Here is a 144,179-nt window from a genome sequence, read left to right as displayed (position 1 = left end):
ATATGGTTGACTCTTGACTGCCCTCTGAAGGCAAGCCATTTAGTTGTATCAACCACTAGAAAGGGGAAAAAAATCCAGGACAAAGCAACCCAGTTGATTGGCACCACATCGAATCCCTCCAACACCAACACTCAGTAGCAGTAGTGTGTACCACCTATAAGATGCTCTGCAGAAATTCACTAACAATCCTTAGAGAGCACCTTCCAAATCCACAACCTCTTCCATCTACAAGGCAGATACATTGAAACACCACCACCTGCAGGTTCTCTTCTTAACCATTCACCATCTTGACTTGGAAACATATTGTTCCTTCAGTGTTGCTGGGTCAAAATTCTGGAATGCCCTTCCTTAACAAATTGTGGATCTAGCTACAGCACATGGATTGCAATGGTTCAAGAAGGTGGCTTAGCACCACCTTTTTTCAAGGGCAACTTGGGATAGGCATAAATGCTGACCCAGCCAGCAATGCCCATGTCACACGAGTGACTAAAAATAACCTTCTGCTTGCAACCTCAGATTCTCATTGTCTGTAGTTTTGTAAGAACAGAGTCATCGAGCCATAGAGTATGGAGATAGGCCATTCGACCCAAACTGGTCCATGCTGACCAAAATGACCTTCCACCCTAATCCATTTCCCTGCCCTTGGCTCATATCCTTCTAAATCTTTCCTATCCATGTGTTTGTCCAAATGTTTTTGAAGTGTTGTTAACGTACCCACCTCAACCACTTCTACTGGCAGCTCATTCCATATGTATACCACCCCCTGTGTAAAAAGGTTGCCCCTCAGGTTCCCTGTTATTCTTTCCCCTCTAACCTTAAACTGATGCTGTCTAGTCTGCGATTCCCCAACCCTGGGAAAAAGACTGAGTGCATTCACTCTATCCATGCCTCTCATCATCTTATAAACTTCTATAAGATCCCCCCTCAGCCTCCTATGCTCTAAAATAAAGTGTCCTAGCTTGTCAAACAACTCCCTATAACTCAGAACATTAATTCCTGGCAACACCCTTGCAAAATTTCTTCTGCACTCTTTCCAGTTTAATAACATCCTTCCTATAGCAAGGTGACCAAAACTGAGCACAATACTCCAAGTGTGGCCTCACCAATGCCGTTTACAGCTATAATATAACTTCCTAACTTCGATACTCAATGACCTGACTGATGAAAGCCAGTGTGCCAAAAGCCTTCTTCACTGCCTGTCTACTTGTGACTCCAGTTTCAGAGAACCTTGCACTTGAACACCAAGGTCCCTCTGTTCCACTACACTCCTTAAGGCCCTACAAAACCCCTACCTTGATTTGACTTTCCAAAATGCAAGGCCTCACATTTGTCTATATTAAACTTCATGTGACATTGCTTGGCCCACTTCCCTGATCAGGTCCTGCTGCAATTTCTGATCACCTTCCTCACTGTCCATGATACAGCCTATTTTAGTGTCACCTGCAAACTTACTAATCATACCTTGTACATTCTCATCCAAATCATTGATAAAGGTAACAAACAGCAATGAGCCCTGCACCACTCCTGAGGCACATCACCAGTCACAGACCTCCAATCTGACCAGTATCCTTCCATTATTATGCTCTGCTTCCTACCATCGAGCCAATTTGCCAGCTCCCTTGGATTCCATGTGATCTAAACCTTCCAGAGCAGCCTACCATTTGGAACCTTATCAAAGATCTTACTGAAATCCAAAAAGACTGCCTTTATCAACCTTCCTGGTCACTTCATCAAAAAAACACTAACAAACTTGTGAGACATGACCTTCCACACACAAAGCTATGCTGATTAACCTTAATCAAGCCATACCTTTCCAAATGCATTATTCCTCAGAATCTTCTCAATTAACCTACCCACCACAGATGTTCGGCTTACTGGTCTATAGTTCCCAGGTTTTTCTTTATAGCCCTTCTTGAATAAGGGCACAACATTTGCTACCCTCCAGTCTTCCGGAACCTCACCCGTGGCTACTGATAATGCAATTTCTTCTCTAGCCTCTTGCAGGGTTCTTGGATATAGAACAGTACAGCACAGTACATGATATTTTCAGCCCACAATGTTAATCTAAGATCAACCTAACCTACACACCCCTCAATTTACTACTGTCCATGTGCTTGCCCAGCAGTCACTTAAATGTCCCTAATGTCTCCGACTCTGCTACTACCACTGACAGTGCATTCCACGCACCCACCACTCTCCATGTAAAGAAACAACCTCTGACATCTCCCTTATACCTTCCTCCAATCACCTTAAAATTATGACCCCCCATGACAGCTTTTTCTGCCCTGGGAATATGTCTCTCATTACCTTGTACACCTCTATCAAGTCACGTCTCTTTCTTCTTCTCTCCTGTGTGAAAGGAGAACACCTCCAGCATACCCGCACCAATCAACCCCACCGCCCCGTCACCAAACACTTCAACTCCCTCATCGACTCCTCTGAGGACATGCAGGTCCTGGGCCTTCTCCATCACCCCTCCCTCATCACCCAACGCCTGGCGGAAGAATACTTCACCTTCAGCCTCAGGACCCTCCAACCCCATGGCATCAAATGGATTTCACCAGTTTCCTCATTTTCCATCCCCCCACCTTACCCCAATTCCAACCTCCCAGCTCAGCACCATCCTCATGACCTGTCCCATCTGTCTATCTTCCTTCCCCTCTATCCACTCCACCCTCCCCTCTGACCTATCGCCTTTACACCCACCTCCATCCATCCATCGCACTCTCAACCACTTTCCCCCAAAGCCCCATCCCCCTCCCATTTATCTCTCCACCTCTAAGGTTCCCAGCATCATTCCTGATGAAGGGCTTTTGCCTGAAATGTTGAATTTCCTGCTTCTCTGATGCTGCCTGACCTGCAGTGCTTTTCCAGCACCACAATCTTGATTCGAGTGTGAAAAGCCCGAGCTCACTCAAGCTCTCTTCATAAGACAAACCCTCCAACCCAGGGCCCTCCTCTCTAACATATCCAGGACCAGGAGATTTTCTTTATCACCTTCATTCTAATACATCCAACACCTCTTTTCCTGAGATATAGACTGTCCCCAAGCTATCACCACTAACTTCCTCAAGTTCCTAAGTCTTCATGTTTTTTTCCTCCATGATAAACACAGAAGAAAAACTTTCATTGAGGACCTTGCCCGACTCCTGCAGTTCGACACAAACATGCCTAGTTTGGTCTTTGAAGGGTCCTATTCTCTCTCTAGTCATTCATTTTCCTTCAACATACTTCAGGAATCTCTTTGGATTCACCCTAACCTCCTACCCCCTCTCCACCCTCCTGATTTCCTTCTTCAGTAAACTCCTGCATCTCCTATATACCTCCAGGGATCCCCATGATCCCAGCTGCATGTACCTTAGACATACCCTTTCTCTGGTCAAAGCCTCACTATCTCCTTGATGCTGACACATACAATTTTGATGTCAAGGACAGTGACTACCACCTCACACCTCTGGAATTGAGCTCTTTGTCTCTGTTTAAATGAAAGCTTTAATTAAGTCACAAGTTGAGTGGCCCTAGTGCAACTCAAACTAAGGGTTATTGTTAAGCAAGTGTTCGCAATGATAGCATTGTTGATGATCCTTTATCCAGTGCAGGAATCCTGAAGAAGGGCTCAGGCCCGAAACGTCGATTCTCCTGCTCCTTGGATGCTGCCTGACCTGCTGCGCTTTTCCAGCAACACATTTTCAGCTCTGATCTGCAGTCCTCACTTTCTCCTAGATCCTTTATCAAGGCCAGTCAGAGGCCACTAGCTCTTCATTCCTCAATAGGGAGAATGTGACTGTTGCTGTTAATGCTGAGGGCCAGACCACAAACAAACTCCCCCAGGGACTAGTTTTTCCTAAATTAGCTTGCTGAAAGAATAGGAAAACCAAATTTAGCAATGTGAACACTTGGAGTCCAGTGGACTCTTGGATCTATGTCAGTTTAAAATAATGGCAACATAAAATTTCAAGTTAAACTATCTTAAGCTGTTGCAGAGGTAGAAGAGCTGTTAACTGCTCTATTAGAAATGAACTTGAACAATTTGCAATATGAAACTTAAGGGGAGGGCTTTGTCAATAATCATTAAATTCTTCCTTGAAGCACTTTGTGGTAGTTGTGAGGCAACAATATTGACTTAAAACAAAACCACATCTCATTTCAGGTCTCCTTTTACTTTTACATTGAACCTTTATCAGAAGTTGGAACTAGAGTAGTTGTGGTTTGTTTACTGTGTGTGAGTTTACTCAAGGTTTGGCAAATCAAATAATTAGTCATAGAAGTTACAGAATCCCTACAGTGTGGAAGTATGTCATTCAGCCCATTGATTCTCCAAAGAGCATCCCAACCAGACCTAATTCCTTCTCCTATCCTTGCATTTCCCATGGCTAACTTACCAAGCCTGCACATCCTTGGACACTGTGAGTAATTCAGCATGGCCAATCCAATCATCAAGATGGCAGCAGTGGAGTAGGCAGCATTTGGGTTCCTGTGCCCAGGCTCGTACTCTTTAACTGCATTTTTCTTTTTTCCTTACATGCCTTTTCCCCTCAAACTTACCTGTTAAAGAGAGCTATTTGACAAGAGATGGCTTCGATGGGTTACAGAGCGGCAGCAGCACTTTCAGAGGCAGTGTGGCTACAGAGACATTGGTAAGTTGGCCTATGAAGCCTGGAGCGGGACACTCACCTCCGCATGGAGTAAGCCCCTGACGGCGGTATGGCATGGCCTGGGAAACCCAGTACGGGACACTCTCGGGGTGACATAGCATAGGGTGGAAAGCCAGGAGCAGGACATTTCTTGGCATGGTGTGAGCTGGGCCGGGAAGCCCAAAGTGAATCACTCTCTCAGTGGCACGGTGTGGACTGGGAAACCCAGAGCGGGAATCCAGCAGTAGTGATGGAGAAGGAAAAAATTGGTCTCTCCATAAGTTATCATCTTTTATTTTGTTCTGTGATTGGTGTTTATGTACGAGTGGTGGTACACACTTTTCACTGCATTTTATATTGAATCCATGTAACAATAAAGGATATTCACCTAACCTTCACACCTTTGTGCTGTGGCAGGAGACCCACAAAGACACCAACAGAATGCACAAACTCCATACAGATAGTCACCCAAGGATGCAAGTTGAACCCTTGGTGCTGTGAGGCAGCAGGGCTGACCACTGAATCACCATGCCATCTTTTAACTTTTGATGATTTAAAATAAAATTTAAGCAAAAGTATGGGTGAACATGTGAACATACGAAAGAACAGAAGCAGGACATTCTGCCCCATGAGCCTGATTTGCCATTCACTCATGGTTGAAATGATTGTGGCCTCTTAGAAACTTGGTACTTTTTAAATCTAGTTCTTACCTGGGACCAAGATCATAACAAATGCATTGATGTAGCACAGTTAACAGTAAAACAAAACAATGCAGGGAGCAGTATGAAACAAAATTTGACTGCCAGAAGACTGGACGTGGTGCCACTATTTAAGAAAAGCAGTAAGCAAGGGATCTACAGACCAGTCAGCCTGACATCAGTCATGGGTAAGCTATTGGAGGGAATCCTGATAGGAATTACATGTATTTAGAAAGGCAAGGACTAATTAGGCATAGTCAATGTGGCTTTGTGCATAGGAAATCATGTCTCACTAACTTCATTGAGTATTTTCTTGAAGAAGTGACAAAGAGGATTGATGAGGGCAGAGCAATGGATGTGATCTGTATGGACTTCAAAAAGGCATTTGACAGGTAGACTGGCTAACAAGGTTAGGTCACATGAAATACAGGAACAACTAGCTATTTGGATACAGGATTGACTCTAAGGTAGAAGACAAAGTGTGGTGGTGGAAGGCTGCTTTTCAGATTGGAGGCCTATGACCAGCGGTGTGCTAAGTACACTGCTCTTCGTCATTTATATAAATGATTTGGATGTGAGCATATGAAGTATCATGAGTAAATTTGCAGTTGACACCAAAATTGGAGGTGTCGTGGGCAGCAAAGAAGGTTACCTCAGAGTACAAGAGAATGTTGATCAGATGGGCCAATCGGCCGAGGAGTGGTAGATGGAATTTAATTAAATAAATGTGAGGTGCTTTATTTTGGGAGGGTAAATCTCAGCAGGACTTACGCACTTAATGGTAAGATCCTGGGGAGAGTTGCTAAACAAAGAAACCTTGGAGTGCAGGTTCATATTTCTTTGAAAGTAGATCCGTAGGTAGATAGGATAATGAAGAAGGCGTTTGATATGCTTGCCATTATTGGTCAGTGCATTGAATATAGGAGTAGAGCAGTCATGTGGCTGTACAGGTCACTTTTCGAATACTGTGTACAATTCTGGTCTCCCTCCTATAGGAAGGATGTTGTGAAACTTGAAAAGGGTTCAAAAAGGATTTACAAGGATGTTGCCAGGGCTGGAGGGTTTGAGCTATAGGGAGAGGCTGGGGCAGTTTTCTCTAGCATGAGAGGCTGAGTGGTGACCTTAGAGCTTTACAAAATTGTGAGGGGCATGGATAGGGTAAATAGACAAGGTCTTTCCCTGGGGTGGGGGAGTTCAAAATCAGATAGCATAGATTTAAGGTGAAACAGGAAACGTTTAAAAGGGACCTAAGGGAAAACGTTTTCATGCAGAGGGTGGTCTGTGAATGTAATGAACTGCTGGAGGAAATAGTGGAGGTTGGTACAATTACAACATTTAAAAGGCACCTGGATGGGTAGTTGATGGAACATGTTCATCTTGGTGTCCAGTTACTAGCAGCGTACCGCAAAGGTCAGTGTTGGGTCCACTGCTGTTTGTCATTTTTATAAATGACCTGGATGAGGCCTGGGTTAGTAAATTTGTGGATGACACTAAGGTCGGTGGAGTTGTGGTTCGTGACAAAGGATGTAGTAGTTTGCAGAGAGACATAGATAGGATGCAGACCTGGGCAGAGAGGTGGCAAATGGAGTTTAATGTGGACAAGTGTGAGGTGATACACTTTGGAAGGAGTAATTGGAATGCAAAGTACTGGTCTAATGGTAAGATTCTTGAGAGTGCAGATGAGCAGAGAGATCTCGGTGTCCATGTTAACAGATCCCTGAAAGTTGCCACCCAGATTTAAACAGGGTTGTTAAGAAGGCATACAGTGTTTTGGCCTTTATTAATAGAGGGATTGAGTTCCGGAACCAGGAGGTTATGCTGCAGCTGTACAATGCTCTGGTAAAGCCACACTTGGAGTATTGTGTACAGTTCTGGTCACCGCATTATAAGAAGGATGTGGAAGCTTTGGAAAGGGTGCAGAGGAGATTTACTAGGATGTTGCCTGGTATGGAAGGAATGTCTTACGAGGAAAGGCTGAGGGCCTTGAGGCTGTTCTCGTTAGAGAGAAGAAGGTTGAGAGGTGACTCAATAGAGACATATAAGATAATCAGAGGGTTAGATAGAGTGGACAGGTATGGGAACTTCCAAGTATGGGAACGGCAAACAAGAGAGATCGCAACTTTATAGGTATAGGTATAAGACAGATGTCAGAGGTAGTTTCTTTACTCAGAGAGTAGTAAGGGTATGGAATGCTTTGCCTGCACGGTAGTAGATTCGCCAAGTTTAAGTGCATTTAAGTCATCATTGGACAGGCATATGGACGTACATGGAATAGTGTAGGTGGGATGGGCTTCAGATTAGTGTGACAGGGCAGTGCAATATTGAGGGCCGAAGGGCCTGTACTGCACTGTAATGTTCTATGTTCTATGTTCTAGGTATATGAATAGGAAGGGTTTAGGGGGATATGGGCCAAATGCTGGCAAATGGGACTAGATTTATTTAGGATATCTGATTGGCATAGACAAGTTGGATCAAAGGGTCTGTTTTTGTACTGTATATCTCTGTAACTCGATGACTGAGCTTTATAAGGAGATATTAGAGTAAGTTGCCAAAGGTTTGGGTTGAACAGATAGATTTTTAAAAATGACTGTAACTGTGAAAAGAGCCGAAGAAGATGTTTTACAGGATTTTCAGACTAATGCAACTGAAGGCACAGCTGCCAATGGTGCAGTGAGGAAGATCAGGGACGCGTAACAGTCCAGAGTTAGAGAAATATCACTGAGATTAAAGTGTAAAGGATTGATTCACTTACCCTTCTTAAACAAATACCCAGCTGAGCAAAGAACAAGGGTCTTTATGTGTTACTTATATGAACACCACTAGTGATAGGACCAGAGTTGTTTCTTGATATTGCCTGAAATGGAAAGATTTCATCAACTTTGATTCCAAATTCCACCCTTCCATCAACTTTACATGGTGCATTTCAGACTTTTCTGTGATTTTTATATCTCCTCTTCTGGGAATATGCTGTCAATCAACATCTACTCTAATTCTCCTGCCTCACACAATAACCTCAACTATATTTCTTCCTGCAGATGCTGCTGGGTCTATTGAGTTTTTGTTTTTGTTTCAGATTTCCAGCATCCTCAGTTTTTTGTTTTATTTTGGTGTTAACTCACTGCCACATCTCTTCTGTGATTTGGAGGTGCCGGTGTTTGACTGGGGTGTACAAAGTTAAAAATCACACAACAACAGGTTATAATCCAACAGGTTTGTTTGGAAGCACTAGCTATCAGAGCGCTGCTCCTTCATCAGGTGGAGGAGTGACGCTCCGAAAGCTAGTGTGCTTCCAAATAAACCTGTTGGATTATAACCTGGTGTTGTGTGATTTTTAACTTTGTACATCTCTTCCAGGTGTGCCTTCCATGAAAAAGCTCTGCTTCTCTCCAGGATTTCCATTCTAATCTTATTTTTTGCTCTCTGTCCCTACTTTCATTTTCTTCCCTAGTATCTGACACAGACTTTGCCAAAACCTGTTTCTATATCTGCATCTTACTCCCCAGGAACTGCCTCCAACTTAGACTCACCCCATGTGGATTCTGACTGAAGTTTCATATTTCGAATCCACCCAGGATCAAAGGTATCTTGGTGGTGTACAACACTCCCCAGAAAGCTGTTCTTGCCGCATCCTGGGAGCCACACTATGTGGATATGGTAGTGCATAGCACTCTTGACCTCTCTCTCCATCAGCGCTGCCTCAGATTGCATCAGAGCTGTTCTGCCCCCATCCAGCTCCATTTCATTCTCCAGCTTGTTCAATGTTCTAACAAGAAAGCTTTTCTCTTCCTTTCAGACATTAAGAAAGGCAAGGCGCAACAACTCTGAGATACCCACAGCCCATTTGGAACCTCCCTCCCTCCCACTTCCCTCTGACACCATTCTTTCTCCTGACCTCCAACTCTTGTTAAGCCTTTTGACCTTTTGCTGTCAGCTGAATGTTTTGAAATCAGCAAAAATCCCTTTGTGCCCCCACCTCGATATGTTTCAGGTGAACATGATGATGAAATCTTCTTTTGTCACCCCTATCTCCATTCCAATGGATTTCAGTACCCACAGCTGCCTTCACTTGCCTCCAATGCTCTCCTTCAACCTGGACCCCTCTCTTTTACTCGTAGTCAACTTGTTCATTGAGAACTGTTGATATGACAACAGTCACCTTAATTCCTTTATTGCCCTCACCCATTCAAACCTATCTCCCTCTGAACTGACTGCGCTCCATGCTCTCAGATCCAAACCTGACTTTGTCACCAAGCCTGCCAACAAGGGTGGTGCTGTTATTGTCTGGCATACTGACCACTACATTGTGCAGGCTGAGCACTAGTTCTGAGATACCTGCGGCTACCTCCCAGGACCATGACCCTACCATGGAATACCAGGCTTTTGTGTCCATGACTGTCATCACCCTCACCTCATTTGGGATCTCCCCATGACAGCCTCCCAGCTCATAGTCCTCCAAACCCATACAACCCACTCTACCTTCTTCCTAAAATCCAAAACCAGGCCTACCTGGGCAGACTGACTGTTTCTGCCCCACGGAACGTATTTCTTCTACCACGACTTGATTTTTTTTCTCACTGTCCAGTCCTTGCCCACATACATTGATGATTTTTCTGACAGCTGACATGGTTTCAAAATTTCCAGTTTGTGGGCTCTAGCCACCGCCTCTTCACCATAGACGTGTAATACCTTTACACGGCCATCCCCCATCAGGATGGTCTCAGGGCTTTCAGTTTCCTCCTGGAAAGATGACCTGAACTGACCCCATCCGTCATCACCCTCTTCCCACCTGGCTGAGTTGTCCTCACTTTGGACAACTTCTCCTTTAATTCCTCTCACTTTCTTCAGGTCAGAGGTGTGGTCATGGATATCCTTATGAGCCTGTCTTTTGTTTTGTACGTGGAATATTCCTTGTTCCAATCTTATCGAGCCCTACCCTCTAACTCTTTCTCCAGTGCATTGATGACATCATTGATGTTGCATCCCTTGCATGTTCTAAACTGGAAAAAATTATCTATTACACCTTTCATTTTCACCATTCCCTTGCCATTTCTCCATTGACTCCAGCTATACTTCTTGCTGTGTCAGGAATGCAGCCAACATAATCAAAGACCCCTTCCAGCCCAGTCATAATGTCTTCCACCTTCTTCCATTGGGTAAAAGATACAAAAGCTTACACATGTACCAATAGACTCAAAAACAGCCTTTTCCTGCATTGTTGTTAAATTGATCTTTGAATTGATCTCTCAAAATTCAAATTAATTGAATGGAATTGAATTGAATTTATTGTCATGCATACCGAGGCATGTTGAAAAGCTTTGTCTTGCGAGCAATACAGGCAAATCACAGAGTTAAGTGGCATAGATAAGTAAATAATAGGTAAACAGTGGCAAAAGCAAAAACACAGGTACAGGCAAATGTTAAGAGTTTGTGAGTCCATTCAGTTTTCTAACAGTAGGGTAGAAACTGTTTCAAAACCAGCTGGTGCGTGTGTTCAGGCTTCTGTCCCTTCTCCCTGATGGTAGAGGTTGTATAAAAACATTGCCAGGGTGGGATGGATCTTTGAGAATGCTGGCAGCCTTTCCTTGACAGCGGGTCTGCTAGATGGATTCTGTAGATGGGAGGTTGGCCTTTGTGATTATCCGGGCCAAGTTCACCATTCTCTGTAACCGTCTCCAATCTTGAATGGTGCAGTTGCCATACCAGGTAGTGATACATCCAGACAGAATGATCTCGATGGTGCACCTTTAAAGTTGCAAGGGTATTCGCCATCATGCCAAATTTCCTCAGCTGCCTGAGGAAGGAAGAAGAGACATTGTTGGGCCTTTGTAACCAGTGCGTCCACATGAAGAGTCTGACATGACACTCCCAGGAGCTTGACACTGTCCCCTCACTCCCCCCCCCCATGCTGTTAATATGTAAGGGGGGCATGAGTGACATCCTGCCGAAAGTCAATAATGGGTTCCTTGGTTTTGCCAACATTGAGAGCTAGGTTGTTCTCAGTGCACCGTTCTTCCAGATCTTCCACCTCCCATCTCAGATTCAACTGATTATGGTGGTGTCATCAGCGAACTCGTTAATGGCATTAGTCTGGTATTTGTCAACGCAATCATGGGTATACAGTGAGTAGAGTAGGGGGCTGAGTACCCACCTCTGAGTGTTAGTTAAGGATGAAATATTGTCCCCAATCTTCAATGATTGTGGCCTGTGGGTCAGGAAACTGAGGATCCAGTTGCAGAGAGTGGGGCTTAGTCTGAGATCACTAAGTTTAGCAATCAGTCTCAAGGAGATAATAGTGTTAAAAGCTGAACTGTAGTCAATGAGTAGGATTCTTATGTAGCTGTTCTTGGTGTCAAGATGTTCTTGGGAGGATTGACGGGTAAGTGAGATGGCATCTGACATGGACCTGTTGATCCGATAGGCAAATTGGATGATGTTGGCCCTCTTGAAACAGGCAGGAACAGTGGCCTGCTGCAGGGAGAGATTGAAGATGTCCATGGAGACCTCTGCCAGTTAAATTTTGATCTTGCTCTTTGAACACCTTTTCTGCAGCCATAACATTGTATTCTTTGCTTTGTTCTATTATCCTAATTCACTTTGGTATGATCTGCCTGTACAGCACTCAAACAAAACTTTTCACTGTACCTAAGTATATTTGACAATAATAAATCAAAGCAGAATTCTGGGTAATCCAAGGTGGAGAATGGGAAAAAAATTGTAGTTTTAAGAGCTGCTCCTTTTTTGAGATGCTTTAGGTGTTGGAAGAGATTTTCTCAAATTCCAGGAGCAGTAATTACTGTTTTATAAGCTGTTGCGTTGTTTTCGAACTTTGGGGGAGAATAAAATCAAAACAATGGCACATTAAAAAGGGGGAAGACAGACAAAGGCAGAGTTCACGTGGTCAGAGAAAGGAACCTACACTGCTGTCTGACACAGCAGTGAATCTGAACAGCTATTGCCTTAGCTGTTTGAGTTCAAGTACAAAGTTAAAAATCACACAACACCAGGTTATAGTCCAACAGGTTTAATTGGAAGCACGCTAGCTTTCGGAGCGACGCTCCTTCATCAGGTGATTGACAATAACCTGATGAAGGAACGGTGCTCCGAAAGCTAGTGTGCTTCCAATTAAACCTGTTGGACTATAACCTGGTGTTGTGTGATTTTTAACTTTGTACACCCCAGTCCAACACCCGCATCTCCAAATCATGGGTTCAAGTAGGTCTGGACATCAGAGTGCATCTAGGAAAAGTTAACAAACAGCTAAATTCACAGCCGACCTTGAACGAACCTGTGTGGGAGCGCTCACAACGGGAGAAACTAAGTGCATAGTTTTAAAAGTGTAACCTTGCTATAAATCTACGATAGTGAGTAGAGTGGGTTTTTTTCTCATTATATGTTTTATTGAGATCTCTTCCTTGATTAAGTTTTAAAAATATAAAACATAGGTACTAAGTTAGTCTGGAGCAATGTTTTGTTTTCCCTGATGAAGGGCTTATACCCGAACCGTCAATTCTCCTGCTCCTCAGATACTGCATGACCTGCTGTGCTTTTCGAGCACCACACTCTCGGCTGTGTACTTTTAGAACAATAAGGCGGTGCTATTTTCTGGGTCTGTAGATTGTTAAGGTGCAAAGATGGCCTTTAGCAGAGTGATGTGCTCTTCCTGTCAGATATGGGAGATTAGGGAGAGTTTCCATGTAACTGATGATTATGTCTGCAGGAAGTGTCTTTGATTGTGAATCCTATTATATTGCATGGATCAGTTGGAGTGGCAGTTCAAGGCAATAAGGAATTTACAGGAGCTAGTAGTGTGGATGGATGGTAGGTATAGGAAGAGACAAAAACTGCAGATATAGTTAAGTAGATACTGGATTAGTGGTGCTGGAAGAGCACAGCAGTTCAGGCAGCATCCAAGTAGCTTCGAAATCGACGTTTCGGGCAAAAGCCCTTCATCAGGAGGTTACCTCCAGTAAAGATAGGAGAGGGAGGCAGGTAGTGAAGGAGTCTCCTGTGCTATCCCCATCTCAAACAGGTATGCTGTTTTGGAAAATGTAGGGGGTGATGGACTCTCAGGGGAATGTAGCATGAACAGCCAAGTTTCTGATACCAAGAAATGCCTCTAATTTAACAAAGGATATGTCAGGTTCCAAGCGATTGATTGTGATAGGGGTCTCTCTAGTCAGATACATAGACAGTTTCTGTGCCTGGCAGTGAGAAACCAGAATAGTGTGTTGCTTCCCTGGTGCCAAGATCAAGGATATCTCTGAAAGGGTGCAGTATGTTCTCAAAGTGGAGAAGGGCTACCAGGAGGTTATTGTACACATTGGAACTAATAGAGTCATAAAGGTGTACAGCATGGAAACAGATCCTTCGGTCCAGCCCGTCCATGCCGACCAGATATCCCAACCCGATCTAGTGCCACCTGCCAGCACCCAGCCCATATCCCTCCGAACCCTTCCTATGCATATACCCATCCAAATGCCTCTTAAATGTTGCAATTGTACCAGTCTCCACCACATCCTCTGGCAGCTCATTCCATATATGTACCACCATCTGCGTGAAAAAGTTGCCCCTTAGGTCTCTTTTATATCTTTCCCCTCTCACCCTAAACCCATGCCCTCTAGTTCTGGACTCCCCGACCCCAGGGAAAAGACTTTGTCTATTTATCCTATCTATGCCCCTCATAATTTTGTAAACATCTATAAGGTCACCCCTCAGCCTCCGACGCTCCAGGGAAAACAGCCCCAGCCTGTTCAGCCTCTCCCAGTAGCTCAGTTCCTCCAACCCTGGCAACATCCTTATAAATCTTTTCTGAACCCTTTCACTTTTCACAACATCTTTTCAATAGGAAGGAGACCAGAATTACACGCAATATTCCAACAGTGGCCTAACCAATGTCCTGTACAGGCGCATCATGACCTGCCAACTCCTGTACTCTGACCAATAAAGGAAAGCATACCAAATGCCTTCTTCACTATACTATCTACCTGCAACTCCACTTTCAAGGAGCTATGAACCTGCACTCCAAGATCTCTTTGTTCAGCAACACTCCCTAGGACCTTACCATTAAGTGCATAAGTCCTGCTAAGATTTGCTTTCACAAAATGCAGCACCTCGCATTTATCTGAATGAAACTTCATCTGCCACTTCTCAGCCCATTGGCCCATCTGGTCCAGATCCTGTTGTAATCTGATGTAACCCTCTTCGCTGTCCACTATACCTCCAAATTTGGTGTCATCTGCAAACTTACTAACTGTACCTCTTATGCTCGCATCCAAATCATTTATTTAAATGACAAAAACTAGAGGGCCCAGCACCAATCCTTGTGGCACTCCACTGGTCACAGGCCTCCAGTCTGAAAAACAACCCTCCACCACCACCCTCTGTGTTCTACTTTTGAGCCAGTTCTGTATCCAAATGGCTAGTTCTCCCTGTGTTCCATGAGATCTAACCTTGCTAATCAGTTTCCCATGGGGAACCTTGTTGAACGCCTTACTAAAGTCCACATTGGTCACATCTACTGCTCTGCCCTCATCAATCTTCTTTGTTACTTCTTCAAAAAACTCAATCAAGTTTATGAGACATGGTTTCCCACGACTGACTATCCCGAATCAGTCCTTGCTTTTCCAAATACATGTACATCCTGTCCCTCAGGATTCTATCCAACAACTTGCCCACCACCGAGGTCATGCTCACTGGTCTATAGTTCCCTGGCTTGTCTTTACCACCCTTCTGAAACAGTAGCACCATGTTTGCCAACCTCCAGTCTTCCAGCACCTCACCTGTGACTATTGATGATACAAATATCTCAGCAAGAGGCCCAGCAACCACTTCTCTAGCTTTCCACAGAGTTCTTGGGTACACCTGATCAGGTCCTGGGGATTTATCCACCTTTAACTGTTTTAAGGCATCCAGCATTTCCTCCTCTGTAATCTGGACATTTTGCAAGATGTCACCATCTATTTCCCTACAGTCTATATCTTCCATATCCTTTTCCACAGTAAATACTGATGCAAAATATTCATTTAGTATCTCCCCAATTTTCTGTGGCTCCACACAAAGGCCGCCTTGTTGATCTTTGAGGGACCCTATTCTCTGCCTAGTTAACCTTTTGTCCTTAATATATTTGTAAAAACCCTTTGGATTCTCCTTAATTCTATTTGCCAATGCTATGTCATGTCCCCGTTTTGCCCTCCTGATTTCCCTCTTAAGTATACTCCTACTTTCTTTATACTCTACTAAGGATTCACTCGATCTATCCTGTCTATACCTGAAATATGCTTCCTTCTTTTTCTTAACCAAACCCTCAATTTCTTTAGTCATCCAGGATTCCCTATACCTACCAGCCTTCCCTTTCACCCTAACAGGAATATACTTACTTTGGATTCTCGTTATCTCATTTCTGAAGCTTCCCATTTTCCAGCCGTCCCTTTACCTGCGAACATCTGCCTCCAATCAGCTTTCAAAAGTTCTTGCCTAATACTGTCAAAATTGGCCTTTCTCCAATTTAGAATTTCAACTTTTAGATCTGGTCTATCCTTTTCTATCGCTATTTTAAAACCAATAGAATTCTGGTCACTGGCCCCAAAGTGCTCCTCCACTGACACCTCAGTCACCTGCCCTGCCTTATTTCCCAATAGTAGATCAAGTTTTGCACCTTCTCTAGTAGATACACCCACATACTGAATCAGAAAATTGTCTTACACACGCTTAAGAAATTCCTCTCCATCTAAACCTTTAACACTATGGCAGTCCCAGTTGATGTTTGGAAAGTTAAAGTCCCCTACCATAACTACCCTATTATTCTTACAGATAGCTGAGATCTCCTTACAAGTTTGTTTCTCAATTTCCCTCTGACTATTGGGGAGTCCATAATACAATCCCAATAAAGTGATCATCCCTTACTTATTTCTCAGTTCCACCCAAATAACTTCCCTGGATGTATTTCCAGGAATATCCTCCCTCAGCACAGCTGTAATGCTATCCCTTATCAAAAATGCCACTCTCTCCTCTCTTGCCTCCCTTTCTATCCTTCCTGTAGCATTTGTATCCTGGAACATTAAGTTGCCAGTCCTGCCCCTCCCTGAGCCATGTTTGTGTAATTGCTATGATATCCCAGTCCCATGTTCCTAACCATGCCCTGAGTTCATCTGCTTTCCCTGTTAGGCCCCTTGCATTAAAATAAATGCAGTTCAACTTATTAGTCCTACCTTGTCCCTGCCTGCCCTGACTGTTTGACTCACTTCTGTTCTCAGCTGTACCCGTCTCAGATCGATCTCTTTCCTCACTATCTCCCTGGGTCCCACCCTGCCTCCTTACTAGTTTAAATCCTCCCAAGCAGTTCTAGCAAATTTCCCTGCCAGTATATTAGTCCCCTTCCAATTTAGGTGCAATCCGTCCTTCTTGTACAGGTCACTTCTACCCCAAAAGAGATTCCAATGATCCAAAAATGTGAACCCTTCTCCCATACACCAGCTCCTCAGCCATGCATTCATCTGCCTATCCTCCTATTCCTGCCCTCACTAGCTCATAGCACCAGGTGTAATCCAGATATTACTACCCTCGACGACCTCCTTTTTAAATTCCTGCCTAACTTTCTAAATTCTCCCTTCAGAGTGTCATCCTTTTCCCTACCTATATCATTCTACAGAGTTAGGCAGAAATTTAAAAAGGAGGTCGTCGAGGGTAGTAATATCTGGATTACACCTGGTGCTATGAGCTAGTGAGGGCAGGAATAGGAGGATAGGCAGATGAATGCATGGCTGAGGAGCTGGTGTATGGGAGAAGGGTTCACATTTTTGGATCATTGGAATCTCTTTTGGGGTAGAAGTGACCTATGCAAGAAGTACAGATTCCATCTAAATTAGAAGGGGACTAATATACTGGCAGAGAGATTTGCTAGAGTACTCGGGAGGATTTAAACTAGTAAGCCAGGTAAGCGAGGTTGCGGGGTGATAGTGAGGAAAGAAATCAATCTGAGACTGGTAAAGGTGGGAAAAAGAGCTAGTCATACATGCAGGGCAAGCAAGAACAAAGCAGAGAACATGGTAGGACTGATAAATTAGACTGCATTTATTTCAATGCAAGGGATCCAACAGGGAAGACAGATGAACTTGGTATGGTTAAGAACATGGGACTGGAATATCATTGCAATTACAGAGATATAGCTCAGGGTGGACAGGACTGGCAGCTTAGTTTTCTAGGATACAAATGCTACAGGAAGGACAGAAAGGAGGGGGTGAGGGGCAACAGAGGAGGCAGAGTGGCATTTTTGATAAGCGTTAACAGTATGGTGTACTTGGGGAGGATTTTCCAAGGAATACATCCAGAGATGTTATTTGGCTAGAACTGAGAAATAAGAGATCACCTTATTATATTTAAGACCACCCTAATATTCAGCGGGAAATTAAGAAACAAATTTGTAAGGAGATCTCAGTTATCTGTAAGGGCGGTTATGGTAGGGGATTTTAACTTTCCAAACATAGACTGGGACTTCCATAGTGTTAAAGGTTTAGATGGAGAGGAATTTGTTAGGTGTGTACAAGAAAATTTTCTAATTCAGTATGTGGATGTACTCCTGCAGAACGTGCAAAATGTGACCTACTATTGGGAAAGAAGGCAGGTCAAGTGACTGAGATGTCAGTGGGGGAGAACGTTGGGGCCAGTGACCATAATTATATTAGTTTTAAAATAATGGTGGAAAAGATAGACCAAAGTTCTAAATTGAGGGAAGGCCAATTTAGGCAAGAACTTTTTAAAGTTGGTTGTGGGCGGATGTTCAAAATAAAGGGATGGCTAGAAAATGGGAAGTCTTCAAAAATGGGATATCGTGAGTCCAGAGACAGTATATTCCTGTTAGAGTGAAAGGCAAGGCTGGTGGTGACAGGAATGTTGGCTGACTGGAGGAATTGAGGCTTTGGTTAAGAAAAAGAAGGAAGCATACGTCAGGTATAGACAGCAGAGATCGAGCAAATCATTAGATGGATATAAAGGCAGTAGCAGCATACTTTAGATAAATATGAGGTGCTGCATTTTGGAAAGGCTAATCAGGCAGTTATACACTTAATGGTAAAGTTGCTGAACAAAGAGACTTTAGGAGTGCAGGTTCACAGTTCCTTGAAAGTGAGGTCACAGATAAATGTGATAGTGAAGAAGGAGGGTAGTCTTTATTGGTCTTTATTGATCAGAGCATTGAGTATCAGAATTGGGAAGTCATGTTGCAGCTGTACATTGATTAGGCCACTTTCGGTATATTGCATGCAATTCTGGTGTCCCTCCTATCGGAAGGATGTTGTGAAACTTAAAAGGGTTCAGGAAACATTTCCAAGGATGTTGCCAGAGTTGGACGATTTGAGCTATAGGGAGAGGCTGAGTAGCCTGGGGCTGTTTTCCCCGTAGTGTTAGAGGCTGAGGGATGATCACAGAGGGTTTGATAAAAATCATGCAGGGTGTGAATAGGGTAACTGGACAAGGTCTTTTCCTTGGGATGGAGGAGTCCAGAACTAGAGGGCATAAGTTTTGGATAGATTTAAAAATGACCTAAGGGACAATTTTTCATGCAGAGGGTGGTGTGTGTATGGAATGAGCTGCCAGAGGAAGTGCTGGAGGCTAGTACAATTGCAACGTTTAAAAGGCACCTGGCTGGGTACATGAATAGGAAAGTTTTAAAGGGATATGGGCTAAATGCTGGCAAATGGGACTAGATTAAGTTAGGATATCTTGTCAGCATGGACAAAGAACAAAGAATGAATAAAATTTACAGCCTAGGAACAGGCCCTTTGACCCCCCCATGCCTGAGCCAATCTAAACCTACTGTCTGAACCTGTCACCCAATTCCTAAACATCTGTATCCCTCTGCTCCCCACCTACTCATGCATCTGTCCAGATGCACCTTAAATGAATCTACCGTACCTGCCTCTACGGCCTCTGCTGGCAACGCATTCCAGACACCCACCACCCTCTGTGTAAAGTACTTTCCGCGTGTATCCCCCTCAAACTTTTCACCTCTCACCTTGAAAGCATGACCTCTCGAAGCATCCTTCACCCAGGGAAAAAGCTTTTAGATTAGATTACTTTTTTAAGATTAGATTACTTACAGTGTGGAAACAGGCCGTTCGGCCCAACAAGTCCACACCAACCCGCTGAAGCGCAACCCACCCATTCCCCTACATTTACCCCTTTACCTAACACTACGGGCAATTTAGCATGGCCAATTCACCTGGCCTGCACATCTTTGGACTGTGGGAGGAAACCCACGCAGACACAGGGAGAATGTGCAAACTCCACACAGTCAGTCGCCCGAGTCAGGAATTGAACCTGGGTCTCTGGCGCTGTGAGGCAACAGTGCTAACCACTGTGCCACCGTGCTTACCGCTATCTACCCTTCTACCCTTCATGATTTTGAAAACCTCAATCAGGTCCCCCCTCAATCTCCTTATTTCTAATGAAAACAAATCTAACCTACTCAATCTCTCTTCATAGCTAGCACCTTCCATACCAGGCAACATCCTCGTAAACCTTCTCTGCACCCTCCCCAAAGCGTCCACATCTTTTTGGTGCTGAAGGATCTGTTTCCGTACTGATTATGTATCCTTCCACCCTATTTCCTGTAAGGACTCCATCCCATTCTCCTGGTCTTGCTCGCATCTGTTCTAAAGGTACCACCTTCCACGCGTGGGTCACAGAAATGCTCACCATTTTCCTCAAACAAAGATTCCCTATTTGTGGTCGACAGGGCCATTTCCAGCCCATTTCCCACTATATCTTTCTTTCCACAACAATGATAGTATTCACTTGGCCCTCATCACATCCACATCCAATTGAAAGTGGCCATTTCCGTCACCTCCAACAGGATGCCACAACTAGACACGTGCTCTGCAGGGACTGTTACCTTCAGGACACCCTGGTCCACTCCCAACACCACCTCGACACACAGAACCTGCCCATGCAATCACAAAAGGTGTAACACCTGTCCATTTATCTCCTCCCAACTCATCCAAGGCTCCAGACACATCTTCGGGGTGAAACAGCTTGTACTTCATGTGACCTAATTTACCATATTCACTGCTCACACTGTGGTCTTCTTTACATTTGGGAGACAAAATGTAGACTGGGTGACTACTTTGCAGAACACCTACATTCTGTCTATAAAAATGACCAATGGCTTCCAGTTGCCTGTTATATTAACACACCACCATGTTCCCTGGCTGACATTTTTGTCACAAGGCTGTTCCAGAAAGCATCAGCACAAGTCCAAAGAACAGCATCTCATTTTCTACTTGGGGACCCTGCAGCATCTGGGCCTCAACATTGAGTTCAACAACTTTAGAGCCTGATTCCGCCATTCCATGTTTGTTATTCACCAAGTCCTGTTATGGCATTGGTTGCTTTTAGCACAACCAATCCATTTTCACCCACTCTCAGGCCTGTTATCACATTATATGGTCTCTTTTCAGCACGGTTCACCCAATCTCTCCTACTCTTAACTTTTATTGTTACTTTTCTTCTGTACTGGCCTGCCATCCATAATCTCCTAGTTTTCCTACCTGTTTCATATCTGTGTCTCTGGGCTTCATCTCCATCTATTCACTCACTTCCCCTTCCCACTCCATCCACCCCCACCACAAACTTTGTCTTCAGCATAATTACCAGCTTTTCCTAGCTGCTGTCAGTTCTGATGAAAAGTCACCAGACTCGAAACGTTAGCCATGCTTTCTTCTCACAATTGCTGCCAGGCCTGCAGAGTTTCGTCAGTCATTTCTATTTTGTTTCACATTTTTGTCTTATTTTACATTTTTCCCCACAGCACTTCCTTTAAAATTGGTGTCCAATTTCCTAGTTTCTCCATCTTTGCTGCATTTTGCTGAACTCAGCAATTTTCAATCCAATGTTTCTGTTATGCCTTCTCTTTTCTTCAGATGACTGAGGGTTCCTGATCGACCATCCTTGAAAGTGTCCACTCCTGGACATCCTTCATCTTCCTCCCAAAACCATGATAGGGTTTCCTTGTATCCAACTTGTACCCCATCAGTCTCCACCTATAAAATCTCTATTAAAAACAAAGTACTGCAGATCTGAAACAATATGCTGGAGAAACTCACAGTGGAGAGAGAAACAGAATTACCATTTTGAGTTCAATATGACTTGGACTCAATGTCAACTTTGTTCTCTCTCTTTTCACAGATGCTGCCAGACATGATGCATTTCTCCAGCAGTTTCTGCTTTTATATTAAATCCTTAACTTCTTCCAGTTCCAAAGGATCAATACAATGAATTGTTGGTCTCTATCTCTCCCCATTTGCTATCTTGACGTGCCAATTCCAGTTGGCTGTATTCCTGCAAATTTTATCAATGGAAATCTTGCCTCTGAACTGTCCTATCCAATAAATTGCCTTTTCTATTGCTAATAATTTAATAACTAACAATTAAAAGTTATCAAAGAAATCCATGTCATTTATAATTTTTATGTCTTGTTTGCTTTGAGCATTTTCAAAAGAACAGGAACAGGCCCTTCAACCCTCCAAGCCCGTGCTGATCATCAAGCCCGAACTAAACTAAAAACAAACCTCCTGCCCTTATTTAGTCTTATCCCTCACTATTCATGTAACCATCCAAATGCCTCTTAAACGTTGCCATGCCAACATACCTGCTTCTGGCAGTGTGTTTCAGGCTTCTATCCCTCTCTGTGCGAAAAACTTCCCTTGCACACCTCCTTTAAACTTTCCCCCTCTCACCTTGAACCTGTGTTGCCTTGTAATTGGAACTTCAACCCTGGGGAAAAAGCCTTTAGATTTCCCTTGAAATTAATCTTTACTCTGCGGAATCTCCCAACCAATCCTGAAGGTTAGCAATATTATTACTGCTTCGACAACATTGACAATATAATTTTGGATTTCCAGCATTTAGAGTAGGTTTTCGGTCTGTTCTTTGAAAAGTAATTACAAAATGATCAAAGTTATGTATTTGACAATTCATGTTTTTTTTAATCATCCCAGCTTCATAGCAAATAGCTGCAAACACTGTTGATAAGGAACAGTGTGAAACGTAGATGCAGGGAGGTTCTAGGAACGTGAAACACTGAGATCTTATTTAGCCCTTTGATCATATTTTGTGGAACGTTGGATAAAGGTTGCTATGGTAATTTGCGAGGAGAGCTTGGCATTGGATTGTAGAGTGGCATAGATGTTTAATTTTTTTTATTGTAGTAAGTGACTACTTTAAATTTGGATAGCTTGAACATTGAAACTTTACTTTTTGATACAAAACCAAGTATTACGGTAGCAGTTCGACAGACTACAAAGGTGTGGACACAGTGTGTCTTTTCAGTGCAATAAAAGGATAAGGGAAGGAGGGAGGATTGGGGATTAACAATGAGAGTCGCAACAGAAGTTGTGACTGACTGGTCACATGAGAACTGGGGTGTGCTCAAATTACGGTAACCCGGTTTTTAAGTCCGTTTTGCAGTTTACATTGCAATCTCAAAGATACACTTCATACCGCAGTAGAATATGTATTCGATGCTCAATAACATATCCTTCCCAGAATTGTAGACTTCATTTAGAATGAGGTAGAGTGTGTGAAGAAACAATGTATGCTAAATTATTTACGAGAAGTTATTTTATTCAAAGTATGTGGAAATGCATAGTAAAACTATAATTGTCATTAAAAAACGAATGTTTGTGTGGCGTTAAGTTCATTTTATTTCTTATTCAAAGAATGTAATTAAATTGAATAAATGACCTCGGCATCTCTTACAATGTGAGTTAGAGGTCAAATCATTGGTTTGAAGACGTGAAGAGCGTGCTATGATGCATCAGTTCCATCCAGGACTCCCCACACCCACACAGCTTCCTGTATGGGGAAGGTGGGTGCAGCCATTCAGAGCTCAAGGGTTCTGCTCCTTTCCTTATGCAGCAAAGGCTGTCCCAGTAAACTGATTACAACACAGGAAGTGGGCTGGCTCTACTGCATTACCGTATCATACTGAAAAGGTTACTGCATCACTCAACTTGTACACGAGGAATAGCCCTGATGAGTATAGGATTCTAGTCTAAATTGTTTGAAAATAGAAGTAAGTGCACTTACTTCAGGAGAGGCTAGACGGATTGTATCCTTACACAAAGCTATTGAGAATTTACTGTAGCTACAGCCGCTACTTTGAAGCTTCTGTGTGTGAATTGTTTCCTGAATTCCAGGCAGGATGATAGCTGCACAGGTTTTGGCCTACTTCTTTACAGAATTAAAGGCTGATCAAGTCAAAAAGGTGAGCGTCTTTGTTCACGTGTAGTTCGTTGGTACTGTACTATATAGATTGTTAGTGCTTTTTGAAAAAAATAAACTGCTTGGGTAATATCCACTAAACTCAAATGCACCGTTAGAAGGAAACAATTAAGAGACAAGTACAAAAGATCTAAGGAGGTATACCTGTTGTGCAAAATGGGCTTCAAGTGTTCTATCTGTGTGGCTTAATCTATAAATATATTTCTGAAAGGATTTGTAATGGCTTCCTTAATCTCTTACTGCAATGTCCTTGAAATCAGTATATCGATGTCATTCATACTAGGTGGGTTTTTTTGTAGTTATGGATGTTTTGTTTAATTTGGGAATTGATAATTCTCAACATTAATGTTGTGTCTATTCATATTTACAGAAATCTAAAACTTAAGAATTTTCTTCTCTTGGCTTTTGCTATCACATCCTTCTCAATTCTGTATGTGCCCTGGGCGCAGGCCTGTCTATGGTTCCAGTTAAAGAGCTTTATAGGAATCAAAATTATTTCAGTACTGGGTATGAAAGCAAGCATTTATTATCAATTAAATTAGATCAATTGTTTATTAATTAATCTTATAATACAACAGTCATCAACATTGGCTGATTTTTTTTTTTCCCTGGCAGACTTTAGTCAGTTAAAGTAGTTAGGTTCTCTAGCATAAATTGTGAAAACTGTGTGTGAAATATGTCATTTATTTGAGAATTGCATTAACCAAGTATCTGCTGCTATGAATATTATAAAGTTGCAAAATAAGGTTCTCTGTAAACCAAGAAGCCTTAATGGAAAAGGCTTTCAAAAAGCTTTCCTCATCTTTTGCCTTTTTTTTTGGCCAAATGATTACTTCAGTCAGCATCTTTCTGTCAGATACCTTTTGAGGAAGGTCATTATACCAATCTTTCAGGCTTAACAATATTTTTGGAAATAAAATTGCTGTTTTGCAACATTCTATGAAGGATGTGAAATACTATCCTACAATACAGGTTACATTTATCAAAATCAGCCAATTGTTAGTTCTGCTATACAGAGCAGGATAGGGTTGTTGCTTGGTTTAATAAACCAGTTCACAAAATGGAGAAAAGATTCCCCTCTATCGTTTTAGAGAGATTTGGGTTCAGATTTGTTACTCAGGCATCACAGTTGGTATACCTTAGCTTCTTCACATCTCCATAACTTGCTGTAAAATAGCAAACTGCTTCAGCTTTCTTAAGCCTTTAAATGAAATGTCACCTCTCCCTAAATGTGCATTAAAAAATTAAGCTACTTGAACTTCCTTATTGCCACCTGAACTCATCCAAAATCAGTTTCTGAAAATGCAAAATCCAGGTTGTGTTAATAAATATTAATATGTACAGAGTCTGTCCTTTTTAACTAATTGCTTTTCCAGCTTTATATTACCCTGCCAGCAATTGTTTGGTTGAGAGGATGATGGTTTAAATCTGATCCTGTACTGTGCAAATGTTTATGTTAGCAAAAATGAATGATCTACCCTTGGAAGTGTTAATTGAAAGTACAATGCTAGTCAGGTTAACAGAGTACTAACATGGAAATTTTAACAAAATTAAACCTCGGAGGTATTTCGCAGGCAAATAAATCAAAACTAAAATACTGAGCCAAAGTCACCAAAAACTTAGATGATTTAGGAAACCAATGTGGAGAGGCTTCAGGAAGGAATTTAAGAACTTCAGGGTTGAGACAGCAACTACCACTGGTCAAGTGATTAAAATCAGAGATGTTCAAGAGGCCGAAGCCTTTGAGGTGTGGGTGGAGGAAATTACAAAGGTAGGAAGGCCATGGATGGTTTTGAAGACAATTGTGTGAATTTTTAAAATTAAATGTTGTTTTACCAGGATCACTCCAGTATGTAGCTGATATATTTAGGCCAAGGACTGGCAAATTTAAAACAAATATTACTTCTCTCAATTAGTTGTGACTCTGAGGAGGTCACTACCCCCACAGTGTGATGGATACTGGGACACTGAATAAAACTTAGAGATAGATTTTCAATTAGTAATGGGTTAAAGGTTTACGGGGAGCAGGTGGGAAAGTGGTGTTGAGGTCAAAGTGAGATCAGCATGATCATGTTAAATGGCTAAAAAGGCTCAAGGGCCTGAATTGCCTACTCCTAATCCTTATGTCCTTTATAAGCCAGTAAAGGATTTTCTTTGCATGAGTAAGGATATGAGTAACAGAGTATTGAATGAGTAGAGATGTGGCAGGATGGAATTACAGAGCTTTGCACTTAGATATCTGAATGATTTGGTGTTGGTAGTGGAGTGATGAAAATGACAAACACAAAGGACTGTTTAGAGGGAGTCAATATGTCTTTGCTTGGGAAATCATGTCTCGCTAACTTGATTGAGTTTTTTGATGAGGGCAGAGCAGCGGACAGAGTCTATATAGACTAGGCAGAAGTGAGACTGCAGTTGCTGGCGATTAGAGTCAAGATTAGAGTGGTGATTGAAAAGCACAACAGGTCAGGCAGCATCCGAGAAGCAGGTAAATCAATGTTTCAGGGAAAGCCCTTCATCAGCTGATGTTGATCCCTGATGAAGGACTTTTGCCTGAAATGTCGATTTTCCTGCTCCTCAAATGCTACAGGATCTATATGGACTTCAGTAAGGCGTTCGACAAGGTTCCTCATGGTAGACTGGTTAGCAAAGTTAGATGACATGGAATTCAGGGACAACTATCCATTTGAATACAGGCCTGACTCAAAAGTAGAAGACGGTGGTGGTGGAGGGTTGTTTTACAGATTGGAGGCCTGTTACCAGTGGTGTGCCACAAAGATTGGTGTTGTGATGACTGCTTTTTGTCATTTGTATAAATGATTTGAATGTGAACATTGGAGGTATAGTTAGTATGTTTGCAGATGACACAAATTGGAGGTATAGTGGACAGCATAGGTTACCTCATTATGACAGGATGGGCCATTGGGCCAAAAGTGGTAGATGGAGTTTAATTTAGATAAATATGAGGTGCTGCATTTTGGAAAGGCAGTTCGGTGCAGGATTTATACACTTAATGATAAGGTCCTGGGGAAGGTTGCTGGACAAAGGCACTTTGGAGTACAGGTTCATGGTTCCTTTAAAGTGGAGTTGCAGGTAGGTAGGATAGTGAAGGCATTTGGTATGATTTCCTTTATTGGTCAGAGCATTGAGTTTAGGAGTTAGGTCATGTTGTGCCTGTACAGGACATTGGTTAGGCCACTTTTGAAATACTTTGTGCAATTCTGGTCTCGCCCCTATCGGAGGTTTGGTGTGAAACTTGATAGTGTGAAACATAAAAGATTTACAGGAATGTTGCTAGGGCTGGAGGGTTTGAGCAATAGGGAGAGACAGAATAGGCTGGGGCTGTTTTCCCTGGAGCATCGGAAGCTGAAGGGTGACCTTAGAGGTTTATAAAATCCTGAGGGCCATGGATAAGTTAAATAGACAAGATCTTTTCCCTGGGGTGGGCGTGTCCGGAACCGTAGGTTTACAGTGAGAGGGGAAAGATATAAAAGGGACCAAAGGGGCAACTTTTTCACACAAAGACTGGTGTGTATATGGAATGAGCTGCCAGAGGAATTGGCAGAGTCTGGTACAATTACCCATCCAGATGCATCTTAAATATTGTATATGAATAGAAAGGGATTAGAGGGATATGGGCTAAGTGCTGGGAAATGGGACTGATTAGTTTAGAATATCTGGTCGGTATGGATGAATTAGACCGAAGCTCTGCTTCTCTCTACGTAGTCATAGAGATGTACAGCATGGAAACAAACCCTTTGGTCCAACCCGTCCATGCTGACCAGACATCTGAACCCAATATAGTCCTATCTGGCAGCACCCGGCCCATATCCCTCCAAACCCTTCCTATTCATATACTCATCCAAATGCCTCTGAAATGTTACAATTGTACCAGCCTCCACCACATCCTCTGATAGCTCATTCCAATATCTCGATAACTATGACTCTATAAGCAGCCAGAGTTGGAAAAGCAAAGAAATCTACAGTTTAAAGGGTTGGAGGAGTTCAGCCGTATTGAAGGATGAGTCCATAATAAATTTTATAAACAGAATTTTGCAATTGCTGTTATGGGAGCCAATTTGTTAACCAAGGAATTGCCACGTGGGACTGAATTTTTATACATCAGAAGAATCTCTGGATATTTAACAGTTGTGAGCAGGATCTGGATGCAGAAATCCCCTTCTCATTTCCAATAGACCCAGTTTCTGTCAGCAGGGGAAAGAGTGTTGTGTGTAACAAGCTTTCCAGTTATCGTCGAGGATGTAAGGACCCAAAATGCTGGTGGAATGGATGAGTTGGTATTGATGGCATGAGGATTTAAGGGGCCATGGAGCAGGTTGGGGCGAGGGTGAGGGTGGATGGTAGTCTCGAGGGCCTAACAACATGAATGAATTGTCACGCATTCTGGGGCGATACAGAAAAAAGCGTTTTGATGCCACAATCTGGCACCATTTTAAAGTCACAAAAGGTACTTAAATAGAGTTCATCTTCATTGATCAGTGTCCCAAGCACAGGTCCAGGGCTTCTGCAATGTCTACACAAGTTTGGCCTTAAGGAGTCCCTGCTCTGGGTACAGAAATGACAACGCAGGATGCCCCAGGAGACCCCGCCAAGAGTCCCTGCTTCAGGCCTACACTCCCCAGCCCCGGCAGTGACACCGCTGCAATGGGCGAGCCTCCCGCAGATGGGCGTTCCTGCGCCACCGCTACAACCTCCGCCAAAACTCCAGGCTGCGGGCCTACTGATTTCAGTCCCCTCTCCAGCCACTGCTACTGCTGCAGCTGCCAAGAGACCCGAGCACCGCCACCTCCACAACATCACCAAGATGGAGTAACCGATACAGCCAGCCTGGAGTGAACAGACTCCGACACCCAAACACCAACAACAGCGGGGGCTTTCAAATGGGGGGAGAAAGTGAGGCTGGAGATCCAGAGTCAAAAACTGTGGTGCTGGAAAAGCACAGCCGGTCAGGCATCGTCTGAGGAGCGGGACGTTTTGGGCATAAGCCCCAAATGGCCTGTTCCCAGTGTGGACAGGCAGACTTTGGCCAAACCACCAGCTTCACAAAGTTAAACATCACCTGGTGCATCAGCAGAATTGTGTGAAGATAGTCGAATTTTTGGATTGTTATCTTTGCCAGCTGAATGAGCAGTCTTTGAAGGCTCCCACCTCTGATAATATGACACTGCTTCATTACTGTACTTCAGCACAGTAATGAGCTCAAATTTACTGATTGGAGCCAGAATCCTCCGTGCCACTCACTGAAGCTTGTTAAGAGTGGCAATGGAAATTGAACCTTCTTTTCCAGCTGTCTACTCATTTCTCAAATCAAATTTTCTCTTTTGCCAGTTTTTTGCCTCCCAGATTTGGTAACTTGGAGTTTCACAGATGCGATGTCACTTCTCCCACATCATATAAGTGACCTGTCTTCATCGAACAGGCTAGTAATGAAATTTGGCATGGTATTCAATTGTGAGGCATTACATCATCTGATGCTAACTTATATAGCCCTCATGACATCAACAAGACTCTGCTCCCTCACTGATATGGTTAAGTAAAATGAATGAACTTAGAAGATGAGAGTCGAATGATTCACATTCAGCACAGTTAAGGGTGAGGTTACTGATATTCACACATACTGACTTCCAGACAGCCTAACTATTGAATTTTATGGGGTTTTTATACAGCCCTGCCTCGGAGAAAAATGAGCGCTGCTGTAACCCAATGCTCAATAGGGCTCACCCGTAGTCATAATGTATCCTGGGCACTCTTGAAGAGGTGAGGGTCAAACACCCAGCCCTCTGGGGGCGTTCCTGTCCTTGAGAGCTGATGGACAGTCTGATATATTACAGCTTTAGTAATCCTAGCCATGCCAGAGCTAAGTATTGATCACTGCTGAGACTACAGATAGGACTGTGAAAGATTGAGCAATCTGGGTTAATGTGGATATTTGAGGCCAGGTGAGGAGGAGGAATCTCTCGTCAACTGGAAATAGATGTGCTGCATTTGTGTAGAGAACTAGGAATCTGGGTGTTGCACACATGATGTATTTTATTCATACTTTAAGCTACATGCCCTTTTACACCCAAGGGTCACAGTGAACACCTGTATAAAACATGTTGGCTGGATGCAAAAGCAGAAACTGCTAGTGAAGCTCTGATCTGCCAGCATCTGTGGAGAGAAAAACAAGAGTTGATTTATCAAGTTCAGTGACCCTTCTTCAGAACTGGCTGGATGTTCTGCTGAAAGGATCTATGTCTGCTTAACTGTCTGGCAGGACATTGACTATGTGTTGTATTTCAAATCTGTACTGTCTGTCATGTTAAAGTGGTAGCAGACATTCATGTGGCACAGTGGCTCAGCAGTTAGCACTGCTGCCTCACAGCACCAGGGTCCCAGGTTCAATTCCAGCTTTGGACGACTGTCTGTCTGTGTGGAGTTTGTACGTTCTCCCTGTGTCTGCGTGGATTTCCTTTGGGTGCTCTGGTTTCCTGCCACAGTCCAAAGATGTGCAGGCCAGGTAAGTTGGCCATGCTAAATTGCCTGTACCTGTTAGGTGCATTAGTCAGAGGAAAATGGGTCTGATATTCTTTAGAGGGTCAGTGTGGACTTGTTGAGCCAAAGGGCCTGTTTCCATACTGTAGGTGATCATCATCATAAAGTCTTGTTCCTGGGACCGATGCTTCAGTTCATTGCTGAGTGAGTGCTGTGTTGCTGGACGTACCACATTCCAGTGAAACATCAAACTAGGGCCTTGTCTACTTCAGTTAAATGTAAAAGATTCCATGGAATTATTTCAAAGAAGAATTCAAAACAATTTCTTAATCATAAAAGTAAGGTGATGCATTTTAGAAGGAGTAACAAAGAAAGGATTTACAGAATGAATGGTAGGTCCATGGGGAATACTCAAGAACAAACAAACCTTATTGTGCAAGACCATAGATCCTTGAAGATGTCAGCACCAGTTGATAGAGAAGTGAAGAAAACACAAGAGATTCATGGGGTGTAAAATATCGGATCAGGGAAGTCTTGTGCATTAGCCAGGCCACAGATGGAATGCTGTGTGCACCTCTGGTTGTGACACTGTCAAAGGATATATTTACACTGGAGAAGTTGCAGAAGAGATTCACCAGGATGTTGTTGGGATAGGAAGTCTCAGTTATGAGAAGAGACTGGATAGGTTGGGTTTGTTTTCCTGGGGGCTGAGGGGGCATAGGTGGGGTAGTTCATGAGAATTTTTCCCCATGATAGACATGTCTAAGACCACAGGACACAAGTTTAAGATGAGTAAGTGACTTAGAACGTGTCTGAAGAAGGATTTGTTCACCCAGAGGGTGGTGGCAATGTGGAATGCATTGCCTGAAAGGGTCATGGAGGCAGGTAATCTCACAACATTGAAGTGCTCATCCAGATGCTTCTTAAGACGCTAAGGTATAGTAGGCAATGAACAAGTGCAGCAAAATGGGATTAGTATAGGTTGGTAACTGCTGGTGTGCAAAGGACCCGTTTCTTTGCTGTGTCTATCTGTCTGTTTCTTAGTGTAAGAGCATTAAAATTTGTCACTGGTAGTAGATGTAATCAATATGGACTTCAGTAAGGTGTTCGACTAGGTTCCCCATGGGAGACTGATTAGCAAGGTTAGATCTCATGGAATACAGGGAGAACTAGCCATTTGGATACAAAACTGGCTCAAAGGTAGAAGACAGAGGGTGGTGGTGGAAGGTTGTTTTTCAGACTGGAGGCCTGTGACCAGTGGAGTGCCACCAGGATCGTTGCTGGACCCTCTACTTTTTGTCATTTACGTAAATGATTTGGATGTGAGCGTAAGAGGTACAGTTAGTAAGTTTGCAGATGACACCAAAATTAGAGGTGTAGTGGACAGCGAAGAGGGTTACCTCCGATTACAACAGGATCTGGACCAGATGGGCCAATGGGCTGAGAAGTGACAGATGGAGTTTAATTCGGATAAATGCGAGGTGCTGCATTTTGTGAAAGCAAATCTTAGCAGGACTTACACACTTTAATGGTAAGGTCCTAGGGAGTGTTGCTGAACAAAGAGACCTTGGAGTGCAGGTTCATAGCTCCTTGAAAGTGGAGTTGCAGGTAGATAGGATAGTGAAGAAGGCGTTTGGTATGCTCTCCTTTATTGGTCAGAGTATGGAGTACAGGAGTTGGGAGGTCATGTTGCGGCTGTACAGGACATTGGTTAGGTCACTGTTGGAATATTGCGTGCAATTCTAGTCTCCTTCCAATTGGAAAGATGTTGTGAAACTTGAAAGGGTTCAGAAAAGATATACAAGGATGTTGCCAGGGTTGGAGGAACTGAGCTACAGGGAGAGGCTGAACAGGCTGGGGCTGTTTTCCCTGGAGCGTAGGAGGCTGAGGGATAGCCTTATAGAGGTTTACAAAATTATGAGGGGCATTGATAGGATAAATAGACAAAGTCTTTTCCCTGGGGTCAGGGAGTCCAGAACTAGAGGGCATGGGTTTAGGGTGAGAGGGGAAAGATATAAAAGAGACCTAAGGGGCAACATTTTCAAGCAGAAGGTGATATGCATATGGAATGAGCTGCCAGAGGATGTGGTGGAGGCTGGTACAATTGCAACATTTGAGGCATTTGGATGGGTATATGAATAGGAAGGGTTTGGAGGGATATAGGCCAGGTGCTGGCAGGTGGGACTAGATTGGGATGGGATATCTGGTTGGCATGGATGGGTTGGACCGAAGGGTCTGTTTCCATGCTGTACATCTTTATGACTCTATGACTGTGGTATCTAGGCAATTATATCGATTTAATGTCGCATCACTTGGAGCATGATCCAGTCATTATCGTATTGCTGTTGGTCAGAACTTGCTGGTGGGTCTGCCATGCTAAATTACAAAGTTGGACCTACTCACTTCACCTGAAAGCCAGCATTGATCCATAGCATGTTCTCCAACCCCCCATTTAGGACAGATTTACACCCATCTAGTCTCTGCCAATGATCTGCTCCATTCTCTGAGAAACATTGTACCTTTCTAGCTTCTGTCTAAGGGCGAACACACAAAAAGGGGAAAACTAGAATCCTAGCAGAGAAAGATGTTACAAAACGTTAACCTGTCTGTGTCAGCTCAAAATGAAACCACCAAGCCCCACCCTCTGCAATCCTGGAGATCACAGGACTTCAAGTGTCGATACCTTTTTAAAATGAATTTCGGTTTTCTACCTGTACTATACTTTTGAACAGAGTTCCAGATTCCACCCACCCTCTAGTTTAAAAAAAATCAATCCTCAGTTTACCTCCGATCCTGCTGACAATTTAAATCCATGCTCCTTAATCACTGACCTAGTCAGTGTATAGTATGGTTGCTCAGCGGTCACCACTGCTACCTCTCAGTGCTAGAGACCTGACTTCGATCTGAGCATTGGTTAACTATCTGTGTGGAATTTGCATGTTTTCCTTGTGTCTGCAGAGGTTTCTGCTGGGTGTTCTGGTTTCCTTCCACAGTTCAAAGATGTATACATTAAATGGATTAGCTAAATTGCCCATTGTGTCCAGGGATGTGCAAATTAGGTGGATTAGACATGCTAATTGTGGGATTACAAAATAGGATAGATTACAAGACTGTTTGGAGTGTTGGTGCAGATTTGATGGGCCAAAATGGCCTCTTGCTGCACTAGAGGGATTTTAAGATTCTATTACCTTTTGAGGTAAGGTATCTAGGTCCTTCCCCTTCACTCTAGTGCAGAATGTCCTCCTTGCTCTCATTCTATACCTTGGTGAATGTTATGGATCAAGCCAGACCTCCTCAAATCACTTAAGAAGGTAGCCCAGACCCTATTTTTTTAGTTTAAATGATATTCTAGGAGTGATGCAGCTGGTTAAACTACTCTGCTTTAAACAAAACAATTTATTTACATACTACAGTTGAAACATGAACAAAAGAAATCTGAATTTAGAATAGCTTAACTATTTGGAAACCCAACCAACTCATGCAACTTAACGAGGAAGATGTTCCAATACCTGAAATATCCCAAAAACACATCCCTTGGTAAATTCAACTCGGGTTCTTACTGGCAGGAGAGATTGCAGAGAAGAGCCAGGCACGAAACATCTGTTGAAGCAGGGCACCTTGTTTCACAGCAACAGCTTCTCTGCTACCAGCAGATTCTGCCCGCTAAAACAAACAAAACCAAACTAGAAAAACTGAACTGGGAGAACTGGCCACTCCCTTTTCATTGTACAACTGTTTTTAAAAAAAACTAAAGGCCTCCTCTGATTGTTGACGTAGACAATTTCTGTTCGTCATTTTGGCAACACTATCTTTACGACCTCCCTTGGGGAAAGAAAAGACAAAATAACCTGGTTAAAGGGGCAGCATCATCTCGTGATTAAAAGAGAGGATTACATATGCCACTTTAACCACCTTATCAACCTTATCTTTAGACATGCATTCTAAGGTCCCTCACTCCCTCTACAATTCTCTCTATCCCCTTATTGTTAATTCTTTTATGTTGTTTTGTCTCCCAAAATGCATCACCCTATACTTCTCTATTGAATTCTATTTGGTACTTTTCTATCTACAGCACACTGATCTCTTCCTGCCGCCTTCAGCTTCTCTCCTTACTGTCAGAAACATATGACCAATTTTTATCATACCTTCTACATTTATATCCAACCCATTCGTATATTCTGCAAAATGCTGGGAACTGTATTAAGCCCTCTGGAACTTCATTGGAATCAGATTTCCAGTCACAAAACACCCATCAACAAACACCCTTTGTTTCCTACTGCTGAAGCAATTTTGTATCCACCTTGATACATTCGCTGGAACCCATCGACTTTTATTTATTTTTATAGCAGTCTAGCAAATGGGACTTTGTCAATATTCTTGCTAAATATGCATGTACGATCATACAGTACAGAACAGGCCAATTGAGTCTGTACCACATAAGATCATTTCAACTTCACTATTCTCATCATTTCTCCTTGTTATTCCCTCTCATAGTTCAATCAAGTTAGTCAGACACAATTGTCTGTTGACCAACTTCTGATATCTGATCCCTTCCTTTCTAAATGACAGTTTATCATATCTCAAATTCATAGAACATAGAACAATACAGCACAGAACAGGCCCTTCGGCCCACGATGTTGTGCCGACCTTCTATCCTAGATTAAGCACCCATCCATGTACCTATCCAAATGCCGCTTAAAGGTCGCCAATGATTCTGACTCTACCACTCCCACGGGCAGCGCATTCCATGCCCCCACCACTCTCTGGGTAAAGAACCCACCCCTGACATCTCCCCTATACCTTCCACCTTCACCTTAAATTTATGTCCCCTTGTAACACTCTGTTGTACCCGGGGGAAAAGTTTCTGACTGTCTACTCTATCTATTCCTCTGATCATCTTATAAACCTCTATCAAGTCACCCCTCATCCTTCGCCGTTCCAACGAGAAAAGGCCGAGAACTCTCAACCTATCCTCGTACGACCTATTCTCCATTCCAGGCAACACCCTGGTAAATCTTCTCTGCACCCTCTCCAAAGCTTCCACATCTTTCCTAAAGTGAGGCGACCAGAACTGCACACAGTATTCCAAATGTGGCCTAACCAAAGTCCTGTACAGCTGCAACATCACTTCACGACTCTTGAATTCAATCCCTCTGCTAATGAACGATAATACACCATAGGCCTTCTTACAAACTCTATCCACCTGAGTGGCAACTTTCAAAGATCTATGTACATAGACCCCAAGGTCCCTCTGTTCCTCCACCTGACTAAGAACCCTACCGTTAACCCTGTATTCCGCATTCTTATTTGTCCTTCCAAAATGGACAACCTCACACTTGGCAGGGTTGAACCCCATCTGCCACTCCTCAGCCCAGCTCTGCATCATACCTAAGTCCCTTTGCAAACGACAAATGCCCTCCTCACTGTCCACAACTCCACCTATCTTCATATCATCTGCAAATTTACTGACCCACCCTTCGACTCCCTCATCCAAGTCATTAATAAAAATTACAAACAGCAGAGGACCCAGAACTGATCCCTGCGGAACTCCACTTGTAACTGGGCTCCAGGCTGAATATTTACCATCTACCACCACTCTCTGACTTCGACCGGTTAGCCAGTTTTCTATCCAATTGGCCAAATTTCCCTCTGTCCCATGCCTCCTGACTTTCCGCATAAGCCTACCATGGGGAACCTTATCAAATGCCTCACTAAAATCCATGTACACTACATCCACTGCTCTACCCTCATCCACATGCTTGGTCACCTCCTCGAAAAATTCAATAAGACTTGTAAGGCAAGACCGACCCTTCACAAATCCGTGCTGGCTGTCCCTAATCAAGCAGTGTCTTTCCAGATACTCATAAATCCTATCGCTCAGTACCCTTTTCATTACTTTGCCTACCACAGAAGTAAGACTAACAATTCATTCCAATAACTTCCCCATTACATAGTTTGGATTGAGTGGCCTGTAATTATTTGAACAAACCCTCTTTCTTCTACTAAGCAATGATGCAGCATTAGCATTGGTCTCTTGTGGTATAGCTGTAGTGTCCCTATCTCTGAGCCAGAAGGCTAGGTATAAGTTCTACCTGCTTTGGAGATTTTTTTCTTTCTTTTTTCATGAGATGACGGCATTGCCTACAATAGTTTTTTCCATCCCGAATTGCCAAGAGGGCAGTTGAGAGTCAGCCACGTTGCTGTGGGTCTGGAGTCATATGTAGGCCAGACCAGGTAAGGCTGGCAGCTACCTTTCCTCAAGGACATTAGTGAACCAGATGGGTTTCTTCAACAATCGACAAAGGATTCAAGGTCATCCTTAGTCTGTTTAATTCCAGATATTTTTAAAATTCAAAATCCACAATCTCATGGCACGTTTTGAACCCAGGTCTTGAACCTCTGGGTTAACAGTCCAGCGATAATACCACTAGGGCCATCACCTTCCCATAACACAACACATCTGAACAGGTTGAATAAAAACAATCTACAACCATAGCAATCCTTCAGTTTTGTGGCGCATATAATTAGTTTTGGGACACTGCACACTTTGGCAGCACAGTTTGGCTATAACATTGCTGAAGAATTAAGGAACAGGATTTTTGAGAATGTGTACCTCTGACGATAGCGCAATTCTAGTGGGTGCTTCATTCGTGCATGTGCTGATGTCTGTGTCGTTCTGCACATGCACTGATGTCAGGGCTGTTCTTCGTGCTGTTCTGCGCATGCACCGATTCAGCTGCTGATGGAGCAGCTTTTTGAGAAGTACTATATTGAGAGCAGCGCTCTCGTTTTTAAAAAATATACGGTGTTAAATCTACTTTGTTTCATTTAATAAATGTAACTTCAACCTTCATTCCTGCTGTGCTATATGTCGTGTTAGACTTCTGGGTGATTTTTGAGCAATTTTGTTGTTTTTTTTTCTGGCCTGCCCCTAACCCCACTTTTCCATGGGCCCCATTATTTATATTAAGTGATCTTCAATCAAGCGAGGGTTTTGTTGGAACACAGCATCTGCATTGTAGGAGAACTACCTGCACCTGTATCCAGTGAAGATTAAATAATGGTAGCCAGATCTGAGATTTCTTCCCTGGCTTGTATTAAAAGAGCCATATATATTTCATCCAGTCCTGATGATTTATTCACTTTCAATTCCAGTCCCATTCATACTTCCTGTTTCTTATGCTTATCACATCTAATACTTCATACTCCTCTTCATTACCTAGGTTGGCCCTGTTTTTGTGAAGACTGATGTGAAATGTTCACTTACAGCTATGTCAGTATTTTTCACCTCTGCTCGTAGGTTACATTTTTAGTCATTATGGACCATACATTTCTCTTAGTTATCCTCTTACTGCCAGTATTTTTAAAAAACATATGTGGGTGAGAGGTATTGCATAAGTTTGAGAAGACTGCCAGGTCCAATCTAGAGTGCATTGTTTGCACCCAGAACAATTTTGAAGGGGATATTGGCCTTGGGTGTGCAGTGTACATTGAGCAGAATGATACTGGGGGCAGGATTTTTTTGGTACTGGTTTTTCATGCTCCAACACTTGGTAGGGAACACAACCCTGCCAATGTCAGCTTCCCCATAGGAGCCTCTCATTCAAGAGGAGGTTCTGTCTCCAAGAGTACTATAGTGTCATAGCACAGTGGCTGGGACTGGAACAATAGATGATTCCCAGATTTAAAGTCCAGGACCATGTATGAACAGGTGGTCTCATTGTAGGAGGAGAGGTGAGGCACAAGGTTCGTGACCCTAATGGGGTGGGGAGGGGGGAAGCAATCATGAGGCTCCTGAACTCCTCCTGTCAGCCTGCAGGTTGTGTCCAATTAAGGGCCTCAATTGGAGCAGAGCTGAGTGAGTTGCAATCTTATCTGTCAATGGATAAGATTTTTCTCCTTTTTTTTTCAAAATTTCTCTTCTCTTAGTGTTTTCCATTGTGAAACAACTCTTGATAGAAAATTCCACCACCTTTCTTCTCAACAGATTGATAAGTATCTATATGCAGCTCGCCTCTCAGATGAAACACTGCTTGATGTTATGGCACGGTTCAGGACTGAGATGGAGAAAGGACTGGGACGGGACACTAATCCAACAGCAACACTCAAAATGTTGCCTACTTTTGTTCGATCAACTCCTGATGGAACAGGTGAGATATTGTGAACACATTTTGCCGTATGTTCTGTTGTGTCAGGATTGCTTTCCTTTTTGACAACTTTTCAACTATCCTTCATTCCAATAAAATGAGGCCATTCCGAACAGTCTGTTATAAACAGGATTTTCAGGTTATTTTACCTTCACGCTCACTGCTAAGAACCACTTCCACAACTGAAAGATCTCTGTTTGTACTCGACTGCTGGCATAGTAATCATATTGTAATAAGGAGAATACCATTAGTAATATATTTTGCATGTTAGCTACTTCCTTTTTGTTAGGCTAGTCTCCTTTGTAGGCCATGTGCCTTGTATTTAATCAGTTCATCACATTTATTTAAAAGTGATCATCACAGCAGATTTAATCAAGTTACAACATTTACAGTATTGAATTTATACTTCTCAACTCCAAGTACAATAAAACTTGCATATTTTTTCACCTTTCTTTCCTGATGGAATACTATGTAAGACCCAGTGTTTAGCTGTTTGTTTTTTGAATCAAGTTGATTTTTATTTCCATTGTGGAAGCTAAAATTGGGATATTTTATAAGAATTTATATTGACCCCACCGCTGTTAACACCATTTGACACAGACCAAGGTACTGAAAATGCCAATAGAAAACTCCGCCCTGTTGACCCGGTACGGTCCTCATTACTAACACCTGGGGCTTAAGCTGACAGATTAGTCTCAGACCGGTTCCCCCATCCTCACCAAACTCAAAGGGTGATGAGGGTGCAGAGTGGGGACTTCAGTGACAACCATTAAGAGTGACTTGGCCACAATGGTACAGACCAAGCTGGTCATGTTCAAAATGACATAGCTACTAGACTGGATCTGTGGAAAGTAGCAGTGGAACCCACTGGGGGAAAAACCTTCTTTGCCTCATCCTCAAAAACCTGTCAGCCACAGATTTATCTATTTGTGACTGTATTGGTTGGAGTGACCACTACCCAGTCCTTATGGAGACAAAGTCCCCTCTTCACATTGAGAATACTCTCCATCATGTTAAGAACCGAGAACGCTGGCCCTTCAGCCCACCATGTCTGACTGTGATGCGAATCTAAACTAATCCAATCTGTCTGCATGTGGTCCGTACCTTCCTGTCCTTGTTTGTTCTGTCTGAATGTGTCTTAAATGTGTGACTCCACCATCTTTCAGAATGAGATACATTTCAAAAGATCTAGCTACTCAAGACTGCACAGTCATGAGGCACTGTGGGGTGCAAGTAGTAGCAGAATTGTATTCCAACACAATCTGCAATCTCATGGTAATGCATATCCCCCATGCTGTCAGTACTGTCAAGCTAGGGGATTAAACCTAGTTCAATGAAGAGTACAGGAGGACATCCCTAGATATGAGGCATCAATGTGGAGCAGCTACAAGATTATTTGTGTGCCAAAAGCATAATAGAAAATGACAGATTGGGCTAAGCATTCAATAACCAAAATATCACATCTACATTCTGTGATATCTAGTCATAAATAGTGGTGGACACTTAAAACAATTCATTGGAAGAGGAGGCTCCACAATATCACCATCCTTGATGGGAGAGCCCACCACATCAGTGCAAAACACAAGTCTGAAACATTTGAAACAGTCTTTAGCCAGAAGTGTTGTATGAATGATCCAGCTAGGCTTCCTCCGGAAGTGCCCAGCATCACAGATAGCTGACTGCAGGTAATTTGGTTCACTGCATGATGTTAAGAAATGGCTGAAGGCACTGGAAACTGCATAGGCTTTGGGGCCTGACCTGGAGGAGGGGCTAGAAGGTTGGGTGAGCAAGTTTGCGGATGATACGAAAGTCGGTGGAGTTGTTGACAGTGAGGAAGGATGTGTCAGGTTACAGCGGGATATAGATAAGCTGCAGAGCTGGGCAGTAAGGTGGCAAATGGAGTTCAGTGTGGGTAAGTGTGAGGTGATTCACTTTGGTATGAGTCACAAAAAGATGGGATACTGGGCTAATGGTCGGATACTTGGTAGTGTGGATGAGCAGAGGGATCTTGGTGTCTGTGTACACAGATCTCTGAAAGTTGCCACCCAGGTAAATAGTGTGGTGAAGAAGGCATATGGCGTACTGGCTTTTATTGGAATTTTAGAGGAATTGAGTTCCGGAGTCCTGAGGTCATGTTGCAGTTTTATAAGACTCTGGTGCGGCCGCATCTGGAGTATTGTGTGCAGTTTTGGTCGCTATACTATAGGAAGGATGTGGAGGCACTGGAACGGGTGCAGAAGAGGTTTACCAGTATGTTGCCTGGTATGATAGGAAGATCGTATGAGAAAAGGCTGAGGCACTTGGGGCTGTTTTCATTGAAGAAAAGAATGTTTAGGGGTGACTTGATTGAGGTGTACAAGATGATTAGGGGGTTAGATAGGATTGACCATGAGAACCTTTTTCCACGTATGGAGTCAGCTATTATGAGGGGGCATAGCTTTAAATTAAGGGCTGGTAGGTATAGGACAGATGTTAGGGGTAGATTCTTTACTCAGCGAGTCGTGAGTTCATGGAATGCCCTGCCAGTAGCAGTGGTGGACTCTCCCTCTTTATGGGCATTTAAATGGGCATTGGATAGACATATGGAGGATAGTGGGCTAGTGTAGGTTAGGTGGGCTTGGATTGGCGCAACATCGAAGGGCAAAGGGCCTGTACTGCGCTGTATTTTTCTGTGTTCTATGTTAACTCCCTCCCTGTCAACATCATCAGTGTACATAGGTCAAGTGGACAGCATAGAGCATAGAGTCATAGAGGTCTACAGCATAGAAAAAGGCACTTCAGCTCATTGGGTCCACACCAGTCAAAAACAACTGCCTATCTATTCTAAACCCATTTTTCAGGACTTCCCATATGTCTTGGCATCGCAAGTATATGTCTAAATACTTGTTAAATGTTATGAGGACTTTTGCTCCGAACATCCTCACAGAGTTCCATATTCCCACCACCCTCTTGATGAAAAAGGGTTTTCCTCTCACCTCCTCTAAACCTTCTGACTCTTACCTTAAATCTGTGACTGTTAGTCACTGATCCGTCCATCAAAGGGAAAAATTTCTTCCTGTCAACCATATCTATGCTCCCCATAATATCATGCATCACATTTGCTCTAAGGAAAGCAGACCTAGTTATCCAATCTCTCTTTGTAACTAAAACTCTCTATCCCAGGCAACATCCTTGAAAATCTCCTCTGCACCCTCTCATTCACATCATTCCTACAATGCGGACTCCAGTGAAGAATGTAGTTCACTTTCAGTTTCTCAATAGCAGCTAAGGATGGGCAATAAATATTAGTCCAGTCAGTGGAAGGCACATATCATAAATTAATAAGGAATATGAGGGGTGGTATTATTCAGGAGATTCAGAATTCTGAACCATAACAATGGAGGCACAGTGATCCTGTAAAGTCCAAATGTATATGGAATATGATTTCGATTTGATGGCACTCCTATCATTATAATATTCAGTTTGTGACTGGTGGAGTCACATGGATAGATGGAATTGTTAGATTAGATTAGATTACTTAGTGTGGAAACAGGCCCTTCGGCCCAACAAGTCCACACCACCCCGCCGAAGCGCAACCCACCCATACCCCTACATCTACCCCTTACCTAACACTACGGGAAATTTAGCATGGCCAATTCACCTGACCTGCACACCTTTGGAGTGTGGGAGGAAACCGGAGCACCCGGAGGAAACCCACGCAGACACAGGGAGAATGTGCAAACTCCACACAGAGAGTTGCCTGAGGCGGGAATTGAACCCAGGTCTCTGGCACTGTGAGGCAGCAGTGCTAACCACTGTGCCACCGTGCTGCCCACTTAGCCCGTCTCCTGTAGATTAACTCCAATGGCAGTAGAATTGTTCAGGAGAATTTATCAGTCCTAGATGGAATTACTCTTCTTCAGCTTTGGTGCAACTGCTTGCATCTAGCCAAGTGCTCAGTCTTGGAGGAAGTGAGAACTGCAGATACTGGAGATCAGAGTCGAGTGTGTGATGCTGGAAAGGGCTTATGCCCGAAGCATCGATTCTCCTGATCCTTGGATGTTACCTGACCTGTACTTTCCATGCAACACAATCTTGACAAGTGCTCAGACCTGTCAGTTTTCACTGATTTGTGTTATGGCAGCAATGAAACTCGTTATTGTGTTTGAAGAAGGTGGACTGCACAGGGCTCAGTGGCTAGCACTGCTGCCACATATGCCAGGGACCTGGGTTCAGTTCCACCCTCTGGTATCTGTGTGGAGCTTTTTCATTCTCTTCATGTTTGTGGGATTTTCCACTGTATTCCACTATATTTATTTATTATGATCATCCAACTCAGCAGCCTGTTTTTGCTTCTCCCCCAGATCCTTTTGAACCCTTTATCTCCAAGTACTATATCTGACTCTTTGAAATCATAGTATTTTGGCACCAACTGCTTTTTGTGTGTGTAAATTCCATAGATATACCATTCTCTCGGTGAAAAATATTCTCTTATCTCAGCCCTGAACAGTTTCCTTTGGACTGTGACTCTGATTTTTAGACTACCCTGTCGTCAGGAACATGCTTCCTACATGCACCTTGTCCTGTTATAATTTTATAAGCTTCTGAGAAGAGAACTCCAGTGAAGAGACTTTGAGAAGTCAGGAGGTGCAAAACTCACTGCAGACAACATAGTTGTAGCTGCAGGCTGGCATGAGCTGTTTTAGTGGAGCTATGAATAGTATTGAGCATGGAACCATCAGCTTATTTTACAGCTGAGGGAAAATCATCAACAAAACACTGAAAATAATTGGAAATTTCCCTGAACAATTCTTGGATTTATGTCTGTGGTTAGTTTCTGAAGCTATAACAATCCTCCTTCATATCAAATCAGAATCCGCTCTTGGGTAAAATTGACGTGAATGAGAATCTATTCTCCTTTTGTGCCTTGATGCTGAAGACCGCTTTCTCCACTTAATCCCCAGTGTGGACACATTGCATTTCAAATATATCTGTGTTGGCGGGAATACAGGATTGGCTGGTGTAACAGAATGGTCAAACTGATGCAGTAGTGCTTTGCTGAGATTAGTGTTATGTAACTAAATTATTTGTGATACTTAGTGTCAGCACTTTGCTACGTACCTTGGAATGAGAACAGCCTCTGTCAGCTGTAATATGGCACAGATGGTGAGAGTTGACCTACTTTGTAGACATGCATAGTCAATTTGATGCAAAATATAGAACCTAATACTTCAAGGTCTGTTAGACAGACGTGCCAAAGTGGAGAATGTTATTCCTCATAACTGACTATTTCGTTTTCGATGACTTGTGGTATGGCAGTGCTGAAACTCATTATCTTTTTCAACAACGTGGGCGGCATTCTGGCTCACTGGTTAACACTGCTGCCTCACAGTGCCAGGGATCTGAGTTTGATTGCACCCTCGGGCATCTGTATGGAGTTTGTATGTTCTCTTCCTGTCTACGTGGGTTTCCACTGGGTGCTCCAGCTTTCTTCCCCAGTCCAGAGATGTGCAGGTTAGGTGGATTGGCTGAGCTAAATTGCCTGTAGTGGCTGGGATGTGCAGAATGAATGGCCTGCTTCCACACTGTGGGGATTTTATGATTCTGTAGTCACAATACAGGTGAGAGTCTTGGCAATGTTTTCAAGGTCCAATTCAGAGACTTTGGCATGTAATTTAGCTGGCAGCTCAATACTATATTGAGGAAGTGCGGCACTGTCGCAAATGCCATCTTTAGGATAAGCTGGGCCCATCCTGCCTTTTCAGTTGGATGCAAAATTCCTGATGTCACGAGACAAACGTTTGTGCTGCAGTTTTCAGTTATAATATAATCACTCAATTTCAATCTCTATATTTATCTAGGTTAAAATTTATTTGCATGTTTCTGATGAAAAGGAACATTAGAGCACAATTTGATTCTCATGGCCACAATGCAACTTGAAATGGTATCCTTCCTTACACCTTGTTACTGGGCGGTGAAGTAAATGGGTAAGATGTGTACAGCCGAGTGAAAATTGATTTTAGTCTGTCCTGTGCAAGAAAGGACAATTAATATGTCTCATCCCATCTGACACTCCTATTAACGTCGCGTAATTCAACTTATTTCATTTTCAATACAGCTTTATTGGGACCATAGTTCAACAACTGTTATTCTTCTCTCAGACTCTAACTTACATCCACAGAGTACAACACCCCACAAAAGTGATTGATTGGACTAGATATTTTCTCAGCTTGATACTGTTGTTTTTGGTTGTTACTTGAATCAGAGATTACACTTCTTGACATAACTAATCTAAGTTGGATTCTATTTTTGAGTGTAACTTTGGTGTTAATCATTAAGCCAAGATAGTTTAATTTGCTCATTACCTCTATTGTGATGCTTCCAGTTGTGACTTTTTAATTAACGTTTTGAGAACCATAACATTGGTCTTTGCCTCCTTTATCATAGAATCATATAATTCCTACAGCATGGAAGCAGGCCATTCAGCCCATCGAACATACACCAATCCTCTGAAGAATATCCCACCTAGACCCACTCCCCTTCTCCCTGTAACCCCACATTTGCTATGGTTGATTCACCTAGCCTGCACGTTTCCAGACACTAGGGGCAATTTAGCATGGCCAAACCATCTAACCTGCACATCTTTAATTGTGGGAGGAAACTGGAGGACCCAGAGGAAATCCACACAGTACCGATCCCTGTGGAATCCTGCAAGTCACAAGCCTCCAGTCTGAAAAAGAACATTCCACTATCATCCTGTGTCACCCACTGTAAAGCCCTTTTGAATTTGATTCATTCAAATCAAACTGACTTTTTATCTAAATCCCACCTTTCAGAACAACTCTTAATCCTGTAATTCACAGAATCATTGCAGTACTGAAGGCCATCGTGTCTGCATCTGTTCTATTATCTAGTGTCAATCTACTGTTTCTTCCCAATATCACTGCACAACATTTCTATTCACTTAATTGTTAAATGCCCTCTTGAATGCCTCAATTGAAACTGCGTCACCAAATTTCCAGGCTGTGCATTCCATACCCTAACTACTAATTGTGTAAAACAGTTTTTCTCATATCACTCTTGCTTCATTTGCACATGACTTTAAGTCTTAGCCCTCTTTTTTTTTCTCATCTTTTTATCAGCTGCTTCCTATCTACACTGTCCAACCTACTCATTACTTAAAAAACCTCTATCAGATCTGTCGGTTGCCTTCTCTCTAAGCACAACTATCTCAACTACTTCAATCTAAGTTTCTCATTCCTGGAACCATTCTGGTCAATCACCTTTGCACTTTCTCCAATACGTTTGCAACTTTTCAGTAATGTGGTGCCCACAGCTATGCACAATATTGTAGTTGAAGTCTAACAAATGTTGTGTAAAAGTTCAGTATCAGCACCTTGCTCTTATACTCTAGGCTGCAGTTTTATGAAGCCAAGAACACACTTTTCTGCTTTATTAATCTGTCCTGCTACCTTCAATGATCTGTGCACACATAAACCCAGTCCCTCTGCTCCAAGTTCCTTTTAGAATTAGATTAGATTAGATTACTTACAGTGTGGATTGTACTGTTTATTTCTGAAGAAAGGAAACTGGACCTGAAACATTAACTCTGCTTTCTCTCCACAGATGCTACCAGATTTGCTGAGTTTTTCCAGCAATTTCTATTTTTGTCCTCTGTTTCTTATTGTCTTTCAATGTTCTTTTGACCAAAGTGCATCATCTCCAACTTCTCTGCATTGAATGCTGTGTCCACTTCAATTTGTCCATGTTCTTTTTGGAGTTTCAAGTTGCTTTCCTCATAGTTTAGTGTTATCTGCACAATTTCCTAGTAGCTATCCATCTATCAGCCTCTGTTCTGAACATACTCGACTAAGCATCCACTGCTGTCTAAGCCAGAGAATTCCAAACATACACTGCCCTTTTTTGGGTGGAGATTTCTAAATTCTCCATTCTAAATGCCAGTCCTACAATCTGAGACTATTGCCTCGAATTATTAACCCTCCCACCGAAGGAAAACGTTCTACCCTCTCAAGCTTCTTAAGGATTTGTTAGATCGCCCTCAGTCTTCCAATTTCCAGAAAATACAGTTCCACTGTACTCTCTCTCGTCAAAGGACAGTTCCTTTGTCCCAAGAACAGAATGAACTAACAAAAACAAACCAATTAGGGCTGTTTTTATTTTCTCTCAAAAGCAGTAAACTGAGATGTGAGCTGATAAAGATCTTGAGAGAAACAGGAGTGTGGAACTAGCTACCATAAGCGGTGACTGAGGTGAATAGTATTGATGCATTTAAGGGATTACAAAACAAAAATGAATTAAGAAATGTATAGATGATATGCTGTTAGAGTGGAAGAGATTTGTCTGGAGCTTAAATATCAACATTCTCTCGTGCTGAATAGCTGTGCTATAATTTAAAGTAGGCTTTTTATTTGGTAAGGGTATTCTGGAATATGAAACCAAAGTGGATATTAGATTAGAATCCCAAAGTGTGGAAGCAAGCTATTTGGCCTATTAAGTCCACACTGACCCTCCTGAAGAGCATCCCATCCCCCTACTCTTAACCCTGCATTTCCCATGGCCAATCCATCTAACCTGCATATCTTTGGACTGTGGGAAGAAAACTGAGCACCTGGAGAAAACCCACACAGACATGGGGAAAATGTGCAAACTCCACATGGACAGTTGCCAGACGGTGGTATTGAACCCGGGTCCCTGGTGCTGAGGCAGCAGTGCTAACCACTGAGCCACCATGCCACTAAAGTGGATAACCAAATGGTTAAATAAACTCCAGTAGTTTGAACACTTGCTTCTATATGTATTCCAAACGGCATTCAATGTATATGAGGAGGTGAATAAATCAGGGTAGTCCTATAATAAGAGGAATAAGGAATTGTACCCCCGTATTAAGAAGAAATGACCTTTCAAATGTCCTAAGATTAAAGGTTGATTATACAAGGAAGAACTGGGTCAAATTGTTTGAACCTGTTTGCAACATGATGTCTGACACTGCGCTGAATCTTTGGGCTCTGCTGAGGACAATTAAGGATGGAGATGGAATTTGAAACTCAGCAAAGTAATAACCAGCATATTGAATTCTCAACCCTGTTCCTCGTACTGGCCATTTTGGCGAAGCATGTCAGCGGCTACCAAGGGGCGAGAAGCAAAATGAGTTCATTCAAAGCCTCGTTAGTTATAGTTAAAGGACGCTGGCTCGTATTTTATAACCTCCAGTTTCCTGACTTTTGAAGAGGCAGTTTAATTGTCTGAAGGCAGGCTGATCGATGACAGAACTCCAAGCAGGATGACAGGTAGACCCTCCTTCCCTTCTCAAGTGCATGTGTACCCAGAGAGTACTCTGCAGAGGGATTCCTGTCTCCCATAGGTGGCCTGGCTGCTGAATCCATTTTCTAAAGAATTAACAAAGCCCTTGAAAAGGAGCCTCTGTATTGAAGTGACCTTTCACTGTCGCCTTCCACTGCTTTCAAGCTGAAAATGTCCGATTAGCCCTCCAACTTTGAGAGTCTACCTGCTGCTCTTAATTGAGCAGAGGTCGTGTCTCCATACCGACTAAAGGACCACCCTAGTTCAAGTCAAAAGAATGCCTATCTTTTCAGGAGTGGGCTGGGGTCCAGAAAACAGTCCTTACTCCTGCTTCCCACTCCCAAACAGAAAATATAGGCCACTATTTCTTCCTGATACTGGAGAGATCCAGACGGGCAGCTTTAATAGATGGAACCCAGTTGGAGTATGATTTTATAAAATCCATCTTCAAGTTTGTGCAGCGCATACCAACTAATGTCTCACATGAATGTAAGATAAATATTATATCTATCCACAACACAAAGTGGTCCATCGTACACATCTGGTGAACTAGTTGATGGCTTGTAGGTCTACATGATGAATGTACACAGTGTTCAATGGATGTGTAATCTGTGCTTGTATAGGTGTTGCTGTACAGGTGTTAAGTGTATTTTTAATCACTTTTGCAATTAGTTACATTTTCTGGTATATTTCCATATTGAAGAGGATGTAGTCTTTTCTTTCATACTGTCAGATGGAGAACACAAAAGTACTAAATCTCTGCAATACGTTGCTTGAAGTACTCAGCCGATCAATATGAAGAAGATTGATTGTTGCATGTGTACTCCTGTTCTCAGGGTCGAGAGCTATATTTAAGTCGTTAGCTTTCTAATCACATCCATGTTGTGCTAGTGCAAACAAATCAAAGATAGTTGTGTTAGCTGGTGATTTTGTTTACTGATTCCCTCCACAGAAGGTTATAACTGAGTTAATCATTGATCACTTGGCATGGATTTTGAAAAGATTGAATAGATTTCAACAATCTTAAAATCAGCACTCAGCCTCTTTGAGAGAATGTACCAATTAGTCCCACTCCCTGGCACTTTCCTCCAAGTCCTGCAATTTTTTCCCCATTAAGAATGTATCCAATTGTCCATTTAAAGTCAATATTAAAGCTCTGACTATCATTCTTGCTTTGACAGTAAATAACCAAATATATAAATTCTCAACTCATCTCTGGATATTTTCAATTCTTAGAGTTCTCAAAAAAGGGAATAAATAAATGTGGTTAAGTATTTTTAAAATCATGTGATAATGTTTCATGTAGGCGATGTATGTATTTCATACAAATGCCATCAACTATTGACATGGCTTTGGCAGGGGCTGACCGTGTAGGAGAAAGTGAGGACTGCAGATTATGGAGATCGGAGTCAGAGAGTGTGGTGCTGGAGAAGCACAGCCAGTCTGGCAGCATCTGAGGAGCAGGAGAGTCGACATTTTGAGCATAAGCTCTTCATCAGGAATGAGGGTGTGGCCCAAGGGGTCTGAGAGATAAATGGGAGGTGGGTGGGGCTGGGAGGAATGTAGCTGAGAATGTGATAGGTAGATGAAGGTGGGCGTGAAGGTGATAGGTCAGAGAGGAAGGTAGAGCGGATAGGTGGGAAGGAAGATGGACAAGTAGGACAGTTCAAGTTGGCAGTGCTGAGTTGGAAGGTTGGATCAAGGATAAACTGGGGAATGGGGAAATGAGGAAACTGGTGAAGTCCACATTGATCCCACGTGGTTGGAGGGTGCCAAAGCAGAAGATGAGGCATTCTTTTTTTCAGGCTAGAGGAAGAACAGGTGGCTAGAGTTATGTGGTGGAGGAGGCCCAGGACTTGCATGTCCTTGGTGGAGTGGGAGGGGGAGTTAGTGTTTGGCCACAGGGTAGTGGGGTTGTTTAGTCCGTGTCCCAGTGACGTTCTCTGAAACACTCCCCAAATTGACATTGTGTCTCCTCAACATAGAGGAGACCACATTGAGAACAACAGACACAGTAGATGGTGTATGTGGAAGTACAGGTAAATCTCTGAATGTGGAAGAATCCTTTGGGAGCTTGGACAGACTTCCGCATGCATCATCTACTGTGTCCGTTCCTTTCTATGTGGTCTTCTCAATGTTGGAGAGATATGACGCCAACTTACGAACATTTCAGAGAATGTCTCTGGGACATGCACAAAACAGCCCCGATGCCCTGTGGCCGAACACTTTAAGTCTCCCTTCCCCTCCGCCAAGGACATGCAAGTCCTAGGCCGCCTCCACTGCATTACTGTAGCCACCTGACACGTGGAGGAAGAACACCTCCATCTTCAGCCTAGGGACTCTCCATCCACACGGGATCAATGTGGATTTCACCAGTTTCCTCTTCCACTCCCCACCTTATCCCAGATTCAATCTTCCAACTTGTCACCACCCTCTTGAACTGTCTTACCTGTCCATCTTCCTTCCCAAATCTCTGCTCCACCACCCTCTCCAACCTATCATCTTCACCTTCCCCCCCCCCCCCCCCCCACCTTCATCTACCTATTGCATTTCCAGTTACCTTCCCCCTAGCCCCACCCCCTCCCATTTATCTCTCAGCCCCCTTGGGCCACCCCTCATTCCTGATGAAGAACTTATGCTTGAAATGCCAACTCTCCTGCTCCTTGGATGTTGCCTGAGCGGCCGTGCTTTTCCAGCACCACACTCTTTGACAGAGGGAGATCATGCTGAACAAATGTGGTTGAAGTTTTTTTGAGGAGGTGACGATGCATGTACTTGAGGATTGAAGTCGTTTATATAGATTTCAATTAGGCCTTTGACAAGATCCCACATGAGATACTGGTAAAGAAGATAAAAGCACATGGTTAACTTGGCATTTTGGATCCAAAAATTGATAAACTAGCAGGACACATAGGGTGGAGGTAGAAGGTTGTTTTGTGACTGGAGCCCAATTTGCAGTGGTTTTCCACAAGGATCAGTACCTTTTTTGTGATATTCATAAATGATGTAGATGAGAATGTGAGCGGATGAAAAGTTTGCAGATGACAAAGATCAGCTGGGTGATTGACATAAGGGAGAAGATCTTAGGTTACAGGAGGATATAGATGGACAAATCAATAGCAAATAGAACAGTGTCGCAGAGGAAATGAGCGGTTTTGCACTTTGGAAGAATGAACAAGACTTAATGAATGGCAGTACACGACAAGCTTAGAGGATCTTGGGGTGCTTGTATGTCAGTCCCCGAAGGACAGGTGAACAGGGTAGTTATGCACAGAGGACATTTGCCTTTATCAGTCATGGCATAGCGTACAAGAGCAGGGAGGTTATGTTAGAGCTATTAAGTATTTGATAAGGCCACAGCTGGAGTACTATGTGCATTTCTGGTTACTGCACTGTCTGAAAGATGTGATTGCACTGGAAGGGTGCCTGGGGTAAAGTATCTCGGCTGTGGAGAGAGGTTGTGTTGTTTGGAGCAGAAAAAATTAAACAGGAACCTGATAGTATATACGGTTGAGGGGCGTGGACGAGGTGAATAGAAAACAGTTATTCCCTTCTGTCAAAAGGGCATAGTTTTAAGGTGAAGGGCAGGAGATTTAGAGGGGTGGCAGGTATCTGAAATGCGCTGCTTGGGGAATAAGTGAGATCTTTAAAGGTACTTGGATAAGCACTTGTCATTATATTCAAGGCTGTTGGTCTAGCAGTGGAAATTGGGACTAGTATAGATTTAGTGTATTTATGGCAGTGCAGACTTGATGAGCTGAAGGGCCTCTTCCCTACAAGTCTATGATTCCACTTGCCATTACCATAGCTGATTACCAAGATAGTGCTTAGACTGTATTAATCGGGCTAGCTAACCTGAGCAGCCTCGGGACACATTTTCTTGAGGTCAGATGCTTGGAGATGTTTTCTATTTGTTGCACCTGTCCCTGCAGTTACAGTACTGTTTTAATGTATTGAGCTCCCTCATGGAGTCATGCAGCTCAGAAACAGACCCTTTGGTCCAACCACGACTTTTATTTAATGCACATTTCTGAAAGATATTCAAATGTAATGGCAATAGGATCTTTGATCAGGGCAGTTGTCGTGCTTTTCCTTCCTAAAATAAGTTAGTACGGATTCTGATAGATTTAACAACCACCAGATGTTACAGCCACATGTTGTTAGCATGAAGGTAGCTGTTTTATGGTGTGCAGAATGTACTGATAAGTGATCTTGATTTAGGTACTGATTAGATCAAGAACTTTACTGATAACACCAAATTGGATATATGGTAAATTGTACACTTGCAGGATACATGGAGTGGTGATGATGTTGTGCAGTATAGAAAAGTGTGAAGTAATATATTTTGGAAGTATGGTTCGAGAAAGCTTAGAAAAGTGGAACCTTGCCATGTGGCCGCACAAGTAAAGGTAGTGGTTCAAGTAGGGGATGGTTGCTGTATAGTATTAGGCACACTGTTATAGAAATGATAACATTGATAGGGGCACAAAATTCACTAGAACATTTACAAAAATGAAGAATTACTGTTTTAAGCAGCAAATACTTTCATTTATATTAATATGACAAAATGGAGTCATACAGTATGGAAACAGACCCTTCAGTCCAACCCATCCATGCCGACCAGATATCCCAACCCAATCTAGACCCACCTGCCAGCACCCGGCCCATATCCCTCCAAACTCTTCCTATTCATATACCCATCCAAATGCCTCTTAAATGTTGTAATTGTACCAGCCTCCATGACGTCATAGGAGCATTGTAAATAAGGTACAACACTAAGCCACACGAAGAGATATTAGATCAGATGATCAAATGCTTGGTCAAAGATGTTGGCTTTAAGAAGCCTCGTAAAAGAGGAAAGCAAGGTGGAGGCAAGGTGTTTGTAAGAAACTCCTGAACCTGGATCCTGTCATTGGAAGGTATGAAATTGTATAATCGTGTGATTAATACTAGTAATAAATCATAAAAATCCCTACAGTCTGGAAACAGGCCCTTCGGCCCAACATGTCCATACTGACCCTCTGAAACATAACCCACCCGGACCTGTTGCCCTACTATATTATCCTCTATTTACCCTTGCTAATGCACCTAACCTAAACATTCCTGAACACTCTGGGTAATTTAGCATGGCCAATCCACCTAACCTGCACATTTTTAGATTGTGGGAGGAAGCTGGAGCACCCGGAGGAAACCCATGCGGAAATGGGGAGAATGTGCAAACTCCACACAGACAGTTGCCCGAGGCTAGAGTCCAACCCAGGTCCCTGGCGATTAAGTTAGAATTAATGGAGCATGAAAACCTCTCCGCATTGTGAATCCGGAGGCGATTACAGAGAAAAGGAAGTGGGGGGAGGTGGTGAGGACATGGAGGAATTTTGGAATCTCAGAATTTTTAAGTATTTAATATTAAGATGTTGCTTGATTGTGTGCCAGTGTTGTTCAATGGTGACAGGAATGGAACTTGAATGATTTCACGTTTAAGGAGTATAGAATTTGGGAGTTTGGCCAGGAAATCATTGGAATAGTCATGTATAAAGGAAACGAAAGCATGAATGAGAATTTCAGCAGATGAGTGGGGGCAGAAATAAAGTCCCTAAATGCTACAAAGGTGGAAATAGGCAATTTTAATGAAGGCATAAAGTGGTCAGTAGTTTATCACCATGTCAGAGATGATGCCAAGTTTGTAAACAGACTGGCATCTTTTCAGACAGTTGTTAGGGAGAGGAATGAAGTCAGTAGGGAGAGAACTAAATTCGGAGTGTGAACTGAAAACAAGGATATCCATTTTCCCAATATGTAACTGGAGAGAATTTCTTCTAATCCAGTACTGGATACAAGATGGAAAGTCTAATAATATTAGAAATATCGAAGTAGAAGTAACTCCCTCAAGCCTTCTCCACCATTCATATGATTATGGCATTGAGTTCAATACCCTAATCTCCCCCTACTCCCACATCCTGGGTACTTTGGACTTCAGGGCGACAGCATGTTCACAAGATCTACAGAGATTGAACAACAGTTGAGTTTGTAAAGTTAAAAATGTTTTGGTGTATGATGTGCAATAAGACACTAATACAGAGAGCTTTGTCTTAAAACCTGGAACTGATCAAGAAACAATGAGAGCAACGCTAATCTGGAATGTGACTGAACAGTTGAAGATTCTAAATGCATGTTCTAGTCTCTGAGGATTTTTGAAAGATCGTTTAGACATTGACATAGTGTAAGTTTCACTGGACGAGTAATTCAGAGGGTAATGATTTGCATCCCTTCTGTCAGCTGGTAGAATTTGAATTCATTTAATTCATTTAAGAAGTCTGGAATTGAAAAGCTTGTTGATAATGAAACTATTATCAACTGGTTTTGTAATGTCTGAACTACAAGTGTCATGTCGTAGAGTCAGAGTCACAGATTAGATTAGATTACTTAGATTAGATTAGATTAGATTACTTAGTGTGGAAACAGGCCCTTCGGCCCAACAAGTCCACACCGACCCGCCAAAGTGCAACCCACCCATACCCCTAACCTAACACTATGGGCAATTTAGCATAGCCAATTCACCTGACCTGCACATCTTTGGACTGTGGGAGGAAACTGGAGCACCCGGAGGAAACCCACGCAGACACGGGGAGAACGTGCAAACTCCACACAGTCAGTCGCCTGAGGCGGGAATTGAACCCGGGTCTCTGGTGCTGTGAGGCAGCAGTGCTAACCACTGTGCCACCTTGCAGTTTGGCCCAAACTGGTCCGTGCCAACCAAAATGTCCATCCACCCTAACCCCATTTCCCTGCATTTGGCCCATATCCTTCTAAACCTTTCCTATCCATGTCTTTGTCCAAATGTCTTTTAAATGTTGTTAACGTACCCACCTCAACCACTTCAGCTGACGCTCATTCCATATATGTACCATCCTCTGTGTAAAAAGGTTGCCCCTCAGGTTCCCATTTATTCTTTCCCCATTAACCTTAAACTGATGTCCTCTAGTCCTTAATTCCCCAACCCTGGGAAAAAGACTGAGTGCATTCATCCTATCCATGCCTCTCATGATCTTATAAACTTCTATAAGATCCCCTTCATTCTCCTACGCTCTAAAGAAAGAAGTCATAGCTTATGTAAATTCTCCCTATTGAATCTCCCTCAGACCATCGAATCCAGACAACAACATTGTAAATTTTGTTCTGCACTCTTTCCAGCTGAATAACGTCCTTCCCATAATAAGGTGACCAAAACTGAAAACCGTATTCCAAGTGCAGCTTCACCAATGTCCTGTACAACTGCAGTATAACTTCCCAACTTCCACACCCAGTGCCCTGACTGATGAAGGACAGTGTGTCAAAAGTTGCCTTCACTGTCCTGACTACCTGTGACTCCACTTTCAGAGAACTGTGAACCTGAACTCCACGATCCCTCTGTTCCACTATGCTCCTTAAGGCCCTACCATTCACCATGAAACTCTGACTTTAATTTGACTTTACAAAATGCAAGACCTCACACCTATCTATATTAAGTTCCATTTGCCATTTCTCGGCCCACTTCCCCAGCTGATCAAGGTTCTACTGCAATTTCTGATAACCTTCCTCACTGTCCGTGATACTGCCTATTTTAGGGTCATCTGCAAACTTGCCAATCATGCCTAGTACATTCTCATCCAAATCATTGATATAGATAACCAACAGCAATGGGCCCTGTACCAACTTCTGAGGCACACCACTAGTCACAGACCTCCAGTCTGACAAGTATCCTTCCGCTATTATGCTCTGCTTCCTACCATCAAGCCAATTTTATATCCAGTTTGCCAGCTTCCCTGGATTCCATGTGATCTAACCATCCAGAGGAGCCTACCATGTGGAAATGTGTCAAAGGCCTTACTGAAATCCAAATAGATTATATTTACCAACCTATCCTTATCAATCATCTTGGTTGCTTCATCAAAGAACTCTAACAAATTTGTGAGGCATGATATCCCACACACAAAGCCAAGCTGACTATCCTAATCAAGCCCTGACTTTAGGGTGTAGCTTTGCTTGCTGAGCTGTAGGTTTGATATCCAGACGTTTCATTACCTGGCTAGGTAACATCATCAGTGGCGACCTCCAAGTGAAGCAAAGCTGTTGTTTCCTGCTTTTTATTTATATGTTTGTCCTGGATGGGGTTTGTTTTCTGAGGGATTGATAGATGGTATCTAGATCTATCTATCAACCCATCAGAAAATGAACAGGAAATGACATCACCACAAACCCCAGGAACCCCACTCAGGAGAAAGATATAAATAGAAAGCAGGAGACAATAGCTTCACTTCACTTGGAGGTCGCCACTGATGATGTTACCTAGCCAGGTAATGAAACGTCTGGATATCAAACCTACAGCTCAGCGAGCAAACCTACACCCTAAACCTCAACCTGAGCTACAAACCTACACAAACCCTGACTTTCCAAATGCATGTGTATCTTAGAATTTTCTCAAGTAATGTACTCTACACAGATGTTAAGCTTACTGGCCTATAGTTCCCAGGCTTTTCTTTGCAGCCCTTCTTGAATAATGCAACAAGATTCACCACCGTCCAGTCTTCCAGGATCTCCCCCATGGCTAACGATGATGCAAAAATATCAGCCAAGGCCCCCACAATTTCTTTTCTTGCCTCTTGCAGTGTTCTCGGATATATCTGGCCAGGACCAGGAGATTTATCCACCTTCATACATTCTAATATATCCAACACCACCACTGATCTGATCTGCCCCCAAGATATCTAGATAACGTCCCCAAGTCTTCATGTCTTTCTCCGCGATAAACATAGAGGAGAAATGTTCATTGAGAACCTTGCCTATCTGCTGCGGTTCTACACGTACATGCCCTCTTTGGTCCTTGAGGGGCCCTATTCTCTATTTATTCTTTATCCTTTTAATATATTAAAGTACCTTTTTGGATTTACCCTAATCTTCTCAGCCAAGGCTTTTCACCCTCCGTAAACTCCTGTTTCCCCAATATACCTCCAGGGATTCCCTTGAACCCAGCTGCCTGTACCTGGGCCATCCCGCCTCCTTTTTCTGGTCAGAGCCTCAATATCTGTGTAGAGTTCTTTCCATAGGTGTTGGAACAGAATCCATCCATTTTCTAAAAAGAGATCAGAGACGTGCTTCAGGAATAGGAGGATTAATGACCAGGGGAATAGGATTAGGTTAATCAAATCCTTGGGAAAAGTACTAGCCTCAAATTCCCAGTTTCTGTGCACTTATACTGAATGATACTGTGCTTTGCATATTCGCCTCTCGCTGTGTCACAGAAGAGGTGTCCACCATTGTAGAAGCTACCATATTAAACTTTCGTACTCATGAGTAACGTTTATTTTAGTAAAGACCACAAGAATATAAAACCCTTGGGCCCCGGAAATCTGTGTCTTTTTGTCTAATTTCTACTTTAAGAACTGATACTGACCGAGGATGGTACTCACCTGGTAACTTAGCTATTTCAACACAACCCAATTATGATAATTGTTCATTCTAATTAATTAGTGGTCTCCGCTAATGCAATCATTGCTGTCTTCTACTTCTATATCCTTTTTAACTCCATGCTCACTCTATGTGTTATCTTGGTGGAACCCAGCCTGACTGACATGCCACCAGAATTGAAACATTTTGGAATCTCAGTTAATTTATTTAAAGCCAAAGTAATGAGGAAATGCTGCCATTTTATAAGTCGTTACCCTATTTGGTCTCCGGATTCCCTGACAAGAAATAAGGGTTGGGTTAACTCAGTTGGATTGATGCCTGGGTAGTGATGCCAACAGCATGGATTTGATTCCCACACTGTCTGAGGTTACTTCCAATCCTGCTCCCCTTCGCGTGCTTCTTTGAGAGAGCAGCCCTATGCATCTCTGAGACTATAGTGACGTTTTTTAAACAAAAGAAACTGGATATTGGGGAATTGGATTATGAATAGCATTGATAGAAATTGGGCTTGATCTCATTGGACTAGAGGAGATAAAGTGGTGATATAATTGCTGATTTTATGATTCTAAAGAGATCTGTAATGTTTCATATTGTCCAGATTAGTAGAACTAGGGGACAGAAATGAGGTGAATTGGAAATGAAGTTTTAGAACTATTTCAAGTCTGTCTATGGGGAGAAAAGAAACCCACTCGCTTAACCTGCCTATAATCCTTCTGCAGACTCTTTTAAGGAAACAGCGGACGAAGATAGTGTTGAGTTAATTGAAAATAATGAATTCAGTTTCTTTAGAAAAGAGCAGTTTAGGATACTATATATGATAAATTGAGACATACCTGTGTGAGGGTAAAGTACTTGGGAGGAGTTGCTAACTTGAGGCCTCTAAGGGGTGAATCCAAGCCCTTGAAAAACTTTAACTGACTTACTTTAACTGAACAAGTTGACAGTGTCAAGAATAGGGGCAGGAGGAAGAATGTTCATATCGTTGGTATGCCAGAGGGGACGGAAGGCAGTTAGTGAGTTTTTTGAGAACTGGCTGCCACGATTCCTTCACTTTAGAAGCTGAAGCAAGGCGGGTGAAGATTGAGACAGCTCATCAGGTTACGGTGCGTAGATTAGGCTTAGACCAGTGCCCTCACCCTGTCCTTGTGCGATTTCATAATTATGGGGCTGAACAAAGAATTATGGTACCCAATGGTGCTCCGTATTGCTTTCAATGGATTGACATACTCCTTTGACCCAACAGAGAAAGCAGAAACACTTTTTGGACACATTAAAGTAGGCTGGATGCTTTGAATATAGATAATCATGTTTCCTCCTTGAATGAAGGAAGTTTTTTGGATTACTTGAGACATGGTTGAGGGCAGCCGAGACAGCATACTTTGATAGACCCTCAATGACTAAGCTACAGAGAATTACAGCACTTTGGTCCATAATGAATTCCATACACTCATAGACAGCCAAGAGGGAACTTGATTTTGCAAAACAAAAGCTGTTTGAGCATGGTGATAAGCCAGGCAAATATTTAGCATATCGTGCCAAGAAAGAGACCCCCCCCGCCACCGCCCCCGGCACCAAGTCATTTCCTCAATTAGGACTGGGACCCTTACCTGCGATTCCAAAAAGATTAATGCAACATTGCGGAAATTTTACCTCACGTTATATCCAGCTGAGTGTTGAGAGGATAGAGGAGTTACGGTGGAGTCTTTTTTTTTTGAAGAACTTGGATTTTCCAGGGGTAACCCCTGAACAAACACCTTGCCTTAATGCCCCTTTGTCAGTGCAGGAGGCTGTGAAGCAGCTTCAGAGCGGAAAGGCACTCAGTGCTGATGACCTTCCTCGTGAATTTTATAAAGAATTTATAAACATAATGTCAGGGCTGATGCTTAACATGTTCAACCACTTGTACAGTCATGACTGCCTTCCACCATCCTTAAGAGAGGCTAATATCTCTCTTATCCTTAAGAAAGGGAAGACCCTGGAGGATTGTGCTTCTTATAGGCCCATCACATTTTTAAATGTTGATTTCAAAATCCCGTCCTAGACCCTTGCATCAAGGCTGGAAACTGTGCTGCCTTCCATTGTCAAAGAGGACTAGATGGACTTTATAAAGGGCCACAGATCTTCCAATAATTTGTTAGGAGATTACTCAATATAATTCAAACTTGTCAACAACAATCTGTACAGGGACTAGTGATCTCCTTCAATGCAGGAAAGGCATTTGATTGGGTTGAATGGCCATATTGCTTCTACACTTTAGAATGGATTGGTCTCGGCCAAGTTTATATTAAATGGATGAGGCTCCTTTATAGCGATCCTCTGGCCACGGTTCTCTCCAATAGTGTGCGATCCAGTAATTTTAATGTTCCTAGGGGGAGTTAACAAGGCTGTCCCCTTTCGCCATTGTTGTTTACGTTGATGGTTGAGCCACTGGTGGAGGCCATTGATAGGGACCCTGACACATCTGCCTCAGAAGTGGGATTAAAGTCACAGTAAGATTACATTGTGTGCGGATGATGTTCTTATCTTTTTGTCAAATCCAGCAGTTTCAGTACCTGACCTGATCCAATCTATCAATTCGTTTGGTCCCTTTTCACGCTACCAGATTAATTTTACAAAGTCAGAAGCCATACCTGTGGGAGGTCTTAGGGAAATACCTGATGCAGATGGTGAATCCAAATTTCCCTTCAAATGGTCGAAAGGGGGTTTTCTTTATTTAGGTATATGTCTTTGATCATCTATTTATGATGAATTTTACCCCACTGGGGTAATGGATTCTGGGTTTAAACTGTGGGCAGCTTGATGACTTATTTGAGGGAGAAACAATGATGTCCTTTGATCAAATAACTCGTAAGTACGCACTACCCAATAGAAACCTCTTTTTTTATATCAGGCAGTTTTTTTTTACAGATCCGGGACTTTATTCAAAAACAATCACACTTTTAACAGACCCTTACAGATCCGATTTGGAGAAGAGGGTGCTTAGTGCCAACAACACACTCTGTCAACACTCTTGGAAAGTGGCCCCTCGGACAAAACTCGGTGACTTTGTGAGGTCTGGGAGAGAGAGCTAGGGGTTGAGATCTCCTTGGAGTCATGGGAGGATGTTTGAAATCCTTCCTGTATTTTCACAATCTGTAATCGGACCCATGCCTGTGAAGATTATTCATAGTGCCCATCTGGCCCCAGATCTTCTCTCAAAACTCAAAGTGGGATTATCTTCAATATGTCCCAAATGCAGAATGGCTACAGGCACCCTTACTCATTGCTTGTGGTCCTGCCATAGGCTTCATACATATTGGAGTGCAGTGTTATGCGTGATGGAGAGGACTGAATTGGAGATGGAACCAGTTTCTCTTCTCCTAGGGCTGTTCAGGGTGTTTAAACCTCCCCGGGTCTATCAGGTTGGCGTAAGCTAGTCATGGAGCATATCCCTTTAGACTTTCTCATGAGTATAATGCACCAGAAAACTGAGGATTTTAGTAAGAAATGACATCCTTTTTTGGATTACCTAGATACAGACATATCTGTCACTCTAATAAGGGCTTTTATTTAGCCATGATGATGTTGTCTAATAAATCTAATATCCTGAGAGGAAGAATTACGAACAAATGAATATATATTTGTTAATGCTGTCAAAGATCAAGAGCTACTCTTTTGTTCCGCATAGAGATGTACAGCATGGAAACGACCTTTGGCTCAAATTTATTTATTTGTTATTTTTCTTCTATCTGTTTATTTCCTTTATTTTGTGTGTGTGTGTGTATATATATATATGCACATGGGTGTAATCTTTTTCAGTTGGCATTGTTTCTTTGAGTTGTATTGTTGTTGGTTTATTATAATATTAAAACATCTTTTCTCAAAAAATTTTTTAAATAGAAACTTCATCCAGTTTTGTTTACTCTTTGGCAAGATTAATTACATATAATTCGTGGTTTAGTTGGACTCTAAAGATGTTTTTAAATGTAGTTTATGTCCTTGCATTGTATATGTTTAACTAGAAAAAAACATTTTCATGAATATGGTGGCCTTCTAGTTTGTAGATATGCAGTCAACAATTGTTTACATTTCAAATGAGCAGGTTTGCATAGTGCACTGAAAGAAGTCCCTCAGACTCAATTATGTTCTCATTTAATATATGATCTTCAATTCACATTGATCAATTATGCCTATTTGTCTGCAAATGGGTTTGGAAGGGTGATTTTCATAATTCAATTTTACTATTTTATGTGAAATGCTGACAGCTTAGACATAACTACGTGTGAATGAATAATACTTGCAAAGTGCTGAGTCACTATGCTGTTACTCCTGTGAAGGAGATTTGAAAGGAAGTGTTTGAGTTGAAGAGAGGACAATTAGCTCACTGTCTGCTTTCCTTAATTCATTGGAAGCTGATGTGATTACAATTACTGCTGCCATAGATTCTTGAAGTGGCTGTCAAATTAATAACTCGAACCTTCACCATTTGCACAATTACATAATTGGGTAGTGTTGGTTCTTCTGAGTGCTGACTTGTGTAATGATCTGTTTGCTGCAGTGTTCTTTTTCCCCATCCTGCTATTAACAAGGTCAATATTTGGTAGCAAGCCAATAAAATCTGTGATCTCTTAGAAAAGCAACAGTTTAGGAGAGAGCGACCTGTAGTTTGATTCCTGTAGCCATATTGCTCATTTGATAATTTGATGTTCCAGGTACCGCTTGTGGTTATACTTTGATAACAAAGTACATATGGAAATGTACATATGGTACATCTATTCAGTTATGTTTTCAGATTAATTCCTTGCAGTATCTTCTTGGGCAAGGCTTCAAAATTAATTTTGAAGAGTTTTCAAAGATCTCCAACGCATTTATTTGACATACTCCCTAGTATAAATTCGAGTGAGTTCCCATTACCATAGCACACCTCACTACATTTCTTTTCTTGCTCCCTTTTATGGGAACTATCATTTTACCCCCACAGATATTAAGCATGAGATTTATGCTGCTCTTTTCTATTATGTTGATTTTTGGGATTGGAAAGTTTGCAGAAGATATTTGTGAGAATGGTAACTGGAGCTTTGTAACAGGGAGGGACCTGAGAAGTGGGGGTTATTCTCAATAGAGCAGTAAAGACTGTGGTGATTTAATACCGGTCATTCTGCTATAATGTGCGTTTTGTTAACGCGAATTCACTATAACACGATTGCCAAGTTGGGGATGGTTGCTAACAGTTGTATAATGTTCATCACCATTTGTGACTTCTCAGATACTGAAGCTGTCCATGTTCAAATGCATTCAGGATCTGGACAATATCCAGGCTTGGGCTGACAAGTGACATAAAAATGTCAGACAATGACTATTCTCAATGAGCGAGAATGTAACCACCACCTTAACATTCAGTTGTCACCTTGAGATTACCATTGACCAGAAACTCAACTGATCTCCCTACATAGGGGCGGCATGGTGGCACAGTGGTTAGCACTTCTGCCTCACAGTGCCAGAGACCCGGGTTCAATTCCTGCCTCAGGCGACTGACTGTGTGGAGTTTGCACGTTCTCCCCATGTCTGCGTGGGTTTCCTCCGGGTGCTCCGCTTTCCTCCCACACTCCAAAGGTGTGCAGGTCAGGTGAATTGGCCATGCTAAATTGCCCGTAGTGTTAGGTAAGGGGTAGATGTAGGGGTATGGGTGGGTTGTGCTTCGGCGGGGCGGTATGGACTTGTTGGGCCGAAGGGCCTGTTTCCACACTGTAAGTAATCTAATCTAATCTAATAAATACAGTGGCTACAAGAGCAAGGCAGACATTAGGAATACTGAGGCGAGTAACTCCCCCTCCTGACTCCCTAAAGCCTGCTCATTATCTACAAGGCACAAGTCAGGAGTAAGATGGAATACTCCTCGCTTGCCTGGATGATGCAGCTCCAACAACACTCAAAAAGCTTGACCACCATTCAGGAAAAAGCAGCCCATTTGACTGGCACGTATGCACAAACATCCACTGTCTCCACTACTGATGCTCAGTCTACAAGATGCACTGCAGTAATTGATCAAAGATCTTTAGATAGCACCACCTTTCAAATCCACAACCACTTTCATCTAGATGGGAAAGGGCAGCAGACATATGGAAACCTACCATCTGCAAGTTTCCCTCGAAGCCATTCACTATCCAGACTTGGAAACTATATCACCATTCCTTCAGTGTCATTGAGCCAAAATCTTGGAATTCCCTCCCTAATGGAATTGTGGCTCAACCTGTTGCATGTGGACTGTAGCTGTTCAAGAAGAGAGCTCACCTTCTCAAGGGCAAGTAGGGATGAGTAATAAATGCCCATATCATCTGAATGAGTCACAGAATGATTACAGCACAGAAGGAGGCCATTCACCCAGTCATACCCAAAGCCAGTATCCTGTCTTTTCCCTTTTTCATGCACATTGTTTCTATCTGAATAAGGTGGGACTAGATTGGGTTGGGATATCTGGTCGGCATGGATGGGTTGGACCGAAGGGTCTGTTTCCGTGCTGTACATCTCTGACTCTTGAATGCCTCGGTTGAACCTGCTTCCACCACATTTCCAGCCGTTGCATTCGATACCCAAAGTTTTTGCTGTGTGAATAAGTTTGTTTTTCTCATTTCACCCTTTTGTTTGTACATCGCTTTAAATCTTTTTGATTTGCGAGTGGGAATAACTTCCCCAGTGTACACCTTCTATCCAATCCCTTTCCCTCTTCCGGATTCTAATCTTTGGTTCATGTGTCCATAAAAGATTTTGAATATCTCTATCATATCTCCTCTTAATCTTCCCTTCTCCAAAAAGTGCAGACCAATTTCTTCTGTCTACAGAACTGAAGCCCCTTATCCCAAGAACAATTCCCATGAATCTTTTCTGCACTTTCTCTAATGATTCCCATCTACCTGACCTGCCTGACCAGATGCAAAAATTTGGTCTTGAAATTGCTGACATTTGACTTAATCACAAGCAAGTTAGAAACTTGTTTTGCTCTATACAAATTATTCTGGCTTTCCTTCGATTCATTTTCTCCAAATTATGTCGATGTCACCAGTTTCCTCCTCTCCTCTCCCCTCCCCTCCACTTTATCCCAGATCCGACCATCCAACTCAGCACTGCCCTCTTCAAATGTCCCACCTGTCCATCTCCCTCGCCACCTATCCTTGTCCACCCTCCACTCTGACCTATCACCATCTCCCCCACCTTCATCCACCTATCACGTTCCTGGCTACCTCCTCCCCCCCCGCCCCCCCCCCCCCCACCCCCCTCCAGCCACACCCCACTCGCATTTATCTCTCAGCCCCCTTTGGTACCCCCAACATTCCTGATGAAGAGCTTATGCTCGAAACATCCACTCTCCTGCTCCTCGGATGCTGCCTGACCAGCTGTGCTTTTCCAGTGCCACACTTTTCTGATTCACATTTGTTCAGGTGACTGTCAATTTTGTCCTGAGTTACAGTTTCTCAAGGTTTGGAAGCTGACAAATATTTCATTCAAAGAATCACTAAAGTTTACTGTGAAATGCAGCTATCTTATGAACATGCAGGATTCTGTACGTTTAAAGATATTCACCTCGGTTTCATAGGGATGGACTTAGACCATTCAGCCATGAAGCTTATTCTACCACTTCATGAGAACAAAGCTGATCTGTGACCTAGTTCCATATCACATTATTTGCTTTATATTCCTTTATCTTTGGACGACATAGATGTCATCAATCTTTGATTTAAATTAGCAATTGGTCAAGATTGAATTGCTCTTTTGTAGAAGAGAGTTCCAGCTTATCGCCATTCTAGTCTGAAACCATCTGATCTTATCTGATCTCAGAAGCTAAGCAGGTTCAGGCCTGGTTAGTACTTGGATGGGGACTGCGTGGAATACCACATACCATCGGATATTTCTGCTAGTGGTGGCTGCTCACAACATCCCTTTCCACCTGTGTTCTCTATTTGGCCTCTGTAGCACAGTGGTAGCAGACCTACCCCTGGACTGGGAGGCCTGGGTTCAAGTCCCGCCTGCTCCTGACGTGTGCGATAACATCTTTGTTGATTAGAAAAATACGATAAATAAAAATTTAAAGGGAGTGCTAAACTTATACCAGTCTTTGTATTTTCTTCTAATACATTCAGCATGTTAAATTCAGAAATTATAACCTTGGATGCAGTTTTGGTTTGCTGCCATGGATATTTGTGTCTTACTTTTAGGAAAATTACAGGGAGAGATAATCTATTATAAAGGATTTGATTATTAGTAATTGAACGAGGGGGCAAAGTTAACATGAATGTAGGATGGGGAAGTCCTGTTTAATGAACCTGAGTTTCTTGAGGATGTTACTAGAAAAGTCAATAAGTAGATGAAAAGGCTTCTGATAAAGTCCCACGCCGCGTACTTAAGCACATGGGATTGGGCGTAATAAACTAGGATTGAGGATGGACAGGAAGTAGCAATAAGTAGGTCATTTCAGGATGGAAAGCTGTAACAAGAAAAATACCAAAAGGATCAGTGCTTCCTCCCTACTGTTGACCATCTGTATTTTGGATGTTGGAGTGAATGCAAGATTGCCAAGTTTGCAGATGTCACTAAACATGGGAATTTGATTGCGAGGGGGATAGAGAGAGGCAGGAAGGCAATTTAGACAGACTGAGTGAATGGGCAAGTGCATGGCAGATGGAGTATAATGTGGGGAATTGTGAATTTATCCACTTTGGTAGGAAAAATGAAGGTGCAGAATGTTTCTTAAATTATGCAAGATTGGAAAGTGTTTCTGTCCAAAGGGGCCTCGATATCCTTGTTCATTACTCACTAAAATTGCAGCAATGAATGTTAGCCTTATCACAAGAATTTGAGTACATATTTAATATTTCTTCAATTGTGTAGAACATTTAGATCATGTGCAGTTCTGGTTCCCTTGCCTAATGAAGGATACAGTTGCAAGCAAGGGAGTAATGTGTATGTTTACCAGTGGTGGGAATTTTGAGGGTAGGCCTATATTCTCAAGTTTAGAAGAATAAAAAATTATCTCACAGAAACTTGCAAAGTTCTTAAAGGGATGGACAGAATAGATACAGAAATTATGTTTCCCTCACTGGGTAAGAGGAGTTTAGAACCGGGCACACAACCTTAGAATTAAAGACAAGCTATTCAGGACTGAGGTGAGGGGGAACTTTTTCATTCAAAGTGAATTGTTTTTTTACTTCAGAGGGTTGTACAAGTTCTATCATTAAGTAAGTTCAAGGGAGATTGATAGATATCTAGTTACTAGTGACATCAGAGGATATGGGGATATATGGCACTAAGGTAGATAATCAGCCATGATCTCAAAAGGCAGAACAGGCTTGTGGGATTGAATGGCTTGCTCCTGTTCTGTGTTCCTCCTGGATTTCCTGATAACAGATTCCTCTTAAGATATTTTAACTGGTAGGCACTCTAACCACAGCTTTTGCTTCTGATATTTACTACAGAAAAGGGAGACTTTGTTGCTCTGGATTTAGGAGGCTCCAGTTTTCGCATTCTACGTGTAAAAGTGTCTTGTGAGCGACAGCAGAAGGTGGAGATGGAAACCCAGATCTACCCCACACCAGAGGATATCATGCACGGCAGTGGTGCTCGGGTATGGGTTATTGCATTCACTTTTATAAATTTATTTGAAACGTTACTTAAGGGAGAACCACATCGCAGAATAAATTGTCTTCAGTTGTAACATTTCACAGCTAAATGCCCATCTTTGAAAAAGCCATCTATTTAATCCCACGCTCTTGTTTAATTAAGTCACTCCTGCATAGTTCAGGTAATGATGAAATACACAATTTATGCAAAAAACGAAAAGAACTGCAGATGCTGGAAATTTGAAAGCAAATTAGAAATTGCTAGAAAATCTCAATGTCTGGCAGCGTCAAGTGGAAAGAAATCAGAGTTAATGTTTCAGATGCAGTGACCCTCCATCAGAACTCCTTCAGAACATAATGTATGCACTTCAGTGATGTGACTGTCTTTAAAGTGTACAAATAACAACAGTAATTAAAATTATGCTAATATAAGTAGGGAGTCACTTAATAAGGTAGAAGAATCATTAATATAAAATTGCTGCTGAGAAGTCAAGCTTGAGATGAATTTACACATTTGTTTGAGCATTGAATGATTTGCAGCAGGAAAGTTTGAGACACATCATTGCATCTTTTTAAGGAGAAAAGTAGCTAAATTTTTGAGAGAAAGAAAGACATCAGGAGAGTGTTGGGTTAGTTGTGGATTGCTCTAATACAGAATCAACATTGCCACAATCAATCTGAAATGACTCCTTGACTGCAAATCATAATTGGCAGCAAGAAAAGTAAGAGGGAGAACCTGGGAGGCAAAACCCTCATGCCGTTGACATTTCACAGAAAACCTGTATGTGCGAGTCTTCTGTTCAGGTTTCCAGTCAGCTGAATGAGCGGCGACACAGGTATACTGTTATCACAAGCAACACTTGGCCCAGGAGCATATTTTCCAACTCGAGCAGCCAGGCAGATCCTTCAATTCACCTCTGGTCTGACTAGAATGGTGGAGAGTCCCAGTCTTGACTAATTACTTCTATTTTATAATCAATCCATTGAAAAATATCATCTCACGTCTGGAGTAGATGGGATTTGAACCCGGAAGTAGGGATCCTACTGCTGCACCACATGATCCCTTCTGATTGATCAGAGCCAAACCCTTTTACTGGGAACAGGAGTTTAATATAGGTGCAAGACAAAGCTTACTGCTTCTAAAAATACAAAATCTGTTGAAAGAAAGAAAGGAGACTCTGTGGGTAAGTGATTCTTCATTTGTATAACAATGTTTTCCAAACTTTTGCTGGTTACAACATTGGTTCCAGCAGCCCTCTGATGTGTTACCTAAACAGTTGCACTTTGTCTGAGAGTTACATGGTTAGTATTTCCGGGTTCAAGTCCTACCTGTTCCAGAGGGGTATAATAACATCTCTGGACACATTAGAAATACAGGCTGAGGTGGGGTGCTGCAGATGCTGGAGATTAGAGTCCAGATTAGAGTGGTGCTGAAAAATCACAGCAGGTCAGACAGCATCCGAGGAGCAGGAAAATTGATGTTTCAGGTAAAAGCCCTTCATTAGGAATGGTGATGCCTTCCTGAGGAGGGGCTTTTGCCTGACACATCAATTTTCCTGCTCCTGGGATGCTGCCTAAGCTGCTGTGCTTTTCCAGTACCACTCTAATCTAGATTAGAAATACAGGTCATTCTGGTATGATGCTTGTGTTGGTAATGCGAGTTGGCTATAACGCGATTGACGAATTGTGGATGTGGTTTAGATAACATGAATTTTCTACTGACACAGGTATAGTGATCTTCGACAGTGCAATTTTCTATAAGTGGTTTTCTATCGTGTGATGTTCTATAGTGCGAAGTTGCACCAGTACGCACTGTACAGGTCAGTTGACAGTGAAGTACATACACCTACATATGATGAGGTAAAGATACAGGTAGAACTCTGGTATTTTCTGATCCATTACTCAGTCGTATAGAGACTAATTATCTTGCTTTGACTGGTCCATTTCAGTGTGTGGCTAATTTGGTACAGGTTTTGGAATGAACAAAACAACCCCTGAATTTAATGATAGTGAAGGTGGTAATGACGGGAACAGCCAGGCAAATGCCCTGTTCAGCTGAAGTTTACTGTTGAGTGCTGGAGCATCTTGCCCCTCTAGACCTTTTCAGCAGCTGGAACTCCCCAACCCTTTACCTCAACAAACAGAGGCTTTGTCCAGCCCGGTATGTGCCTCCCTTTCAGCATACCCTCCTTTTGAGTATGATTTGGATTTCTCTCCCTCAACCTGCAGAACAGCTGGAACTGTTTCCCATGTCTATAGTGAAAAGGAGACACCCCATAGAATATTAGATTAGATTAGATTAGATTACTTACAGTGTGGAAACAGGCCCTTCAGCCCAACAAGTCCACACCGACCCGCCGAAGCGCAACCCACTCATACCCCTAACCTAACACTACGGGCAATTTAGCATAGGTTACAGCACAGGAAGAGGCCATTCATCCCACTGTGCCTGTTCTAAGTGAAAAAAAAACAATGCTAGTTATCCATTCTGATCCCAGTTTCCATTACCTGGTCTGTAGCCTTGCGGTATATAGCACTTCAACTGTAGATCCAGGTATCTTTTAAAAGAGCTTTCCTAGTGATGCACACAATTAACAGAGAAGATTTTTATCAAAAGTTTTAATTGACTTTATTGCCCCAGTCTGGCAGTCAGCAAAAGGAATAGTGCTTGCTTTTAATCAAGCTGACAGTGGCCCTGAATGTTCACAAGCTCTAAGCGTAGACTTGATGTAAGTGTGCACCTAAACCAGTGAAGTGCTCTCAACAGTGAATCTGTTAGAAGAGAAATCGAGCCAAATGACCTGTCTCCTCCACCAGTAGATGTATATTCTCAGAAAAGTATGCAATTGGTAATTTTCACAGTACCTCTGCGCCCATCAACTCCACCCCCCAGAATAGATTGGGCTCTGAAGAGATGCATGAGTTTTAATACAGTTTGTTGACCAACCCACTTCCAGTTGGTGTGTTGCAGTGTAAATATTACAATGGAGCTGTATTCCAAGTGTTATCTTGACCAGACAGATAAAAGGAGACACAGAAAACGTACGGAAAAGTGAAGTATCTTGACAGCTCTACTTATGATCAAACTGTGTCTCATCTTCCACCACATCTCATCCAAATAATTATCCTTGCTTCCAAGCTCACCACTTGTCCGGTGCTTAGATACCACCACCTAAACCAAATGCTGCCACTTCTTTTCCCCGTGTGTCCCAACTTTAAATCCAGCTCACTGTCCCTCTAATGCAGCACAGGCTGTCAAACTGCTGTTGGGCCTTCCTCCAGAACACTCCACACTCAATGGAGAGCCAGATCTGTCAACCAGCTGGCTTCCAGGCACAAATCTTATTTACAGGCCTGATCAAAATTCTTCCTCCAGCATTTAAAAGTGTCTAATCTGGTTTAATTTGAGGTTTGTTAGAACTCAAGTTTCCAGCTGTGTCTTTGTAAAATTAAACTTAAATTATGTACAAAGACCTGCATTCACGCTCCTCTAACCAACAAAAACACATTGATTATGCTTATATAGATATTTTTAAACCAACTTATTAAATCACTACCAGAAGGATGTGGAAGCTTTCACGAGAGTGCAGCAGGATGTTGCCTGGTCTCTAGGGGATTGGCTATGAGGAAAGGTTAAAATGAGCAGGATTATTTTCACTAGAAAGATGGCGGCTGAGGGAAGACCTGATAAAGGTCTCCAGAATTGAGAGGCATAAATAGGACAGAGAGTTGGAGGCTTTTTCCCAAGGGTGACGTTTCAGTTACAAGGCGGTACAGGTTCAAGGTGTGAGGGAGGTTTTTCATGCAGAGAGTGATAGGAGCCTGAAATATACTGCCAGAAGAGGTGGTGGATGCTGGCACATTGGTGATATTTAAGAGGCAGCTGGATGGTTACATGAATAGGAAGGGAATAGAGGGATATGGACCAAAATAAAGGCAGGAGGTTTGTTTTTTTTTTTAAGTTTGGTTAGAGCATGATGACCATCACAGGCTCACAGGGCAAAAGGGCCTGTTCCTGTGATTTACTACTTTTTGTTCTTATTCTGACATCTTGTGACAGACTTCTGGAATAGGCAGGACTTAAACTTGGGCCTTCTGGCTCAAAGGTGGGGAATACTACCAATGAATCACAAGAGCCAGGGTGTCTTACTCCTTTATATTCATATAGATGAATGCAAAGAATTTTCTAATCAACCTCTTAAATGAGTACAAATATATTTTCCGAATCTACCTGATCAGAAATGTCATTTCACACCTCAGGAACAGGTGAGACTTGAATTTGGTTCAGAGTTAGGGAAGTTACCACTATACCACAGGGACCCCAGATGAGTACAGAGTTTGAGAGTTCTGCCATTGCTCCTGTGACTCTGCTTGGAAATTGTGTAAGTGTTGGCTGATGCAAGGACAAGATCATGTTTGACTATGGTATTTTAATCAACCTCTATAGAGATGTCATTACACACCTCGATCAGGTGGGACTTGAACCTGGGCTTCCTGGCTCAGAAATAGGGACACTATCATTGCACTACAGGAGCCCTGGATAAGTACAGAGAGAGAGATTTTTATTCAGCCTGTTCAGAGATGTTATGATACACCTCTGGATTGGGTGGGACTTTAACCTGGCTTTCAGGTGGGAATTCTACCAACGCACTACAAAGGCCCTCTAGATGAGTGCAGAGATGTTATGATACACCTCTGGGACAGGGAGGACTTGAAGCTTGGCTCAGAAGTAGGGGCACTACTGCTGTGTCACAAGCCTCTTTAGATTGGGACTGCTTTATATATTTTCTGATCAACCTGTTCAGAGTGTTATGACATGCCTCTGGACTAGGTGGGACCTGAACCAAGATCTCCTCATTCAAAGTAGGGGCACTACCACTTTGCCTAGATGAGTACAGTTTTTTTTCCTAAACAATCTGCTCAGGATTACTATCTCTCACCTCTGGAACAGGTGGGACTTGCAGAGGTAGGGTACTACCACTGCTTCACAGGCGATACTTAGATCAGTACAGATAAGTCCTCAATTAATGCCCAATACCTGAGTACAGTTAAACATCAAGGCTCCTTCAACAACACCTTCCAAACCTGTGACTTCTACCACCCAGAAAGATGAGGGCAGCAGACATTTGGGAACATACTGCCTACAAGTTCCCTTCCAAACCACGCAGCATCCTGGCTCGGAAATATATCACTGTTCCTTCAATGTTGCTGAATCAAAATCCTTCCTAACAGCATGTGTATAACCCTATGGACGATTCGGGTTGAAGACAACAACTCATTTACGGCAAATAGCAATGAGCAGTAAATGCTGTCAAGACAATAACACCCATAACGTAGGAAATAACAAAAAAACACACAACTAACTAGGATTGTAGAGCCTAAATCAGAAATTGAATATTAGAGATAAATCATATGCAGTAAACAAAATTAAGATTGAAAGAAAATGATGGGCCTAGAAGAGATAGTAAAAGCAAACAGTAAATTTTAAAATATAACCATTATTTTCTTTTAACATTTACAATTCTGATTAAATTATCAATGAGTGAAGCTTCATACCCCATAGAATTGAAGCTTGCAAATACTTTTCGCTATGACCTACCATGTTGTTAAAAATTCACTTACACCTGAATGCCCCAATTCTAATCTTTTGTGGAGAGTTTAAAGAGGAGATGGTGGATAAATATCATAACTTCATATTCTTCTACTGACTTCAGTTTTTTGATTTGAGAGCGACTGTTAATAGGACTGCTTGTGGAGAATTTGTCTATTTGGCCCACACATTCAGCACTTTCAGAAGGTTTTTTTTAGATTAGATTAGTTTACTTACAGTGGAAACAGGCCCTTCGGCCCAACAAGTCCACACCGACCCGCCGAAGCGCAACCCACCCAGACCCATTCCCCTACATTTAACCTTTCACCTAACACTTTGGGCAATTTAGCATGGCCAAGTCACCTAACCTGCACATTTTTGGACTGTGGGAGGAAACCCACGCAGACATGGGGAGAATGTGCAAACTCCACACAGAACAGTCGACTGAGGTGGGAATTGAACCCAGGTCTCTGGTGCTGTGAGGCAGCAGTGCTAACCACTGTGCCACCGTGCGCCCATGGTGCCTTAGTATTAGTATTTTCCTAAATAGGAGGAGATTATGACATTATCACAACACTGGACTAGTAATTCAGAACCTCTGGCTAATTTTCTGGGGACATGAGTTCAAATCTCGCCATGGCAAAATTTGCATTCAATGAAAGTCAAGAACAAAAAGCTAGCCTGATAGCTGCCTTGTGACCACTGTCGACTATTATAAAAACCTATCTGGTTCGCTTTGGGGAAGGAAATCTTCCACCCTTGACCCAACCTGACCTAAATGCAACTGCAGACTCTCATCTCTTTTGGGTTAATTGGCATGGGCAATAAAGGTTGGCTTAAGCAATGGCACCCATATTCATTGTTCCTTCAACAACACATGAACCTGAATGAAATAAAAATCTGGGTCATTTGTTTCAATTGCAATACTATATTTACTTCACTTTTTAAAAAAACTCTTTGAAATGTTAGCTTCTAATTAGATGCTGAAAACCGGAGAAATGCTTAGCAAAATAAAGTATATTCTGAAGGAAATTATAATCTCTACCTTTGGCCCATGTGCAATTGTGTGACCCTTTAGCCACTTCAAATATTCGACTCAAAATAAAAAAAATTGTTAAATACTGTTGCACAATTTGATGACAGCGTGCAAGACAAGAGAAGATTGTTGTTGTAAAGTCATATTTTGTTTCACCTTCTGCCTTTACAGCTTTTTGACCATGTTGCTGAATGCCTGGGAGATTTCATTGAGAAACAAGAAATCAAGGATAAAAAGCTTCCACTTGGCTTCACCTTCTCCTTTCCTTGCAGACAGAGCAAACTGGATGAGGTGAGAGTGAATGGACAAAGGTAGAGAGGAGGGAGCTAGTATTTAGCAAAGTACGGTGTTCAAAACAGAACTTAATTGTAGCTATTATTTTCATAGTACACTTTATTTATCAATTACAAAGCTTTATTTCATTTACTTTTAAAAACCAAATCTTTGACTTTGGATTTATAATTAATTGGTGGAAACCGGAGCAATCCTTTACACAGAAGTAATATATATACATAGAGAAAGAAATTATAATCTTTATCTTTTCAAATCGTGCCCTGACAAATCAAATAACTAATACTTGACAAATTTATTCAAATTCTTTGAGGAGGTAACAAGTAAGATAATTAAAGGTGAAGCAGTTGATGTAATATATTTGGATTTTCAGAGGGCCTTTGATATGGTACCAGTTAAGGTAAGAGTCCATGGTTTTGGACATAGTATATGAGCACAGAAGATGGTGAACTAATAGACAGAGTTGGGATAAGGGATGCATTTTCAGCAATCCGTGCACTATTTACAATATACTAATGTTCTCTAAGGTCTCCCCATGAATCTTGACCTTTGGAGGTTTGCTCCACAAAGCCAGGTTAGTGGAGCACTTTGGTCTTACTGATAGTCAGGGTGAGACCCATGCTCTCATACCTCCGTAAAAGTGTGGATGGTGATCTGGAGTTCATCCTCTGAATTTGTACATAAGCAAGCATCATCTGTGTACTGCAGCTTGATGACACTGGGGTGACTTTGGGTTTGACTTGAAGACAGCAGAGATGAAATAATTTCCCACTGGTTCTGTAAGTGAGCTCCATTCCAGTGGGGACTTTGTGGGCAGTGATTTGAAGTGTTGCCAGCAAGGTTGATTGAGAACAGATCAAATAAACCGTTATTATAGCCTTGCCACTCTTACTCCTGCCATCCTCAGCAACCGAGCCAACTGTGATGAAACACATTCAGCTGTTGCTCCTTTCCTTTTGGGTGGTCATTACCCCCATCAGTATTTGAAGTGATATAGCTGTCTTGTAGCAGTATGGTCAGAGCAGCTTCCACTCCCTGTCCAGTCTGCTTTCTCCACCTAGTGGTCATCCATTCCCTTCTTGCCTGCAATGTCACCACTTTCCTGTATGTGCTATCCATGATAGTGTTAGCCTTGTGGATGGTGTACAGTGTCACCCTGCTGCTCCAGCTCCGAGTTGCGGTTTCCAGGAACTGCAGCTGGAAACACTTCTGCAGATATTCTGGTCCCAGGTACTGGAGGTGTGTTTGACTTCCCACATAGACCAGGAGGAGCACGACACTGCTTTGAGCTCTCTGTCCTTAACTTATGGCATTATGTTAAACCCTTAAGATTCTCTGTAAAATCAAAAAAAGTTAATTCTCATAGGGTCCATTACTAGACATCTGACTATTGCACTTACAAATTATAAACTCAAATTAAATAAAGACCTCACAAAATTTGAGCAGTATAAATACTCACCTGGACTTTATTCACCTAATCAGCTGCTATCTCAAGCCTGACCTCACTTTTTTCGCTGTACCCCAGGCTGCCTTGCCGGGACGCTCTTCCAAAATGGAAGATAAGCCACAGCACCTGCTGCCGCTGTCTGAGCCTTGAAGATTCACGCATAAGACTCAAGGATCATTTTCTTACCTGCTTCAAACTGGTTGTATACAATCAACAACCTTTTCTTCTGTTTTTTTCAAATGATGGCATTCATGGTTTCTCCAGCACCCTCCCGTTGATGGTCATTCTGGAGGGGAGAGCAAACAGCCTGTGGTTGTGATATATGCCGGTACTAATGACAAGCTAAAAACAAAATTGGATGAGGTCCTAAAAGCAGAATTTAGAGAACAGGGAAGAAAGTTGAAAAGTAGGACCATCTTGGGATGGCGTGAGGGAAAGGGTTTCAGATTTGTGGGGCATTGGGACTGGTTATGGGATTGTACAAACTGGATGGGTTACACTTGGACAGGAGCAAGACTGATGTCCTTGAGGTGGTATTTGGTAGAGTGATTGGGAGGGTTTAAATTAGAGTGGTAGGGGGATGGGAACCAGAGGAGTAGGGCAGTAGATGCAGAAATTGAGGGAGAGGTAGAAACCAAGGCAATTATGACTAAGAACAGGAAGAGGCAGGGAAACACTGCTGAAAAGAGCAGGGGAGGCAGTCTCTGATATAAGTGTTTCAATGTGAGAATTATAACAGGCAAGGTAGATGAACTCCGCTTTGGTTAGTACTTGGCACTGTGACATTATCACGATTATGGAGACTTGGCGGAAAGAGGGACCAAACTGGCAGGTGAATGTACCAGAATTTAGATGTCTCCGGTGTGGTAGACAGGGATATAAAAGATGTGGGGTTGTTGCATTACTGGTAAAGGAGTATCTCACAGCTGTATTGAGGGAGAATACATCAGAGGACTCGTGCAGCAAGGGTTGAATTCAGGAATGGGAACAGTGAAATACTAGGGTATACTACAGGCCTCCCAACAGCCAGTGGGAGAAAGAGAAAAGAACATGTAGACTGATTTTAGAAATATGTTAAAAGAGCAGGGTTGTTGTGGTTGGTGATTTTAACTTCCCTATGTTGACTGGGACTCGCTTCATGCCCAGGAGTTTTGATGGGGCAGAATTTGTAAGGACCATTCAGGAGAATTTCTTGATACAATATGTAAACAATCCAACCAAGGGAAGGTGTTATACTGGATCTGGTTTTGAGAAATGAGCCTGGCCAAGTGAGTAAAGTTTAAGTGGGTGAGCATCTTGGGCGTAGTAACCATAATACTGTGAGTTTTAGGATATCTCCTGAATAGGGATAACAGCAGTCCTTGGGTGAAGGTGTTAAATGGAGGAAAGCAAACTACAACAATATTGAGCAGAAACAGGAGAAGTTTGATTGGAGACGGCTGTTTGAAGGTCCACATCGGACATGTGGGAGTATTTCAAATGGCAGCTGATAAGCGTTCAGGACCGGCATGTTCTTGCAAGAATGGAGGATAGGTATGGCAAGCTATGTGAAACTTGGATGACCAGGGATGTTATGACCTTGGTCAAAAGGAAAAGACAGTTATATGTAAGATCTAGGAGGATGGGAACTGACATACATCCAAAGAAAGACACCACTTTGGGACAACACACTCTTCCTAAGGACAGGCAAATCAAAGACACGCACAGGAATTCTTAGAGGAATTCTAACCAGAACTCCATCAGTAAACACATTGACTTAGATACTAACTACCTTCCCTTGGAAAGAAAAACCGGAAATGGCATCATCCACGTTAAAAAACCAAGACCTATAAACAGAGGTGGGACATACCACCAGTGCTTCACCAGAGATTCTTACTGATGAAGTTACCTAGTATGGTGACAAAATGTCTGAAAACACCTTCAAGCTCAGTGAGCTAACTTACAGACCTGATCATCAACCTGAGCTACAAATCTTCTCAAAAAAAAGCCTCTCAATAGTCAGCGGAAGATTAGGAGCAAATATGTTAAGAGATTGCAGATAGCTGCAAGAATAATAGGGTTGTAATAATAGGGGATTTTAACTTTTCTAACATTGTCTAGGATTGCCATAGTTTTAAGGGCTTGGATGGAGAGAAATTTAAGTGTGTTCAGACAGAATTTTGCATGCAGTATGTAGAAGGTCCTACTAGACAAGAGGCAAAACCTGATCTCCTCTTGGGAAATAAGGCAGGGCAAGTTATGGAAGTGTTAGTGACCATAATTCCATTAGTAAAATAGGTATGGTCCACAAGTTAAAGTTCCAATTTGGGGCAAGGCCAATTTTGATGGTCTGAGGCATGAACTTCTACATCTAAAAATTCATACTAGACTAATACCTAGAATGGATGGGTTGTCTTGGGGAGAAACATTGGATGGGATTGGCTTGTATTCACTGGCATTTAGAAGGGCAAGAGCCAACTTGATTGAAAAAGGTAAGATTGTGAAGGATCTTGGAGTGAAAATGGAAAAGATCCTGTCTCTCTCGAAAGAATCTAGAACTAGATTTAAGACACAGATTAGGATTTTGTTTGTCAGAGGATTGAGAGACTTTGAATCTCTTCCTCACAGGTGGTGGTAGCAGGGTTCTTGAATATATTTTAAAAGCAGAGGTGGCTAGATTCCTGCTCCTAACATATGTTTGTCATGACTTGGAGATGCCGGTGTTGGACTGGAGTGGACAAAATTCAAAATCACACAACACCGGGTTAAAGTCCAACAGGTTTATTTGGAAGCACTAGCTTTCGGAGTGTTGCTCCTTCATCAGGTGGTTGTGAACCTGATGAAGGTGCAGCACTCCGAAAGCTAGTGCTTACAAATAAATTTGTGAGATTATAACCTGGTGTTAGAAAGTGAGGACTGCAGATTTGGAGATCAGAGTCAAGAGTGTGGTGCTGAAAAAGCACAGCAGATCAGGAGAATCGATGTTTTGGGAATAAGCTCTTCATCAGGAGTGACATGATGAAGGGCTTATGCCTGAAACGCCGATTCCCCTGCTCTTCAGATGCTGCCTGACCTGCTGTGCTTTTCCAGCACCACACTCTCGACAATAACTGGTGTTGTGTGATTTTTAACCATGTTTGTCTGTTAAATTTGTATGTCAGAGCCCTTCTGCCAGTTGTTCCTTTTACTATTAATGAGGGCAGCTGTTGTCTGTATTTGTAATTTACTCCTCAAATCTGTAGATTGAGTGTTGAATGTTGCATAGTAAAGAGAAGCAATTTGAAACCAGGTGGCAAAGGCAGAGATTTATCATGAAAGCCACTCAAAACAATGTTCCAAAAATGAAACTATCATATTATACTAAGGGTAGCAGACCTTCAGTTACTTATTTTTAAATGTACTTTTCTCTTTCACTTTATGAAGTATTTGTTTTCAAAGTACATTGCTGTTCTATGAAACTTAAGTATTAGTTACAGAACTCATAGATATTCATGTAGTCCTCTTTCTGTCACAGAGTGTTCTGATCACATGGACGAAAGGTTTCAAAGCAAGTGGAGTGGAGGGTTCCGACGTTGTGAAGCTACTTCGCAAGGCTATCGACAAGAGAGGGGTACGTTTGAGTGAATAGATTATATTACTTAGTGTGGAAACAGGCCCTTCAGCCCAACAAGTCCACACCGACCCGCCAAAGCGCAACCCACCCAGACCAATTCCCCTACATTTACCCTTTCAGCTAACACTACAGGCAATTCACCTGACCTGCACATTTAGACTGTGGGAGGAAACCAGAGCACCCGGAGGAAACCCACACAGACACTGGGAGAATGTGCAAACTCCACACAGTCGCCTGAGGTGGGAATTGAACCCGGGTCTCTGGCCCTGTGAGGCAACAGTGCCTCCCACAAAGAGTAATCCACTGAGACCCATTTCCCTCTGACTAATGCACCTAACACTATGGGCAATTTAGCATGGCCAATTCACCTGGCCTGTAGGTCAGATAAACTTTCCATCCATATGGTGAATTGCTGTTTCCAACATTGTCGCATTGATCTGGACACTGAACCAAGAATTGCGAGAAACGCATAATGACTGGATTGATGTCACTGATCTAGGATCAAAATATTTATTGAATGATGCAACTGCTCATTATCCTAACCCTATGCATTATCTTCCTGGCGTACAATTCTATTGACACATGTCAAGTTCTGGTCCCCAATCAAAACTGTGACCCTTGAAGCTTTTTAATTGTGTGAGCACTTTAGATTGACAGAATGATTCACAGCAAAGATAAGTGTGAAGAGGTCTCTGTCTTTGCTGGCTCTCCAAAGGAGTGGAAAATGTGTTGCTGGAAAAGCGCAGCAGGTCAGGCAGCATCCAAGGAACAGGAGAATCGATATTTCGGGCATAAGCCCTTCTTCAGGAATGAGGAAAGTGTGCCAAGCAGGCTAAGATAAAAGGTAGGGAGGAGGGACTAGGGGGAGGGGCGTTGGGAATACGATAGGTGGAAGGAGGTCAAGGTGAGGGTGATAGGCCAGAGTGGGGTGGGGGCGGAGAGGTCAGGAAGAAGATTGCAGGTTAGGAAGGCGGTGCTGAGTTCGAGGGATTTGACTGAGACAAGGTGGGGGGGGCAGGGAAATGAGGAAACTGGAGAAATCTGAGTTCATTCCTTGTGGTTGGAGGGTTCCTAGGCGGAAGATGAGGCGCTCTTCCTCCAGCCGTCGTGTTGCTATGGTCTGGCGATGGAGGAGTCCAAGGACCTGCATGTCCCTGGTGGAGTGGGAGGGGGAGTTGAAGTGTTGAGCTACGGGTGGTTGGGTTGGTTGGTGTGGGTGTCCCAGAGGTGTTCTCTGAAACGTTCCGCAAGTAGGCAGCCTGTCTCCCCAATGTAGAGGAGGCCACATCGGGTGCAGCGGATGCAATAGATGATGTGTGTGGAGGTGCAGGTGAATTTGTGGCGGATATGGAAGTATCCCTTGGGGCCTTGGAGGGAGGTAAGGGGGGAGGTGTGGGCGCAAGTTTTGCATTTCTTGCGGTTGCAAGGGAAGGTGCCGGGAGTGGAGATTGGGTTGGTGGGGGGGTGTGGACCTGACGAGGGAGTCACGGAGGGAGTGGTCTTTTCAGAACGCTGATAGGGGAGGGAAGGGAAATATATCCCTGGTGGTGGGGTCCGTTTGGAGGTGGCGGAAATGACAGCGGATGATACGCTGTACATGAGGTTGGTGGGATGGTAGGTGAGGACCTGTGGGGTTCTGTCCTGGTGGCGGTTGGAGGGGTGGGGCGGGGCTCAAGGGCGGAGGAGCGGGAAGAAGAGGAGATGTGGTGCAGGGCATTGTCGACCACGTCTGGGGGGAAATTGCGGTCTTTGAAGAAGGAGGCCATCTGGGTTGTATGGTTTCGGAACTGGTCCTCCTGGGAGCAGATGCGGCGGAGACGAAGGAATTGGGAATGTGGGATGGTGTTTTTACAGGGGACAGGATGGGAGGAGGTGTAGTCTAGGCAGCTGTGGGAGTCGGTCGGTTTATAATAAATGTCTGTGTTGATTCGGTCGCCAGAAATAGAAATGGAAAGGTCTAGGAAGGGGAGGGAGGAGTCTGAGACGGTCCAGGTGAATTTGAGGTCGGGTTGGAAGGTGTTGGTAAAGTGGATGAACTGTTCAGCCTCCTCGTGGGAGCACAAGGTAGCGCCGATACAGTCATCGATGTAGCGGAGGAGAAGGTGGAGGGTGGGGCCAGTGTAGCTGCGGAAGATGGACTGTTCCACATATCGTACGAAGAGGCAGGCATAGCTGGGGCCCAAGCTACCTAGACGACGACACCTCCCACCCTGCCCCCTGTAAAAATGCCATCCCTTCCGCCTAGGAACCCTCCAAACACAAGGGATGAACTCAGATTTCTCCACTTTCCTCATTTCCCCTCCCCCTACCCTGTCTCAGTCGAATCCCTCGAACTCAGCACCATCTTCCTAACCTGCAATCTTCTTCCTGACCTCTCCGCCCCCACTCCCACTCCAGCCTATCACCCTCACCTTGACCTCCTTCCACCTATTGCATTTCCAACGCCCCTCCCCCAAGTCCCTCCTCCCTACCTTTTATCTTGGCCTGCTGGACACACTTTCCTCATTCCTGAAGAAGGGCTTATGCCCAAAACATCGATTCTCCTGCTCCTTGGATGCTGCCTGACCTGCTGCGCTTTTCCAGCAACACATTTTCAGCTCTGATCTCCAGTCCTCACTTTCTCCTCTCTAAAGGAGCAGTTCACCCTGCCACTCCCTTATCGTCTTTATACAACCTTGTACCTTCTTTTTAAGCTAATTTCAGATCCGTCATGAAAGCCTCAATCAGACCTCCCTCCATCATGTTTTTAGGCAGTGCATCATAGATCCTAACGCTGAGGGAATGCTTCTCCTCAGATCACCATTACCTCTTTGCCCTTTTCTGCCCTTTTGTTCTTGATTCTTCCTTCAATGGCACTGTTCCCCTTTCCCTTCTGGCCATAACCCTCGTGGTTTTGAATACTTCCATCAAATCTCCTCTCAACCTTTTTCAAGGGGAACAGTTCCAAGTTCTCTAATTTGGCAATATAACTAAATTTTTGCATCCTAGGTTCCATTTCTGTGAATGTTTTCTGCACCTTTTTTGCTGGTTCCACATCATTTCCAAAATATAGCGGTCAGAACTGGACATAATGTTCTAGTTAAGGCCAAATCCATTTACAACTTTATGCAAGTTTTAACATAGCTTCCTTGCTTTTGCACTCTGTGTTCCTATTAATGAAACCTGGGATATTGTACATGTTTTTAACAAGCTCTCAACCTGATCTTGCACCTTCAGTGACTTATGTTTCAATCTGTCAGTGCTTTGTATGCCTCCTTACACTTGACAATTCCTCTAATTTTTTACCGTCTCCAGATTTGAGTTGTTGCCTGCACAACAGTGATTCAGATCATCAATGTAGAAATAGCAGGACACCCAACAGTAGCCTATAGAGAACTCCACTCTCACTATGACAAACTTTCCTCCATCCCAAACACATCCTTTAACCATTGCACTCTGCTTCCCATCACTTAAAAAAACATCCAATTTCATGTCTCTGATGCTACCATTTCTTTTATGCTCTCGCTTTTATTTAATGGTGCACATTAATCTGTTGTACGGCACTGTATCCAATACCTTTTGGCAGTCCATGTACAGCACACCAATAGCTTTACCCTCCAACCCCTCTCTGTTGCTTCAACAAGAAGTGCACAGTTTGCCTGTAACAGATCATGTAGTTTTCGTTAATCAACGTCCACTTTCCCAAGTGGCTTTTAGAACATAGAACATTACAGCGCAGAACAGGCCCTTCGGCCCTCAATGTTGCACTGACCTGTGGAACCAATCTGAAGCCTATCTATTCTACGCTATTCCATTTTCATCCATATGTTTATCCAGTGACCATTAAAATGTCTTTAAAGTTGGTGGGTCTGCTACTGTTGCAGGCAGGGCATTCCATGCCCCTACTTCTCTGAGTAAAGAAAGTGCCTCTGCCATCTGGCCTGTATCTATCGTTCCCCAATTTAAAGCTATGTTCCCTCATGCTATCCATCACCATCCAAGGAAAAATACTCTCACTGCCCACCCTATCTAACCCTCTGATTATCTTATGTCTCAATTAAGTCACCTCTCAACCTTCTTCTCTCTAATGAAAACAGCTTCAAGTCCCTCAGCCTTTCCTCATTAGACCTTCCTTCCGTACCAGGCCACATCCTAATAAATCTGCTCCGTACCTTTTCCAATTTTGTCCCATATTATTGTTTCAGGACTCAATAGGATGAGGGGTTCTTCTGTATTGTACAGTTCTGATTCTTGAGAATAATGCCTTGCTTAGTTTAAATTTGAACAAAGCTTGGAAGTTAACTGTTAATCATCATCTGGCCAGTATGTATTCTCGTGGCAACACATCTACCAATCAGACTCCACTTGTTCACTAATCAGCACTCTATTCTAATACTGTATGAAATGTTGCACTTTAGGTTGGTATCCTTACAGATGTTGTGATGAGTGCAAGATGAAATACTTGGGCAAAATGTGTCTTTTTCAGTCACTATTCTTATCCTGCGTTAATATAGCTAAGAATTTGAGGGGAAATGTAAGGAGGTAATAATAAGTCTTAGTTTACCCAATGGGCAGTCTTCATATATCAACCTGGATTATGATTGGGAGCAGGATGCTGAGTAGGTTTTAGTCACTGGGTACTGGAGCTGTTTCTCATGGCTGGGATCCATATATGCCAGGGGCAGAAGGGTATTTTTCTCCAATCCACTATCAAGGAGCTTTCCTACTCAGAGTGAGTCATATATTAATATTTATTTTGCTTCTTGTGAATGCAGAAGACAACAGCATAACTTTTTAAAGAATCTCTAGCTGGGTAACACAATTAACATCTTAGCCCAAGACATTTTGGGAGTATGTAGTGGGTTGGATGAGATTTCCTACAATAAAAATGATTCATTTAGAGGGGCAGATGAAGGAGACTGATCAAATGATTTAAGAATAAATGGCCTGGATGAAGTCCTTTGCCATAGGCAGTCAGGAAGCATATTTTCATACAGTGGCTCCTTTGTTGTATAGGGACCACTATTCAGAGCTCGTTTAGATCAGTCCAATCTTTGAGCTATGTTGTGCAATGTTTGTAAAGCTCAAAGGTTTCCCATGGGACTATGGGAAACTGTCAGATCCAGGCAAGCTTCATATCTATAAATAGAGGGCCAACATCTTATCAATCTCCTCTGTGTTCAATTTATTAATTTTCCTGAACTGTCTATGGCTAAGTGTTGTTTTCCTTCTTCTCAAGGACTATGACGTAGATATTATGGCTGTGGTGAATGACACTGTTGGCACCATGATGACCTGTGGATTTGATGACCAGCGCTGTGAAGTTGGTCTTATTATAGGTAACAACTTATTTAATAACTGTCAATTGTATGACTGTGCAGCATTGACTGGTGTGAAAATGTGTCATAAACACTGGAAAATCCAAGGTTCGGTTCCTAGGTTGAGCTCCACTATTAAGATACAAAAGCCATGACTGATGTCATACAGTTGTGAGATAATATTAATAGTGAGGCTTGGGTTCACCTGCTTCCCAGCTACAGAAATGTGGACAGAGTTGGCTGGTGAGTGGTGACAGCAACATAAAAAATCTTTTTGTTTTCAATTCCTTGAAAGGTAGCGGTTGCCCCGATTGCACAGCAATCACCAGCCATGAACACATTAATTTTCACCTCTCCTTCTGACCAGCCCTTGTCATAGTATGATACAATGCACCCAATGCCTGACCAGCATTGGTATTTTTCCAAATTAAACAGTGTGAGGAATCCATCCACCCTCTCCCCAGTCCCAAGCACAAGAGAAAACTATTCCCTAGCCTCCCACTGAACCCCAGGCATGAGCAAGTGCTCCTCCTCTCTGGTCGGCAGCACCCTTTCACCTGGAACCCTTGCTTCCCAGTGTTTGCCAAAGAACATTCTTGAATGTCTCCAGTGTTGTTCATCTGCTTATGCCCGAAACATCGAATCTCCTGCTCCTTGGATGCTGCTTGACCTGTGCTTTTCCAGCAACACATTTTTCAGATCTGCTACCAAATCTCTGCTATCTGTCAGTTGCTGAAATTGTTATGTATCAAAGGCCTGACCTCTAAGTCACTAGTGCCTTGTGTGTGTGCACCCTTACTGCTTCTGATCAGGGCTCCTGCAGAGAGAATGATGTGTTAGCTGTCAGAGATCAGCATGTGGTTTGTACTCCATGCAGAGTCTGCATTGGGAGGAGAACAGAAACTTAAAAATTGGTTTTAAAAATACTTGCTTCTGAACTGATAGAATATTCTATCTGAATTGATGTGCAGGTACTGGCACTAATGCCTGTTACATGGAGGAGCTGAGACATATAGACTTGGTGGAAGGTGATGAAGGACGGATGTGCATAAACATCGAGTGGGGAGGTTTTGGAGATGATGGCTCACTTGAATCGATCAGAACTGAATTTGATCGGGAAATAGATCGTGGTTCCCTCAATCCAGGAAAGCAGTTGTAAGTTCATGTTTTATATTTGTTTTATTAACTGCAAAGCTGCTTGCTTGAGGTGGAACTTCCCTAGACTAATTGGTAGGAGTGTACCTCCAGTTAGTAGTTGGCTGATCACCTGGTACTATCACTGTTTAATTAGGTGACAAAACAGGCGATGAGACATCATGTTATTGAGAGAAAGTTGGCTCTTTAAACATGGTGCTTTATCTTGGGCATCCTGAGAAAAGCGCTGTAGAAGATTTGAGTCTGTCTTTAGCAAAGATAGGAAGTTATGCATTTAAAGCTGCCACAATCTGCCCTTGAGCAAATAATGGAACAGAGACCGTTTCAATTAAAAACAGTGACTATTTTAATGTTGAGGAAGTTGATTATAGTTTGCTGTTTTCCAGTACCACAGCTTTCAGGTGCTGAGTACTATGAGCACAAAATTAAATTTTTTGAAAGCTTATGATTGTTGCTAGACTGGAGAATGTAGGTATTTTACTAATGCCCAACCAGAAAAGAATTGATACTTAATTATTAAGAAGCGAGATGGATGAGTTCTATCTGTGTAACTTACTTGTGCAGGTTTGAGAAAATGATCAGTGGAATGTATATGGGAGAACTCGTGAGGCTCATTCTTGTCAAGATGGCCAAGGAAGGACTGATCTTTGAAGGAAACATAACGCCAGAACTGCTTACCAAAGGCAAATTGGAAACAAAACATGTGTCTGCCATTGAGAAGTAAGTAACACTTGGAGCTGTACTAATTCCATAACACCGTATTGTTAGATTAGATTAGATTCCCTACAGTGTGGAAAAAGGCCCTTCGGCCCAACAAGTCCACACCGACCCTCCGAAGAGTAACCCACCCAGACCAACGCACCTAACCTATGGGCAATTTAGCATGGCCAATTCACCTGACCTGCACATCTTTGGACTGTGGGAGCACCCGGAGGAAACCCACGCAGACACACTCAGGCGCCCGAGGCTGGAATCGAACCCTGGGACCCTGTTACTGTGAGGCAGCAGTGCTAACCACTAAGCCACAGTGCTGCCCAGAAGTTGCCCATTGTTTTTTTCCATCTCAAATATTGTGGATAGCATGTCATTTTTATCCTTTCTGCTTCCTTCTGAATATTAATTGACTACAGCTCCACAGGAATTGATGTTCTCCATTTCAGAGGCTTTTTGCTGATAAATTCACTATTGGAGTAATGTTCTGAGATCAGACGGCTAGCGTGAGCATGGCAGGTTAGACAATCACAGTTTGAGTGATGTATTCTGATGAATGCCAGATTGATGAGGTTCGAACAGTAACAGTGACCGCTGAGACTGATCGTCTGGATGTAATTTTAAAAAAAATATACTTGTTGCATATGAGCATCACTGGCTGGCCAGTATTTATTGCAAGTCCCCAATTACCCTTTAGAAAGTGGTGGTGAGCTGCCTTCTTGAACCACGACATTCTAGTGTAGTGCTGCTGAATGTTCATGAACTTTTCAGAAATGAATTAAATGCAATTTATTTCATAAAATATGATAAGGTACATTCCAACTCATTTCATCCAAAATTCCAAAATCACTTGCCAGTTGTCCCAGTTCTTAACTTTCGTCAAAGATAATTTGGTTGCAAAAAAGTGACTAATCATTTATGTGCTTTCAAACATAACTTTAAGTTGTTAAACTAAAGTTTAAAGTAGTGGATTTATGGAGGCATTTGAGAAACTGATCACCACTCCAGAAGTAAATACAGTTTTAAAAGATTGGAGTGGATTGCATTTGAATCATCCCGTACAGAAGAGGGACTTTGGCCTATTGAATCTATAACACCAAAACCACCTCCTACCTCCACTAGACCCACTTTCCTGCATTAAGCCCATAGCCTCGAATATTATGACATTTCAAGTGCTCATCTAAGTACTTTTTAGAGACGTTTTTAAGATTGAGGTTTCTTGCCTCAACTATATTCCAGTTCCCCGCCACCCTCTGCATGAAACCATTTTTCTTCAAATCCCCTCTCAGCCTCCTGCCATTCATCTTAAACTTATGCTCCCTTGTTATTAACCGTTCAACTAAGGGGAGCAGCTGCTTTCTATTCATCCTGTTCGTGCCCCTCAAACCTTATAGCCTCTGTCAGGATCCACGTCATCATCTCTACTCCAAAGATAACAACCTGATCTTATCCAGCCTCTCTTCATGGCTGAAATGCCTCCTTCCAGGAAATATCTTGGTGAATCTCCTTTGCATCCCTTCTAATGCAATAATATCCTTCCTATAGAAGTGCGCACAGAACCAGCTATGGTTCTGTACAGCTCCAACACAACCTCCCTGCTCTAATAATCTGTGCCACGACTGATAAAGACACTCATTCCAGTGTACTGTTTTTACCGCCCTACTAAACTGTCCCACCACCTTCAAGGGTCTGTGGATAAGCACTCCAGCATATCTCTGTTCCTCTGAGAATCCTAATTTCTGATCATTCATGGAATAATGTAGACTGCGTTGGTCTTGTAAGGTCAGAGTGGCCAATGAGGATACTTAATAATCCATCATTAAGCTTGTTGGGGGATTTGAACAAAGAGCAGATATATTCATTAGAAATCTAAATTATTATTGCAGCTTGCAAAATCAAGATTTGTTGGAAGTGAAATGGTCTGTAATTCTTTTTCAATCAGACCATCACATTGTCATAGAAATAGGGGTTTGGGACGGTGCCTTGGTTAGACCTACTTTTTTTGTCACTGACAGACGTGCATAGTTCAGTTTGGATTTTGGGAGGAACATAGAACATTACAGTACAGGCCCTTCGGCCCTCGATGGTTTCACAGGTCGGTGCAACAATCTGAAGCCTGTCTATCCTATACTATTCCATTTTCATCCATATATTTATCCAATGACCATTTAAATGCCCTTTAAAGTTGGCGAGACTACTACTATTGCAGGCAGGATTTTCCACGCCCCTATTACTCTGAGTAAAGAATCTACCTCTGACATCTGCCTTACATCTATCACCCCTCATTTTAAAGCTATGTCCCTTCATGCTAGCCATCACCATCTGAGGAAAAGACTCTCACTGTCCACCCTGTCTAACCCTCTGATTCCTGTATGTCTCAATTAAGTCACCTCTTGCCGCCTTTTCTCTAATGAAAACAGCCTCAAGTCTCTCACCCTTCCCTCCATAAGACCTTCTCTCCATACCAGGCAACATCCTAGTAAATTGCCTCTGAACTCTTTCCAAATCTTCCACGTCCTTCCTATAATGGGGTGACCAGAACTGTACACAATACTGCAAGTGCAGCTGCATCAGTTTTGTACAGCTACAACATGACCTCATGGCTCCGATACTCAATCCCTCTACTAATAAAAGCTATGCCTTCTTAACAACCCCAATCAACCTTGGTGGCAACTTTCAAGGATCTATGTACATAGACACCGAGATCTCTCTGCTCATCTACACTACCAATACTCTTCATTCTTATCGCTCCTTCCAAAGTGAATCACTTGACACTTTTCCACATTAAACTCCATTTGCCACTTCTCAGCCCAGCTCTGCAACTTATCCATGTCCCTCTGTAACCTGCAACATCCTTCGGCATTGTCCACAACTTCACCGACCTTTCTGTCATCTGCAAATTTACTAACCCATCTTTCTATGACTCGTCCAGGTCATTTATAAAAATGACAAATAGCAGTGGCCCCAAAACAGATCCTTGCAGTACACTCCTAGTTACTGAACTCCAGAATGAATATTTCCATCAACCACCACTCTTTCAGCTAGCCAATTTCTGATCCAAACCGCTAAATCACCCTCAATCCCATGCCCCTCTGTTTTGTGCAATAGCCTACCGTGGGGAACCTTATCAAACATCTTGCTGAAATCCATATACACCACATGAACCGCTTAGAAAAGGTAGCTGGAAGACTTGCTGTAGCTTGTAAATAGTGGATGAAATTGCCAATGGTCCTCTCAGAACACCATCTGCTTGAATAATTAGCTTGGGAAGAGCTATATTGAATCTGTGGGTCAGACTGGAATAAAGAAGTCTGTGTATGTCTAAGGCCAGGCCAAAGAGCTGAGGAGTCCACAGTCACGAGGTTTTTGAAAGAAAATTGGGGGATTCCTTAATTAAAAGTTAATGGAAGGACCCCCAAATAATGTACATCTTGAGTAATAGTGAGGAAAATTCTAAAGTACATTCTGGAGTACTGTTGTCTATTTCTTATATTGGTCCAAAGAAATGTGAATGAACCTTCAAGATTTCATAAGATGAGGGAATTTTGTCAGGAGGAAGTAGAATTTAGTTTACAAAGACATGTTATAAATTATAATGTTAAGTCAGTAATGCTTGCTTTCATAGAATCATTGAATCCCTATAGCATGGCAGCAGGCAAAATGGCCCATCGAGTCCACACCGACCCTAGCCTTATACCTGCACTTCCCATGCAAATCCACCCTAGCCCGCATGGTCCTGGATCCTCTGGGCTGGAATTGAACCTGGGTCTCTAGCACTGTGAGGCAGCAGTGCTAACCACTCAGCCATTGTGCTTTGGTAATCTTTGCTTGAAAAAGTGTAATTTTGAGGCAGCTTAGTTGGTTAATTGCAGCGGTTTCAGATTTTTTTTCTGAAGGTTGACAAAAATTCCTTAACAGATTCATATCAAAACTGAAGTCTCTTGGTGTATCTTTGCATCTTTAAACTAGGATAAAATTGAAGCTAACAAGATTATTGGACAAACTTTATTGTATATAGCAGTTGGCAACACTACTGTTTCTAAGATTTTTCTGGACAGGGTTTGCAGATGATCCAAAATGGGTAATATTGAGGAGGTGGGGAGGCTGCAGAAAGATTTAGACAGATTAGGAGAATGGGTAAAGAAGTGACAGATGAAATACAATGTGGCAAAGTGTGAAGGTCACGTACTTCATAGGAAGAATAGAGGCATGGATTATTTTCTAAATAGGGAGAAAATTCAAAGTCTGAAGTGCAAAGGAACTTGAGAGTCTTCGACCAGGTTTGCAGGTTGAGTTGGTAGTTAGGAAAGCAAATACAATGTTGTCATTCATCTTGTGAGGAGTAAAATGTAAATCGGGAAGGTATTTTGAGGCTTCATAAGGCTCCGGTCAGAACTCGTTTAGAGAATTGTGAGCAATTTTGGCCCTGGAGCAGGTCCGAAGGAGGTTCACAAAAATGTTCCCAGGAATGAAAGGCTTAAAATATGAAGAATGTTTGAGGACTCTGGGACTATACTCGATGGAGTTGAGAAAGATACCTGATTGAAACTTACAGAATACTGAATGGCCTGCACAGAGTGGATGTTGGGAAGGAGAGGTGAGGACCCAAGGGCACAGCCGAAGAGTAAAGGGAACACCCTTTAGAATGGAGATAAGGAGACACATCTTTAGCTGGAAAGTGGAGAATCAGTGGAATTCATTGCCACAGAAGGCTCTGGAAGCAAAGTCATTGAGCATATTTAAAACAGAGATAAGTTCTTAATTGCCATGGGGATGAAACATTGTGGGAAGAAAGTAGGAAAATGGGGTTGAGTGGCAGAGCAGACTGAATGGATCGATTGGCCTAGTTTCTGCTCCTATGTCTTATGGTCTAATGCAAACTATAACAAAGGGAATACCAGGAACAAAAGAGCAGATTCTTCACTGTGGTCATCAACATAACATAGAAGGTAGGTGTGACTCAAAAAGAGTGATATGTTTTTATTGTTGTAGGTCAGTCATGTAAAGGTAAATTGTTAAACCAGTGGAAGGTATGCATGACGAGTGTTCATTGGTGCAGAAAGCTGCGTTAAAGAGGTGAGGCCTGTGGGAAACCAAACCCTTCTAATGTTGTTAGTGGGCATAAAATTAAGTGTTCATATTTGGAGGAGAAGTCACTGTTTTTGTCCAAGGAAGAATCCAAAAGAATAGTTATTCAAAGAGATATAGATTCAGGTCCAAGCTTACTAGCAAAAGACTTCGACTTAAGAATGTGTGTTGAATAACCAATGTAAAGGGTATTGATGGAAAGATTGTGCCTATCCCATTGTATCAAGTGAATTTATACTGTGGCCCAAATGGAAAGGAAGTAACGTTGGCAACAGGAAGTTGATAAGATGCTAGGAAGATTAGGAAAAAGGCGAAACAAAGCTGACCTATAGAGTATACTTCGAAAGCGGAATGATGCCAACAAACCAAAGTTATGGTTCTTTGCCTGAATGAAGGAAGCATTTGCACCAAGGTAGACTATCTGAAGGCACAAATTGAAATACATGAATATGATCTAATTCCCATTTCAGAAACAGTGTTGCATGGTGACCAGGGAACTGAATATTCAAAGAAACTTGATGTTTAAAAAATAAAAAAAGATAATGGATATATAGATTCGTACAGTACAGAAGAGGCCCTTTGGATAATTAGTTAGTGCTGAATCAAACTGCTCCAAATCTCCACTAGTCAGTCCCACACACTAACACTTAGCTCAAGGCTTTAAATGTTATGATATTTCAAGTGCTCAACCTTTTTAAAGTTGACGTTTCCTATTTCAACCATCTTCCCAGGCTGTGCATTCCAAATTTCCACCATCCTCTGGGTGAAAAAGCTTTTCCTCAAATCCTGTAATCCTCCTCGTGACTTTTAAAATTATGCCTCTTGTTATTGACTATTTAACAGAGAACAGCTGCTTTCTATCCACCCTGTCCATGCCCCTCAATCTTCCACTGCCCTATCAGATTTCTCTCATCTCACCTCAACTTTCTCTGCTTCAAAGAAAACAATCTGAGCTTATCCAGCCTCTCTTCATAGCTACAATGTTCCATCACAGGAAACATCCTGGTGAATCTGCTTTGCAATTCATCCAGTGCAATCACTTTCTTTTAGTGCAGTAACCAGATCTGCCCAACTAAGTCTTTTAGAGATTCAACAGAATCTACTTGGTTTTATAATTTATGCCATGACTGATGAAGGCAAGCATCGCGTATGTTTTTACTACACTCTTTAATCGGTCCTGAATTCAGGGATCTGTGGACACAGACCCCCAAGGGTACCCTATTCCTCTGAGCTTCCTTGTATCCTGCCATTCATTGAATACTCCCATGTCTTATCCCATCCTGCATCACCTCTCACTTTTCAGGATTAAATTCCATCTGATCAATAAGTCTATATCATCCTGTAACTTAAGCCATTCCTCCTCACTGTCAGCCACCCAGCCAATCTTTGTGCTATCTGCAAGCTTGATTATCTTGTCTCCCACATTCTCAATTATTTTCCTTTTGTACATATAAAATTAACAGTAAGGGACCAAGCACTTAGCCCATTTATATATCAGAGGACTTTGACCTCCAGTCACACAAACAGCCTTCTACCAGGTACTCTGTCTTTCAGCACCTGGCAAATTTTGGAACCATTATGACAAGTTACTCAGGATCCTATGTATTTTTACCTTCTTTATCAGTCTCCCATTTGGGACCTGGTTAAAGGCTTTGCTGAAATCCTTATGAAGTATGCTAACTGCACTCCCCCCATCTACACCCCTGGTCACCATCTCAAAAGAAATCTATCAGATTTGTTAGGTGTCACCTCCATAAAGCCACACAGACTATACCTGATCAAACCTTGATTTGGAGATGCTGGTGTTGGACTGGGGTGTACAAAGTTAAAAATCACACAACACCAGGTTATAGTCCAACAGGTTTAATTGGAAGCACACTAGCTTTTGGAGCGACTATCACCTGATGAAGGAGCGGTGCTCCGAAAGCTAGTGTGCTTCCAATTAAACCTGTTGGACTATAACCTGGTGTTGTGTGATTTTTAACTTTGATCAAACCTTGCCTCTCTAATGAAGTTGAATTATCTCCTTCAGAATTTTCTCCATTAGTTTCCCTGTCACTGATGTAGACCCACTGTCTTTAATTCCTGAAGAAGGGCTCATGCCTGAAACGTCGATTCTCCTGCTCCTTGGATGCTGCCTGACCTGCTGCACTTTTCCAGCAACACATTTTCAGCTCTGATCTCCAGCTTCTGCAGTCCTCACTTTCTCCCTACTGTCTGTAGTTCCCTGGTTTATCTTTACAACACACCTTGACAAGTGAAACCATGTTAACTGTCCTCCAGTCCTCTCCCACCTCCTGTTGACCAGAGAGGTATTAAAATCTTGGTTCAGAGTCCCTGTAATTACCTCCCTCACGTCCCACAACAGCTTGGGATACAACTTGTCCGGACTTGGGATTTGTCCATATAGAGATTGGTACCAGGTGGACCTCATTGACTAGAAGGTTCTTGATTGGGGTTGTTAACCTGGGTCAATCGGGAAAACCTTGGCTGACCAATATAACCAGTGTCACTGGCCACTTGGGTGTTTTCTTTCTTCCTGGTGGTAGAAATTGAATAAAGATTGGTACACTCATTGTCTTTTCACTGTCGCACACCTGCACACACACATCATGGGTGCTGGGTGAAAATAAGCATTACTGCAGTTGGGCGGTAGTGTGGGGAGTTAAAAAAAAACCAGGAGATTGAGTCTCTTCAGAAAGAAACAAAAAATAACAAGGAGATTAGAATCTCCCAGCTGAGGACTGATTGGGCTCGCTGGCCACAGCCAGTGTACTACTAAATAAAGGGTGACTAGGTGACAGGAACGAGCCTCTGTGCAGTTATTTCAATCCACTTTGTAGCCTGTCAAGACCTCCAATTCTTCCTATGTCAATTTGCTCAAGAGTTGTTTCTAAAGTCTGTACTGATATCCTCCTCCTTAGTGAAGACAGGTGTGAAGTAGATTAGATTACTTATAGTGTGGAAACAGGCCCTTCGGCCCAACAAGTCCACACCGACCCGCAACCCACCTATACCCCTACACCTAACACTATGGGCAATTTAGCATGGCCAATTCGCTTGACCTGCACATATTTGGACTGTGGAAGGAAACCGGAGCACCCGGAGGAAACCCACACAGACACGGGGCGAATGTGCAAACTCCACACAGTCAGTTGCCTGAGGCAGGAATTGAACCCGGGTCTCTGGCGCTGTGAGGCAGCAGTGCTAACCACTGTGCTGCCCATTGAACACTGTACCAAAGCCCTCTAGCTCCACGTTCAGATTGCCCCCTTGGTGCTGAATGGGCCCTACTCTTTCTTTAATTTAATTATAGAATATATTGAGATTCTCCCTAACCTTACCGGCGAGTGTTTTTCATGCCCCATTTTAACTTGCCTAACTTTTTGAAAATCTCTTTGTGTTTTCTACACTCCACTAGGGCCTCTGTTGATTTGCTCCACTTGTGTCTGTTAAAAGCCTCTCTTTTCCTCCTTATCTAGATCTGAATGCTCATGGATACCCAGGATCCTCTGGGCTTGTTGCTCCTACATTTCACACTAAAAGGAACATGTTGGGCCTGGATTTTCCCTAATTTCTCCTTGAACACCCTCATTGTTCTGCTGTTGGTTTTACTCACAAGTAGTTGTTCCCAGTTTATTTTCACCAGACTCTGCCATATTTTAATAAAACTCCTTCTTTTGCAGGCCATCTTTTTCCTTTTCCATAACAAACTTTAAAATGTATGGTGCTGTGGTTGCTATGACTAAAATGCTTCCTCACTGCCACTGTCTGGCTTTGTTCCCAAAAATAGATCCAGCAGTGCACCATCCCTTGTTGAGCTTTCTCCCTGTTTCTATAAAAGCTTTTCTAAACACACTTCAAGAAATCTGTTCCCTTAAAACCCTTTACACTACAACGTTCCCAATTAATGTTGGGGAAATTGAAATGCTCTAACATAATGACCCTGTTATTAGTTTTATACATCTCAGTGAATTGTCTATATAATCTGCTGCTGTATTGCATGCATTATTTGGTTACCCATAATATACTCTCGCATTGTGGCTGCTGCCTTTTTATTCCTAAGCTCAGTTCTCTCAATCTCCATTGAAGTCCCTTCCAAGGTATCGGCCCTCCTCGCTGCAGCAACTGACTCTTTGATAAACAACACAAAACCGTCTCTTTTCTTGCACTTTCCCCTGTCTTGCTGGGAGATCCTATATCCTGGAATTTTAAATTGCTAGTCCTGCCCTCCCACAACCACATCCCTATGATAACAAAATTGCAATTCGACATGTCAATCCACACCCTTAACCCATTTGTTTTACCCATAATACTCCTAGCATTAAAGTACAGGCCATCCAGCCTTGCCTTATTCACTTGAAACTCAATATAGCTCAACTCTGCCTTTTTTTTTAACTAAAGTGTGCTTTGTTCCTATTAACGTCACGCTCTGTGCCCCTTCCCTGCTGAACTGATTTAGACTCCTACACTGATAAGGAATTGGATCAATTCATTCGTTAGGGAGACAAAAACAGAACCTGCTGGAAAAACTCAGTAGGTCAGGCAGCATCCGTGGAAAGAGAGCAGAGTTAATGTTTTGGATCCAGTGATGCATCACAGCAAAAGGGGACAAAAACTGATAAGGTAAAAGAAAGTATGAGTGCAATCTAGCGAAAATGAAAAATAAAAGCTGACTGTAAAACCTTTTATAGATAGCAAAACATTTCCTGTTTTCTGTAAAATGAATGTGGGCCCATTCTCAGCAGTTCGGGGAATTTGTAGTGGGGAACGTAGAAATGACAGAGAAGCTAACTGATTACTTTGTGTCTGTTTTCACTGAGAAAGATACAAGAATCTCCAAGAAATAGATCCAAGTGACTAGGCAGAATGAAGAGTTAAAGGGAATTAGCTTGAGTAAAAAGATTAGACTAAAGAAATCAAGAAGCTAAAAGTTCATAAATCCCTAAAATCTAATATTCTGCATCCCAAGTATTGAAGAAGATGGCTATAGAAATGGTCAATGCATTGGTGAGTGTTTTTCAAAATTCTATAGATTCTGAAATGATTCCTGTAGGTGGAGGATAGCAAATCTCACTCCATTATTAAAGAAGGGAGCAAGAGAGAAAACTGGGAGCCACAAACGTGGCAGCCCTGTGTCAGTAGTAGTGAAATTGCTGAAATCCTGTTCTAAAGACTTGGATATTAATGATCTGATTGGGCATAGTCAGCATAGATTTGTGCATTGGAAATAGTGTTTGTTTGACAAACTTGTTCAGAGTTTTTTAAGTTACTAACGAAATTGATAATGGAGAGTTTGTGGGCGGCACGGTGGCACAGTGGTTAGCACTGCTGCCTCACAGCGTCAGAGACCCGGGTTCAGTTCCCGCCTCAGGCGACTGACTGTGGAGTTTGCACGTTCTCCTCATGTCTGCGTGGGTTTCCTCCGGATTTCCTCCCACAGTCCAAAGATGTGCAGGGTCAGGTGAATTGGCCATGCTAAATTGCCCGTAGTGTTAGGTAAGGGATAAATGTAGGGGAATGGGTGGGCTGCTCTTCGGCGGGTCGGTGTGGACTTGTTGGGCCGAAGGGCCTGTTTCCACCCTGTAAGTCTAATCTAATCTTAAAAAAAAGTTGACAGGCAGAGTATATATGTTGATAAACAGAAGTTTTTGAGAAAGTCTCCTGGAGAAGGCTGGTTAGAAAAATTAAAGCACGTGGGATAGGAGGTAACGTATTGGCGTGGATTAATGATTGGCTGAGAGATTGAAAAACAACGAGGAATGAATGGGTCATTCTCTGATAGACTGTGATAAATGGGTGTCAAGAGTGTGGCGGTGGAAAAGCAAGCAGGTCAGGCAGCATCCGAGGAGCAGGAGAATCGACATTTTGGGCAAGAGCCCTTCATCAGGAATGTGATAAATGGGGTACTGCAAGGATTAGGACTTGCATCCTGGCTGTCCACAATATATATCAATGATTTGAAGAGAGGTACCAAATGAAATATTTTCAAAATTGTGAATGATAAAAAAATTGTGTTGTGAGGAAACTTTAAGATGGCTTCAGGAAGAATTGTGGGTGGCATGGTGGCACAGCAGCTGCCTCACAACGCTATAGACCTGGGTTCAATTCCCACCTTGGGCAACTGTCTGTGTGGAGTTTGCACATTCTCCCAGTGTCTGCGTGGGTTACCTCTGGGTGCTCTGGTTTCCTACCACAGTCCAAAAATGTGCGAGTTAGGTGAATTGGCCATGTTAAATTGCCCGTAGTGTTAGGTGAAGGGGTAAATGTAGAGGAATGGGTCTGGGTGGGTTGCTCTTCGGAGGGTCGGTGTGGACTTGTTGGGCTGGAGGGCCTTGTTTCCAAACTGTAAGTAATCTAGTTGAGTAGGCTTAGCAAATGGGCAAGAACATTGCAGATGAAATAAAATGTAATAAAATGTGAGGTTGACTTTGGTAAGAGAAATAGATGTGCACAGTATTTCTTAAATGGTAAGAAGTTGGAAAATGTAGAGATACAAAGGGACCTGTGTGTCTTAGTAGATAAGTCAAAGGCTTATTTAATAAGGCACCTGGGTGCAGCAAGCTATTGGAAGGTTAATGGAATGTTAGCTTTATTGCAAGAGGATTTGAGTATACAAATAGTAAAGTTTTGATTCAATAACATTGGAGCTTAGTTAAACTGCACCTTACGAATTGGGTGCAGTTTTGGACATCTTATTTCTGAAAGGTATTCTTGCCATAAAGAGAGTCCATGGCTCACTGAATGGCCTACTCCTGTTCCTATATCTGGTAAAGAAATCTGTCAACATTGCCAAAAAGACACAAGAAGTTGAAGCTTCTACCTTGCACTTGGATGAAAGCTTAAATTCTGCACTGCAAAATTATTTCTTAATCTGTTATTGATACAATTTCTAAATCACGTATTATTCCTGAATTTTATGTTAGCAAATAATATAGCAGGCAGTGTTGCTTTTTGCTACAATCTGGAACAGTGTGTCATTGTCCACATTGGCACCAACGACATAGGTAGGAGGAGGGCTGAGCATGTTAGACAGGCTTTCCGGGAGCTAGGTTGGAAGCTCAGAGCTAGAACAAACAGAGTTGTTGTCTCTGGTTTGTTACCCATGCCACGTGATAGAGAGTCGAGGAATAGGGAGAGAGAATAGTTAAATGCGTGGCTACAGGGATGGTGCAGGAGGGAGGGATTCCGGTATCTGGATAACTGGGGTTCTTTCTGGGGAAGGTGGGACCTCTATAAACAGAATGGTCTACACCTGAACCTGAGGGGCACCAGTATCCTTGGAGGGAGGTTTGCTCGTGCTCTTGGGTGGGGTGGGGGTGGGGGGGGGGATTAAACTAACTCTGCAGGGGCATGAGAACCTAGACTGTAGCTTTAGGGTTTAAGGACCTGGAGTGTAGGGAGGTTAGGAACATGGCATCAATCTCAAAGGAGGGTGCCTGTAAACAGGAAAGTGGCTTGAAGTGTGTTTACTTCAATGCAAGAAGTATATGAAATAAGGTAGGTGAACTTGTAGCATGGGTTGGTGCCTGGGATTTTGATGTTGTGGCTATTACGGAGACATGGGTAGAACAGGGACAGGATTGGCTGTTGCACGTTCCAGGGTTTAAATGTTTTAGTAGGGTCAGAGGTGGGGGTAAAGGAGGGGGAGGTGTGGCATTGCTTGTCAAGGATAGTATTACAGCGGTGGAAAGGACGATGGATGAAGACTCGCCATCTGAGGTAGTTTGGGCTGAGGTTAGGAATAGGAAAGGTGAGGTCACCCTGTTAGGAGTTTTCTACAGGCCTCCTAATAGTCCTAGAGGCGTAGAAGAAAGGATTGCGAGGATGATTCAGGAGAAGTGTGAAAGTAATAGGGTGGTTGTTACGGGAGACTTTAACTTTCCTGATATTGACTGGGAAAGTTATAGCTCGAGTTCGTTAGATGGGTCGGTGTTTGTCCAATGTGTGCAGGAGGGTTTCCTGACACAATATGTAGACAGGCCAACAAGAGGTGAGGCCATACTGGATTTGGTTCTAGGTAATGAACCAGGCCAGGTGTTAGAATTGGAGGTAGGTGAGCATTTTGGGGACAGTGACCACAATTCGGTGACTTTTAATCTAGTGATGGAGAGGGATAAGTGTGCATTGCAGGGCAAGAGTTATAGCTGGGGGCAGGGAAATTATGATGCGGTGAGGCACGACTTAGGTTGCGTGGCTTGGAAAAGTAGGCCTCAAGGCAAGGGCACAAATGATATGTGGAGATTGTTCAAGGAGCAACTATTGAGTGTCCTTGATAAGTATGTACCTGTCAGGCAGGGAGGAAAGGGTCGTGTGAGGGAGCCATGGTTTAATAAGGAATTGGAATCCCTTGTTAAAGGGAAGAGGGCGGCCTGTGTAAAGATAAGGCGTGAAGGTTCAATTGGGGCGATTGAGAGTTATAAGATAGCCAGGAAGGATCTGAAGAGAGAGCTAAGAGCAGCAAGGAGGGGACATGAAAAGTCCTTAGTTGGTAGGATTAGGGAAAACCCAAAGGCTTTCTATAGGTATGTCAGGAATAAAAGAATGACTAGGGTAGGAATAGGTCCAGTCAAGGATAGTAGTGGGAAGTTGCGTGTGGAGGCTGAAGAGATTGGGGATTCACTGAATGAATACTTTTCGTCAGTTTTTACTCGGGAACAGGACATTGTTGCCGATGTGAATACTGAGTCACAATTAATTAGAATGGACGGCTTTGAGGTATGTAGGGAAGAGGTGTTGGAAATTCTGGAAAGGGTGAAAATAGGTAAGTACCCTGGGCCTGATGGCATTTATCCTAGGATTCTCTGGGAAGCAAGGGAGGAGATTGCAGAGCCATTGGCCTTGATTTTTATGTCCTCGTTGTCTACTGGAATAGTGCAAGAAGACTAGAGGATAGCAAATGTGGTTCCCTTGTTCAAGAAGGGGAGTAGGGATAACCCTAGTAACTATAGGCCGGTGAGCCTCACTTCTGTTGTGGGCAAAGTCTTAGAGAGAATTGTAAGGGATAGGATTTATGAACATCTGGATAGGAATAATGTGATCAAGGATAGTCAGCATGGTTTTGTGAAGGGCAGATCGTGCCTCACAAACCTTATTGAATTCTTTGAGAAGGTGACTAAGGAGGTGGACGAGGGTAAAGCGGTAGATTTGGTGTATATGGATTTTAGTAAGGCGTTTGATTAGGTTCCCCATGGTAGGCTACTGCAAAAAATACGGAGGTATGGCATTGAGGGTGAGTTGGAAGTTTGGATTAGGAATTGGCTGGCTGGAAGAAGACAGAGGGTAGTAGTTGATGGTAAAGGTTCATCTTGGAGTGCAGTTACTAGCGGTGTTCCGCAAGGATCTGTTTTTGGACCATTGCTGTTTGTCATTTTTATAAATGATCTGGAGGAGGGGCTAGAAGGTTGGGTGAGCAAGTTTGCAGATGATACCAAAGTCGGTGGAGTTGTTGACAGTGAGGAAGGATGTGTCAGGTTACAGCGGGATATAGATAAGCTGCAGGGCTGGGCAGTAAGGTGGCAAATGGAGTTCAGTGTGGGTAAGTGTGAGGTGATTCACTTTGGTATGAGTCACAAAAAGATGGGGTACTGGGCTAATGGTCGGATACTTGGTAGTGTGGATGAGCAGAGGGATCTTGGTGTCCATGTACACAGATCTCTGAAAGTTGCCACCCAGGTAAATAGTGCGGTGAAGAAGGCATATGGCGTACTGGCTTTTATTGGTAGAGGAATTGAGTTCCGGAGTCCTGAGGTCATGTTGCAGTTGTATAAGACTCTGTTGCGGCCACATCTGGAGTATTGTGTGCAGTTTTGGTCGCCATACTATAGGAAGGATGTGGAGGCACTGGAACGGGTGCAGAGGAGGTTTACCAGGATGTTGCCTGGTATGGTAGGAAGATCCTATGAGGAAAGGCTGAGGCACTTGGGGTTGTTTTCATTGAAGAAAAGAATGTTTAGGGGTGACTTGATAGAGGTGTACAAGATGATTAGGGGGTTAGATAGGATTGACAGTGAGAACCTTTTTCCACATATGGAGTCAGCTATTACGAGGGGGCATGGCTATAAATTAAGGGGTGGTAGGTATAGGACAGATATTAGGGGTAGACTCTTTACTCAGTGAGTCGTGAGTTCATGGAATGCCCTGCCAGTAGCAGTGGTGGACTCTCCCTCTTTATGGGCATTTAAACGGGCATTGGATAGGCATATGGAGGATAGTGGGCTAGTGTAGGTTAGGTGGGCTAGGATCAGCGCAACATCGAGGGCCAAAGGGCTTGTACTGCGCTGTATTTTTCTATGTTCTATTGTTGACAAATGTTCCTGTAAGTAACAAATGTGCGCCTATTTGTAGTTCAGTTTCGCAACAAACATTCAAGTTAAAATACTGTGTCCATCACAGTAATTGGAGAAAGTGAGGACTGCAGATGCTGGAGATCAGAGCTGAAAATGTGTTGCTGGAAAAGCGCAGCAGGTCAGGCAGCAACCAAGGAGCAGGAGAATCGATGTTTCAGGCATGAGCCCTTCTTCAGGCTTATGCCCGAAACGTCGATTCTCCTGTCCCTTGGATGCTGCCTGACCTGCTGCGCTTTTCCAGCAACACATTTTCAGCTCTGATCTCCAGTATCTGCAGTCCTCACTTTCTCCTCTACAATTCAAGTGTAATTATGTTGATGATGGTGAAAAACTTGAACAATAAATGATTTGTCTCTAAGCTTGTAATAGTGTCTGAAGAGGCAGCAGTTACAACCATTAGAAATATAAATTATTTGATGCATCGTGTTGTGTTTAAAGTAAATTTTTAAAAAAATTTGTTTGCATCAGCCCAAAACATGCAACAGTGCCAACGATTAGAGGGATGTTTGAAGCCAGGAAATGGAGCTTAGAGTCCACACATGAGCTCTTTAAAGAAAACTGAAGGAAAGATCCCCCCCCAAAATGTATACGTTGAGGAATAACCAGAACACTAAAGAGAATTAAATATCCCTGGAGGACTATGTATATCTTCTGAGTTGGTCCCAGGAGAAGTGAATAAACTTTTAAGATTTCATAAGAGGAGAGAATTCTTGGGGTGGAGTTAAATCTTGACAGCCCTAGCCAGGATTTAACAATTCTACGACCTGTGTTTGTTTTACAGAAGCAAAGGAGGCTTGTTGAAAGCCAAAGAAATTCTGACTCGCCTGGGCCTGGAGCCATCAGACGAGGATTGCATTGCTGTGCAGCATGTTTGTACAATTGTTTCTTTCCGTTCAGCCAATCTGTGTGCTGCTGCCCTTGGAGCTATCCTGACCCGACTTCGTGATAATAAAGGTGTGCCAAGGCTCCGCACTACAGTGGGAGTGGATGGGTCACTCTACAAGATGCATCCACAGTAAGTCATTGCTATCAATTACTTTACTTAATTCTAAAATAGACGTTCAGATTGAACTGCGCAGTCTGCTTTCAAGAATGACAAGCTGACAATTTTTTTAATAGATATTTTTATTGAAAAAGAAGATTTTTAAGATTTTTTACAAAATTACAAAAACAATACAAACTAGTATGTTCACTTTACAATACAAGAACAACACCAACATGAAATTTTTTTAAAAACTACTTCTCTATTCTACAAATAACCAAAATATAAAATAGGGTATCATACATTACTAACAATAAACAAATAGGTAAATAAATAACTAAATACATACTCAAATTAGATTTATATCAAGTCATAACCAATCCCACATTTATAAAGGAGTCCTCCTCCCAGGGGCCCCTGAACCAGCCAGAACCATTACCACAGCTAAATAAAGGCCCTGGACAATATGGCCAAAATATCTGTGTCAGTATAGTTCAAAAAGGGCTGCCATGTTCTCTAAAATAATTCAGTTTTTTGGTGCACCATATTTGTAAGGAAGTCAAGGGGGATATATTCCATGACTAAGCTGTACCAGTTTGAAAGTCCTGTGGGACCTTCGGGTACCCAATTCACTAAAATATTTTTCCTCGCACAAAAGGAAAGGATAGTGAATAATTTCCTTCCATATACATCCAAAGAGGGAAAATTTGGGGAGACCAAGAGTAGGGACACCTGAGTCCAATCCAATCTCCATACCCAAAATCTTTGCCCAAGGCATTCGCTACTCTGTCTCAATCCCTATGGATCTAATGGCATGTCTACAGATAATGTGTAAGAGTACCAACTTCGATTTTGCATTTAGGACATGTTGGAGATGCGCCTGCCTTGAATTTTGCAAGTCATTCAGGTGCCACGTGAGCCCTGTGAAATATCTTCAATTGAGTAGCCTGAATTCTGTTACAGATAGACATCTTCCTAGTATTTTCCCAGATGTTCTCCCACATTTCTAAGGAGATTTCCAACTCTAGTTCTTGACTCCAAGTTTTATATAACCATTCCGTGTCCTTCGATACTTTATTGCATAGTAGGTGGTAGAAAGTACTGACCGAGGGAGGGTCCATCGGTCAAAGCACTCACTTTTCCCTATCCGATTGCAAGGATAGATTATCAGTGTGGTCTTCTTTTGTATAAAGTCTCATATTTGAAAATACCGAAAGAGGTCCCTGCTGGGTAGCCCAAACTTCTGGCGTAATTGCTCAAAGGACATCATGAACGCCCCATTGAACGGATTTCCTAAACAGGACATATCCAGATTTTAAATATAGCATCAGTCAGCCCTGGCTGGAATCCTAATGTTCCCACTATAGGGTATAAGGGGAGGATTTTTTGCAGGTTACCCTCATCTTGTTGCATTATTCTCCAGGCTTTGATTGTATTTAGTACAGTAAGGTTTTTACAATAATCCGTAATAACTCTCATCTTGTCCATAAATAGTAGATTGATGAGAGGACATTTTGCTTGGGAGGCCTCAATATCTAACCAGATTGATTGTGGGTCACAAGAGACCAAATCAGCTACATAGGATAATAGGGAGCTCAGTTGGTACCTCCTGAAATCCGGAAAGTCCAGTCTTCCCCTTACTTGTGGAAGCTGCAGCTTTCCTAATTTGATAAGAGGCCATCTATGACTCCAAATAAAGGAGCTGAGCCAGCCATAAAGCTTACACAGTGCCTGCCTTGGCAGCATCAAGGGTATAAAAGACGGGATAAAATATTCATCTCAACTAAAGCGACTCTGCCTAACCAAGATATCGGGAGATCTTCCCATCGTTGAAGGTCCTGTCTTATTTTCTCCAATAAGTGTGTACAATTGGCTAGAAATAGCTGACCAAATGCCGGAGTGATGAAAATACCTAAGTACAGGAAACCTTCTAGTGACCATCGAAAGGGAAAAGAGGATCTGTCCAGAAAACTGGATATACTGGCAAGACTTCCCAGTGGCATGGCATCTGATTTCATAAAATTGATTTTGTGGTCTGAGAACATAACAAATAAATTGACCACTTGAATTAGGTGGGGCACAGATGTCAAAGGATCACTTAAGAAAAGGAGGACTTCATCTGCATAGAGAGTAATTTTGTGCTTGCCCGATCCAACCTCCGGAGCCGATATGTTAGGGTCAGTTTGTATAGCTTCTGACAGCGACTCAACCACGAGCAAAAACAATAATGGTGAGAGCCGACAGCCCTGACGACGCTAAAGCTACCCAAACTTAAACCGTTGGTGATCACCACTGCTTTGGGATCATTATATAATACTGTAACCCATTTAGTAAAAACCTCTCCAACACCAAACCGCTACAGTGTATAAAAAAATATATGGCCATTCTACCTGTTCGAATGCCTTCCCTACATCAAGGGAGACCACTAAACTCAGTATTGTTCCCTGTTGGCAGGCTTGTACCTTATTTAAGATTCTTCTAATGTTATTAGTTGATCTGGGACCCTTTATAAACCCCGTCTGGTCGTCTTTTATAATGAATGGTAAGACCCTCTCCAGACTTAATACTAAATTTGAGAGAATTTTAAAATCCACATTGAACAAGGATATGGGTCTGTATGAGGAGCAGTCTTCTGGGGTCTTTCCCTTCTTAAGAACGAGAGAAATATTTGCTTCTCTCAGTGAAGGCGGGAGGCAGCCCTGACTGTGAATAGTTAAATAGACAATAGGTACAGGAGTAGGCCATTCAGCCCTTCGAGCCTGCAGCGCCATTCAATATGATCATGGCTGATCATTCCTAATCAGTATTCCTCTTCCTGCTTTATCTCCATAACCCTTGATTCCACTATCTTTGAGAGCTCTATCTAACTCTTTCTTAAATGAATCCAGAGACTGGGCCTCCACTGCTCTCTGGGGCAGAGCATTCCACACAGCCACCACTCTCTGGGTGAAGAAGTTTCTCCTCATCTCTGTCCTAAATGGTCTACCCTGTATTTTTAAGCTGTGTCCTCTGGTTTGGCACTCGCCCGTCAGCGGAAACATGTTTTCTGCTGCCAGAGTGTCCAATCCTTTCATAATCTTATATGTCTCAATCAGATCCCGTCTCCGTCTTCTAAACTCAAGGGTATACAAGCTCAGTCGCTTCAGTCTTTCATTGTAAGGTAATCCTGCCATTCCAGGAATTGACCTTGTGAACCTACGCTGCACTCCCTCAATAGCCAGAATGTCTTTCCTCAAATTATATATTTATATATATTTATAAGTGGCCTGGCCAGTTCACCTATAAATTCTTTATAAAACTCAGCCTGGAATCTCTCTGGTCCAGGCGCTTTGCCACTCTGAATCTGCCTCACCACTTCCTGTACTTCCTGGGTTGCCGGGAGACATTCAAGAATGACACCTGCTCTGAGGGTAGGCCTGGGAGGGCCAGATTTTTAAAGAAAGACTCTGTCTTCCTCGTTCTGTCCTCACATTCCTGTGACTTATACAATTCAAAATAGTATTTCCTAAAGGCCTCATTGATCTTTTTATGATGATAAGTCAGGGTACCAGTACTCTCTCTAATGGATGTAATGGCTTGGGAGCCTTTTTCTTTCTGGTAAGGTATGCTAAATAGCTGCCAGGCTTATTACCGTATTCGAATAGCTTCTGCTTTGTGAATAAAATCTCCCTCTTTGCTGTTTGAGTAAATGTAGTATTCAAGGTTGCCCTATGGGCTGTGATCCACTATAGTTTAGTAATGGAGGGCCTATCAACATACACTGTCACAGTTGCCTTTAGGTAAGCATCGAGCAGACACTGTTGCTCTCCCTTTTGTCGTTTCCAGGTTGCAGAATATTAGATAACCAAGCCTCTCGTGTATGCCTTTGCGGTCTCCCGCATCGTCGAGGGGTTACTGGCCGTGCCTGAGTTGATATCCCAGTAGGTTTTAAATTCCTGCGAAAAATATTTTATGAACTTGTTATCCTTCAATAAAAAAGGGTCCATACGCTAGTGTTGGGGACCTATGCCGTCATCACTAGTCTTAGCCTCCGTATATACTGCAGCATGGTCAGAAATAGTTATATTCCCTATTTTACAGGACAATATAGAGTTCAAAAGGGTCGAGGGGACAAAAAAATATTGATTCTGGTATGGCACTTGTGTGGGTTAGAATAGAAAGTAAAGTCTGTACCCTCTGGGTGGAGACAATTCCACACATCTCCCAGCCCCAACTCCCTATTCAGATCCACCAGCTGCCTAGATTTCCAAGATATGCCCGCAGAGCTCCTAGATATCCTGTCCACCTCTGGGTCAATGATACAATTAAAATCTCCCCCTATAATTGTATGGCAGACCCCAAGAGCCATCAACTTAGAGAACGCTTCCGTTACAAATTTAAAAGGGTGTGCCGGGGGGACAATAAAGATTCAAAATCCCATATTCCTGTATGGGAATTCCTTGCTCACAGGGGGCACTACTACCTTCCATTAACCCTGCCATAAGCTCTCCCAGCTAGGGCCCTGCCCTCAGCCCAGGCGTTACAAAATAAAATAAATAAATTCCAGTATCTTATAAAACAGAAGTAAAATTAAAAGTGGGTGACTCACCCCCCCTCCCCACGCACGCGCGCGCGCACACACACACATATATATATTATACACACACACACCCCTAGATATGCTTAACAAAACAGCACAAGATAAAAAATATATACAAATTTACAATCCCAGCGAGAATTAAGCAACTCAAAAAGGAAAAAAAACCCCACTCAGAGACATTCCCCAATGATCAGATAAACCGCGTGAGCTATAGATAAGACTAAAGAAAGAATAAGGAACGAGCCCCTCCCCCATTGGGAAGATGGAGAAAAGAGAGGAAGAAGGAAAGACAAAGGGAGGGGGGTGGAGCAAAATAAAGACGTCCATACAGTTCAAGTCTCGCAGTCTATTTGAGAGCGTCCACGAATTCTTTTACTTTTTCCAGTGATCCAAAGATATATAAAAGATCCTCCATGACTGAAGCACAGCATTGCCAGATATCACATGGAATATTGAATATTTAAGTCTTTCAGACGCTTCTTCATCTCGTCAAATGCCCTCCTCTTGCAGACCACAACTAGAGAAAAGTCCTGATACAACATTATCTTGGAGTCCTTGTATATCATGGCCTGGGGATCCTTCCCCAAGACTCTGGAGGCCTTAGGCAGCATTTGTTTTTCCCTGTAATGTTGAAGGCAGACCACGACTGGGCAGGGGCGCAGGTCTGACCCGGGCCTGCGTTCAGCAACCCGGTGGGCCCACTCAACCTGTACCCGGCCCAGCTTCAACTTCAATTTCAGCAGCTGTGGGAGCCATTGCTCCAGGAAATCCACAAGCTAGCCTTCCTCCTCCCATTCGGGAAGGCCCAGCAACCGAATATTTTTCAGACGACCTCGAGAATTAAGGTCGTCGATATGTTCCTCCAGGGTCCAGACTTGCTGCTCCAGAGCCCGGACCTGACCCGCGGATGACTCAGCAGCAGTTTCCGAGGCCGTGGTCCGTTGCTCTGCCCCTCCAATACGCTGCCCACGTTTTTCGATCTCTCGGTCATGCTTCTGCATGACCAAGATCGACTTCCACCTGGACCAGGTCTCCTCAATGGATGCATTGATCTTCTCTCTGAGTTTAACAAACTCCAAGATCAGGTTTGCCTCTGCAGGAACGTCCCCCTTGCCCTTAGTCATTTTTAAGAAAGCACCAAACTGTTAAAGTTTGATGCAAAATGGCTAAGGATGCTGGGCAAAAACTATTTTAAATAATTTAACAGGTGAAGTGAGGGTGGGCACCCCACTCTGAGTCTTGGGCAGAGTTCTGCAGACTCAGACCTGCTGGGTCGCTGCCATCTTGGATCTCCCGATCAGCTGACAATTTAAAGGCCTAAAACACCAGTCGCTTTCCAACTACTGAATTTAACACCTACATCTGTGCGTGTCTAAGTAGGACAGTTTTAACTATGTGAGAGCAAATCGGTCTTGCACATTTGTTGAATCATTGTCTAATATTTGATTGAAAATCAGATTAATCTTTACATTTTTCCTCAGTGTGCAGTTCTGATGCTGGCAATGGTTCTGGGGGAAGGTTGCAAATTTTGCTCCAGGATGACATACTGTGGGCCTTAGAAACAGGAATAGGCCATTTAGCCCTTCAAGCCTGCTCCATCACTCAATATGATCATGGCTGATCTAGTAGTGTTCTCAGCTCCACTTCCCTGTCTGCACTCCAGAATCCTCTAACGTCCTCTAATTTTACTAGTATCTCCCAGAAGGTTCAATAAAATTTCCTCTTATTCTTCTAAATACCAATTGACCTAATCTGTTCAACCTTTTTTCATAAGGTAAGTTTTTCTGTTCCAGAAATAAATTGAGTGAACCTGCCTTGAATTACTTTTAAAACAGTGAGATCTTTTTCAAATTAGGAGACCAAAACTACAAACCGTACCAGGCTGGTCTCCCCAGTGCCCTGTGTAGCTGTGGTAAAACTTCCATAATTTTTATTCCATTCCCCTTGCAATAAGCATCAAGATTACATTTACTTTCCTTAATCGCTTGTTGTGCCTGCACATTTTCTCTGTGATTTATATATCAGAGCACCCTTCTCTATCACCTCGTTCTGCAATCTCCCTCCTTTTTAAATAGTGGACAGCTTTTCTATACAATATTCTGGCACATTAAAAGAGCTCTTGCAAATTATTGCAGAAACTGAATTTGCTGTGATGTATCCAGGCGACGGATGTCTCCCTGGATAGCAAGTTTCTAGTAGTGGATTAGAGAATGGCTGATTGCAAAACAGTCCAAGAGCAACAGGCTGGTAGTGCAGCAGTCCCCTGAGTGCATCATGTTCTCTAATCAATATTCAATTTTGATTATTAGTGAGAATGATGGCTCCTCTAGGAAGTGCAGACAGAGCCACTTGGCACTATTGTTGGTTCAGCCATACCAGAGGGCAGGGCAAGATTGGAAAAGCAATAATGATGAGTGTTTCATAGTTAGGACAATTGACATTCATATCTGAAACAGTAGACCTAAATCTCAAATGATATCTTAGTTGCTATTGTACCACAGTCAGGCAATGTGACAGAAGGTGAACAGCCAAAGGTAGTTGTCCATGTTAGTGTAACAACATTGAGCATTACATTAAAAAATAGGAGCAAGAGTCGATCATTTGGTCCATCATACTTGTTCCATCTTTCAACAAGATCATAGTTGAATTGATTATTCAGCCTTAATTTCATTGTCTACCTGTTGCTCCATAATCTATGACTCCTACACAGATCAAAAATGAGTCTAACTCAGCCTTCAATATATTCAATGATTCCGTTTCCACTGCTTCCTGACAGTATAGGGGTGGCATGGGAGCTCAGTGGTTAGCACTGCTGCCTCACACCTCCAGGGACCCAGATTTGATTTCACCCTCTGGCGACTGTGTGTGGAGTTTGCAAATTTTCTCAGTGTCCGTGTGAGTTTTCTCCAGGTGCTCCAGTTTTTTCCCATAGTTCAAAGGTGTGTAGGCTAGGTGGATTAGCCATGGGGAATGCAGGGTTACAGGATTGGGGTTGGGGGCATGGGTCTGGATGGGTCAGTGTGGAGCTGATTGGCCTACTTCCATGCTGTAGGGATTCTATGATTCATATTCTAGATTTCATTAGAGGAAGTATGCTCACAGTCCCTACCCTGTCAAGTACTGTAGTAATCGTTCAATAAGAACACTTCTCAGTCATCTGAATTTTAATACCCCTCAGCCCAACCTGCTTAACCATTTGTCATAGAGCATTTCATCCTACAAATAAACCAAGTGAACATTCTGTGAACTGCCTCCAGTGCAAGTGCCTTTTCCTTTAAAAAGGAGATCAAAGCTATACATAGTACTCCCATGTATATTCTCACTAATGTCCTGTGCAGTTGAGCTAAGAACTTCCTTTCTTTTATATTCTATCCCTCTTGTGATTATTCCAACATGTGTCTTCCTAATAATTAATTACTTCATAGGCATGTTAACTTTTATTAATGTGCTCGGACACCTAGACGACTCTATACCACAACATTCTGCAACTTCTCCCCACAGTGACTCAGTGGATAGAACTGCTGCCTCACAGCACCAGGACCCAGGTTCGATTCCAGCCTCAGCTGACTGTGTTGAGTTTGCACATTCTCCCACTGTCTGTGTGGATTTCCTTCCACAGTCCAAAGATACACAGGTTAGGTGGATTGGCCATGCTACATTACCCATACTGTTTAGGGATGTGCAGGCTAAGTGATTTAGCCATAGGAAGTGCAGATTTACAGAGGTGGATTAGAAGGATAGGTATGGGAGGGATGCCGTTCAGAATGTTATGAACTTGAGCTGAATGACCTAGTTCTGGTCACCCTATTATAGGAAAGATGTGGATACTTTGGAGAGGGTTCAGAGGAGGTTTACCAGGATGCTGCTTGGACTGGAGGACTTATCTTATGAAGAGTGATTGACTGAGCTTGGACTTTTTTCATTGGAGAAAAGGAGGAGGAGAGGGGACCTAATTGAGGTATACAAGATAATGAGAGACATAGATAGAGTCGATAGCCAGAGACTATTTCCCAGGGCAGAAATGGCTAACATGAGGGGTCATAGTTTTAAGCTGGTTGGAGGAAAGTATAGAGGGGATGTCAGAGGCGGGTTCTTTACACAGAGAGTTGTGAGAGCATGGAATGCGTTGCCAGCAGCAGTTTTTGAAGAAGGTCATTGGGGACATTTAAGAGACTGTTGGACATGCATATGGTCACAGAAATTTGAGGGTGCATACATGAGAATCAATGGTCGGCACAACATTGTGGGCTGAAGGGCCTGTTCTGTGCCGTACTGCTCTATGTTTCTATGATTCTCCTTTTCTATTCTTCCAAACCATGTACACTTTCTCACATCATTTTCCATCTACTAAGTTTTTGCCCAGTCAAGTTATCTATATCCCATTTGATTTATCCTTGTCACATGTACTTAAGTACAGTGAAACACTTTGTTTTGTGTGCAGTATAGATAGTACATAACTTTAGACAGAGCAAGACATACAAGATTATGGCTGCTTAGGTGCGCAAAAGCTAGATCAACATTAGATTTGAAATTAGATAGCAAACAGTAATGGGCCTAGCCCCAAAGCCTGAGCTACTCTACTAAACTGACATGAGCTGTCATTTCCTCCCAGCTTGATTGTAGGCCACTTGTGCCCGGTGAGTTATCAGGTCCTCTCCTTCCTCTACACATACCTCTAACATGGGTACAGTGCCAGAATCTGAGGAGCTGCTTTTAAAAAAAAAAAGTCAGATCAAGTATTGGGACCTCTTCATAAGTGCCGTGTTTCCTTTTTCTCCTGTACTGTGTGTACTGCAGCTGGGCAAGTAGCAGTTCATCATTATCTAAAAGCTAAACAGAGTTGGGATAAAGGGAGGAAAGCAAGAGTTTCATGGAAATTATTTGCATGTTGCATATAATGCTGTACAGCAGGATCATGGGTGTTGTAGTAAAGTAAAATCACTTAGCAAATATGCAGGTACCAAAAGATTAATCAGTACAGTTTCACCTCCGTGATGTGTGATGTCCTGACTCAGCATCCCATTGTCACTGCATGCCACAACTCTGTCACAGTTGAAGTTATGATGCATGAAAGGTATATGGAGGTACTGTATATGAAACCTGTGGGAACTGGGTGTGAGACGAGCAGCATTGAAATGTATAAGGGTAGTGAAGTGTCTGGATGTTAGATGTGGAACTTGATTGCCACAGATGAATGATGGTGGTGTGGTGACTGAATACCATGAGATTTTGGTTTGGTGTCGACAAGATATCATTGAAAATGTATTTGCTGCAAAATCATTAAATCTCCTTGTACCGCTGCTGCTGGGTACTCAAGGCTATATTCTGAGAATTGACCACTTTCTGCAACTTAGCACATTCTCTTTTGAGGATGCTGTTGGCAGCTTTCTGACTGTAAAGTAAGGCCACACCTCTGTCCAATCCACCATGGCATCCATGAATCCAAAGGCCGTCATCCCTACTCTGAATTTAACAACAGTCTCCATGGAGAGAGAGCAAGCTAACGTTTCAAGTCTAGATGACTCCTCTTCAGAGCTGAAGTGAAGATGAACAGTCATCTAGATTTGAAACATTAGCTTGCCCTCACATCATGTATGCTATCTGACCTTCTGTGATCTCCAATATTTGCTGTTTTCAGTGCAGATTCCGGCATCTGCAGTAATTTGCTCCTACATTTTGTTTAACAACAGTCTCCTCTAATTCAGTGCAACTTCACTTTGAGGGCCAGAGTCCCTTTAAGACAAGCACACTGTCTGAGCCTTGTACTCACTGAATTCTGCTCACTGAACTGATAGGCAAACAGCAACTTGTACTCCACTGAAATCAACGCTATAATAGAGTAGGGAGGAGGCAACAATAACTTTACCAGCTAGGCCACAAATCCCAACTTCAGACCTCTTTTTTTAGTTTATTTAACCAAGTGAGAAAGCAACAAGTGAAGGAGTCAATAAGCCCATAATCTGAATGTCAAACAGTGAAAACATCTCATATTCTTATGTTCCACCTCACTGTAAGGGATAATTCCTTCTGAGTGGTGCAGCCTCAAATTTCAAACCATCTGGGATTTAAACAGCTCCATATCTTTAATATCCCAAAAGCAATTAAACAAGGCTTGTCTGATTCAAATAGTTGGCCACTTTGGAAAGTAACTACTTGACTCTCACAAATGAATAAAATGTCATCCCTGTTCAAAAGTAGCTGGATCCCTCCCTCACACTGCAGAGAACCAACATAACTTACATTTGTATCAAGTTAAGCTCACCAAGGTTCTGGGTGTTCTGTGCAGGAGGGAAACTCCTTATAAGTTAAGGAATAGTGCAGTTCTTTCAGCGAATTAATCCTATCAGTTGTGATTCTGTTCTTTTGGAAACATTGATACAAAGTTATAAATAATGTCAGTAGGCAGGGCAAATCTTTGTGGGTCACACAAGCATAATCTCTCGAACTGATCTCCGTCCTGAACAATTAGTAACAGAAACATTGGGTGATCATAACTACCCTGACAGAAGTCAGTTAAAGCAGCAGGAATTGAATCTGGGACCTGTACTTGACAGCTCATTGCCCAACCGAGGCACAGGGCAGCTGTAAATGTTTTTCTTACGATCGTGTTTGTAAAATTATGATGGTTACATTCTTTTGTGTGCAGAAGCGATCTTACTTGATCTCTTTGTGATCTCTTACAGATTTGCCAGGCGCCTCCAGAAAACTGTGAGACGGCTTGTCCCCGACTGTGAGGTCCGATTTCTCCTTTCGGAAAGTGGCAGTGGAAAAGGTGCTGCCATGGTCACTGCAGTGGCCGCAAGGCTTGTTTCACAACGCAAAGAAATAGATGAAACACTTGCGTCGTTCACACTCACGCAAGAGCAGCTGTTTGAGGTGAAGAAGAGAATGAGAACGGAGATGGAGCTTGGTTTAAAGAAGAAATCTCATGATACTGCAACAGTGAAAATGTTGCCAACCTTTGTTCGTAGCACCCCAGATGGAACAGGTACCCAAGTTATACTTAAAATCTTAGCCTGTGTACTTTATTATTAACAGTCCAACAGTTACTCTCTGTTTACCTCGGCCTAACAAAGTAAAACATCCGAAGACACTTCACATGGGAATCGTAAAGCAATTGGGAAAAGCTATAGGTTTTAAGGAACATCTTTAAGAAGGAAACAGAAGCAGAGAGGTTTAGGGAGGAAATTCTAGAGTTTAGGGCCTTTGTAGTTTAAGGCATGGCCACTAATTGTTCAGGGATTAAACTTTCAGACTTTTGGAACTTTCAAAGTAAGATTTAATGTGCACATATACCAGTCCCTTAAGGTATCAGGCCAGATGGATAAAGTGATTAAGAAGGTTTGAGGTATTTATTAGTCGTGGCATAGATTTTGAGAGCAGGGAGGTAGTTGCCGGAACTGTATATAAAAAATAAGTACTGAGTGCAGTTCTGGAATCCTCATTATAGAACAGCACCGGAGAGGGGGCAGAGGAGATTTACCAGGGTGTTGCCAGGACTGCACGGTTTCAGTTGTGTAAAGAAATTGGACAGACTGGGGTATTTTTCCCTACAGCAGAGGAGATTAAGAGGAGGCAAAATTGAGTTATATAAAATTGAGGGGCATGGATAGGGTAGACAGAAACTTTCTCCTTGATGGAGAGATCAATGGCTAGAGCATAGATATAAGGTAAGAGGCTGAATGTTTCGAGGAGAGGTGAGGAAAATCTTTTTCACTCATGGGCGATGTGGATCGGAGCTTGGACAACTGTCACTGATTAAGCTTCAAGAGCAATTAGTACCTATTGAGGCCCCATTCAAATCTGAGGCGTTTGACTGATAACAGTCCCTCCGTCAAGTTACTCAGCGACTTTATTAGTGTTTGAGCTAGACTACTGAATCTTAAATGTTTAAAATTGATAAAGAAAGTAAAGCTTTACTACTCCCACACTGCCTCCAAAGAAAGTTCAAAACTTGTGTGGTGCATATGTGCATCCTCTCCATCTAGTCCTAATGGTCTGGGTGGTTGTGGCCACATCATGGAATTCAGTTCTCTTTATATAAAAAAAACTCACCAGCAAGGGGCACACCACCTAAGGGAAAGCTGTTAAGCATTTTTTTCTACACTTTTCTTTCATTTGATATATTCCATTTAACTATATCTGAGGTAAGTCATTCCTTTTGAAGCTTGTGGACTACTCCTGTTTCAGTACTGATTTCAGTCCAGTGTAAGGAATGCTGTCATTGTAACTATCATGGAAACTCTGAATTTTCACAACCTAATTTTCACAGAGGGCTTCTTTAACTTTACTGAAACCATGGAACTTATTAATCTTTTCTTTAACTGTGCCTATGGTCTTATACCTTAGCCCACGCCTTCTGGTGCCTGAGTGGCAAACATAGCTTTGTCTCACCACGTAAGGATAGTACAGTTGGGGAAACACTCTCAACTACATTCCCAAGGTTACCTGCCTTGTCTTACAGTCCCAGCTGCTGTTTGTTCACAGGTTTCCACTTGGTATGTTTTGATTTTTTGCTAAATGAAGGGAGAAGTCCATTTCATGATTGGCTTCAATATGCATAACTGGTTTGTCCAGTAAGACTCTGGGTCTACCCACAGCTTTCTCCTCACATTACACGTAAGGGGCACATTGCATTCCTGCTGGAAATTATTTTTACCCTGCTGATTTTTAAAAAATCAATTCCTGTAGCTCTTTATTTTCCATATGACGAAGAACCGACCTAATCAGCTTAAATCCTCGAGTCTGTATTGTTCTGAAGCTTGTGGAGTTCACTTGTGATTTCCTGCTAAAACCTCTGGTTTCTGAGTTGGTTGTGACAGTGAGACCACTGCTATAGTTATTTCTGATAACACCAATTGAATGCTGCAATAACTAGGTATGAAGACATATGCAGTTTGATGTCTTGTATTTTTAAAATGCCACTGAAATAGATATGATGGTGTTGGTTCCACCAAAATGGGTTCCTACTTCAGGAGCAGTTCAAGAGCAGCTGAAGGATGTTTCAGTGTTTGAGAGGGCATGAAGCAAGCACCAGAGTGATTTGAAATAATGCTGTGTCAGATATCACAGGTTTACATGATGGCACTTCCACGTTTTCTAATGAACTCCTGAACACAAATTTTAAAAGAACAACCATGTACCATCTCCCCCTCTCACTCTCCCAGGGTGCCTTCAACCCGTTGCACGTTCCAGTTTTCTGAAGTCACACCTAGATTGGATCAGCAGAATTTCTTCCCTAAAGGACATTGATGATTACCATACGCCATCATCTCCCTTAATAGTGTGGGTACTTAGAATCATTGGATATTATAATGAGTACCAATCCAAAATAATAACCTAAGAAATACTAAGGTTATTTTTTAACAGTAATAGTACGATAGCAAGGATCAAAAGTATTTATTGTTTAACTTCAATTTTTGTTTACAGAAAATGGGGATTTTGTAGCCCTTGACCTCGGTGGAACCAACTTCCGTGTTCTACTTGTGAAGATTCGTAGTGGTAAGAGACGAACAGTTGAAATGCACAACAAGATCTATGCTATTCCCTTGGAGATAATGCAAGGGACAGGGGAAGAGGTAGGTAAAATTTTCTTGGTTGTTTAGTGTGTTGCTGTCGGTGCATCAATAATTAATAGATAGTAAGAGGTGGGTGGGAGCAATTAGGAATCAAACAGCTGGTTTACACAAAGTAAGAGCATAACTGAGATATTAAAGAGCAAAAGAATACTACAGCACAGGAACAGGCCCTTCAATCACAATGCCTTTCTAAGCTAAAATCTTTTTTTCTCTACATGGTCCGTATTTGTCTATTCCCTGCCAACCAAGACGCCTCTTAAACATTGCTATTATATCCACTCCTCCCACCTCCTCTGGTCATGCATTCCAGGCACTTACCATCCTCTGTGTAAAAGAATACTTGTGTCTCACATCTTTCTCCTTTTTACCTTAAACCTGCTAATTAATATTTCTACCCTGGGTAACAGATTCCGAATATCCCTTCTATCCATGCCTCTTATAACTTTGTAAACTTAATCAGGTCACCCCTCAGCCTCCTACGTTCAAATTCAAACAAACCAGGTTTGTCCAATCTCTCCTCATAGCTTATACCCTCCAATCTTGGTAACATCCTGGTAAACCTTTTCTTTACCCTTTCCAAAGCCTCCGCACTCTTCTGGTAGTTTGGCAACCAAAACTGTACACACTATTCCAAATGTGGCCTAACTCAAGTTCTGTACAGCTGCAATATGACTTTCTGATCTTTACCCTGTAAGCCCTGACTGATGAAGGCAACCATGCCTCACCTTGACCACCATCTCCAGTTTCAGGGAATTGGGGATTTGTATGCATAGATTCCTCTATATGTGAATGCATCTAAGGGTTCTATCATTTGCTGTGTACTTCCCTCCTGCATTAGCTCTTCCAAAATGTATCACCTCATCTTTATATTGATGAAATCAATCGTTCATATTTGTCTTAGAATCATATAGCATGGAAACAGACCTTCAGCCCATGCTGAACATAATCCCAAACTAAACTAGTCCCACCTGCCTGATCCAGGACCATATCCCTCCTAACCTTTTCTATTCATGTATTTATCCAAATGTCTTTTAAATGTTCTAATTTCTACCCAGGTCTCTCTGAAATAGGAGGTAACTGAGATATTTAAGGATTTAAAGTTGATAAGGAGGTAAACTTGGATCGCTTCCTGCATGTAAACTTAATAAGGCAGCTGGATGAGATGCGATCTATCCAAGAATTCTGAAGGAAGCATGAATGGAAATTACAGAGGCCCTGCTCATAGTTTTCCAATCTACCTTAAAGACTCAGGGTAGTGGCAAAGGACTGGAGAAATGTAAACATTAAAAGGTTGCTAAAAAAAAACATGAAAATATTCCCAGCAACTGCTGACCAGTCAGTTTAACCTTAGTGGTGGGGAAGATTTTTCAAACCATTAGTTGAAACAAAACTAACAGTCACATGCAAATGCACAGATTTATGATCAAATTATATTTCTAAGTTGATTGTGTTTTTCTTTTGATGGGGAAACAAATGAGTGTAATGCTGTAGAGATATAAATGGACTTCCAAAATTTGAAATTTAATTGAAAAGGGAACGTTTTCAGAGCTGTAGGGAAAAGTACACAAGATGCATTTTTTTTGAGGTCAACAGAAACCTGGCGGGCTGAATGACCTCTTTTTTTAATGCTGTAAACATTCTGAATTCACCAAAAGGTCTCCGCATCCTTAACCATTGCAAGGCTTCTTAACCTTCGTTGCATAGAGATTTACTGCTCAGGAAAAATCCATTTGGCACATTGTGGCAAGTCTTTGCTCGAGCAGTTCCAAACTAATTCTCCTGCTCTAATACAAAAAGAACTACAGATGCTGGAAATCTGAAACAAGCAAAAACACAAATTTCAGGAGAAACTCAGCAGGTCTGACAGAATCTGTGAAGCGAAAACAGCATTAACGTTTTGATTCCAGTGACACTTCAGAACAGATAGCCACGAGGAATGGCAGGTATTTACGCTGATGGGGATGTGGGGAAAAGAGTGAGCAGTTAGGTGGAAAAGGAGCCCATTGGGAGAAGGTGGACAGGTAAACAAATTACCACCTATACTAAGCCAGGGAAGAAGAGAAGCTGGGTAGATGATAATGGAAGCTATGAGTAGGTAAAAATGGGTTGTCTCTATTGAAAACAATCAATGTCATGACAGGTCCCGGGTTGTGGGAGTGGAAGGAGATGATCATGTTCTTAAAATTATTAAACTCAATATTGAGTCTTGAAAACTATAAGGTCCCTAAAAGGAAGATGAAATGTTGTTCTTCCAGCTCCTTTACTTCCCCTCTCCTCACTATCAAGACCCTAGACACAGCTTCCAGGTGCAGCAGTGATTTATCTGCACTTCGCTAAATGTAGTCTACTGTATTTGCTGCTCATTGTGTGGTCTCCTCTACGTTGGTAAGACGAGGTGCAGACTGAGCAACGATTTTGCAGGACACCTATGTTCTATCCGTAAAGATAACCCCGAACTTCCAGTAGCTTGCCATTTCAACGCTACCACCATGTTCCCTGCCTTCATTTGCAGGGGAATCTGAGATATCCATCTTTCTCCTCAACCAAGGATTCGCCGCAACCATGATGGACAGGGCCTTAGTTGTGTCCAAACCATTTCCCACACTTCTGCACTGACCTCTTCTTTTCCCTCCCACGACACTGAGAGGATTCCTCGATCCTCACTTTCCACCCCACCAGCACCTGCATTCAAAGGATCATAAGCGGTCGTTCCTGACACCTGGATGCCACCAGCAGACACATTCCCCTCCTGTCCTTTATTGATTACCTAGTTTCTGATTTTCTCTGGCTTACTCTCAACAATTTGAATCGAGAGGGTGTTGCTGGGAAAGCACAGCAGATCAGGCAGCATCCGAGGAGCAGGAGAATTGATGTTTCGGGCATATGCCCTTCATCAACAATCCCTCTATCTGCCCAACTTTGTCTCTGCTCTTCCTCCTGTCCTCTCGCTTGGCCCCCTCTCGTTCAGCCCCCTCTTGCTCTCCACCTATCCATTCATTTCCATAAATAAAATAAAAAATCACACAACACCAGGTTATAGTCCAACAGGATTATTTGGAAGCACTAACTTTCAGAGCGCTGCTCCTTCATCAGGTGAGAAACCTAAGGTGGTTGATGAAGGAGCAGCGCTCCAAAAGCTAGTGCTTCTAAATAAACCTGTTGGACTATAACCTGGTGTTGTGTGGTTTTTAATTTTGTACACCCCAGTCCAACACCAGCATCTCCATATCATGATTCCCATAAATACCATCTATTCCGAGCTACTACTAGTTCTGAAGAAGGGCCACAGGACTTGTAATGTTAACACTGTTTTCTCACATGCTGCGAAACCTCCTGAGTCTCTTCAGTAATTTCAATAAGCCTCTGCTCTGCTATATTTCTCTAATTCTCCTGTTTAAAATACACCAAGTATAATTTTTTGTATAAAACAGACTGGAGAAACTCTGTAGATCTGGCCAGATCTACAGGGAGACAAAACAACTTTAACATTGAGTCCAGTGACCCTTTGTCAGAACACTCTACTCAAAACGGTAGTTTTTTTTTTTCTCCACAAACGCTGCTAAACTGGTGTGTTTCTCCAGCGTTCTGTTTTTGTTTCAGGTTTCCAGCATTGACAGTTCTTTGCATTTGTTTTAGTGTCTAATGTTTGAAATGTCAAGTGCATTTCTAACTCACACCCTTGCAAATTGGTCATAGTTTAAATTGAAATTGAACAGCTTGCCACAAAATAGATTATAGATATTTAGTTTATCCTCCTGTTCCTTCCTGAACAAAACTGTTACATTCTCAAAGCAGGAGAAAGTGAGAGTCAAAACGTGTGTCGCTGGAAAAAGCACAGCGGGTCAGGCAGCATCTGAGGAGCAGGAGAGTAAGCAGTTTGGGCATTAACTCTTCATCAGAAATGGGGAGGGGGAAGGGGGCTGAGAGATAAATGGGGGTGGGGTTGGGGGAAAAGGTCGGTGGGATGGCGATAGGTGGATGCAGGTAAGAGGTAGTTGTGATAGGTTGGTGAGGGTGGAGCAGATAGCTGAGAAGGTGGATGGGCAGGTGGTTAAGGTCAAGAGAGTGATACCAAGTTGGAGGGTTGCATCCTCCCACCTCATTTATCGCATTTGTTTCTCTTGATGTTGGGTCTCTTCTACATTGGGGAGACCAAGCGCCAACTTGCAGAGCAGTGCAGGGAACATCTCTGATCTGCATGCACCAACCAAACGCACTGTCCTCTGGCCAACCATTTCAACTCCGCCTCAGACCCCTAAGGAAATGCAAATCCTGGGCTTCCTCCACCAATAAATTGAAGCCAACTGCTAAATGGCAGAAGGACATTTCATCTGCCTCGGGACTCTACAATCATATGGCTTTAACATTGACTTCACCAGTTTCCAGATCTCTCTACCCGCACCTCTTCCCAGATTCAACCCTCCAACTCAGCACCGCCCTCTTGACCTGACCTACCTATCCATCTTCCTTCTCCCCTATCCACTCCACCTTCTTTACCGATTTATCACAATCACCTCCTACCTGCATCAACCTATCACCGTCCCACCTCCCTTCAACCCCACCCCTACCCCTTCCCTCTCCGCATCCCTGATAAAGGGGGCTAATGCCCAAAACATCAACTCTCCTGCTTCTCGGATGCTGCCTGACCCACTGTGCTTTTTCCAGCACTACACTTTTTGACTCCTTCTCGAATCATACAACACATCGCCATCAGAGCAACTAGGAAAAGCGCTTGCTTTTTCTGCTTTTAATGGCAGATTTCAGCATCCCCAAAATGGCAGATTCTAGATAGTTCAAGGGAAGTGGATTTTACCTTGTCAGATGGATAAGATACAGTCACAGCATTCCTTTGAAACATTTGGTAGTATAGAACTTGTGTTGCTGAAAAAGACACATTTTGTCAAAGGTTTTCATCTTGTACTCATCAGGGCAATTCACAAGAAATAGCAATTTGAGAGAAATTAACATTTATACTACACACTCTTTCTCACATGCAGTATAAATGTTGGTTTTCCATTGAATTGGTATTTCTTGAAAATTTTGGAATGGAGCAGACATTCTCCAGGAGCTTGCCTGTTGCAATTATCCTCCTGATGGAACAGGAGTGGGCTGGGGAAAAGCAGTGTTGTTGAGGGCTGAGAGGCCGATGAGTGAGATGGTCTAAGATTACCTGTGGTGCTCGTTGAGCTGAGCTGGTGCCGTCAGATTAGTGTGGCCCAGTGTTCTGCGGGTTGAGTACAATGTTGCAAGAGCAGAGACCTTTAGGGTCTTGGCCTGTGATCTCTGAGGTATTGGCCATTTTATTAAGGCAATGGTTGTGAGTTTTAATTTATTCTGCAGCCTCAATGAGGAGTTGGCTGTATGTTAAGGTTCTGTCCAGGGTGACCCGAGATAAATAAGGTGGGGATTGTGATGTTCAGTTCCACCTTTACAGATTATGGAAGTGGGAAATGTTAGAGTCTGTTTTATTGGTGCTCCTGTTTAATTATGTGCTGGTAATCTACCAATAATAAAATAATTGATTTTCTTTTGATTTTCAGCTATTTGACCACATTGTTCATTGCATCTCTGATTTCCTTGACTACATGGGAATGAAAGGTGCTCGGCTCCCTCTTGGTTTCACCTTTTCCTTCCCTTGTGAGCAGAAGAGTTTGGATGAGGCAAGCTCCATTATACATAAAATCTTCTTTAAAAATTCAGTGTTGCTTGGTATAATTAATATTAATAATTGTTTTATATTAATATCTAATGCATATTATTTATAACAGTACACTGCTATTTTAAAATGCCTTCCAATCAACCAGTGTACTTATTGAATGGTTTTTCCTCTTCAGGGCATTCTTCTTAAATGGACCAAAGGTTTTAAAGCAACCGATTGTGAGGGTGAGGATGTAGTTACTATGCTAAGGGATGCCATTAAAAGAAGAGATGTAAGTAGTATTTTTATCATAAATTCTGTATTTTTCTAAGTGATTATTATATGGGCCATAATGAGAGCACTGAAGCAGGTTAACCTTCAGTCCTCATCTGATCCCTTCAGTATCTCCTTAAAATCCATTCTCCCATATGTTAGTCTTGTTTCCCTTTATATCCATTCACGTTATTCACCTTAATGACTTTGTGGCAGCAAATTTTCCGTTCTAACAAGTTTTTTTTTTCTGATTTTTAAATTATTTCTTGCTTCTTATCTTCTGCATTAATTTTTATTGTGATGGCAGTTGTCTTTTATTTCCAGTTCCATGGTTTTTCTCCACAGCCTTAAGAATCTATCTCCTTTTGAAGGATTTTCATTTGACCTGTAGCCTTGAATATTATGACATTTCAAATGTTCTTCTAAACACTTTCTAAAAGTTCTGAGGTCTCCCACTGTCTTCTATTTCTACTACTTTCCCAGGTGGTGCATTCCAGATTCCCACTATCCTCATGCATACTGAGAGCATTTGGAAATCTCTGACAACTCGCTAGGTACAAATATCCGGTTAGCCTATGTGGTGTGTCATTGAGTACACCCCAAGCATGGATATTGCATTTTAACAATTCATCCAGGGTTTTAGAACTACTTCAAGCTTTCGTGGGATTCGTGTAGATAGGTTGGCATAGTCTCAATGGGCCAAAGGGTCTCTTCTGCATGACTACGACCTCGGTTGATTTACTTCTGAGACTTTTGTCATTTAGTCCCTTAGACTTGTTCTGCCATCTAATGGGATGGTGCCACCTTTGTGAACTAATTTCATGGACTTCCTTCACTCCTTATCTCTCAATATCTTGGATAACAAAAAGTTTCATCAATCTCAATTTTAAAATTTCCTTTCTTCTGTAAAGGAAAATGAAGCGAGTCCTACATTCTACCAAGGTTTATATGTAGAATAATTTCCTAACTTTGTTCCTGAATTTTTAGACTGTTGTTAAAACTCTTATTTTTCTGAACAATGTCCCAATGTTCTCGCTCTGGCCCATGAATTACTTCTCTTCTACTACTGTTTGCTCTCCATAATATCTTGAAAATTTCAATTAGATGGCCTTTAAACCCTAAAAATCCAGGGAATATAACCCTCTTTATAGAGAGTAATCCCTTTTCATAATTAAACATTTTGAGTACAGGTATCATTCTAGTTAATCTACAGTGCTGTGCCCAACCTCAGCAAACTTTCTAAGATGTGAAACCAGAGCAATACTCTTTGTGGTTTAATTTTATACAGCTGAAGTATGATTTCTTCCCTCCTGTGAGCGTTTGAACCCAGTATATGACACCATCAGTTATATCCTGCCAATTAGTTACCTGCCAGACTGGATATTCTTTGGGATGTCTGCAATTTTAACTTGTACTGTAAATGTTGACACAAAGTATTACGATGCTACGTTCACCGTGTTCTTTTTGTGGCTGCACAGTCAAAAACAACCACCTAACTATTCTGATCTAAATGCATTTTCCATTTGCCCATACACTTAAATGCCTTGGCCTCACCAATGCACATCAAAATATTACTAAAATGTTATGAGAGTTTCTGCCTCTACCACCCTTAACAAGCAGTAGTTCCAGATTGCCACCACCCTCTGGATAAAAAGGATTTTCCTCACATCTCCTCTCAACCTTCTACCCCTTGCCTTAAATCTGTGCCCCTTGGTCATTGATTCCTCCATCAAGGGGAAAGATTTCTTCTTGTCTACCCTGTCCTATGCCCCTCTTAATTTCATTCATCTCAATCATGTCCCCTCTCAATCTTCTGTACAGTAGGGAAAACAATCCTACTCTCCAATCTTTCTTCATAACTGAAACTCTCCAGCCCAACAGCATCCTGGTAAGTTTCCCCTCCATCATCCCCAGTGCCATAATATCCCTCAATATAATGGAGATTCCAGAACTGCTCATATACTCTTGATATGGGCCTTTCCAGTGTTTCATACAATCCCAGCATAACCTCCCTGCTCTTAAACTATATGCTTTGACTAATAAAGACACCATAATGCTGTCTTAACCACTTTATTCACAAGTCGTGATACCTAAGGGATGAGTATACAGGTATATGCACACCTTGGTCCCTCTGATCCTTGGTACTTCCCAGGATCCTACCATTTATCATATCTACTTTCCCTGGTCATCCTATAAATCACCTCTCATTTATCTGGATTACATTTTATTTGCTACTGATCAGCCTATCTGACCAGACTCTCTCTATCCTCCTATGATCTAATGCACTATTTACTATTCACCTTTCACTATATATCACCCAACCAATTTTTGTAATGTCTATGAACTTTCTGAACAATCCTCCTACACTCGAGCCTAAATCATTTTGATAAACTACAAACAGCGAGAGCCCCAACACTGACCCCTATGGGACCCCACAGGACACAGACTTCCAGTTGGAAAAACGCCCCTTTGATTATCTGCTTCTGCCGTCTCCTTTCTCTCACTCGGACAATTTTCCAAATATCCTTGGATCCAATGGCTTATACCTTTTGCTATCAGTCTCCCATGTAGGTTCTTGTCAAAAGCCTGACTGAAGTCCATGTAGCCAACATCAAAAGCATTGCCCTCATCTACACACCTGGTCATCTCTTCAATAAGTTCAATCAATTTGGTCAGACATAACCTCCTCTTAACAAAGCCTGTTCATGATAATTTCCCACCTCTCCAAATGCAGATTAATTCTGTCCCTCAGAATTGCTTCCAATATGTACACCAGATCTAAGGCAACACTGACTAGTTCCATGGTTTATCCCTTGCTTCCTTTATAGAGTCAGAGTCATGCAGCATGGAAACAGACCCTTTGGTCTCACTAGTCCACGCCGTCCAGGTTCCCAAACTAAATTAGTCCCAGTTACCTAAATTACCATATCCCTCTAAACCATTCCTATTCATGTACTTATCCAGATGCCTTTCCAACATTATAACAGTACCTGTATCCACTACTACTTCTGACAGGTCATTCCACACATGAACCATTCGCTGTGCTAAAACAAAAGTTGCTATTTTTAAAACTTTCTCCTCTCACCTTAAAAATACACCCCTAGTTTTGAACTCCCTTACCCTAGGGAAAAGATTCTTGCTATTCACCTTTTTTTGCCCTTCATGATTTCATAAATCTCTATAAAGTCACCCCTCAACCTCCTATGCTCCAGTTAAAAAGGTCCCAGCCTATCCAACCTCTCCTAACTCAAACCCTCCATTCCCAGCAACGTCCTGGTAAATCTTTTCTGAAGCCTCTCCAATGTAATAATATCCTTCCTATAGCAGGGCAACCAGAGCTGTACACAGTACTCCAGAAGAGCCCTCACCAACCTGTACAACCTCAACATGATTTTAAAAATGTGTTGCTGGAAAAGCGCAGCAGGTCAGGCAGCATCAAAGGAGAAGGAGAATCATTCCTGAAGAAGGGCTAATGCCCGAAACATCGATTCTCCTTCTCCTTTGATGCTGCCTGACCTGCTGCGATTTTCCAGCAACATGTTTTTAAGCTCTGATCTCCAGCATCTGCAGTCCTCACTTTCTCCAACCACAACATGATGTCCATCTCCTATACTAAAGTTCAACATTGGGTTACAGTGTGTAATGTCGTCATGAATAATGGTTCCACGTTGGCTGTCCTCCAGTTTCTCTAGTGGTCAGAGAGAAATTTAAAAATTATTGTCGGTGCCCATGCTTTCTCCTCCCTTGATTCACTCAACAACCTGAGATACATTTCAACTGGCCCTTGAGAATTATCTACTTTTAAGCCTGGTCGTAATCTCCCTTTTGTCTATGCTAATTTATTTGATTGTATTTCTGAGCATCTCCTTGATTTCTATACTCATTTCATTCCTTTCTCTAGTGAACACCATCACAAAGTATTCGTTTAGACCCCTTGCTCCATTCTCTGGTTCCATGCACAAGGTACCACTGTGGTCCTAAATAGACCCTACATTTTCCTTGTTATCCTTTACCCTAATGTACCTGTAAAACAACTTGGGGTTTTCCTTGCCTGTATCCTTTCATCCCCTTTTAGCTTTCCTAATTTCCTTTTAAGTTCCCTTTTGCACATTGTTTGCTGCTCTAGGGTTTCTGCTGTTTTGAGCTCTCGTTATCTGCCACATCTGTATCTCTTTTTGTCCGGTGCCATGTATCCTTTGATATCCAGGGTTCACAGTATTTGATGGTCACACCCTTTTCTTTATTAGAATATGTTGGTCCTGTACTCTCCATATTTCAAGTTCAGCTGTCTCAGGTGATTACAAAAACTGAAATTGCAAGAAAAACTCAGCAGGTCTGGCAGTGTCTGTGGAGAGAAAGCAGAGTTATTGTTTTGACTCCAATGACCCTTCAGAATAGTTCCAAAGAACTGCCCGATCTGCTAAATTTCTCTTGCAGTTTCTGTTTCTTTTTATATCTTCTGTATTTTATTCTCTGATTTTGTCAGTTGTATTGTAGGTGTGCAAACTTGAATTCACCTTTTTAAAAGTCTCACAAAGGAAAATCACGCATGAATTCTGGACTGCTCTCCTTTCTAAAGTTTGTGGCTAAATGGAGTTGAACAGAAAATCTGTGTAATCCTTTGGTCCCAAATCGGTCTCCACCCTGCTGTATGCTGTGGGAGGGAGAATAGATCCACAAATACCTCTTGATATTTTCCATATTTCAGCTTTTTCTGTGGAATTGTAGCTTTGCCCAAGGACTGGGTTGTTAATTAGAAAATTCTAATTGCTGTGTGAATCAAACTCATTTATCTTATCTTCATGGATACATAAATGTATACTAACTCTTTAGAAGGGACTCAAAACACTAACTCTGCCTTTCCCTACAGATGGTATCAGACCCGTTGAATTTCTCCAGCAGTTTCTGTTCTTATTTTAAATACAAGCATCTGCTTGGAAAAGTAGAGAGTGAGAATTTTGCCAGTGATGCCATATTTAAAGCAGCTGCTTTCTTTAATGTAGTTTCTGCTTTGAGCTATAAAGAGTAAATACATATTCTATGTTTAAGATTCAAATTTGATTGAGAAGGAGCTGCCTGTACAGCTGCTTCTTTCTTATGGGCTCTATCTTGTGGTGGAAGTTGGTCAGTACAGGCAGTCCTAAGATTTGATTCCCACTTTGACCAACCCCTCCCACTAGATGGTGCTCAGCCAATCTAAAAGTACAGTATAAGAACATGGAGCCATACCGTGCAGAAGAGACCTTTCAGCCTGTCAAGGATGTGCTGACCTATCTAAATAATCCTAGGAAAGCTTGAAGTAGTGTAAAACCCTCAATGACATGTTAAAAGTTAGCACCCATAATGTGGAGCAAAATGATTTTGGAGCTGGAATAGATCGGAGTGTCAATGTGGCTGAATGGTCTGTTTCCACACTGTCGGAATCCAGTGATTCTGGGAGTAGGGGAATTAAGGTCCTCAAACCTGCCCCACCATTCAACAAGATCATGGTTGATCTGTCCCAGACCTCAATGTACCAGCTCTCCAAAGTAATCAACTCCCTGATGTTTCAAAAATCTAGGTACGTTGAAATCTAGCTTCCAGTATAAGTGAGTGTGATTTTTAAAAAAAACACTATATTGCATATTGTATTTTTATATTTCCTCTTGTATTTTGACGTTCAAGTTATTTCAACTAAGAATGTATGATACAGTAGGTGAGAAATGTCTGAAAGATTTAGCTGGAGAGTCAGTGTTTTGAGTGTAAGCTCTTCATCAGGAATTAGCTTATGCTTGAAACGGCGACTCTCCTGCTCCTCAGATGCTGCCTGACCGGCAGTGCTTTTCCAGCACCACATTCTTCGACTCTGACCTCCAGCATTTGCAGTCTCCACTTTCTCCTGAAAGATTTAGCTGTTTCGTTTAAAGTTGCAATTTTCAGAAACAGTCACAAATGTGAATGAGGACTCTCTGGAGCAGATTGATTGCATGAATTAAAATGGTGTTTGCACCTTTGGAGCACACTGCCAAGTTTTTATTTGGGAAGGAGTCTATATAGAGGTAAATTATTGCTTACTAGTCTGTCACTGTCAGAGCTAACTGAAGGAGAGCAGTGTATATGTTTTATAAGGAATTGGGTAATTCTAAATGTTGCATACAATCTGAAGTGACTTTCAGTTGATAGTTCAGTTCTAGTTCCACTGTCTGTGGATGAGTTGTGCTCCCAACAGTGTGGACTGAATTTCCCAGCCATCAATGCAGATGGCTTCATGTCCATGTCATAACTTCACTCTACCCTCGAGATTTAATTTCAACTTTAGCTAACATCTTTATTGTCACTAGGTTGTGAACACTTCCACTGCTCATTGCTCTCTCCTCCTTGGGTGTACTCTCCCATTATCACCCCACCTCTCTCACTAACCTCATGGCTTGCTCAACAGCTGTTGAAAATTCTTGGAAGTTTGTCCTTTTTAAATCTAATTAATGAAATGCACCACAACCAATCCTTCCCACAACTCTTGCATCTTTAAAGTTAATATCATAAGGAAGATCTACAAATGTTTGACATCTAGAATACAACAAAGAATTACAGAACCTACAGAGCATTTCATCTCTGACAAATGATACACAAATAAAATACACCGTGGATTTTCTTACTATAAATGCTCATTGCATTCTCAAAACTGCATTTTTGATTCTTTTTAGGGTGTCACGGTGGCTCAGTGGTTAGCACCGCTGCCTCACAGCGCCAGGGTCCCAGGTTCAATTCCACCCTCGGGTGACTGTCTGTGTGGCGTTAGCACATTCTCCCCGTGTCTGCGTGGGTTTCCTCTGGGTGCTCCAGTTTCCTCCCACAGTCCAAAGATGTGCAGGTCAGGTGAATTGGCCATTCAAAATTGTTAGGTGCATTAGTCAGAGGGAAATGGGTCTGGGTGGGTTACTCTTCAGAGGATCGGTGTGGATTGGTTGAGCCAAAGGGCCTGTTTCCACACTGTAGAGAATCTAACCTAATCTTATATTGGTTAAGGGCTTCAGGGTATTTGAATTAATAAAGGTGTGTAATCCAAACCCAGTTTGTTGGCCCACTCAAGTCAAAAGACAAATGAAGTGATGAGAAGTCAAACGGGAGAGCCCACCAGAAGGAAGTAACATCAATTAGCATCAGGCCAGCACTGTTCACCTGTACCAACTGTGCACAGGAATGCAACTCCTGAATTGGCTTCTACAGTAGTTGTTCAGTCCAGAGTGACAAGCTCAGCAGGTGCAATCCATCATCTGAGACAGGCAGATGCTGACATTAAGCCGAGCAAAGCTAGATCTGAGTCAGCACAAGCAGTTTCCTAAAGGGTCACTCCCCACACTACTGTACAGCCTCCTCAATGGATTTTTTTAAGACTATTCTCAACTGAAACAATACTGAAGGTTTCCAACATGCAGTCGGTTCTGATAAAACGCAATAGTTCCATTCTCATGCGATTTCTCATTATAAAAAAAATCACCATTTAAATTAATGAGGCTGGGATTGTGTCATGGACTGTACATGTAAGGAAAGTTTGTATTCTGAAGTAATGGTCTCAATTCTTCAATCGCGTTAAAGCCAATTTGTGTTGAAGAAACACTTGTTATTGCAGAACTAACTGTACTACAAGAAAAGCTATTTGCTTTAGTAAACCTTCAATCTTGCAGAAAACTGTCAACGCCTTACTTTCGCTTGCCAACTTGGGGGAAAACACCAGCATGAACCCATGCATGCTGGAGGACCATAGATTCTGATTGTTCTCTGATAAACCACTCTGGCCTGCAGACGCTCACCATGGCATGGGATAGTAAACCAGAGGTCATTTGTTAGCACTCAGGAGTTGGAACCTTTGGCTTGACCTTGGCCACTGACCACATTGCCAGACAAAAGGACGTTAGTGAGCCAGATGGGTTTTTATAACAGTGGTTCATCGTTATCATGTCACTGTTAGAGGCTAGCTTTCAATTCAGAATTTAAATTCTGCCAGCTGCAGTTTTGGAATTTGAAGCAAACCTTTCCACTAGCCTGGGTCTCTGAATTAAGTAGCTTATTTGGATACTACCTTTTATTTTATTGGTAATGTTTCTCAGTGTGTATGCTCAGAATCTTTCACATGTAATGTGAATATTTTGGGGTATCAGGAGACATCACTTTATTTGTCTCACTGATTTTTCAGTCAATAACATTAAATAGTTCACTGTCTCATAATGTCATAGTCTCCCATAAACTCCGAGACATACCCTTTGATAGTGTGGGATTCAACACAGAATGTCACAAGTCAAACTGGAACCGAGTGAAGCCATGGTGGAGCAAGTGTCTTTTTCAGAGCATTTGTTAAAGTTACAACCTGCAGATATTCCAGTTCAGAGTTGATAGCTTCTATCTAACTGAGGCAGATCAAACAATGTATTGTCTGTTTGTTGCATAGGACCTGGAATATATCATTTAACTCTTCAAGTCTGTTAACTGGTTCCCTGTTCATGTCTGACCTTTTTTTTAAATGCACCTCTAGGAGTTTGAACTTGATGTTGTGTCGATTGTTAATGACACCGTTGGGACCATGATGACATGTGCTTATGAAGATCCACATTGTGAAGTTGGAATGATTGTGGGTGAGTAATGTGGCAAACTCTCTAAAAATTGCCATATGCAGCTGGTTTTCAGTCCCTATGTTTGAAAGCTTGGCATAGTTCTAAAACCCTAGATAAAATGTTAAGATGTAACAGCCATGATTGGAGGTGTGCTCAGTGACATTCCACATAGACTAATAAGCATTGGCACTGTACCCAGTGATTTGTCTGAGAATATCATCTGACATTCTCAAATGCTTCCTGTATACATATACAACATGCTAATACATAGTACCCCTGCCAGTATTGTAAGTGATTTCATTCTGTCCCATTCACTCATATTTATTGTGTTTATTTGGGCACCACCAAGTGTTTTAGTAGCAAAGTGTTTCATACAGTGTGTATGCTCAGAATCTGCACATGTGATGTGAACACTTTGGGGTGTCAAGAGACAATTTATTTGTCTCACTGATTTTGTATCAATATCAATAATAATTAGAACATTAGAGAGCTTGGCAATTGAAATCTATTGACTATATACATCAGCAACAAAAAGCTTTAAAGTGTTGTCATGTGTTGGAGATCATTTTTTTGCTTTGTGTTTCTGGTGGGAGCCTGGTCTGCCAGGAGCAGAAAAACTATTGCCAGTCCTTACCCAAACTTCTGATATCCCTGACATCAGAAGAGCAGAGTCACAAATGAACATATACCACAAGACATAATATTCATCCTGCTAAACTTTATGGTGTCTAGTTTTGTCAAAAGAGCACAAAATACTAATTGACATCAATTGTTGGGCTGCTCTCTCTCTCTCTCTCTCTCTCACTCACTCACTCACTCACTCACTCACTCAATAATTAAGATTTAGCATGTTCATAAATTATACCAAAACTTTTCCCATATATTTCGCTGCATTTTTCATTCGGATTCACCACACCTGAAGAGTAGCAAAATTTCATCTGAGTCAAAAGGCTTCAAGCTCAAGTCCCAATTATGACCATAAGATAAGGGCCAGTAGGAATGGCCTGTTCAGCCAGTCAAGCCCATTCAATAATGTTTGACTGATCTGACTGCGTGGCCTTAACTCCATTTTCCTGCCTGACTCTGTAAACTTCTGATTTCTGTGTTAATCAATATCTGGCCAGCTTTGCTTTGAATATATCTTTTTTTTATTCATTCCTGCGATGTGGTCATTGTAGGTTGGCCAGCATTTATTGCCTGTCCCTAGTTGCCCTTAAGGAGGTGGTGGTGAGCAGCTTTCTTGAACTGCTACATCCATGTGCTGTAGGTAGACCCACAATGTGTTAGGGAGGGAATTCCAGAATTTTGACCTAGCGACAGTGAAAGAATGATATACTTCCAAACCAGAATGGGGAGTGTTTTGGAGGGAACTTGCAGGTGTTAGTGTTTTCATGTATTTTCTGCCCTGCTGTTCTTCTAGATGGCAATGGCTGTGGGTTTGGAAGGTAATATTAATGACCCTAGCCTCCACTGCTCCCTTGAGGAAAGAATTTCAAAGATCAACAGCCTCAGAGAGGCTTTCCCTCATGATCTCCATCTTAAATAGGAAACCTTATATTTTGAAACTGTGCCCCCTGGTTCTAGATTTCCCCCAAAAGGGGAAACATCCTCTCAGCATCCACCCAATCAGACCCCTCACAATCAATTTTTTGAAGATCGCCTCTCATGCTTCTGATAAATATGGGCCCCAACCGACTCGATACTTCTTATCCTAGGAATCAAGCAAGTGAATCATTCCTCAGCAACTTCCAATGCAAGCATGCTCTTTCTCCACCCACCCTCATCCATTTAGTATGGAGACCAAAACCGTACATAGTATTTACATGTGGTTCTCACCAAAACCCTGTATAGTTGTAGCAGACTTCACTAATTTTGCGTTCCATCCCTGGTCTTGTAGTAAGACTCACAATTAAGTTTGCCATCCTAGTTTTTTGCTGTACCTGAACACTAACATTTTGTGATTCATGTGCAAAGATACGCAGTACCTTATTTAGTCGAGCATTCTTTCCTTTTTTTTTCCTGCCAAGTAGAAAACTTTAACTTTTAAACATTATAGCCCATCTTAGCAGGACTTGTACATTAATGGGTCCTAGGGAGTGTTGCTGAACAAAGAGACCTTGGAGTGCAGGTTCATAGCTCCTTGAAAGTGGAGTCGCAGGTAGATAGGATAGTGAAGAAGGTGTTTGGTATGCTTTCCTTTATTGGTCAAGAGTATTGAGTACAGGAGTTGGGAGGTCATGTTGCGGCTGTACAGGACATTGGTTAGGCCACTGTTGGAATATTGCGTGCAATTCTAGTCTCCTTCCTATCGGAAAGATGTTGTGAAACTTGAAAGTGTTCAGAAAAGATTTACAAGGATGTTGCCAGGGTTGGAGGATCTGAGCTACAGGGAGAGGCTGAACAGGCTGGGGCTGTTTTCCCTGGAGCGTCAGAGGCTGAGGGGTGACCTTATAGAAGTTTACAAAATTATGAGGGGCATGGATAGGATAAATAGATAAAGTCTTTTATCTGGGGTCGGGGAGTCCAGAACTAGAGGGCATAGGTTTAGGGTGAGAGGAGAAAGATATAAAGGAGACCTAAGGGGCAACTTTTTCACGCAGAGGGTGGAATGTTAATGGAACGAGTTGCCAGAGGAAGTGGTGGAGGCTGGTACAATTGCAACATTTAAGAGGCATTTGGATGGGTATATGAACAGGAAGGGTTTGGAGGGATATGGCCCGGGTGCTGGCAGGTGGGACTAGATTGGATTGGGATATCTGGTCGGCATGGACGAGTTGGACCGAAGGGTCTGTTTCCGTACTGTACATTTCTATGACTCTAGCTACCACACTTTATACTCACTCACCTAACATGTTTATTTCTCTTTGAAGAATCTCTGTCTGTAACTTTTTTCCTACTCATCTTTGTATTTTCAGTAAATTTGGCTGTAATACAGTTGGTCATATTATCCAAATCATCCATATAAATCATAATTGAAGCAGTGTACTGATTCCTGTGGCATTTCATTTGTTACAGTTTGTCAACCCATCGATCACAATTCTGTTTCCTGTTGGTTAGTCAGTTCTGTATTTATGATGATGGATCACTCCCAACAAAGACATCAACATGAAATCGGGACTAATATTCCAATGCACTATCAGAGGTTCAGATAAAATTTAAACTAGCCTCCATCTTCCCTCTGCAAGTAATGAAAAAAAAGTCCCATGGGCTAAATCTTGCATTTCTTTGACTGAGTCTAAGTTAGACAAAGAAAGAACAAAGAAAATTTACAGCCCAGGAACAGGCCCTTCAGCCCTCCAAGCCTGTTCTGACCCAAATCCACTGTCTAAACTTATTGCCCAATTCTTAAGGATCTGTATCCTTCTGCTCCCCACCTACTCCTGCATCTGTCCAGACACACCTTAAATGAATCTACCGTGCCTGCCTGTACTACGTCTACTGGCAATGTGTTCCAGGCACCTGCCACCCTTTGTGGAAAGTATTTTTTGTGTGTAACCCCCTTAAACTTTTCTCCTCTCACCTTGAACACGTGACCTCTCATTATTGAATCCTTCACCCTATGTTGACCTCTTTGCAGGTCTTGCTTGGCCAGTGAGCCAAGTGAAGGGAGAAATCTGGCAGAGGCAACTGATTGATTGTGTGGTATTAATCTTGGTGACAGGGAAAGAAAATTAAATTTAAAAGGAAAATGAATCTGTATTTGAATAAAGAAAAATATTTTGAGGAAAGGACTGGAGAACAAAACTAAGCAAAACGTTGTGCCCAGAGCAGACCCAGCTCATCTCTGTAACTGAACGTATCTCTGTCTGTCAGGAAGCATGAGTGTGGTCCACCCCCAACTGCTCAACGTCACAACTGTGTTGCTGTAGCAGCTCCATTTCCTCAAACTGATTGTGCTACTGCCCTGGCTCCTCTGCTAGCAGCAGGACCCACTCTGACCATCAGCCAGATCCGCCTGGAACCCTTGATGGTCATCTCCATCCCCAGTACCCATTTCTTCCTTCCCAGGATTTCTGCACTGAGTACTCAGCATGTGCTGTTATTTGTCTGCTCTCCTTACAAACTCCTCACATCTTCCCATCCAGCTGCTACAATCATTCCCTCCAAGTCACACCACCTTGGTACTTCAGATTTAAATCAGTAAACAGTTTGCATTGTTCTGCTTGTTTCTAAATCCTATCCCTTCACCTTTTTCCTTGGAAAGAGCTGCCCTTCCCAAATTTTCTGCTTTCTCAAATTCAAAATCCTCCATAGCACAGATCTTCAACCTTGCTGTGAGTAACTGTCAACTGTGTAAATGGTGACAACACTTCAAAGGTTCATTAGCTGCTTCTGAGAAATCAAAGACCATCAAATGTGCTGCATTCATTCAAACTCTATTTTTTTAGTAATTACTCTGGAAGTACATTCTGCTCCCTTCAGCATCTCATGATATTTTAAAATGTTTTAATCCCTGCTTTCCGAATGTTGTGTGCCATCAATTCTGTGAGTTAATTCCCAAACTTGTGTTTCATATGTATTTGATAAATTTAATTTTAAACTACATGGGTATTTGTGAAATGATATTTGATGCAGCCTTTGACATTCCTGTCTGTGCACAGGGACTGGCAGTAATACTTGCTATATGGAAGAAGCAAGAAACACAGAGACTGTGGAAGGAGATGAAGGGCTCATGTGCGTGAATATGGAGTGGGGTGCTTTTGGTGACAATGGATGCCTTGATGATATCAGGACAGAGTATGACAATGCTGTGGATGATCTGTCATTAAACCAAGGGAAACAAAAGTGAGTTGATGAAATGGTGATACACTAGCCTGAATTGTTTGAACTACAGTGGCGTAGCAGCTTCTGAAGCTGTTTCATCTTTGCCTTAACATTTGTGATAAGCAGCCCAAGCATCAGGAGGGCTTTTGCCCGAAATGTCGATTCTCCTCCTCAGATGCTGCTTGACCTGCGTTTTTCCAGCACCACACTCTCGACTCTAATCTCCAACATCTGCAGTCCTCACTTTCGCCTAGTAAACTTGCATTGCTTTCAGGCTTCCAAGAATAGTGGTCAGGTGCTGTTGTTCCATACAGTAAGCTGTATCTGTACCTTCTGAGGTTTGTGTCGTGCATACCAAGTGCAAAGTTTTCAAATTGTGATTTGCTTTTGTGGAATAAATTTGAATGTTTATTGGGATATACTGTAACCAGAACCAGATTGCCCTGATCTTTCAGTCAGTGTGATGTTGGGACACTTAACCTGACCTCAAAGATCGTTGTTACACACCGTTATTACATCCTTCTGGCCTGATCTTTTTCTCCCAGCTGTAGTGTTGATGCTTCCACACAGTTGTCGAGGAAGGCAGCTGATGAAGTTAGTAAATTGTTTAATGGTCTCATTGAGTAGAGGGCATCAATGGAGCATTGAGTGGGAGAGGTGGGTGTAGTTGAGGGGATTTGGAAAGTCTGGTTTAATGGGAGAGTGGTAAATATGAGGCTGTGGGATTGGGGATTTAGATTGTAAGGCCAGTGGAGTTGTATGTGTGGCTTAGTTGGGGCGGTGAGTTGTTAAACCAGAGACCAAATAGTGTAATATCTATAAGGTAAATATCTGGGTATCGAATCCAAGTTCACAACACTGATATCAGTATAAAATATATTTGCAGAGGGTTGTGAAGGTAGTGTGAATTAGCCCATTAGATGTTTAAACCACCTGAGATATCTCCATGCATGTGTCAACAATTTTGATGATTCCTAAATCACAATAGCAACAGGTGTATCGGGATCCACACTGTTGACATCAGAAGATTTAGATGAATGTCTATGCAATAATTGGGACATTGGGGGGACTTTATTGTTCATGTGACATTTGCCTTTTAAAAGGCTTCTTGACTTTGTCATGGCAGATATGAGAAAATGATCAGTGGGATGTATCTGGGTGAGATTGTGCGAAATGTGGTCATCGATTTCACTAAGCGGGGATTCCTGTTCAGAGGACAGATCTCAGAGAGACTTAAAACGAGAAGCATCTTTGAAACCAAGTTTCTGTCCCAGATAGAAAGGTAAGCAGCTTTTCTTTAGGTTACTCCACCAGTTTGACAATGCTGACCTTTGTGGTTGACATCCTATTTTGTTTCTATTTGTGACCAGTGACCGCCTGGCTCTGCTCCAAGTCCGTGCAATCCTTCAGCAGCTTGGCCTGGACAGCACTTGTGATGACAGTATCATCGTTAAAGAGGTGTGCGGAGCTGTTTCTAAGAGAGCAGCCCAGCTCTGTGGTGCAGGAATGGCAGCTGTTGTTGACAAAATAAGGGAGAACCGGGGTTTGGATCACCTGGAGATTACTGTCGGTGTAGATGGAACTCTCTACAAGCTCCACCCACAGTAAGTGGTTTAACTGGGTAAAGTTTATTTTTGTGGTGGTTAAGATTAAGGGCAATGTGCTGGAGAATGGACTACATTCTGTTCAGGCCCAATCTCTCAATAGATATTCTAAAGTTGAGGAATGCAAGCAGATGTAAAATAAAGCTATGTTGCCTCATCAATCTGCCTCAGTATGTACCCAATATTGAACCACTAATCCTCTTAGACTATGGGCTTATACCTACTAGGGTATGTATGGTATATATTAACTCTCTAGCTATGATATAAGTTAGGGTACATACATTTGTATGAATGGGATTATATGCAGGTAACTACTCGTGTACATTCATTAGGAAAGTATGTTTCCAAGCACTGATGTCACCACATAGATTTAATGTTTGTCATCATGTACAACTGCATCACATTGCCCTTAACCCCACATCCCAATCTTACCCCAAACCCACATCCCCCTGAAATCTGCGCAGGCTCAGTTTAAAGCGTGTACAGCATGAATACGTTATTGTCAGCATACAGAGCCCTTGAGCATACATGCAGTCACAGGACTGGCCACCTGTGGCACTGTAACAAAGTCAGCTTTGGCCCTAATGGTTACAGTTGATGGAACCCAGGTGCTTTTCCAGAATCTGCTTTGCTGGCCCTTGTCAAGCAACAGGAGGTGTGTTGAGGATGTTGTCAGAGGTCTGTCCTCATGTAGTGTTTAAGGCTGGGCAGAGCTATGTTTCAGATGGAGCAATCAGTTGTCCCCTTCCCAGCATACACTCAGTATCAGCGCTCACTGATCAATTTGTTTTCTTATTTTAAAGAGCACGGTCTTTGGACATGTGGATTTATACACCAGTTAGGTAGCCTATTTCAAAACGCAGAAAATTCCAAAATTAAAAGATGTATTATCCCTCAGTATTCCAGATTTAGAAACTTTGTGCAGAAATAATCGATGGAAGGCTGACGTACCTGACTGTAACACTGAGTGAGCCTATTAGTGGCACGTTGGTTAAGAACTAAAGAACCATGAGATTGCCTTTGGAACCTTCACTCATGACATGCATTTCCATGAAGTAAGGGCAGAATTCTATCCCCATGTCTGCAACTAATAAGTAACTACTATTAACTAATGAAAGTGGCATCAAATCACCTTGGTGTTCTTTTTTTTTCATGAGACACATTTCAAGCTCGGCCAGAATTCACAAATAAGGAGCAGGAGTAGGCAATTCAGTTTTAATCAAGTCACCCCTTACACTTCTAGTTTCCAGCACACACAAGCTCAGTCTGTCCAACCTTTCCTCATAAGATGACTTGCCCATTCCAGACATCTGTCTTTAAACAAGGTGATGCATATTGTGCACAGTACTCCAGATCCACTCTCACCAGTGCCTTGTATAACTGAAGCATAACCTCCCTATTTTTGTATTCCGTTTTCATTGCAAAAAATTTTAATATTTTATTCGTTTTCTTAATTAATTGCTGGACCTGCATACTAACCTTTTTGTGATTGATGCTCAAAAACACCCAGGTCCCTCTGCATCTAGAAGCTGTGTGATCTCTCACCATTTTGATAAAGTGCTATTTTTAAAAATTCTTCAGCAAAATGGATAGTTTCACATGTTTCCACGTTATACTCCATTTTCCACATCTCAGTACTTGCTTAACCTATTTTGGTAATCTTTGTGTCTACTTCATCACTTTCTGCCTATCTTTGTGTCATCGGCAAATTTGGCAACCCTATCTACTGCTCCTTCATCTAAAGTGTTTTTATAAATTATAAATAGTTAAGGCCTCAACACCAATTACTGTAGGGCACCACTCATTGCATCTTGCCAACCTGAAAATGGCACATTAATACTTATTCACTGCTTCATGTTAGCCAGCCAATCTTCTACTCATGTTGTACCCTGGATGCCTCAGCATTTAGTGCTTGTCTGTAATGCTGTCTGAGCAGCCTTCCTGGACTGCTGCAGTTCAGGTGTGTAAGTACAACAGTGTAATGAGGGAGAGTGTTCCAAGATTTTGAGCCAGCCATAGTAGTGAAGGAGTGGTGATATTCTAGGTTAAGATAGTGTGAGAGTTGTAGTGGTGCTCCTATGTATCTGTGCCCTTTCCCTTTAAAAGGAGAATTTGAAGAAGTCTTGGTGAGATAGTGCAGTGTATCCAATAAATGGTACACACAACAGCTACTCTGTGTGTCAATGTTAAAGGGAGCAATGTGTACACTAGGAGTACTCTGCAAGCAGGTGCTCTTGGGGACAGATTAGGTATAATTCCATGCAGGTTTTAGAAACTTGTGCTTGCTACAGTACCTAATCAAAAAATAAAACATCTGCTCACATTTGAAATGAGTGGACAGTGCTTAAAGAAGATGGATCTGAATGAACAAAGCAAAAATAGAAAAACTATTTTAAGTAAGACAAATGTGACCTGCTTTTTGGTGCTTTGAAGTCCCAATCATGCACGTTATAGTGCAGGAAATCTCAGATTTGTGCAGGTCTGTGATGTGCTACCTGAGTTCAGTAGGTCAGTCAAGACTGCAGACCTAACTTAGTTCCCATTCCAAACCAATTGCCTGCACCTTTCCTCTAACCATATTCTTCTTGCAATCAGAGGGGGTTTTATTTGGTCTTTTGGGCTGTAAGCCTTGGTTTACTGTAAATACTATCAATTAACCCATTGTAGAGTCCTGTTCCTCATTTTGTTTAGTGTGTTTTATGGGGCAAGAACTAAGCAACATATGTATTCATACAATAACACATATTGTTTCTTTGTTCTTAACAGCTTTTCAAAGATTATGGATAAAACAGTAAAAGAACTGGCCCCAAAATGTGATGTGACGTTCCTGTTATCAGAAGATGGTAGTGGAAAGGGAGCTGCACTTATTACAGCAGTGGCATGTAGACTTCGTGAATCTGGACAGTAAGAGCTGTTGTGTACAGCACCAACTCCTGGGACGGGTAGTATTTCATATTCCCTGCACTTTCCTTTCTAAAACAGCTATGGCTCCATTGTCATAGTTGAGGTTTTCAGTGTGTTCTGCTGAGCACTGCATATATAAACATGCAAAAAAATCTTCCATTGAAATGCCAAAAAGATCACTAGCAACACACAGGTTAACTAGAAACTGCTGGATTTGCAAAAGTCCCAATTTCAAATTACTGTGCTCTGTCACCTCCCAGTTTTGTGCTTACTGTCATCAAATACACTAGCTTTTAAACTGTCTATTCATGATTTGCCTAAGGCTGTTGAAGGGGATAAAACTGGATTCAAGTTCCATCTAGCTTGTTTTGTTGTAGAGGTACAACACTCTCCAAGTAAAAAGGATATTCTGGTTTACCTCTGTTACATAATTTTGTGAAGTATTGTGTTGTGTCTTAACAAAGGTATATATATTTGGTAATTTAAAATTCCCCTGAGAACTGAAAGACTTAAAACCTGAAATGCATTTTCAGGAAATGTAGTTGTTGGTTGTGTTGCACATTGCTGTCACCTTCTTGTAGATGAGTTTGTTAAGATCTGTGTAAAATGCATGCCTTATTGACAAAGCAGAATCTTTAATTTTATACACTAGTAGAGGCGCACGTCTTTTAAAGTGACTTTGTGAATACATTAAACTTGATCTAATGTGCTTCATAAAGAGTATTGTGAGTTCTTTGGGAGAATTTGATAGGAACAAGGCGGTCTGCAAAATGTGGGTGGGGGGGGAAACTGGCTCAGGCCTGAGGACTAAACATGGAAATGGCCAGTGCTATAATGAAACTGATAGAAATGATATGTAGTTTACACAAGTGATTTAAAAAAAAATTATACACTATTTGATAACCCAGGAAATAAGATTTTATTTACTATGTAAGTTATTTTCTCAATTTTAACAAAGTGTTCATGAAAAAGCACCAGTGAAAACTTCACCTGCTTCGTGAACGACATTCTTTTTAGTCATAAGACCAGAATCCACTGACTGTACAATGTTCAGTAACATTTGCAACTTAATCAAATACTGAACCAATCCACTTCTAAATGCAGTGAGATCTGAACAAAATCCAGACTCCGGTTGATAAATGGCAAGTAACATTCACACCTAAAAAGTACCAGCTAATGACCATCTCTGATGACACTATCGACACTTGACTTTTTGTGGGAATCACCATCACTCACTTTCAACATCCTGAGTATTACCATCATCCAAAAACTGAACTAGACTAGCGATGTAAATTCAATGGCTTCAGCAAATAATTCCCCTCCTGAATGCCCACTTGCCTAGCTGAGTGCAGATCCAACAACAATTGAGGTTTGGCACTATCCAGGATGAGTGGTGCTGGAAAAGCACAGCAGTTCAGGCAGCATCCGAGGACCAGGAAAAATCGATGTTTCAGGCAAAAGCCCTTCCTGATGAAGGGCTTTTGTCCGAAACATCGATTTTTTTTTTCCCTGCTCCTCTACTAGTGTGCTTTTCCAGCACCACTCTAAATCTAGAATCTGGTTTCCAGCATCTGCAGTCCTTGTTTTTACCTACTATCCAGGATGAAGAATCCCACTTAATTGCCGCCACACCCTCAACCATTTCTTCTTTCTGCACCAGCAATCTTAGCAGCCGAGTTTTTGCTTTCTACAAGATGCACTGCAGAAATTCACCAGGCTCCTTATACAGGACCTTCGACCTTCCCAAGATCACTGCCCTCAAGAAGGACAATAGATGCAATGGGAACACCACCAATTGCAAGTTCCCTATAAACTATTCACTATCCTGATTTGGAAAGAAGGACTGGATTGGCAAGATTACCTCTTCTGTCCTTTTTTTAAATCTACAAGCGATTCGACTGTGATGCAGGCAAGTTAAAGGAATGCAAACCGTGCATGCCTCCTTATTCACAGAAATCAGTTGTTGTATTCTGTACTTTAAATGTGCAGCCATGCAGCTACATGATAGGGTAAGTGTGAGTTTTGAGAGTGGGGGTGGGGACAGGGGGTGGTGGTAGAGAAGTAATGAGTTGAGCCAGATCACATCCTAAAGGTTCCAGGTGGAAGCATGACCCTCAGGTCTAGCCCTGAAGGAAGGAGTATCAGGTCAGCATCTTGGGGAATGTGTAATTGGGGGTTGTATAGTAACTTGGACAATACTAGGGTAATAATGACCCAGGAATTCGATTAGATATTTAAGTAACTGCTTACTTAACTGCATCAGAACTGTCCAAATTCTCTGATTAAAATAGATACTTGTAAGAGGTTCTGGTCAGAGGAATCTTCCAACTTTCTTAGCAATGTCCCATGTGGAGCTCCCATCTGTGCTGCAGAAACAATCATCTGGACATCAGAAAACCCAGGCTTTTATTGCAGTTCCTTTTCTGCCCTGGAGTTCCCTCCCTAACCTACACCGAGTCAACTGCAGCAGTTCAAGGAAGCAGCTCACCACCACCTCCTTGAGGGCAATTAGAGGTGGGTCATAAATAATTGATAATAAATAATTCCCCTGCCAGTCATGCTCACATCCTAGGAATGAATGAAGCAAAAATGTTGTCATTGAAACCTGTTCTTCAAATTGCTTCCTGTGGAAGCACAGCATGTAATGGAAGCAAGTGGGTTCATAATGAAAGCATACACTACAGGATACAGATCCAACAGGTTAATTGTAGTTAACTTCTGACTGTATAATCAAGTCAGAAGTTTCCAAAGAACTGCCTATCCCATTTGATTTGATTCATTGATTTGATTTATTGTCACATGTACTTAAGTGGGGGGGAAAAGTTTCGTTTTGCGAGCAGCACAGGCAGATCATAACAAAAAAGGACATGTAGATCATAGAGTAAAAGTATGGAACAGCTGTAAGGAATGAGAATAAGGTCTGCTGTAGAGAGATAGCAAAGAGTTGTCTGGTGTCAGCACTGTCTTGAATACAGTTATTGACCCTCGACCCAGTAACCAACAGGAGTAACACTCTGAGATTCTGTGAAAGCAACTCCATTACAATTTGCTGAAATTCTTGTCATTGAAGCTTTTATAACAATGGAAATTGCATTGCCAATTTGGTTCGCGCTCTCGATTCAGATGATTGGTCCATGGCAATACAGACATGCCAGTATAGTAATGAGAAATGGAATCTCAGGGAGAAGAAAGAAGTGGGTGAGGAAGACTATAGGATGAAAGATTGAAGGTGAGAGAGGGAGACTGTAGAATTGCACTTCAGCAAATTGCTGTTATTTACTTATTGGATCAAAGTTCCTCCTAGTTTCCTGTGGTGGAAGGTGTGGTATTTTATGAAGTCAACAAAAGTGGGAAACCAAGAGTGGACGTCTGACTTTGGAATGCGAAACTTTGATCTTCTGGTGGCAGTTTGAGATAAAGTCAATGGCATGTTTGCGATGTATCAAGCCTTGCACCAACATGTGACAGGTTCCTACTTGAAATAATATGCATACCATGAAAGGTCATTTTTACACCAGTCTTGAAGCTGGCAATTTTAAAGCTGAGCTAGACAGATTTTTAATCAGTAAGGAAATCAAAAGGTTTTGGGGAAAAGGCAGGAAAGTGAAGTTCAGAAATATCATCTTATTGAGTACTTTCCACCATTTAATGTATCAAATGATCTAAATCAGCAGCACATGAAGATCTTATTATACCTGATCCACCTTTGTTTAAAGGTGACATGCACCAAACAGCCTGCTACAATTGTTTGTCGCTAGTAATTTTCCTTATTGAACGCTGCTGTAGCATATAGTACGGGTACAGAAGTGTTGCTATTTGCAAGGAGACTCCGAATCGGCAAAAATGAGTCAGTGGTGACAAATGGATGTGCTCTTGATCGATGACCTTTACAATACATGGAAAAGTGGACCTGCTGAGCCTGTGAATTCGGCACTAGACACTAACATGAATATGGATTAGTGGGGCTGGAAGAGCACAGCAGTTCAGGCAGCATCCGAGGAGCAGGAAAATCGATGTTTCGGGCAAAAGCCTTTCATCAGGAATATTTCGATGAGTGTACATGAAAACACATCATTATTTTTCACAGTAAATGAAATGCCTCTAACCCTCCCTATCATCATTAATGCGG

General features: G+C 42.3%; 1 protein-coding gene across 1 annotated transcript; it reads left to right on the top strand.

Moving 5' to 3' along the window:
• The first annotated feature begins 23,265 nt into the window (after positions 1-23,265).
• Positions 23,266-140,768, top strand: hk1 (hexokinase 1). Its single transcript, XM_072558015.1, has 18 exons — positions 23,266-23,591; positions 38,091-38,253; positions 66,441-66,589; positions 73,382-73,501; positions 78,442-78,537; positions 83,759-83,858; positions 84,809-84,992; positions 85,557-85,712; positions 101,922-102,155; positions 113,385-113,689; positions 116,131-116,279; positions 121,820-121,939; positions 122,114-122,209; positions 130,700-130,799; positions 135,380-135,563; positions 136,669-136,824; positions 136,913-137,146; positions 139,913-140,768. Exons 1-18 carry the CDS (start codon positions 23,529-23,531, stop codon positions 140,052-140,054), a joined length of 2,751 nt encoding a protein of 916 aa, XP_072414116.1. The 5' UTR covers positions 23,266-23,528; the 3' UTR covers positions 140,055-140,768.
• The last annotated feature ends 3,411 nt before the right edge of the window (positions 140,769-144,179 follow it).

The sequence above is a fragment of the Chiloscyllium punctatum genome, chromosome 38 (assembly GCF_047496795.1).
Source record: "Chiloscyllium punctatum isolate Juve2018m chromosome 38, sChiPun1.3, whole genome shotgun sequence".
NCBI lineage: Eukaryota > Metazoa > Chordata > Chondrichthyes > Orectolobiformes > Hemiscylliidae > Chiloscyllium > Chiloscyllium punctatum.
This window is presented reverse-complemented; position numbering and strand designations above follow the sequence as displayed.

Coding starts and splice junctions, on each gene's coding strand:
- hk1 (XM_072558015.1), top strand. CDS start 23,529: ATGATAGCTGCACAGGTTTTGGCCTACTTCTTTACAGAATTAAAGGCT. Junction 84,993..85,556: donor CTCAATCCAGGAAAGCAGTT/GTAAGTTCATGT, acceptor TTACTTGTGCAG/GTTTGAGAAAATGATCAGTG. Junction 113,690..116,130: donor TAGCACCCCAGATGGAACAG/GTACCCAAGTTA, acceptor TTTTGTTTACAG/AAAATGGGGATTTTGTAGCC.